The 101,326-nt window shown below is 42.6% G+C and overlaps 5 protein-coding genes across 9 annotated transcripts; 4 read left to right on the top strand and 1 right to left on the bottom strand.

Annotated features, from left to right (window-relative positions):
* The first annotated feature begins 9,602 nt into the window (after positions 1–9,602).
* Positions 9,603–24,834, top strand: LOC135520176 (large proline-rich protein BAG6-like). 5 transcript variants are annotated; one of them, XM_064945539.1, is made up of 25 exons: positions 9,603–9,701; positions 12,865–12,958; positions 13,049–13,166; positions 13,671–13,888; positions 14,014–14,085; positions 15,231–15,353; positions 15,573–15,751; positions 17,161–17,290; positions 17,497–17,697; positions 18,407–18,638; positions 18,940–18,996; positions 19,138–19,526; positions 19,767–19,839; positions 19,998–20,314; positions 20,516–20,807; positions 20,968–21,137; positions 21,330–21,383; positions 21,480–21,582; positions 21,684–21,808; positions 22,005–22,142; positions 22,358–22,405; positions 22,518–22,718; positions 23,050–23,157; positions 23,445–23,591; positions 24,184–24,834. In XM_064945539.1, exons 2-25 carry the CDS (start codon positions 12,878–12,880, stop codon positions 24,277–24,279), a joined length of 3,672 nt encoding a protein of 1,223 aa, XP_064801611.1. In that variant the 5' UTR covers positions 9,603–9,701; positions 12,865–12,877; the 3' UTR covers positions 24,280–24,834. The 5 variants fall into 5 exon arrangements, with proteins under 5 accessions (XP_064801611.1, XP_064801607.1, XP_064801608.1 ...); XM_064945535.1 differs by lacking the exon at positions 9,603–9,701 and adding an exon at positions 9,728–10,159; XM_064945536.1 differs by lacking the exon at positions 9,603–9,701 and adding an exon at positions 9,728–10,159 and having other exon boundaries at positions 18,407–18,506.
* Positions 24,835–27,231: 2,397 nt separating this feature from the next.
* On the bottom strand, positions 27,232–30,344 carry LOC135520178 (tetraspanin-13-like). The gene is made up of 6 exons (XM_064945540.1): positions 30,179–30,344; positions 29,308–29,475; positions 28,821–28,901; positions 28,440–28,553; positions 28,223–28,336; positions 27,232–27,436 (listed from the first exon to the last, which is right to left on the bottom strand). The coding sequence occupies exons 1-6, from the start codon at positions 30,296–30,298 to the stop codon at positions 27,362–27,364; spliced, it is 672 nt and encodes a 223-aa protein (XP_064801612.1). The 5' UTR covers positions 30,299–30,344; the 3' UTR covers positions 27,232–27,361.
* A 1,250-nt stretch (positions 30,345–31,594) lies between these two features.
* On the top strand, positions 31,595–36,421 carry LOC135520179 (ankyrin repeat and MYND domain-containing protein 2-like). Its single transcript, XM_064945541.1, has 10 exons — positions 31,595–31,814; positions 32,281–32,345; positions 32,696–32,834; positions 32,962–33,060; positions 33,276–33,436; positions 33,803–34,017; positions 34,338–34,473; positions 34,883–35,011; positions 35,196–35,325; positions 35,573–36,421. Exons 1-10 carry the CDS (start codon positions 31,748–31,750, stop codon positions 35,725–35,727), a joined length of 1,296 nt encoding a protein of 431 aa, XP_064801613.1. The 5' UTR covers positions 31,595–31,747; the 3' UTR covers positions 35,728–36,421.
* Positions 36,422–41,210: 4,789 nt separating this feature from the next.
* On the top strand, positions 41,211–43,566 carry LOC135521251 (sclerostin domain-containing protein 1-like). Its single transcript, XM_064947175.1, has 2 exons — positions 41,211–41,543; positions 42,548–43,566. Exons 1-2 carry the CDS (start codon positions 41,336–41,338, stop codon positions 42,994–42,996), a joined length of 657 nt encoding a protein of 218 aa, XP_064803247.1. The 5' UTR covers positions 41,211–41,335; the 3' UTR covers positions 42,997–43,566.
* Positions 43,567–46,067: 2,501 nt separating this feature from the next.
* LOC135519674 (D-ribitol-5-phosphate cytidylyltransferase-like) lies at positions 46,068–60,269 on the top strand. The gene is given in 8 exon segments (XM_064944912.1): positions 46,068–46,306; positions 46,827–46,966; positions 46,969–47,102; positions 47,837–47,986; positions 55,833–55,937; positions 56,271–56,327; positions 57,069–57,164; positions 60,216–60,269. Coding segments are annotated over 8 exon segments (966 nt in total). The 5' UTR covers positions 46,068–46,076.
* The last annotated feature ends 41,057 nt before the right edge of the window (positions 60,270–101,326 follow it).

Here is a 101,326-nt window from a genome sequence, read left to right on the forward strand (position 1 = left end):
CTCCTTTATATGTTGACATTTTGCTGCATTGTCAAACAAACACAATTCAATATTGCTTTTGTAATACAGTAAATAATGTAACATTCAACCTTAAAATGAGTAACATCCATGGCCACATTGAGGTTACTGTAACGATAAATGTCTTCTTATGTAGGTTAATCATATAAGGCGTTCATGTTCAAGATAGCATGCATAAAATAGCATTCACAATTGCTGTAATAATCAGCTTAACATCTCGAACGGAATTGATCACTTGCCCCATCTCTTTTTAATGTAATCTAAGGTCACTTGGTTCTGCTTTTAGACGGAGCACAGTGATAACACAATCTGTTGTATAAATAAACAACATTTCTGACATTGTCCTCTCATTTGAACTTTGCTGTGCTTTTAAAACCTGTTAGATGGTTAGGGGTCCTGCATGGTTCTGGTACCGACCGACATTTTCGCTTATAAATCGTTCTGTGGATACCGTAGATATAAATGGCTTGCATTGAGCGACAGCCCTGGTCCCCACCGACACAGTAGTATTTCTGAGCCTGTGTGAGGTAGGATGTGATATCTGAAACCACCTACCATTTCATTCGCTTTTCGGACTGTCCATCAACTCCTAGCTGAACACCACATCACAGCAACCGAGCCACAGACAAAGCACATGCCCTGCAATAGTTGCCTGCAATAGTTACATGCAACCAACGTCTTAGCGCTGCAGGAGACAGCGATTTTATCACGGTAGCACATTCAGAGATCGATTTATAGACATTAATGTAAAATAAGTCATATATTTTAAACAAAAAACAACACTTTTCTGTCATAAATAATGTGTTATGAAAGGCAAAGTTTATTTGCATGTGGGAATCAGACTGTAAAGGGAAATATGTATCTAACGCCCCCTGCTGGACAATCTAGGGCTAGAATGTTTGCAGATCAGGTTGAGTTTGTGTGGTGGTGATCCCTTTTATTGGCCTACAGTAATGTCATAGTCAACATAGCTAATAGAACTAACGTGTTAGTAAACTCACTACAATCATGCAGTACAGTGTACAGTCAGCAAGCAGTTACACCAGCGGGCCCCGCTGGCAATAAATTAGTAAAACCAGAATCTTACCTTGACTTGGAAGAGTTTCAGTGTTGGATAGTCATAGCCAGCTAGAGAACATAGCATCCCTCTCTGTTTGAGCTGGGTGTTGAGTAGGCTAAACTAGCTAGCTGCATTTCTCTCTCTCTTGATTCTCCTTCATTTTTGAAGAAATTATTTTGTTCAAAGCTGTTCAACTATTGTCTTTCTCTTTGAGTCAACTACTCACCACGCTTTATGCACTGCATTGCTAGCTAGCTGTAGCTAATGTTTTCAGTACTAGATTCATTCTCTAACCCTTTGATTGGACAACATGTCAGTTCATGCTGCAAGAGCTCTGATAGCTTCTGGACGTCCTCCAACCTGTCATGATTACTTTGTAAGTCTATGGAAGGGGGTGAGAACCATGAGCCTCTTATGTTTTGTATTGAAGTTAATGTACCCAGAGGAGGATGGAAGCTAGCTGTCCTCCAGCTACACCATGGTGCTACCCTACAGAGAGCTGTTGAGGCTACTGTAGACCTTCATTGCAAAACAGTATGTTTTAATCAATTATTTGGTGATGTGAATATATTTAGTATAGTTCTCTAAAAATTATAACTTTTTAAATGTTTCACTATTTTTATTTTTGTGAAATTCACTGAGGAGGATGGTTAATCAATCTGATTTATTTATAAAGCCCTTTTTACATCAGCCGATGAAATGCAGATGTAAAAGCACGGTGGCTAGGAAAAACTCCCTAGAAAGGCAGGAACCTAGGAAGAAACCTAGAGAGGAACCAGTCTCTGAGGGGTGGCCAGCCCTCTTTTGGCTGTGCCGGGTGGAGATTATAACAGTACGTGGCCAAGATGTTCAAACGTTCATAGATGACCAGCAGGGTCAAATAATAATAATCACAGTGGTTGTAGAGGGTGCAACAGGTCAGCACCTCAGGAGTAAATGTCAGTTGGGTTTTCATCGTCGATCATTCAGAGTTAGAGACGGCAGGTTTGGTAGAGAGAGAGAATCGAAAACAGCAGGTCCGGGACAAGGTAGCACGTCTGGTGAACAGGTCAGGGTTCCATAGTCGCAGGCAGAACAGTTGAAACTGGAGCAGCAGCATGACCAGGTGGACTGGGGACAGCAAGGAGTCATCAGGCCAGGTAGTACTGAGGCATGGTCCTAGGGCTCAGGTCCTCCGAGAGAAGAGAGAAAAGAGAGAAAGACAGGAAGACAGGACAGGAAGATCACGTCAGTGACTCAACCCACTCAGTGACACACCCCTCCAAGGGACGGCATGGAAGAGCACCAGTAAGCCAGTGACTCAGCCCCCTTAATAGGGTTAGAGGCAGAGAATCCCAGTGGAGAGTGGAACCAGCCAGGCAGCGACAGCAAGGGTGGTTCATCGCTCCAGTGCCTTTCTGTTCACCTTCACACCCCTGGGCCAGACTACACTCAATCATAGGACCTACTGAAGAGATGGGTCTTCAATAAAGACTTAAAGGTCGAGACCGAGTTTGCATCTCTCACATGGGTAAATAGACCATTCCATAAAAATTGAGCTCTATGGAGAAAGCCCTGCATCCAGCTGTTTGCTTAGAAATTCTAGGGACAATCAGAAGGCCTGCGTCTTGTGACCGTAGCGTACGTGTAGGTATGTAGGGCAGGACAAAATTGGAAAGATAGATAGGAGCAAGCCCACGTAATGCTTTGTAGGTTAGCAATAAAACCATGAAATCAACCCTAGCCTTTACAGGAAGCCAGTGTTGAGAGGCTGGCACTGGAGTAATATGATCAGATTTTTTGGTTCTAGTCAAGATTCTAAACTGAAGTTCATTTAGTGCTTTATCTGGGTAGCTGGAAAGTAGGGCGTTGCAGTAGTCTAATCTAGAAGTAACAAAAGCATGGATACATTCTTCTGCATCATTTTTGGACAGACAGTTTCTGGTTTTTGCAATGTTGCATAGATGGAAAAAAGCTGTCCTTGAAACAGTCTTGATATGTTCGTCAAAAGAGAGATCAGGGTCCACAGTAACGCAGAGGTCCTTCACAGTTTTATTTGAGACAACTATCAAGATTAATTGTCAGATTCAACAGCAGATCTCTTTGTTTCTTGGGATCCAGAACAAGCATCTCTGTTTTGTTCGAGTTTAAAAGTAAAACATTTGCCGCCATCCACTTCCTTATGCCTGAAACACAGGCTTCCAGGGAGTGCGATTTTGGGGCTTCACCATGTTTCACAAAATGTACAGCTGTGTATTGTACACATAGCAGTGAAAGTTAACGTTATGTTTCCGAATGACATCACCAAGAGGTAAAATATATAGTGAAAACAATAGTGATCCTAAAACGGAACCTTGAGGAACACTGAAATGTACAGTTGATTTGTCAGAGGACAAACCATCCACTGAGACAAACTGATATCTTTCCGTCAGTTAAGATCTAAACCAGGCCAGAACTTGTCCATGTAGACCAATTTGGGTTTCCAATTTCTCCAAAAGAATGTGGAGATCGATGGTATCAAAAGCAGCACTAAGGTCTAGGAGCACAAGGACAGATGCAGAGCCTTGGTCTGACACCATTAAAAGGTAATTTACCACCTTCACAAGTGCAGCCTCAATGCTATGATGGGGTCTAAAACCAGACCTAAGTGTTTTGTATACATTGTTTGTCTTCAGGAATGCAGTTCGTTGCTGCGCAACTGCTTTTTCAAATTTGTTTGGAGGGGAATGGGAGATTCGATATAGGCCGATAGTTTTTTATATTCTCTGGGTCAAGGTTTGGCTTTTTCAAGAGAGGCTTTATTACTGCCACTTTTATTGACTTTGGTACACATCCGGTGGATAGAGAGACGATTATTATGTTCAACATAGGAGGGCCAAGCACAGGAAGCAGCTCTTTCAGTAGTTTAGTTGGAATAGGGTCCAGTATGCAGCTTGAAGGTTTAGAGGCCATGATTATTTTCATCAATGTGTCAAGAAATATAGTATTTAAAAAATTGTATGTCTCCCTTGATCCTAGGTCCTGGCAGTGTTGTGCAGACTCAGGACAACTGGAGAAATACACAGATTTAAAGACGAGTCAGCCAGTACTTTGCTTTCTAATGATCATGATCTTTTTGTTAAAGAAGTTCATGAATGTATCAATGCTGAATTGAAAGCCATCAGCTCTTGGGGAATGCTGCTTTTTAGTTCGCTTTGCGACAGTATCAAAAATACATTTTGGATTGTTCTTATTCTCCTCAATTAAGTTGGAAAAATAGGATGATCGAGCAGCAGTGAGGTCTCTTTGATACTGCACAGTATGGTATTTCCATGCTAATTGGAAGACTTCCAGTTTGGTGTAGCGCCATTTCCGTTCCAATGTTCCGCTTGCTTCAGGGCTCGGGTATTTTCTGTACACCAGGGAGCTAGTTTCTTATGACAAATGTTTTTGTTTTTAGGGGTGCGACTGCATCTAGGGTATTACTCAAGGTTAAATTTATTTCCTCAGTTCGGTGGTTAATTGATTTTTGTCCTCTGATGACCTTGGGTAGGTGGAGGGAGTCTGGAAGGGCATCTAGGAATCTTCTGGATTGTGCGAGAAGTTATAGCACGGCTTTGATGATCCTTGGTTGGGGTCTGAGCAGATTATTTGTTGCGAGCGTAATAAAATGGTGGTCTGATAGTCCAGGATAACGAGGAAAAACTTTAAGATCCACAATATTTATTCCTCAGGACAAAACTAGGTCCAGAGTATGACTGTGGCAGTGAGTAGGTCCGGAGACATGTTGGACAAAACCCACTGAGTCGATGATGGCTCCGAAAGCCTTTTAGAGTGGGTCTGTGGACTTTTCCATGTGAATATTAAAGTCCAGAAATTAGAATATTATCTGCCATGACTACAAGGTCCGATAGGAATTCAGGGAACTGAGTGAGGAACGCTGTATACGATCCAGGAGGCCTGTAAACAGTAGCTATAAAAAGATTTTGGGTAGGCTGCATAGATTTCATTACTAGAAGCTCAAAAGACTAAAATGCATCCTTTTTGTTGTTGTTGAAATTTGCTATCGTAAATGTTAGCAACACCTTCTCCTTTGCGGGATGCACAGGGGATATGGTCCCTAGTGTAACCAGGAGGAGAGTCCTCATTTAACACAGTAAATTCATCAGGCTTAAGCCATGATTCAGTCAAGCCAATCACATCAAGATTATGACCCGTGATTAACTAGTTCATTAACTATAATTGCCTTGGAAGTGAGGGATCTAACATTAAGTAGCCCTATTTTGAGATGTGAGATATCACAATCTCTTTTAATAATGACAGGAATGGAGGTCTTTATTCCAGTTAGATTGCAAGAGCGAACACTGCCATGTTTAGTTTTTCCTAACCTAGATCGAGGCACAGACACGGTCTCAATGGGTATAGCTGAACTGACTACACTGACTGTGCTAATGGCAGACTCCACTAAGCTGGCAGGCTGGCTGGCTATCTCATTGTGGAGCTAGAGGAGTTAGAGCCCTGTCTATGTTCATAGATAAGATGAGAGCACCTCTCCAGCTAGGATGGAGTCAGTCACTCCTCAGCAGGCCAGGCTTGGTCCTGTTTGTGGGTTAGTCCAGGAAAGAGGGCCAATTATCTACAAATTCTATATTTTGGAAGGGGCAGAAAACAGTTTTCAACCAGTGATTGAGTTGAGAGACTGCTGTAGAGCTCATCAAATCAAATCAAAATTTATTTGTCACGTGCGCAAATTAAACAGTGAAATGCTTACTTACAGGCTCTAACCAATAGTGCGAAAAAAAGGTGTGTGTGTGTAGGTAAGTAAAGAAATAAAACAACAGTAAAAAGACATTTGAAAATAACAGTAGCAGGGCTATATACAGACACCTGTTCGTCAGGCTTATTGAGGTCGTATGTACATGTAGGTATGGTTAAAGTGACTATGCATATATGACGAACAGAGAGTAGCAGTAGCGTAAAAAGAGGAGTTGGCGGGTGGTGGGACACAATGCAGATAGCCCGGTTAGCCAATGTGCGGGAGCACTGGTTGGTCGGGCCAATTGAGGTAGTATGTACATGAATGTATAGTTAAAGTGACTATGCATATATGATGAACAGAGAGTAGCAGCAGTGTAAAAGAGGGGTTACATAATGCAAATAGTCCAGGTAACCATTTGGTTACCTGTTCAGGAGTCTTATGGCTTGGGGGTAAAAACTGTTCAGAAGCCTTTTTGTCCTAGACTTGGCACTCCTGTACCACTTGCCATGTGGTAGTAGAGAGAACAGTCTATGACTGGGGTGGCTGGGGTCTTTGACAATTTTTAGGGCCAACCTGCTCCACTACATGGATGGCAGGCAGCTTTGTCCCAGTAATGTACTGGGCCGTACGCACTACCCTCTGAAGTGCCTTGCAGTCGGAGGCCGAGCAATTGCTGTACCAGGCAGTGATGCAACCGGTCAGGATGCTCTCGATGTTGCAGCTGTAGAACCTTTAGAGCACCTCAGGACCCATGCCAAATCTTTAGTTTCCCGAGGGGGAATAGGCTTTGTCGTGCCCTCTTCACGACTGTCTTGGTGTGTTTGGACCATTCTAGTTTGTTGTTGATGTGGAAACCAAGGAACTTGAAGCTCTCAACCTGCTCCACTACAGCCCTGTTGATGAGAATGGGGGCGTGCTCGGTGCTCCTTTTCCTGTAGTCCACAATCATCTCCTTAGTCTTGGTTATGTTGAGGGGTAGGTTGTTATTCTGGCACCACCCGGCCACATCTCTGACCCCTCCCTATAGGCTGTCTCGTTGTTGTCAGTGATCAGGCCTACCACTGTTGTGTCGTCTGCAAACTTAATGGTGTTGGAGTCGTGCCTGGCCATGCAGTCGTGGGTGAACAGGGAGTACAGGAGGGGACTGAGCACGCACCCCTGGGGAGCTCCAGTGTTGAGGATCTACATGGCAGATGTGTTGCTACCTTCCCTCAACACCTGGGGTCGGCCCGTCAGGAAGTCCAGGATCCAGTTGCAGAGGGAGGTGTTTAGTCCCAGGGTCCTTAGCTTTTAGTGATGAGCTTTGAGGGAACTATGGTGTTGAACGCTGAGCAGTAGTCAATGAATAGCGTTCTCACATAAGTGTTCCTCTTGTCCAGGTGGGAAAGGGCAGTGTGGAGTGCAAAAGAGATTGCATCATCTGTGGATCTGTTTGGGTGGTATGCAAATTGGAGTGGGTCTAGGGTTTCTGGGATAATGTTGTTGATGTGAGCCATTACCAGCCTTTCAAAGCACTTCATGGCTACGGACGTGAGTGCTACGGGTCTGTAGTGATTTAGGCAGGTTGCCTTTGTGTTCTTGGGCACAGGGACTATGGTGGTCTGCTCAAAACATGTTGGTATTACAGACTCAATCAGGGACATGTTGAAAATGTCAGTGAAGACACCTGCCAGTTGGTCAGCACATGCCCGGAGCACACATCCTGGTAATCCGGCTGGCCCCGCAGCCTTGTGTATGTTGACCTGTTTAAAGGTCTTACTCACGTTGGCTACGGAGAGCATGATCACACAGTCATCCGGAACAGCTGATGCTCTCATGCATGCCTCAGTGTTGCTTGCCTCGAAGCGAGCATAGAAGTGATTTAGCTCGTCTGGTAGTCTCGTGTCACTGGGCAGCTCGCGGCTGTGCTTCCCTTTGTAGTCTGTAATAGTTTGCAAGCCCTACCACATCCGACGGGCATCAGAGCCGGTGTAGTATTATTCAATCTTAGCCCTGTATTGACGCTTTGCCTGTTTGATGGTTCCTCGCAGGGCATAGCGGGATTTATTGTAAGCTTCCGGGTTAGAGTCCCGCACCTTGAAAGCGGCAGTTCTACCCTTTAGCTCAGTGCGAATGTTGCCTGTAATCCATGGCTTCTGGTTGGGGTATGTACGTACAGTCACTGTGGGGACGACATCCTCGATGCACTTATTGATAAAGCCAGTGACTGATGTGGTGTATTCTTCAATGTCATCGGAAGTATTCCGGAACATGTTCCAGTGTTTGATAGCAAAACAATCTTGTAATTTAGCATCTGCTTCATTCGACCACTTTTTTATAGACCGAGTTCATGGTGCTTCCTGCTTTAATTTCTGCTTGTAGGCAGGAATCAGGAGGTTAGAGTTCTGATCGGATTTACCAAATGGAGGGCGAGGGAGAGCTTTGTACGCGTCTCTGTGTGTGGAGTACAGGTGATCTAGAATTTTTTTCCCTCTGGTTGCACATTTAACATGTTGATAGAAATTTGGTAGAACTTATTTAAGTTTCCCTGCATTAAAGTCTCAGGCCACTTGGAGCACCGCCTCTGGGTGAGTGGTTTCCTGTTTGCTTATTTCCTTATACAGCTGACTGAGTGCAGTCTTAGTGCCAGCATCTGTTTGTGGTGGTATATAAACAGTCACAAAAAGTATAGCTAAAAACTCTCTAGGCAAGGAGTGTGGCCTGCAATTTATCACAATATACTCTACTTCAGGCGAGCAAAATCTAGAGACTTCCTTAGATTTCGTGCACCAGCTGTTGTTTACAAATATGCACAGACCACCCCCCTCGTCTTACCGGAGTCTGCTGTTCTATCCTGCCCATGCAACGTATATCCCGGTAGCTGAATATCCATGTCACCATTCAGTCACGATTCCGTGAAACATGGGATATTACAGTTTTTGATGTCCCGTTGGTAGGATATTCGTGATCGTACCTCGTCTAATTTATTGTCCAATGAATGCACGTTGGTGAGTAATATTGACTGTAAAGGCAGCTTTCCTACTAAACCACATAATGGCACAATTGGTTGGGCGCCCGTAAAACTGCTGCCATTTCTTCCAGTGCCATTTTGTGGATTTTCATCACCCACTAACTGGGAGGGGGCCAAAGACAATTACTCGATGCTGACACATCACATGCTGACACCTTGATTTACACACTGAAGCCACGTTGTGCTTGGTGGTCCTCCCCTTTCTCCCCTGAGGAGCCTCCACTGAACCAAAGCAGTGCAAACAAACATACCAACTAGATTACACCTGGGCTGTATTCATTACATCAACTGAAACGGTTTACTGTTTAAGAACCAAATGGAACAGGGACCTACCCAAATTTGTCCAATCAAAACTGTTTCAGTATAGAGTAAACAGTTTATATTGCAAGACATGGTGCATCATCCAGAAATAGACAACATATATGTTACACAAAATACATTTTCATTAGGAATGAGATAAAGCGCTTGGGAAAACAGATACAAATAATTACTACACGTGCTTATTACGTCACTTCTGTTTTGAGCCGACTTCTCCATTAGACAAAGCAGGGCTCCTGGCTCACGCCCCCAACTCGAATGCCTCAACATTCCGCTTGTGTAAAACACGCCTATACGGGTGTAGGCGCGAGATTAATCGAACCTCCTCAAACCAGCACCTGCGCAGATTCGTGGCTCCCGTCCCGTTGTTCAATTGTTGTCTAATTTGGGTGGGTTGTTTGATTTCATTGGCTATCAGCATCTACTACAGTTCCCGCCTCCCAGACAGCGCGGAAGTGTGCCCTCCCCTGACAACGTTTTGGTGTTGTTGTCAACCAGCCACTTCAGTGCAGGTGAAAGGATACAACCCGAGGAAGACCTGAAACTTTTGAGTAGAGATGCACTGTACTCCTTTTCAGGTGTGTGTTTTCCGCCTGCCTTTCTGAATAATGTCAAATGATTTGTAAATGTAAACTAGTTTATGAGTCTGAAGAGGTGGCTATCTGCAAAATGTCTCTTTCGTTTTCTTCATAACTATGTAAAGCTAGATATCTAGCAGTTTCCACTTAAATTCAAATCATCATAAAGTTAGCTGGCTTGCTGAATTCGCACGTGGGAACATGGCAGACAATGACCGCAATTTAGTAAACTTTGATGTCTCGGCGGATGAAGATTTAACAGACACTGGCAGCTACACAGATGATGGAGATTCGTCATCCTGGGAAGAATTTGCAGATTACGTGCGTAGTGGGCCAATCCAGCCATACTTGTTCGAACCAATGGTCGGCGATACATCGCCACCGAGAAGAGATTACGACACCGACGAGACCGAGGAAGAAGAACACGAGGAACGGGCACCAGTCACAGACCCACCAAGGTAGATCACCATAGTCTATCCAGCTTGTTTTGTTTAGGCTATATCTATCTTCTGATCAGTTCACTCTCAAAGTAGACTGGATTCCATGAACCGTTACATCAGGTTGGGTTCCTGGCTAGGCTACCAAATCCAGAGGAAAAATAAAAGGTGCATTTCAGTCCAACTTCCAAAGGGACTTCATTGATCTCTTTTCCGATTGCCCTGAGCAGCAGGGGTGTATTCATTACGTATTGTAAATGAAACCGTTTACAGTTCAAGAATCCAACGGAAGCAAACGAAACGCGAACTACCAGAATTTGTCCAATAGAAACTCTATTTTTCGTTTCGAAACGTTTTCTGTTGCAAAACGTTTTGAAACAGAGTATGTTTAATGAATACACCCCAGGTCTTGACCCTCTGTATGTTGTACTGCCGCTGCCCAGACGCCCAGGCTTTTTGTGGCACGCCATGTTGCAGCTCTGATCTCTGGATGCACAAGGATGTTTTTAAATGTGTGGTTCTGCACAGAGCTGACTTGTGTGGCAGTGTCTATTAGATGCTCACCTGTGCTGTAGGAGCCACTGTTCAAGTCCCAATTTCAGCTCTCCCTCTAAACTAATTCCTGGTAGTCATCCATCATTTTACATACTAGAAAATACTCTAGTGGTTAGTCTCTTGATTAGAGTTTCTGTTTGATTAGTAAAATAAAATGTAGGAAAGGAGATAAAGAAGCCAGGATTATTGACATGCACACAGCAATAGACTTTTCTCCCACAAGTGTACCATGCCTGTTTTCGCTGCAAACCCAGACATTTATTTATCAGCAGATTATACTTTTGTTTGCATAGTATGTTTCTGCTTTTCAACCCCTACTTATCTTGCAGTTATCAAACAACAAACAAAAATGAGCACTTTGTTTCCCTTTTATTATACTGTCACCTTCCAGTAATATGAACATAGGGTTGCTGGTTCAAGCCCCACTCTGGGTCTTCTTCCTCTCTCAATCACTACATAACTGTGAATTGATAATCCCAGCAGTCTCAGGCCTTTGTTGGAACTGGAAGCCCTGTTCACTTTGGTGGGATGACTTTTAAAGAAAGGAAATAATGTCTCACTTTGTTAAAGTGGTCCTGAACATCTTGGCTCCCCTAATTTCCTACAGGCCTGGTTTTAACAAAAACATCCTCATCTTACCATCATCTGCTACTATAACTGCACTGGAGATATTATCTAGCTGTCTAGCAGATCCATTTAACATATATAAGCAAAACATGTTGGAATGACTTCATGAGCACATCCCATTTGTTACTGTATGTTTGAAACGTCACAGCTGTTCTGGTAGCTAATCATATGTCACGTTACTTGAACCGCAGTTGCTATCATCATATGAGGAAATAGCTAGCTTTACATTCAACACTGAATAATCTGTGAATAATTGGCAAATATTCGGGTGAAATTGGAAGATTTAACTTCACAGGTAGGAGCTATCGAGTAAGTTAGTAAGTAACTAGCTAGCTAACTTCATACAGCTAATGGGAACGTTAGCTCAGGGCTAGCTCGCGAACTGCTTGCTAAAAGCTAACGCAGCTGTGAGCTACCTAGCTAACTTACTTGTCGTTTTTTTGTCAATATTCGTGTGAAATTGATTGGACCATCACTTTTGTACTTCTACAATTAATATGGATTTCCATCAAGTGAACGCTGACATGAAAATGTTTTGTTTGACCATGTTTGCTTCAAGGCATGGATGTTAGCCAGTCAGCTAGTTTAGCTAGATAGCTATGGCAGCTTCCATGAGCGTTAACGTTAGACCACACAGTATCTTTGTTTAGGTAGTAGCTAGCTAACGTTAAAGTTAGCTAGGTAACGACCCAATTTAAATTATATTAGCCACATTATACCATGGCTATTGTTGAATACTCGTTTCTGATTGGCTTCAAGAGCATTTTAGACCGTACATTATCTTCCTATAACGCACGGTACATCAGCATGGTAGAATTCAATGGCCATTTTATACGTTTGAGCTGCTTTTTGATAGCAAAAGACGAATTGAAAACATTATTGAAATCGATTTTCCTAATAGCAAGCTAGGACTGATGGCTTGGTTACCTTAACTAGTAACTCTGTTTGTTTCGTTACCAAGGCAACTACTACAGCAATATAGTTAACTTGCTTGCTACTTCAGTGGATGTGGCAAAAGTGTTAAAGGTGCACTATGCAGAAATAACTGTGCCATTTCCCGTTAGCTAACATTCTAATAGTGTGCCTAATTTAAGTTTAATGACACATCAGTCTCTAGAATCATTGTATCATCTAAATTGCTGTGAAATATATTCTCCATAACCAAACATATTGTATTTTCAGCTGTTCGAAGCTGGTGTACTAAAACGAAAGTAAAAGATGAACGAAAAATACTTAAGAACGAAAGCATAGAACTAGCGAACATAGAACATATTTACTGCATATACTTGCTTTCAATGAGACTGACAGATCTATAACTCACTTTTCTATGTGAATTTGGTTAGGTCGCAGCTTTGTTATAACCATGGTATAAAAGAGGTAATCAACTCAGGGCTCTATGTGTTCTCAGGAAAATATTGCAACTCTGTGGAAGATTAGTTCCACTCCGCTAGTGCGTAGCCCCTCATTGATTATCCCTTACATAATGCTATTCATGACAGCATTGATATGATACTCTATTTTATTGCCTGTCACTTTACACACAGGGTGAACGTAACCATGGAGGAACCTGGTGCTGATATAGAGGTGACTGTCAAAACTTTGGACTCCCAGAGCCGAAGTTACACTGTAGGCGGCCAGGTACGTTCTCATTTCCAATGGAGCACTTTCACAGTAGCCTTACATGTACTGGATATAGGCCTAATCTTCACACCAGTGTCTTTTTCTCAGTTGACAGTGAAAGAGTTCAAGGAGCACATTGCCACTTCAGTTGGGATTCCTGTGGACAAACAGAGGCTGATCTACCAGGGCCGAGTCTTGCAGGATGAGAGGACACTGACAGAGTACAGTGAGTAATGCTGTCTGTGGAGCGGTCTGGAATCAATACAAAACGACCACATGCTAATAAACATGAAATTAGTCCCAACAGTTTGATCTGGAGCAGCACACAGCTGCAGTAAAGCATCTGTCAACACGGAACAGAATCGCAGCAAACACCCAGACATCTTTGTCTCAATCAAATGTATTTATAAAGCCTGTTTTTTTTTAAATCAGCCGATGTCACAAAGTGCTGTACATACACCCAGCCTAAAACCCCAAACCGCAAGCAATGCAGATGTAGAAGCACATTGTCTAAATGTGATATATAGAATAACTCTCTTATTCACTTATTCCATGTCTTTCAAGGCCAGTAATGCACAGATGTAAGCCTATTATACAACTGCACACCATCAGAACTCTTGCGTACCCATCATTTAATTGCGGTTTGGCTGCTATGCACATCACCTGATAGATTGATGGAGCACATGAATAGAGATGATATTCCTTGTTCTCTATTTCCTCTGTGTCTCAGACGTCGGTGGAAAAGTCATCCACCTGGTGGAGCGGGCCCCCCCTCAGCCCTCCCAGCCAGGCTCGGGGTCAGGGGTAGCGGAGGCCGGAGCGACGCCCTCCTCTACCACCTCCCAGGGAACGTCCCAAGTGCCCCCACAGGACCGCAACGCCAACAGCTATGTCATGCTGGGGACCTTCAACCTCCCGGTTAACGTCATGGACCCTCAGCAGATCCAGGTACAGCTTTTGTGTGTGTTTTGGATCAAATTTGTCATTGTTCCATGCTTTATAATGATATCCTGAGTGCCTGGTGTGGATCAGTACTGATACCTAGCCTATACCGTCTACTACACTCTTCTTAGATGTCAGTCCAGCAAATGATGTCAGGCTTGGGAGAGAATGCAAGGAACGCCAGAGTCAGCACCAGCACCGGGGTAAGAAATCAAATAAATGATTTATTACATAGTAGGCATCCTCATGTATGGATTTTTGTCTATCTTTTTCTATGCAGTTGAAGTCGGAATTTTACATACACCTTAGCCAAATACATTTAAACTCAGTTTTTCACAATTCCTGACACTCAATCCTAGTAAAAATTCCCCGTCTTAGGTCAGTTAGGATCACCACTTTATTTTAAGGAAGTACAATGTCAGAATAATAGTGGAGAGAATGATTTATTTCAGCTTTTATTTCTTTCATCACATTCCCAGTTGGTCAGTAGTTTACATACACTCAATTAGTATTTGGTAGCATTGCCTTTAAATTGTTTAACGTGAAACATTTCAGGTAGCCTTCCACAAGCTTCCCACAATAAGTTGGGTGAATTTTGGCCCATTCCTCCTGACAGAGGTGGTGTAACTGAGTCAGGTTTGTAGGCCTTATTGCTCGCACACGCTTTTTCAGTTCTGCCTACAAATTTTCTATAGGATTGAGGTCATGACTTTGATGGCCATTCCAATACCTTGACTTTGAACCATTTTGCCATAACTTTGGAAGTATGCTTTGGATCGTTGTCCATTTTGAAGACCCATTTGCGACCAAGCTTTAACTTCCTGACTGATGTCTTGATGTTGCTTCAATATATCCACATATTGTTCCTACCTCATGATGCCATCTATTATGTGCATGATGTCCCATGATGTCAAGCAAAGAGGCAATGAGTTTGAAGGTAGGCCTTGAAGTACACCCACAGGTACACCTCCAATTGACTCAAATGATGTCAATTAGCCTATCAGAAGCTTCTAAAGCCTTTTATTCATTTTCTGGAATTTTCCAAGCTGTTTAAAGGCACAGTCAACTTAGTGTATATAAACTTCTGACCCACTGGAATTGTGATACAGTGAATGGTAAGTGAAATAATCTGTCTGTAAACAATTGTTGGAAAAATTACTTTATTCACGCACAAACTAGATGTCCTAACTGACTATAGTTTGTTAACAAGAAATTTGTGGAGTGGTTAAAAAACTAGTTTTAATGACTCCAACCTTAGTGTATGTAAACTTCCGACTTCAACTGTATATACAAAATGCTGTGAATAAACATGTTGAGTAGCTGTCAACTAATACTCTTGCTGTCACAGAGCAATGGTTCCATGAATGTGCACATTGATATGGACCAATCGGTTCAGAGTGAGCCCAGGCTGAGACTGCTATTGGCTGAGAACTTGCTGAGGGACACCAATGCTCTCATCGAGAGGATGGAGGTGAGGTTTTAAGTTATAAAGATTATAACAACTAGGAATACCCACAGTATAGACCTAGTTTTTAATTAATAAACTGTCTCTCATGTGAAACAAGTATTTGGACAAAATGTTATTTGAAAATATTCTAGTCAGTCTCAGGAAGCAGGTCTATTTGAGTTCGAAGTCATTCAATTAAGATGACTGCGCAACATCCTCCCCTTACTTGTCACTCAATCTCAGGGTCAACCAAGCGGCACCTCAGCCCAACCAGATTCTGCTGCTGCAGCACCTCCTCCCTCTTCCTCCTCCACTCCCTCTCCCTCCACCCAGCCCATGGACACGTCTCCACCTCCATCTACTACCCCTCCATCCTTCTCTTCCTCCACTCAAACAGAGGGAGCCGCCCAAGCTGGACCCAAGTAAGACGTTATTGCTTACTATCGCTGTCCTGCATGTGTTTTGTTTTTTTGCTCTATACTGAAGAAAAAAGGATGCTGGATGAATTACAAATGTATCAAACTTGTTTAGGGCATTTAATGTGAAATGAGAAGAATAGGGCTTAACCCGGAACTTGAGACATGCACGCAAAATGTTTCACACAGTATCTGCCATTGACATCAACACAATGAAAGTTGACTTTAGACATTGTGGTTGCAGACGACACCATTCTGTATACTTCTGACCCTTCTTTGGACACTGTGTTAACAAACCTCATAGCGAGCTTCAATACCATACAACACTCCTTCCGTGGCCTCCAACTGCTCTTAAATGCTAGTAAAACTAAATGCATGCTCTTCAACCGATCACATTCCGCACCCGCCCGCCCGACTAGCATCACTACTCTGGACAGTTCTGACTTAGGATATGTGGACAAATACCTAGGTGTCTGGTTAGACTGTAAACTCTCCTTCCAGACTCACATTAAGCACCTCCCAATCCAAAATTAAATCTAGAATCAGCTTCCTATTTTGCAACTGCCTCCTTAACTCATGCTGCTAAACATACCCTTGTAAAACTGACTATCCTACCAATCCTCGACTTCGGCGATGTCATTTACAAAATAGCCTCCAACACTCTACTCAGCAAACTGGATGTAGTCTATCACCATGCCATGTTTTCTCACCCATGCCCCATACACTACCCACCACTGTGACCTGTATGCTCTCGTTGGCTGGCTCTCGCTTCATATTCGTCGCCAAACCCACTGACTCCAGGTCATCTATAAGGCTTGGCTTCACCTAGCAAAGACTTATCTCAGCTCACTGGTCACCATAGCAACACCCACCCGTAGCACACACTCCAGCAGGTATATTTCACTGGTCATCCCCAAAGCCAACTCTTCCTTTGGCCGCCTTTCCTTCCTTCCAGTTCTCTGCTGCCAATGACTGGAACGAATTGCAAAAATCACTGAAACTGGAGACTTATATCTCCCTCACTAACTTTAAGCATCAGCTGTCAGAGCAGATCACTGCACCTGTACACAGCCAATCTGTTATTTATTTTTGCACTACAGTATCTACTTGCACATCATCATCTGCACATCTATCACTCCAGTGTATAATTGCTAAATTGTAATTATTTTGCCACTATGGCCTATTTGTTGCCTTTACCTCCCTAATCCTACTACATTTGCACACACTCTATATAGATTTTTTCTGTTGTTTTATTGACTGTACGTTTGTTTATCCCATGTGTAACTCTGTTGTTTTTGTCGCATTATCTTGGCCAGGTCGCAGTTGTAAATGAGAACTTGTTCTCAACTGGCCTACCTGGTAAAGTAAATTAACCTGTGATGCATGTAAATAAGGACATCTTCTCCCCTTGACAGTCACCCCAGCCCAGCAGAGCTGGTGGAGATGCTTTCAGAGCTGAGGAGGGTGGAGGAGAGACTTCAGCCATTCGTCCAGAGAACACACACTATCCTAGAGTCTGCTACCACCGCAGAATACGCCAACGCCGTAAGCTTTTCACCGCTGCATTCCTCATAACTTAGTGCTTTGTGGTTAGGTACAATTCACACAAACGTCATGCGTTTGCTGTATTGCCTTGAATTGCAGTCGGACATCTTACAATACTTGTCACTTTCCCCACAAGACTACCTGAATAAAATATCAAAACACACGTTCTCAGGAAATGTCTTAAGCCCTCTTCTTGTCACACACAGGAAAGAGAGGAGGACCAGCGGATTCTCAACCTGGTGGGCGAGGCCCTCCGTCTCCTGGGCAATGCCCTGGTTGCCCTTAGTGACCTGCGCTGCAACCTGCTGAGCCCCACCCCACGCCACCTACACGTGATCCGGCCAATGTCTCACTACACCTCTCCAGTGTCCATGCCTGGAGCCGTGCACCATCACATCCCGCTACATGTTAGTCGGTGTTGTATCCCCTTGTCAAACTTGTTTTGTTGCCACCTAGCAGACACTTACACAAATTACATTATTTCTGTCTTACGTACACTACCAGTCAAAAGTTTGGACACACCTACTCATTCAAGGGTTTTTCTTTATTTTTACTTTATTTTGACTATTTTCTACATTGCAGAATAATAGTGAAGACATCAAAACTATGAAATAACACATATGGAATTATGTAGTAACCAAAAAAGTGTTAAACAAATCAAAAAATATTTTGCATTTGAGATTCTTCAAAGTAGCGACCCTTTGCTTTGATGACAGCTTTGCACACTTGGCATTCTCTCAATTAACAGGTGTGCATTCTTAAAAGTTCATTTGTGGGACACCTGTTAATTGAAATGCATTCCAGATGACGACCTCATGAAACTGTCATCAAGGCAAAGGGTGGCTGGCTGAAGAATCTCAAATATATATATATATATTTTTAGATTTTAACACTTTTCTGTTATTTCATGATTCCATATGTTTTTTCATCATTTTGATGTCTTCACGATTACTCTACAATGTTGAAAATAGTCAAAAGAAAAACCCTTGAATGAGTAGGTGTTCTAAAACTTTTGACCGGTAGTGTATTTAGTTACATTGGTTCGTGTAAACTTCATTTGATGTCGTTTGCCAATGGAACACAGTATGTCAATTGCATTTTGAAACTCATCTGCAGATGAACCTGGGAGCCACGGTCACGATGGCATCCAATGGCAGACCAGCTACAGAGGAACAGGCCCAGCCCAGTCAGGCCGCCGGCCAATCGGACCAGCCAGGTCAGGGACAGACTTCCCCTTCACAGCCTCCTCCGTCCAATCAGCAGGCTGGACAGGGACAGCCCGGCCCCCGGGTCATCAGGATCAGCCACCAGACAATGCCGGTGGTCATGATGCAGATGAACACGGACGGTGTGTTGTCCCGTACCCGCCACTGATTGAATGCTTTACCACAACATGTCCATCCGTTTCTCATCCACAAATGGCCCATTGGAAGTGAATAGCTCTACCGTTGCATTTATTCCCTATTTTCTGAGAGAAAGTTTTCCTTCTTTGACCGATAGTCAAAGTACCGTACAGGTCCCTGTGCTGCTCAAATCGATAGGTCTCGTTCAATTTTGGAAGGGTTTTTCTTTTATGTGCTTGTTAAACCAAGGTCCATTTGTTTCTACACCCTGTTTACGGTTCAAACATTGTGTTCGTGTATTTACAGACTCTGGTGTTCCTCAGGCAGCTGGACAGCCCAACGCTGCAGGAATGGGGCAGCCAGGTGAGAGTTGGTAACACTTCATGATAATGGTTTAGTACCTGTGGTTGTATCTCCGAAAAACTGGGGACTAGAGGAAAGCCCAATATACCTGAATCCAATATTCAAGGCACAAAGAAACCTTTTCTTATCCTTTCTCCCTAGGCTTCCAAATGCCTTCCGGTGTTCAGATGAACCCAGACTTCATGCAGTCCATCATGCAACAGATCGCCCAGTACACAGAGGCTGTGGCTGCTGCCACCGGGGGCACCATCCCTGGCCAAACCCTCCAGCCTACCCCCCCAGGCTCTACCGCTACCTTTTCCACCACCACCACTGGCCCTAACACCCCCACCACCACCACTGGCCCTAACACCCCTGCCACCACCCCCACGGCCCCCCCCCCGCCTTCTCCTGGGGCACCCCAGGCCAGGGTGGTGTTTACTCGGCCCACCTTTGCCCCCAGGGTCCCTCCACCCGCCTTTGGCACGCGGGGGGCCACCATCAACCTTAGAGCTAGCGTGCCCCCCATGATGGGTCAGCAACCAGGACAGGTGAGCATGTTTGTGATAGGGGGTTTGGTGCAGGACTGAGGTTAATGGCTTGTAGAGTTCAAGGAGTTGTCAGACTTGGAATTTCAGTCGGAGACTTTCATGTTTTGCTAGTCATTGGGGGCATTTTCCATCGACAGTACCAATTGTCTTATGCTGTAGTGCTCTGAAAGTCTTAATGGCATAGCCACGTTTGTATTATATGCTTATAGAAACTGTTGACCTATGACCTCTCCCCCACAGCCCTTCCCTCCTGCTGCCCTCAATCAGATGATCAGTGGACTGGTGGGACAACTCCTAATGCCTGGACAGATGGGTATGCTGTCACAGAAATACCATATACACCCCACCTCTCTAGACTCCTTTTTTTGGGGGGTGGTTTTGCTTAGTGAACCATCACACTAAAAGTGAATTCTCTGTGTTAAGTGTACTATAAGCCCATTGTAATTTCTTTCCTCTCTTCCCCCCCCCCAGCTGGTCAAACAGCCGCCACCTCTGCTTCTCATACCTTCTCCTCAGCTTCTCATACCTTCTCCTCATCCTCCTCCAACTCTTCTTCTTCCTCCTCTGGCCCTATCCCCACCTCTGCTCCTGCTCCTAGCACGACTGTTCCCCCAGGCCAGTCCGGAGCTATCCCCACCATGCCCCAGGGAGCTCCCCCTGACCTGGCACAGCTCCTGGGCTCTCTCCTGGGGACAGCGGGGACAGTTCCTGGGGCCATGGGACCCTCCATCACTGTGACCATGCCTGGAGTGCCTGCCTTCGTCCAGGGAGTGTCTGACTTCATGCAGGTCAGTGTCTGGATCGGAGTTTGTTCCAAGTGTATTTTGTGGATTAGGACACATAGCCGTAGTGCCTGTTAGAACCGGTTGAAAACAAGGCGACATCATCCTCCAGTTAACTGACATGTACCATAATGGTTTCTTAACTACATATCTTTCATATGATACATTTTATTTTCTCGCTGTCCATCATCTCACTCTTTATCTCAGGCCTCCGGACCAGTCTTCCCACCACCCCCCAACGGTGCCCAACAGCCCCTTGCCTCTGGCACCCCCACCCCTCCACCCGGGACCACCCCTAACCCTCCCACGGGGGACGGTGCCGGGGCCCAGGGAGAGGCCCTGAATCCGGAGTTGTTCACTGGGATTGTACAGGGGGTCCTGTCCACCATGATGGGCTCCCTGGGCTCTCCTCAGAGCAACACTGAGAGCATCGCCCAGTTCATCCAGAGGCTCTCTGAGACCAGCAACATCTTCACACCCGGCACAGGGGACGCCATGGGTAAGAGTTCCTGTCTTGTTTGCTTTATTTTTTCTTTCTTCCCTTTTTTTCTGGTTTCCCTCTTTCCCTTTTTCTTGTACCTTGCTCTGTCTTTCTCCCGTGCTCTCTCTTCCTCAATGTTTTTGTTTCATGTCCACACATTTTGTCTCTATTCCCTCAGGTTTCTTTGGAGATCTACTGACCCTAGTGTGTCAGAACTTCTCCATGGTGGACCTGGTCTTGCTGCTCCACGGACAGAACCAGCCCCTGGGCCGCATCCAGACCCAGCTGTCTCAGTTCTTCACCCAGCATTACCTCAACGGGAGCGAGCCCACCGACCACAATGTCGCTGTGAGTTGGCCACCATCTATATAACTGCCTCTATCTGGGATGTTACTGTCACCTGTCATTACTGTCATGCGTCCATTACGGTCACCTGTCATTAGTTTCACCTGTTATTAGTGTCACTGCACATGGGGCTAGATGAGCTACGTGATGAGTCTCATTATCTCTCCCGCTTTGGTTCTTTCACTGTGATCATAGGCTGCTGCTGATGGTCTCATCAATGAACTTGAGGAGTACATTACAGAGAGCTTTGTAAGTACCGTAGTTCACTTGGGCAATTCTCCCTGTGGCCAGTTGGTCAGAGGTGAATCAATCCATCATATTTCTCTCTTTGTCTTGGTCCTTCAGTCTTCAGTGGCAGTGTTGGAGGGTGTCAACGTCACTCAGACCAACCTGTCCTTCTTCAGGCGGCAGTTAACGCGTATCGCCACACACATACTCCGCTGCACAGGTAACATTGTCTTTATTGTGCCAAATTGGCGCAATTCATCAGACCTGGCCTATGAATGTCAGTGCTTTTGTCACTTATTGCTGTGTTTTCACCTCCTGCAGACAACACGTTTGGGCCGCAGCTGCTGCAGATGTGCAACCAGGGGCTGTTTGAGTGTCTGGCCCTCAACCTGTACTGTCTGAGAGGAGAGCAGAGTGCCCTCACTTCTGTCATCAACCACCGCATAGTCAGTACACACACTCAATGTTCCTTATGACATGATATACAACCTACAACTCAATGTCTCTTCTCCTTCCCTCCCGTTTGTCTCTGTCAGATGATTTATAAAACTCTTTCTATAGATTAGAAAAAAATAGCTAAATGGATTTGACCAGACTGAAATCTGGTCAGTAGGTTGTGATTGACCCCCTCTCCCGTTACAGAGGACGTTGTCGACTGACATGAACCCCAGCCTGGTGAACTGGCTGACCAGTATGATGACCATGAGGCTGCAGGTCATCCTGGAGCACATCCCCGTCACAGAGGATCAGATACTGCATTATGCTGTCCACACACAGCAGGTAATTACACACACACACCATCTCTCAAACAGGTCATAATGTTGTTGTTTTTTAAGCACACCGTTAGTGTTCTAGAAGGCTCATTTACTGGACTACTATCTAACAATGCACATGGATACCATCATTTTCTAATCAAGTGTCCGTTACAATAATTGTCATAGATTCCATTACCAGATTCCACTCAAGCAATATATGTTAAATGGTTTCTTTCCAAGGGGGAGGCTTCTAATGCACAGGAGCCTCAACGTGCCCAGATCATAGAGGTGAGTGTTTCAAAATGTATTTGTAAGATTAATTTTGTTGTCCTCAATATACCTTGGTGTGTTATCTCTTTTAGTTCCTCACCATAACTCTCTTTTCCCTATCCCACCTTAGATGGAAGACACTCACTCCCCAGCCCCGGCCACCACAGCTGAGGAAGCCATGGCGTCGTCACAGGAGACTAGGGCAGAGCCTAGGGAAACTGGAGCCACCGGAGGGGCTGCACCATTGGGTGGCGCCATGGCAGCAGCTGAAGCCAGCGGGAGGGAGGAGCCTGGTAGAGAGCCCGAGGCCTGGGCTGCTGCCGTCCCTGCTGTAAGATCACTGTTCAGCTCTCTCCCACTACTTGTTCAATTCTTCTCGTCCACTTTAGTTGCTTTGCCATTCTCTGTCTTCCACATTATGTTTTCTCCGTTTTACATACAAGCTTCTAGTTGAATTTATGCTGAATTTTTTGCAAACCTTTCGTTGACTTGTAGTTCGGATTCTTGGGAGAAAGACAATGATCCAACAATGGAAGTGTAATCGCCTAATCAGATCTGCATTCAAACCCATTCAAGTCTTAAAATCCAATGTGCAGTTATATGGTTCTCGATAGTGAGTTTAACTGTCTGTCATTCTGATCATGTCTGTCTCTGTGTGATAGGAGTGGGTACCCATCATCAGACATGACCTGATCACTCAGAGGAAGATGAAGGCCCAGCCTCCCATGTCTGACGCCTATTTACATGGGATGCCTGCCAAACGCAGGAAGGTAAATAGATTGCCTGTGCATGAAACTAACTTATGTACAAAAGACGAGCCCTGATCTCACTAGTCTTCCGTTTATAGGAGGCATCCTGCAAGCTTTGTTGGCAGACTGATTCCTGGCTGTAGCTGTAGTTGACCCTCCATGGCTAAAACATGGGAGCCTTGCTGTATCAGGGCGAACGTAAACTCTGATCACGTTGTAGTATCAGCATGCTATGTTCAACATCTGAGTGCGAGGGCTTATTCTTGTACTAAGTTGGATTGGCGTATGACCAGGGTGTGTGTTTTCAGACAGGACAGGGGGACGGCGCTCTTCTCTCCCTCTCCGACGCAGTGAGCAGGGCTGCAAGGACGGCCGAAGTCAGGCCAGTCACTTCCCCAGACCACCTGCAGGAGGAGCTTGACAGCCCTGAGCTCCAGGAGGCATATGCAGAGCAGGTACAGTCTTCCACTAACACTCACTGACAGAAAAACAAGCTGTTCCATCATTCCATGGCTTCTCCTAATATTACAGATGTCACGATTGTAAATGGTCATTAGGGAGCTGCCACTGACGGTTATATGCCGTGGTGGAAAAAGTACCCATTTTCTAGTCAAGATACCTTAATAGAAAATGACTCAAGTAAAAGTCACCCAGTAAAATACTACTCAAGTATCAAAAGTAAATTCCTTGTAAATTTGGCAAACCAGGTGGCACTGTTTGTTCTTCATTTGTGGATAGCCAGGGGCACTCCGACACCCAGACATAATTTAAGAACAAAGCATGTGTTTAGTGAGTCCACCAGATCAGAGGCAATAGAGATGACCAGGGATGTTCTCTTGATAAGTGTGCGAATTGGACAATGTCTGTCCTGCTAAGCATTCAAAAAGTACATTTTTTTTAGGAATGTAGTGAAGTAAAAGTTAACTATAAATTGTAAAGCAAACTAAAGCATTTTGCACCACTGGTTGTGATTTTCAATATTGAACGAATATGCATTTAATGTTGAACAACCCTTTTTGTAATTGCCACCTTTGTCCTCTGTATCAGGTGAAGAAAGACATAAAGAAGCGAGTGAGAGAGGACCCGGACTTCAGCTCTCAGCAGTTCCCCAACACACACAGAGCTTTTTCATCAGACTCATAACCTAACCACAACTTGTTTTGCAACCTGATGAAATTTTACACATAACCAACCTGTACACATCCTCACCATCCTTTACTTTTGGATTGCTCAGTATCACAACTGAATGCAGTTAAGCCAAAATCTAATTTATTTATAAAGCCCTTCTTACATCAGCGGATATCTCAGTGCTGTACAGAAACCCAGCCTAAAACACCAAACAGCAAGCAATGCAGGTGTAGAAGCATGGTGGCTAGGGAAAAACTCCCTAGAAAAAGGCCAGAACCTAGGAAAATCAGGTGCCTACCAATTTTTTGTTGTTGTACCAGACACATCTCCTTTTGACTAAATTACTGACTGATTTGTTTTTCCAGTGCCTATTTTCTTCCCCGCCCTCCTGGTGATGGAACACACCTGATTTGACAAGTTTGTCCTTATTTTATGGATGACTTACATTTGACCTTATATCTGCAATGCTGTTTTGTTTAGTGTTATCATGTTAATATTATCCTGCCTATATATCTTACCTGTTGTGTTTTTCATTAGCTTCCCTGAAAATAAAAATGGCTTATTTCAAGAGTATGCTTTCATGGGATGAAAATGTGTGCTGAATAAATAACTTGGTGTTTAATGGTGCTTGTGGAAAAACAAATACCAGCCTTTCAGTTGTCTAGGGCAGTGGTCACCAACCTTTGCAATCAAAAGGCAAGCAGAGCCACCAGACTTTTATTACATTACCTTCATAAAAACAGTTCTGTAAGAATGAGGTTTGTGCAGTAGGCCGAATACATCACAGCATATTGGCTATATTTAACCTTATTTTAACTAGGCAAGTCGGTTAAAAACAATGACTTGCCAAACCCAGACGACACTCCCCTGCCAATATTGTTCTCAGACCAGATATTTCATTTGAGCTTTGAATACAAAATAGATCACCAATAGATTGGTGTAGCAATTGGAAGGCACAGCTGAGCATGAATTAAAATAACTTTTATATTTTACTGGGCTAATTGTAATGGTGCTTTCAAGTCGGAGGTTTAGAATTGCGAGTTTGAAATATTTGGGGGTTTCGAGTTGGATGACCGTTCTAAACGATCTTTCCCAATAGGATCTAGTTTTCTTCCCCTGATTTCCCAATTGTCTTGGACGCACTGAAGTCGAAGATTTTCAAGTTGTTTTGAACATGGCATTCGTCTCAGCTGAGAGAGAGCACAGCAGCTGGTGCGCCTCACTGTCCCTGCTATCTCCTTCCTTTCTTCCGGTGACACTGACCCGAGAGGGGACAGTCTTACACCTGATGGCGAAACGCAGTCGTACCACATCAAACTCGTGTTCCTTTGACCGGAGAAAGTTAAATATTAAAAATAGACCTACTAATAATAAATACAGCGGGAGTGAAAGCTTGGATAAGCGCGTTTTGTTTCGCAAGTGCTGAATCAAAAATGTTACATTAATTCAGTCATAAAACAGCAGCTCTGCTGGATTCTTTGACAATCTCTGTAGTCATGCTTTAAACGTTATGAAATCTTACGTCGGATAGTATTCAACTGTTGCGGCCGAGGTCTTGGAAGCCTGTAAGCACGGTTATTTGAGCTATCCGATTGGCCAGCACAGTAGGCGCACTCGATTTAGCCCCGGATCTCCCGGTCAGGTGGAGTTGTATTTTCAGACAAATTAAATGGTTCAAAATTGGAACACGTTGCCTCCCGGTGCACATGGCTTCTGCATCAAGTGCGCATACCGCCAACAGCACAACACAAAGGGAACGCAAGCCTTTATCGTTGGCTTTTCTACAGAAATGTTTGATGATCGACTATGAATGCCTTGAAGATCGACCGGTTGGTGACCTACTGGCCTAGGGGATTGACAACGGTCATTCGCATGGTGAAATGTTACCACTGCCAGCTAGTGGCACTATACACTAACAACACTATCACAGAACAGCTCACATTTGTTCCACATGTGCTAAGTTGATCATACAAATATAAGAGCCCGTTTGTTTAGCTTTGCTTTAACATTGTGTTAAAATTGATTTACGTATGGTGATGCCTTCATGAACAGGTTGGGCAGCCTATAGAAGACTGAAAGGGACTACACAGTCAGTTCCTGCTTCCTATCCTGTTTGGAAGGCAGGAATGTAGCCTAGGCGTGACTAACATCACTAAGTTACATTTTCTTAGGTCATAAGCCTGCATTGCAACTCACTGTGCTCTGTATCTAAAGTAGATCAGAGGGGTTTGGCCAAATGAGGCAAGTCTCTATGCAAACCCCAATGTTCACTGGAGAACAGTTAAACTAGTGTGAGTTGGATGAAGCATTGAAGTCACACTACCCCATTTCCAGTGAAGAAATCACCTCAGTAAATTATTTTCTTCCCCAATCTCATTTTGAGAATTGTATTTTTTTTGGGTTGTGACATTGTCAATGCGAGTGATAAGCCTAAAGTAGATGTTTAGAAATGGTTGTAATATGAACTGATACAAAATCAGTTTGTGTAACACTTGACTCATACAGATCTCAAATGAATAGGATGATATGGCCTAACCATTTAGAAACAGACAAAAAAAACGAAGCTTAATGTTTGTACTGGTACATGCCCTGTGAAGTGATCAACTCCATATAAACTTTAGTCGAGTTGAATCTGAAAAAGAAGCTGAATCTGTTGGCATCCGTATGACATCTAATACCACCCCCCCATACAAAGCAACAAAGACGGCACTGTGTAGGTACCCAAAGAAAGACGGGTTTGAAACTGGGAATCCACAGACAGCTTACCAGGAAACATTACGCTCTGCCTGTGCTGTTTGTATAAGGTGTGCACAGTAGATTTATGACATTTGATCACTACTCCAAATCAGTGACCTCAGTCAAATTTAACCTTAAAGTAACTGCTCTCAATTTCAGTGTCCTTCACTCAAGATTCAAATTGATTGGAATTGTTTGTTTTCACTAACTTTGTCAAAAAACAGTCAAGTGTTAGATGTATCAACGCATAGTTATATTATCACAGCAATGGCAATATCTGAATAGGAAACAGTTGTAGATGAGTCACAGGATCTAAATACAAATGCATGACAGTGCAAAGTTGAGTTTATGAACAGGCTAGTTATAGAAATGCACCAGAGTTTGGATGGGAATCCTTCTGATTTCTGTATCTGTGTGTCAGCCACACTCCCAGGATCTGAAATTAGATGGAGGAAAAAAATTAATATGTGAATAAATTAATACTAAAGCACAATACACAGTGAGTGTACAAAACATTAGAACACCTTCCTAATATTGAGTTGCACCCACTTTTGCCCTCAAAAGCCTCAATTCATTGGGGAATGGACTTTACAAGGTGAGACGTGTTCCACAGGGATGCTGGCCCATGTCGGACTCCAATGTGTCCAAACGTAGTGTCAAGTTGGCTGAATGTCCTGGTGGACCATTCTTGATACTCATGGGAAAGTGTTGAGTATGAAAACCCCAGCAGCGTCGCAGTTCGACACTCAAACTGGTGAGCCTGGCACCTACCACCATACCCCATTGAAAAGCACTTAAATATTTTGTCTTGACCATTCACTTCCTAAATGGCAGTCCATGTCTCAAGGCTTAAATCCTTCTTTAACTCGTCTCCTCACTGTCATCTACACTGATTGAAGTGGATTTAATAAGTGACATCAATAAGGGATCATAGCTTTCACCTGGTCAGTCTCATGGAAAGAGCAGGTGTTCCTAATGTTTTGTACACTCAGTGTAGATATCAATAGATTTGGAATTGTTGAAATCATTTCTGAAGCCAAAAAGTCTAAATCAAAAGTCTAAAATGTAGTGTCGATGACATAATATAAAGATGCAGACAGTAAAAGTCCCCACTACAGAGTGTTTTGTTTTCAGTTCCAATTTACATAGTAAATTCCTATGTTACACAGCAAGTTCTACCCATTGTCAGTGCATTTCTATGAGGCTACAGCAGGTTGCTAACCTCTGTGAAGCTGAAGAAGCATCCAATCCCACCCACAAAGCGTAAAACCTCCTCAGCATGACTTTGGATGATTGGAGCACAAGGGTCACAGGATAATGGGTTGGAGAAACAGTCCTGTAGTGTGAGGAAGCAAGTAGAGAGGACATCATTTAAGTCATGTCCATCACTATCTGACAAACATGTTGCTGGTTTACACTGATAACAAGCCAGTCTTTACCGCGTCACAGGTGCCATTATAGTTTGGATGGAAGAAGCCACAGCAGTTCAGAGTTCTCTCCACATCCTTCTGAGTGGCCTCGGACTTGTTCCAGCCCACCTCTAGGAGTTCTTTCTACAGTGGGGGAAATGGATGAAGCGGTGCAGGGAGATTTGAATTCTGTGACCAGAGCCTCTTTCAGCATGTCATCAATCAGAATGCTTCTTTGCGATCAACTGGAAATTATTCACACTTTCCATTTATGTTGTGCCTTATCCATTTGTTAAATATCTAATACAGGACACAGAAGGAAAGTATGAATGATTTCCAGTATTTATTTAAGGTGTTCTACAGATTAAGTGGTCATGAATCACATTATACACATAATATATTGTCACGTACCTGCTGCTCTTTACTGATAGCCAGACATGCGGCAGACACTGACAGCTGCACCACAAACACCAGGAACAGAATAATCATGTACTGAGGCCAATTAAGGAAGCTCACATGTGACAACCCTCTGGAAACAAACTAGGCAACGCGAGGCTGTGTATTTGAAAGAGAATTGTTCATAAAGTGAGAAAATAGCAGTTATTAAGAGTAGTCTGGGTACACATTGCAACTAAGGTCCTCTAGTATACAACAGTCCTCAGTTTCAGTAGGTGTTGTAGTTTGTATTCACTTAACCATGTAATGATAGGGGACATGAATAAAACACATTACAACCACACAAAACCAACATGAAGGTGATGAAAAGTGAGTGGATCTAGGATCAGCTTCCCTTCCCCCAATCCTAATCTTAACCATTAGTTGGGAAAAATGCCAAGAAAAACATGACCCAAGTTCAGTGTCTAGGGGCAACGTCACCCTAGTCCTGATTGAAGGATACAAAGAACAGCAGGACCTGGTGGTGCATCAGGGCTCCACAGAGGCCCACGAAGGCCACAAATAACAGGAAGATGCCCACGCCAATGACTCCAGCCACCACCCGAATACTGGAGATCAGGCCAAACCATTTCCCCCAAGCAGCTACTCCAATCAGCAGCAAGCTCACCATCTGAAGACCAAGCACAATACAAAGTGATGACAGAAGTCCACTAGGAACGGAAAAGCACTTAAAAAGGACACTTCATGCTGATTTCTTTGATGTGGGCAAAGTCAACACCATCTCATATTTAGGCTACAACCTTCAGGTTGATTAATTAAAGTCTTTAGACAGATGTTACGATGAAATAAAAACACATTTGATACATAATACAATATTTATTAAGACATTGGGAAAGTATCACATTGAGTATTTTGATTATATTATACATTAATTGCAATAATTGTATGACGATAATTTATCACTCTATACAGATATGGTTTAGACAAGTGTTTCCCAACCTTTTTCAGTTACTGTACCGCCAACAAAAATTTGCTCTGCCTCGAGTAACCCTGAAGTAAAATGTACTTATGGGATTACAAAGTAGGCTTATGGTATCATGAAGCTTCTTAAATACCCCCAGATGTCCTAGTACGCCTGGTTGGGAACCAATAATTTAGACTTTCCATTAACTGAGAGACATTGTGTCAACTGTTTGGAATGTAGCCTACTATCACTTTGATAGGCGTCACAACGACTTAATTTGCATGATAGCCTTCTTGCCCTGGCTATATCATTCTTGACTCGAATCATGTTGGCTTTTGCACTTTCATTAATAGCCTATCATCGAAAAACAATTCGTATTCATATGGAAACATCTTTGCGTGGTACTTACAACATAAAGTATGTTCAGAGCGCATAGGGAATTCTTCGTGCAAACAAATCCTCCGCAAACCATCTCGAACAAAGCAATTATCAGACTCAAATGAGTTGGAAAAGTAAGAAGTCTTATCATTGAATGAAAACCACTGACTGTGGCGTTTTTAAGGTGTGTAGGATTCCAAAGAGGGACAAGTCCAGGGAAATAGGTTGTCAATTTACCGGATTGGTCGTCTTGAAATGATGACTTCACATATGCAAATGCAGCTAAAAAAAATGTGTGATGGCTGAGCAAGTAATTACCCAAGTGTTATTTTAATCACCAGATACTGTGTATGTTTATTTATTTATCATTTACTTAACTAGGAAAGTCCGTTAAGAACAAATTCTTATTTACAATGACAGTCTAACCTGGTCAAACCCGAACGACGCTGGGCCAATTGTGCGCTGCCCTATGGGACTCACAATCACGACCGATTGTGATACAGCCTGGAATCGAACCAGGGTATGTAGTGACACCTCCAGCACTGAGACGCAGTGCCTTTTTGACTTCTGCGCCACTCTGGAGATTTACTAGGACTAGGCTGCACTGTAAGACATTTCACATAAAATATTCCCTTACAAAAAAAGATTGCAATTAGAGTGGTGCAGTAAACTGCAAATAATATGCCCAAAAATAGTTTATTTTTTTACTACAGTAATTTTGCTGTGTAACTGCAGTTAGAGTGCAGTATAACTGCAGTACAAAATACCACAGTGGACTGCAGTTTCAAAACTGCAATATTTTTGTAGGGTAAACCCCTACAAAAAAAGGCAGTAAAAGTGCAGTAACTGCAGTCCACTGTGGTATTTTGGAGCAGTAATTACAGAATAACTGTAGTGTACTGCAGTTACACTTCAAAATGACTGCAGTAAAACAAATGCTATTTTTGATGAGGAAAAATACTTTTGAAACAATGGGAGCATATAACGACACTAATGTATCTTTAACCTTTATCCTCTAATTTGGAAATTGATAAACAACACTATTGCTTTTCAATACAACACCTTAATATTTGTTATTCAAGTTATGAAAGTGTGCTCGTGCTTAAGTACAAATGTGATGAATTATACCCCACTAAAACATATTGAAGAACACTGACGGCTAGAGGAACAATGTATAAAATACGTACCGCCTAAACGCTTCAACATATCAAGAATTAACTTTCTAAACTTCTGTGGAACTGCTAACAAATGTTGAAAAGGGGGAGGAGAATGGGCTTTGAAAGCGGTTGGTATTATGATAAATAATTACGGTGTTGAAATTTTGTATACTGCAATAATAATGATGCATATTATTTACGTTCTGTGTTAATGTCTTCAATGGAAGAGAAAAAGTTGAATGAATTCGTATGAATTTCAATGCCCACCCTTGTACCAAACACGTGGTACAGTCTGAAACCACCAGTTTAACCCCAACAGCCAGTTAGCAAGCTTCAGAATGAAAACCAAACAACGTGATAGTCTATAATTTAGTTTCACTCATAATTATCCATATTTGTCTTATGTCATTGACTGATTTTTTTAACACACAATTCTAGCCAATATGTCAGCTCCGAAGAAGGGAGATCTATCTCCCACGGAGAGGGAATTATTCGTAGTTATTGCTGCAGGTAAATCCTCTTTACTTTAATGCTAATGCTAGCTAGCTAGACAGTACGCTTGCTACTGTAGTCCAGATAAGATATCTGAGATTGCTGTGCGATTTCACATTTAACTAGTGCGTTAATTATGTTTCTAATGATGGTGACTATATGGCTAACTTGATAGCTCAATTCAGCAAGTTGCATTGGAAGGAAACTTGCTAACTACTGTAGCTAGCTAGCCAAGCTAGTACAGATAGTTATAAAAATCTCGAATCTGCTAACGTTAGTATTGTACAGTACTACTAGACGTTATGTTAGCTAGCTGGCCAGTTCATGAAATTTCTGAAACAGTTTTCTGTTTGACAAGATAACTGTTGGTTGTTTCAAGCCTTGGTTAACTTGTGGCAGTGTTCATAACTTTCAATGCAATACAATCCCTTGAAGGAATAGCATGCTTCTACAAGTAATGATTGACCGTAGATGCTTTTTTCAGGAAATGTTCAAGAAGCCTCAAGATTATTGGGCTGCAAGGATGTCAGAGTCAACTGTTTGGATGAGGTTTGATTTTTCAACGATATTATATTGTAACATTTGTTTTTGATTGATTTATGCTCTTCATCATTTGTCTGCAAACTGGACAGTAAGGAAACCACAGACAGCATGTCTCTTTTTGTTTCACAACATTGCCTATGTCTGCCCCTCAAGAGGCAGGCAGTCCATTCCAGGCACTCCACAGTTTAGCAAAAGCTAATTTCCGCAATCTCATTGTCCTGTATTGTGCATTGTACAATGCTGTAAAATGGGAAATATTTTTATGTGGATTTAATTCGGCATCATTTGTCTATAATAGGCTACTTAAATGATGCATATCTACAACATACACTACTGACAGTTCTGTTTCTCCTCAGAATGGGATGACTCCCCTCATGCACGCTGCATACAAGGGCAAGGCGGACATGTGCAAGCTGCTACTGCAACATGGGGCAGATGTGAACTGTAATGAACACGAGCATGGATACACGGCACTGATGTTCGCCGGGCTGTCAGGTAGGCATATTTTCTCACTGTTCATATTGCTGAGAAAGGATATCCCTGTGTAGATCAGGGTGCCCCGTGGTGAATTCATTAATTTGACTGTGTGCGGTAACTCTTTTCTCCCCACCTTGCCATCTAGGTAAGACTGATATCACCTGGATGATGTTAGATGCAGGAGCGGAGACAGATGTGGTCAACTCCGTCGGGCGAACAGCATCTCAGATGGCTGCGTTTGTCGGTAAGTACAGTAAGGATATCACACATAACAGGAAGTGTATGTGATGTCTGTGACGTAGAATAAACTTGAATGACTCCATATTGGCATTGCCACCCTTTATTCTGATCGTGTTCATTAGGGCACATTCTGTTTGGAGCCTTATGAATGCAACCTCTGTCACAGTGAGATATCGGAACTTGTTTCTCACCCAGGTGTATCTCCTCTCTTCTCCCCAGGGCAGCACGACTGTGTGACGGTGATCAACAACTTCTTCTCGCGGGCCAAGCTGGAGTATTACACCAAACGCCAGGGGCTGGAGAAGGAGCCCAAGCTGCCCCCCAAACTGGCAGGGCCCCTCCACAAGATCATCATGAGCACCAACCTCAACCCCGTCAAGGTAAATACCACCACCGCTGTCTCTGGGCCACAATATGGAATAGTGGGTTTTGAGTGAGATATTAAGTGATGCATATTTGATCAAAGCAATGTGTACCTCAGACCAGCGAGGATATCAGGCGGGAAAAAAGTAAGCAGACCTTTTCCGGCTAAAGACAAGTCTGTTGGAGAACTGTAAAAGGCAAAACACAAAGACAGACCACCACCAATATAACCCTATCCGTGCGTTATGTCACCTTTTTATAAAGCATAGCTTTTTGGGGAATAATGGGTTATGTGACCTTTGGCAATCCATCCTAAATAGGGAGCTGTTATGTCACCCTTTATAGTGTATGAGAACCCCCCCTTCTCTGTCTGCCTCTCTCAGATGGTGCTTCTGGTGAAGGAGAACCCGGTGCTGGCCGAGGTGGAGGCCCTGGAGAAGTGCCGGCGGGTGATGGAGCTGATCTGTGAGAAGTGTGTGAAGCAGCAGGACATGAACGAGGTGCTGGCAATGAAGATGCACTACATTAGCTGTGTGCTGCAGAAGTGTGCCTCCTTCCTCAAGGAGCGTGATGACAAGCTGGAAGGACTCATCAAGAGGTGGGCGAGGGGGTTGGACTGTATGGGCTGGTTTCCCAGACATGCATAGAGTATAGACATATGAACATGTAAATACATATGGGGCTGGTTACCCGGACACTATTACTACTATTTATAGATCTTTTTTTATTAAACTGGACTGACAGAGGATGTCAATGAAAAAAGTTGGTAAGATAAGGAAGAAATTGCTATGAAATGCATATATCTGGCTGCACTGATGATGTGTAGAAATACTCTGACACACTAAATCTGTTTTTGATTGTTATGTATACTGTATTGCAATGCATACAACCCCAGATGTCATTGCTGTCCCCATGCAGCTTGTTGAAGGGCCGGGACAGTGACGGCTTCCCGCTGTTCCAGGAGAAGTTCATCAGAGAGTGCATCCGCAAGTTCCCCCACCGTGACGCCACACTGCTGCAGCAGCTGGTACGAAGTATCGCTCCCGTGGAGATCGTGAGTCAATCAGTCATCAATCAAATTGATTTATGAAGCCTCTTTTCCCATCAATATTTGTCACAAAGTGCTTTTACAGTCATGCTCTCTCTCGTGATGTCTGTCTGTGTATTTAATATAGACTCATTTTGCAACGTCAGTTTGAGTGAAGCACCGCTTGTAATAGTTTCATGTTATGGGCTTAATAACCATTTCAACCTTTATACTGTTAAGCCCGGTTTCCCAGACAATGATTAAGCTTAGTCATGGACTAAAAAGCATGCTCAATGAGAAATTTCCTTTAAAATAGCTTTTTAGTTCATGACTAGGCTTAATCTTTGACCATTAGTGTCATTTTCAATTGTTTGTACTGTATATCTTGTGTATATTTAGAATTTTCTCTACCATTTCCCCTTTCTGTCCTGGTCAGGGTAACGATCCTACAGCCATCTCAGTTTTGATCCAGGCTATAACAGGACAGGTGGGCTTCATGGATGCAGAGTTCTGTACCACCTGTGGGGAGAAGGGAGCAGAGAAGAGATGCTCCATCTGTAAAATGGTAGGCACAATGCACTTTTCTACAGTAACTCATATCAATACAGTCAAATGCTATATTCATATATCCATTGTCATCATTCATAGAACTGCAATAGCAATGGTCATTCTGTCATTATGTATCCTTGCATCTGATGCATGGGCCTCTCTTCTTACCCAACACATGCAAAGTTTTTGTATTCCTATAGGTGATTTACTGTGCCCCAGCCTGCCAGAAAATGCACTGGTTCACCCATAAGAAGGTCTGCAAGCAGCTTCAGGGGCAGAGAGAAAAGCACGAGGCAGAGTCAGCCAAGCTGATGGAGCGACAGAGGAAAGGTATTGGGGAAATATTCTTCAGCCGTACATTTTCATGTCACCTCTTGTTTAATTTGTATATGTCTCATTGTAATTAGAAGTGACCAAGGATGACATGAAACACCTACTGTACATTGGTTACAAAACGATGCTTGGTTTTGAATAGGATGCTTCAGCTTCAAAAGTGGTTAGTTAGGTTATATCGTCTTTCCATTGCGCCGTGTTACAAGGCATCATGTTAACAGTGGGCCACTTATGTGTTTCTCAGAGCAGAGCCAGGCGGTAGAGTCGGCGACAGGCTCCATGCAGGACCTCTCAGTAGGACCCAATGAAGACTCTCCAACTTCCCCGTCAACCTCTGACAACCAAGCAGACCCCTCTCCCCCCAGCCCTGTCTCCTACACTCCAGCCACAGAGAACTGAAGGAGGTCTGTAAGTGACATCCCACACAGGTGCACAATGCCTATACACCCTGCTGTCTCCCCTACTCCAGGTCTACACTGTTGTCCTAGAAGGTCTAAGGGAGGCCTGCCATGTAAGGCCCAACAGTTAACCTGGGGATGAAGTATGCAGGAGCTTCACACAAGCTTAAGGCCTGAACCCATGGGAAAGGATCCCTTATTTATTGATGATCTGACATTGTTTTCCACCAAAGCAACGCGACACTATTGCACACGATGGAAGAAGGGTTAGGGTCACGAGTGTCTATGCTTTAAAAAATGAAAAAAATTATTCCATTTTTTTATTTTTATCATTCATGTCCAATGTTAAATTGTACACTAATATAATTATGTCGGTGTTTTTTTTTTTCAAGAATAATGCAAAGTGCTTCAGGGAGTGTTATGTAAAGAAGTAGTCGTAGGTTTAATTGCTTTTCTGTTTGTTCATGTCCTTAATTTCCCTAGTTAATAGATAAAGGACATTGTTTCCAAACATACAGTAAAGTGGCTTGAATTGGCCAAGAACAAAATAATTTTTAAGTTACTGTAACCTCCTGAAAAAGCAATTTGGCAAATCCCTCTAACAATGTGGCTTTTTTGTTGTTGTTGAATACTGATGTTTCGAAGATGTCAAATGACTGTGATTGCAATACAACAGAATAAACACCACTACTGTCTCTGTGCTTTTGATTGTATGATAGATTACTCATCTGAGTGTCAGCCTGTTTATATCAGTCATGCCAAACATTGCCACTCCTTGTCATGCCAAACAATGTTTCGTATGACACCGTTTTGACATGATAGCACAAACAGATCTGGGATCAGGCTAAGACTAGACTCCACTCACATGGCAAATGTGCTTAATGTAGACCAGTGAGGATTCAGACTCCCAAAGTTCTTCCTCCAGTTCATCCTGTACTGTGTAACATTGAAATGGGGTGTCTGTTTGTTGTGTAGTGGTAATGAGAACTGATTCTATTGACTTGTATAATTCAGCTAGAGCTCCCTCTACAGGCTCATACAGCATGACACCACAGTGGTATGACCTCCAGGTGAGAATTTCAATTGTATTTCTTCACATCCTCCTCCTCTTCTCAAAGCATATTAGAGAAGATCGGATGTTCCTCCCCTATGATCTTCTCCTCTAATGCATTTTGAGAAGAAGCTAAGGAGAGAGGACATGAAGAATTGGTTAAATACAATTGAGATTCACCCCTCTTGTTTCTGGTGCAGTTATCTGAACATGACAGTGAGGATGTTGGCCCCTGGCTGGTTCCATTCCCCCAGCAGTGGAAATTGCCTTCCAGTCCACAATGGAGAACTGCATGATGGATCTCTGCATGGCTCTGTGCACACTGGGATATGCTATCTCACCGAATGGGGCTCCTGGGCAGAGATAAGCATCATAGAGAAGCGCATATAAATAGACATTGAGACATTCACTACTTTAGGATTAATACGTCCAATTGTAACATTGCAGAATTTGTAAGAAGAGATAATCACCCATATCCCTTAATTGTGACTTACTTTAAATGTTGTCTTGATCCATAGTGAACTGCAAGTCGGATGAAAAGTATCAAATTGATTGCATATTTTCTAAATTTTTGAATTCAATAGATTAAAAAAGCTGGTGAATTGCAATATAGGGCAAATGCTCTTCTCCTTTGGTACAGTACAGTATTTTACCTTGAGCAAGGTGTCATCCCTCCCCATAGATGCCAGTCTCTCTACTGGCAGGAGTCTCTGCCCGGCTGCCAACTGGGGGACACAATAGTGTTCTATACTAAACGGCTGTAATGAACTGTTCCTCTCCTGCTTCATCTCTGTCAACCGGGAATCACTTTAGGTTCAACAAGGATCCCAGACTTGACACAGCAATGTATTATAACAGTTTCACGAGTTAGTTGCCTATTTTCCCATTTTTGGAATATCATTTCAATATTTGTTGACATACCTCTTCTATCCAATAGCTTCACTGAAGGCAAGTTATGGACCACATATTGACGATATCCGGTCTGTTGTGATTAGCGATTCAGGGAAAAAAGCTGCAAAAGCAATTGTCAAACAAGTTTTAATCTGCAATACTGTGTCAAATCTAAAGTAGGCTGGTGGGGGGGAGCTATTGGAGGATGGGCTCGTTGTAATGGCTGGAATGGAATGGTATCAAACATGGAAACCACGTTTGACTCCGTTCCATTTGTTCCATTCCAACCATTAAAATGAGCCTGTCTTCTTTTCCTCCACCCACCAGCCTCCACTGGTCATATCTGTTGTTCCTCACATAACCATGTCAAATGTGAGGGCCTTAGACTGTACAGTATCAGTGGAATCCCTATTCACTCACTGACATTGTGGAGATGCTGCAAGTTCCTCAGCTCAGCCACGCAGTCCTCCAGCCTCTTCATTTGGTGTTTGTGCAGAAGAAGAACCCAATGAAAGGTCAGGTGTCCCAGGGCGTCTAGGAATGGAAAACATACAGTAAGGACTGTAGCCTGGGTGCCAGCCTGTTTCTGCTCTCTTAACAGCTCCATGTGACATTGTCATGCCAAACTTGGCTTGACAATGACAGCAATGGACTTGGCAAGAGCACAAACAGATCTGGGGACAGTCTATAAACAGGACAGGCATGTGTGCACTTGAGGATGGAAAACACAGATCCACATCAAGACAAACACACAGAGAACATGCAATGCAATGTTATAGCATATGCTTAGGAAAATAAAGATGGTAATATTTACCTGAAATATATGTTATTTTATTATTTTGGAGGTAATTGTCTGTCATGCAACAGTTGAGGGAATGGTAGGAGAGTTCGGTAATTTGAAACATTTACAGAACATTATGAATTGGAAATGGAAAAATTATATTTTTCCTTCCTTGGCTATTCTGATATGACATGCCTAGTGTTTGATTGTCACACATTCCCACATTTAATATAACTGTATGCAGTATCATTATCTGTTTGTGATGTTGGCTACAGTACCCTGTTAAGTATCTCAGCATGGAGAATCTTGAAAAGTCTTGAATATTGACGAGTCCTCTATAATCAAATTTTGTTCATTTGCATTCTGTGCATTTTATATAACATAATACTGGCATATACTGACATGATTGGTATTTTCCAACAAATTATAATTTACAGGTCACATCACGTCCACAGCCTTGCAATGAATATGGCCTCCTTTGAAATACTTAAGTTATAGATTCCATAGTTATGACAAGACTACTTTTTGGCAAGGTAAAGTTGACAGACATCAATGTCCCTCATGATTCCATACTTCTGGAGAGCATCATTAAGCCCCTGTAGGAATATGCAGTGAAATTCTAAATATCATTACATCTTCAAAATACTTGATCAATCTTTTAGGTAAGATAAATGAAGTATAGTAATTCAGACATGTCTATCACCTATGAAGGACAAACCAAACCAACCACCCTACTAGATCTACCTGGAGGCAGGAAACCCCTGTTTTATATTCTTTGTCATAACAAAGAATTCTGTTCTCTTGCCTCATCTTCAGATTGCATAGGTTTCTGAAATGTTTTTTTTTTTTTTTTTTTTTTTTTTTTTTTTTTGGGGGGGGGGCAGGAGGCAATAATTGATAGATTTTGGTGTAATGTGAGGCTAAATGATAACAATCATGATATTGTTTTATTTGTTATTATTATTATTTTAACGTTCATGATATGACATTATTACTGGTGCTGTAATTGAGTTCCTTCAACAATGGCAACGACTGGTCAGTAGATGGCATACTATCTCTACCTAGTGTATTGACTGCAGGGTGACGAAGGTTTCCCTGAATTGCATGCACTTATTTCATTACATTATCGTGGGCCTATTACTAAATTGTAGCCCAAGTTCACAATTCTATTCTTCACAGTAAACTGGGATATTTCACAATTTTTACATAATAATTCATATCAATTATAATATACAATTGGGAAAATGAAATCAGTACCTTGAATCTGGTGTCCAAAGGCAAACTGGGAACAGCTCTCTAGCAGAAGACACAAATCCATTGTCTGCATTTATACAGTGGGCTTCCTTGGGGATTCATAGTGAATTCTACACACCCATGAACTTTTTCTCTTGGCTTTGTTCCCATGTTGTCCCTCTCTAGCCCCCCCCCCCCCCCCTTACCACATGAGGGTCCCTTCCTGCCAATACACACACTCCTGTCATGTTGCTTGTCGATATGTTAACAACTCACTGTGTGTGTGTGTGTGTGTGTGTGTGTGTGTGTGTGTGTGTGTGTGTGTGTGTGTGTGTGTGTGTGTGTGTGTGTGTGTGTGTGTGTGTGCGTGCAGGAATGTGTGTGGGATTGTGTACCTGTCCCTTTACTTCCCACAGGATTCTGTCACCTGATCTACTCCTATATGTCACCGTCTCCATGGTCTGGACACCTACAGACGGTGCTGTCTCAGATTTCTGCTCCTTTAGATAGGAGAAACATGACAGTGGTATATCGTATGAACTTCTGCACCATTCACCCCATCACCTAAAGGACTGTAGACGGGAAAGCCATCCATGTATTACTAGTCTCCTGGGATAAAATGGTTTGATTGTCTTTATTTTGTGGCGGAAGTGAGGTAGGTGAAAGAAGTTTTTAGTGAAATATGCCTTGCATTAAAGTAAAAAAGAGACAAGGTCGTTAGTTACAAAATCAACAAGAGTACAAACAATATATTATGGCTTCACCTTTACATGTATTCAGGCAGATATTATATCACAAGATACAGTCATCTGTTTTGTTTTCAATGCTTTGTGGTATTCTACACAGGAGGAAGGAGGGCCCTATATTTAAGGTTCATATGATAATGACACTGAACAAAAGTGTATCAGATTTCATTCACATAAGCAACAATTAGTGTCTATGTGTGACACTTCTTTTCAAATCTGGAAGACACGGCTAAAGTGAATGCTCCCACAGAAGTAATTATATCTCTCCTTGCCACGAGTTGCGCACACACAAAGACTCCAGTTCGTCTAGGCACTCCAATCATTAGGTATAAAAATGACAAGGGATTGAGAGGTCGAGAGGAAGAGAATGACAGAGACCGAAAGCAAATTACACAGACCGTATCAGCTTTCATTTTTGAATTAAGAAGAATAGGTGAGATTGCATGTCAGAACATGGAAGATGATTAAATGAGGGAATATATATAAAAATATATATAAAAAAACATTTAACAGAAGCAGAACACATTACTGCAAAGACCAAAAGTGGAGGGTTCTTCTATTATTTTGAATAGATTAAATGTGATGAATAGGTTGCGATTTTAAGAAGCACAAATTACGCAATAGCACCAAATCCCATCAATTGGAGAGACAGGAACAGGATCAGTCCAGATGTTTTAGACGCACTGGCTCTCTAGCGCACAGACACATGGGCGTGGTTATCCAGTTTACGCCCAGCCTTCAGTCAAGAGATCCCATGATGTGCACCTGAGCGGTTGCCAAAACTAGACTCGGGCAGGCCTATATAAAACAAGCTCAGAACGTAGTATCTCTGCCGCAGACATCAGAGGCACAGAATCAATTTACCTGACACGGGATCTGCTTATTCCCTAAATCCCCAGAAGCAAATATGCACTTGAGCGCACGCAAGTCGTGCCACCTCGTATTCTTGTTTTCTATTCTTGTGAGGAGTTGCCAGGCGTTCAATAATGATGCTACGGAGATCCTATACTCGCACGTGGATACTCCTGTGCAGGATGCCCGGAGCAATGTCTCTTTAAATCGGGCAAGAAACGGCGGGAGAGGCGCGGGAAATACTGCTGGGAACGATAGAGTTGGTGAGTATTGTTCAGTATTCTTTCTCAAAACATTGAGAAATTGTGCTTTGTTTTTAACTGATTTACTTTTTTAAAACCTTTTTTATTTCTCAAGACAAGTGCATATATTTTTTTTTCTCCAGCGCAAGCAGGTTTATAGAGGCTTCTACAATTAGGTTGTTGAGATGGTGTTCTCTAAATTATATTTGAAATTAATATGCTACATTCTTAATGTAGCTGCTAAAATTACATATGATCAGCTCTGGTCAGTAGCTAAGTAGTGACACTCTCCAGAGACAGTATCAGATGCCCCCACTGAGTGAGACCAGGCAAAGCTTGGCACAATGATCTTCAATACACACACACACTCCTGGCAGGCGTCCAAGCAGGGCAGCAGAGATGAGTCACCCAGGGCAGCCAGGCTAGCGCTTGGGGAGTGATTGTGTGTCAGCGCCACTGAATGGAGGTGTGTTCCTATACACAGGAAGTCTGTGATTGTGGCGCTGTTTGACTTGAGCTCTCTCAGGACCCCGAGCATGAAGGAGAGAAAGGGAGCCTCTCCTCTCTTCATTCATCAAACTCTGTCACAGAGAAGGGGGCACATTGTCACAGAGGTGTATGGCAGTCTGTGAATGGGGCCCTGGCTTGGATTACAGGGAGAGTGAGGAACTGTAGCCTGGAGCAGAACAGTGCTGATAATCCTACCAGTTGCCCGCTGATAATCCTACAAGAAAGCCAGCTCCATTGACATAGCTCAGAACACTAAAGCCGTTCCCCTCATGCAAGTGCAATGCACCATTTCCTCCCTACAAGCCAGTAACCAGTATAGGCTTAGAGTCTGTGCCAAAAACCTCCAAATGAACCAAATAGATGGCTGTGTTTGTAAGGTTTTCTGATTTAAAAACACTTTATGTTACCTGCAGTAGAATTCAAAGTGAAACCAAATTGTTTGTGGCCACAAAAGGACATTTTTAATCTTCAAAGTGGGTTGATTCTCGTCGTTTTTCTGTTTCTCTCTTTCACAGACCAGAGAAGCCAAGTTGGCTGTAGAGAGCTGAGGTCCACCAAGTACATCTCTGATGGCCAATGCACAAGCATCAACCCCATAAAGGAGCTAGTATGTGCTGGCGAGTGCCTCCCCGCTCAGATGCTTCCCAACTGGATCGGCGGCGGCTACGGCAGAAAGTTTTGGAGCCGGAGGAACAGTCAGGACTGGCGCTGCGTCAACGACAAGACGCGCACCCAACGCATCCAGCTGCAGTGCCAGGACGGCAGCACAAGAACGTACAAAATCACCGTGGTCACCTCGTGCAAGTGTAAGAGGTACTCCCGGCAACACAACGAGTCAAGCCATATGAAGTTTGAGGAGCCTGCCTTGTCTCGGCCCCAGATTCTCCACAAACACAAAGCCAAAGCCAAAAGGAGGCTAGGGAAGATTAAGCTAAATGAGAATTGGCATGAAGCAGAGCCCTAAAGCAGGACTGCAGAACGCCTCTGTGACTGTGGTCTTGGATTATCTCTTTATTGGGACTGGCTTGTTGTGAGGAGGACCACTGAAAGTGACTTTGTAAAAGCGAATGGCATTGGTTGCTTGCTACATCTGAGGACCAATGGGCACCATTGAGTCATTAGCTAATAAAATGAAATTAACCTAAATGGGGTCATCATGACCAATAGAACTGTCTGGAACTGTAACATAACTCGCACCATTTAAGTTCTTGTATGACAATGTAAACCTGCTCATAACTCCATTATACAAACAGTTTTACAGCCAATATAATGTAATAAAATAAGCTCTGCATGAAAAGGGATTCCCAACACAAAAGCACCACAAATACACAACACAATGTAAATATGTGTACATATATAATATGATATCACATGTCCTCTGAAGTATGATAACATATGTATAAACATTTTTGATAAGATGTATATGATGTAATATATATGTTGTATTGCTATTCATTTGATAAACCTTTTAATATGCATCACACATTTTGCAAAAATCTGTCATTGCTCATGCTTTCATTTTAATAAAACATGTTAACCCAAATTTCCCCTTTATTGTATGTTGATTCTTACTTTAGAGACCTAATTTACCACTTTTAAAATGGACTATTACCCAGTATTATTTTTTGCATACTTTATTGATGTTCCCCCTGCAATTATTTTATGTCCTGGGGCCATTTTCAAGTTCTTGTTTCATTGATGTAAATCCATGTCCTGTGGCAGGCTACTTACACATAGTAATTTAGTTTTAAACATATCTTGGGTGGCAGCGCATGTCGACCACCTACAAATATGTAGGCCTACCCCAAATTGTTCTATGGAACACTAGATGGCATTTCAATGTTGAAGCATGTACAATTGAAGTCGGAAATTTACATACCCCTTAGCCAAATACATTTATTTTTTTCACAATCCCTGACATTTAATCCCAGTAAAAATTCCCTGTCTTAGATCAGTTATTATCACCACTTATTTTAAGAATGAAATGTCAGAATAATAGTTGAGAGAATTATTTATTTCAGCTTTTATTTCTTTCATCACATTCCCAGTGGGTCAGAAGTTTACATACACTCAATTAGTATTTGGTAGCATTGCCTTTAAATTGTTTCACTTGGGTCAAACGTTTTCGGGTAGCCTTCCACAAGCTTCCCACAATAAGTTGGGTGAATTTCGGCCCATTCCTCCTGACAGAGCTGGTTTAACTGAGTCAGGTTTGTAGGCCTCCTTGCTTGCAGACGCTTTTTCAGTTCGTCCCACAAATGTTCTATAGGATTGAGGTCAGGGCTTTGTGATGGCCATTCCAATACGTTTACTTTGTTGTCTTGAAGCCATTTTGCCACAACTTTGGAAGTATGCTTGAGGTCATTGTCCATTTGGAAGACCCATTTGTGACCAAGCTTTAACTTCCTGACTGATGTCTTGAGATGTTGCTTCAATATATCCACATCACTTTTCTTCTTCATGGCGCCATCTATTTTGTGAAGTGCACTAGTCCCTCCTGCAGCAAAGCACCCTCACAGCATGATGCTGCCACTCCCGTGCTTCACAGTTGGGATGGTATTCTTCGGCTTGCAAGCCTCCCTCTTTTTCCTCCAAACATAACGATGGTCATTATGGCCAAACAGTTCTATTTTTGTTTCATCAGACCAGAGGACATTTCTCCAAAAAGTACAATCTTTGTCCCCATGTGCAGTTGCAATCCGTAGTCTGGCTTTTTTATGGCAGGTTTGGAGCAGTGGCTTCTTCCTTGCTGAGCTGCTTTTTAGGTTATGTCGATATAGGACTCGTTTTACTGTGGATATAGATACTTTTGTACCTGTTTCCTTCAGCATCTTCTCAAGGTCCTTTGCTTTGTTCTGGGATTGATTTGCACTTTTTGTACCAAAGTGCATTCATCTCTAGGAGACAGAACGCGTCTCCTTCCTGAGCGGTAAGATGACTGTGTGTTCCCCATGATGTTTATACTTGCGTACTATTGTTTGTAGAGATGAATGTGGTACCTTCGGGCATTTGGAAATTGCTCCCAAGGATGAACCAGACTTGTGGACGTCTACAAATTTTTTTTCGGAGGTCTTGGCTGATTTCTTTTGATTTTCCCATGATGTCAAGCAAAGAGGCACTGAGTTTGAAGGTAGGCCTTGAAATACATCCACAGGTACACCTCCAATTGACTCAAATGATGTCAATTAGCCTATCAGAAGCTTCTAAATCCATGACATCATTTTCTGGAATTTTCCAAGCTGTTTAAATGCACAGTCAACTTAGTGTATGTAAACTTCTGACCCACTGGAAATGTGATACAGTGAATTAGAAGTTGGAAAAATGACTTGTTTCATGCACAAAGTAGATGTCCTAACCGACTTTCCAAAACTATAGTTTGTTAACAAGAAACTGGTGGAGTAGTTGAAATCGAGTTTTAATGACTCCAACCTAAGTGTATGTAAACTTCTGACTTCAACTGTAGGTGAAGTAATCCCATATCGTATAGGCCTACACATACAATAATCATATCACACTAGTTATACAGTTGCACCAGATCAAGCAATCTTGAATAAATTAATATACGGCAGGTAGCCTGGCAGTTAAGAGTGTTGGGCCAGTAACTGAAAGGTTGTTGGTTCAAAACCCTGAGCTGACTCGGTGTAAAATCTCTCAATGTGCCCTTGAGCAAGACACTTAACCCTAATTGCTCCTGTAAATCGCTCTGGATAAGAGCATCTACAAAATGACTAAAATGTAAATGTATGCTCAATTGCATCAAGCAGTCAACATTTTAAAATCATGAAAGTCATAAATAACCACAAATACATAGTAGATATGATGTATTCGAAATCTTGAGAACATCAGCAAAGACCCCACAGATAACATCAGTGACGTGTAGCTTGTATTGGGCTTCCTCGACGGCGCAAATCGAATCAATCACTCGTCTACGCGACTCCGCCCATAAAAGAATGAATGAAACGGTACACGGGGATACCGGTAGGATATATTCGTGACATCAATGTTAGTCCGTTTTAACATCAAATTAATAAATTGTCCTGCAGCATGCAAGAGGAAACGGGCGACATGGCCAGGCCTGTTGATCCAGGGCATTTCTCAACATGCGAAGCCCGGTTGGACAAGCACATTGCGGGACTTTGCAGTGTCGATTTCTCGGTAGCTGTGGTTCTTCCAGCCGGTGGCAGTGGAGAAAGAACGGGGATATTGACACCCAAACAGTTCTTCACGTTTCTCAACAGACTTCTGATAAGCTACACAATTCAAACTTTCGAGAGGTAACATTTGAAGTGTCGAATGTTTGCATGCAAATACATATCTGTCCCGTTTGGAATACTGTAGTTTTATGGTCCTGCCCCTTAACCTTGTCACAGCACAAGACAGTGGCCACATGTAAACAAACCATTTCACTGGGGTGCCAAGCTCTTTTATGTTATCGTTGAATAAATGTGAGGTTTTGTAATGTCTCAAATTATCCCATTCAAAAGATCTTTACTGAATCCATCAGGTCACACTTTACAATTTTGAGTCTTTCTACAACTTCCAACAACTTTCTACAACGTCCAAAATAGCCTACTTGTTCTTTATACTACCATGTATTTTTGTTTCAATGTGACCATTTCATTTGAATTCGGTTGAAATAATGTATGCCAATAATTGCACCCGAATGTGTTATGTATGGTAATATAACAAGTCATGACACAAGTAATGAAACAAATATACTCAACAAGAATGATATGTTCTAACCGCAGTGCGAAAGCTGTTGACTTATGACTAGACATACTGTTTCTTTGACAGAGTGTCATGGATCCAAAGCATCGTTGTGGTGGTTGCCAAGGAGAGCTTAGATTTGATGATGGACATTATCCACCACTTCCACCACAGAAATGTCCTAGTGGTACATGGCGGATCAACTCGCCACAGATCTATATTCAATGGGGTCGGGCCCTCAGTGAGTGAGAGGGTGGTATGGCCCGCGTCAAACCAAAGGTGGTCATCAATCATGATGCAGTGCGTCCCTTTGTGGAAGAGAACTTCCTCTTGAAGATAACAATGGCTGCCAAAGAGCAAGGGGTTTGTACATATTCAAAGTCCTCTATCTCTTCCACCGCGACACAGTCAGTGGGGCTCAGACGGACCGATTCATTGCTCTCAACTGTAGCCATGTGTACCTACTGTAAGCCATGACAAATGTAAACCACATTGGCTGATATTAGTGGCTAAGGAAGACACTGATATGTTTAGATGGTGATTCATATTTACATTTTACTAGCTGTGACATGATATTGTTGAAGGCTGGTCACAAAAGTGAGAAGTGAGAGCAGGAGCTCTTTGACATTGGGGCTGACAGTGTGTGTGTGTGTCTGACTCTCAAAGCCGGCAGTCTGGTCTTCATTAACTTGCCAGTATCCCCGATCATGATTAAATGTCAGTCTCCTCCGAAGAGCATAAGATTAATTTTGATTTTAACAACATGTGTAACACACATAACACATGTTTGCTTTCATTCCATTTGCAAGTCATTTTGCCCCCATTACCTCATTGACCATACTTGTTCTTGGCACAATGGGGATTTTCATCCTCAATCACGTCATGGTCACAAGAAAATAGGATCTCAGGAATGTTGTTTAAAAAGCATTGTATGCACAAACTGTTGTTTAGCTAGTATTTATAATTGTTATCCAGCCATGGCTAGAACAATTGTGGTAAGACACAATAGCATTGGAACCATTTGATACATTATGGATTGATGTGTGTATTTGCCATAAGGAAGAATGACATATTCTGTTCCGTTTATTGTTTTGCAGGCTGCTGGGGTTATCCGACCGCTGGTTTCCACAGTGATTGCTCCCACATTGGAGGGCTACCTGGACCATTCTCTGGAGAGAACCAAGTACAGAGCCAGTGAGATGCCCCAGGGATTCATCTATGATGTCATCTACCAGGCTTATCAGAGGGTAGGTACTTCTAGGCAGCTCTTGTACACAAAACATTACTTGTAGTCTACCCAAGGTCCAGTTAATAAAAACTGGTAGCCCGATTTTGGGGCTATGTAAAAAAATAGATAGCCTTGTGAACCCAGCCTGATCTCACGAAAACTCACATTCTGTTTCAATTAAACAGAAAGTGAATGCATCAGTCAGTCTGTTTGACCTGGCTAAAAATGACTATGTTTTACCGTGCACATTTGAATTAGGGATATGACTGATATAACAACCAACTATTGAATGATTTTCTTAAATGGAAATATGCCAACAAGGATGCACCTTGAAACAAAGTCCAAACCAAGCCTTGTACAGTAGTTAGTTCTCACGTTTAGATAATGATTTTGCGAAGTTGTCTCCACTTCCGGTCAGGGAAATAGAGAACCATAGATGTCTGCAAGCCTTTTTCCAAATCAAGCACTAGTCATGTCCTGCAGGTTTTGAATGTTCCCTCTCAATGTCAAATAATTGCTTTAAAAGGTCCCTTGAATCACATAAAATGACAGTCTGAGAGAGATTTATGCTTAAGAAAGAATTAATCCCAGCAATGCGACTAGATGACAAAAGACTTTATGATTCTCATACATCACACCATGTCTTTACAGTCGTCCATTGTTCACCAGATGTGCTGGAACCTGCAGGGTTTCGAGCTGAAGAGATTGTGGTGTGGGTGCCATCATTTTCACTATGGCATGGTTATGTCTGGGAAAGAAATGACACATTAATATACTCTGGCACTGTGCAGCCTATCACTCCATCGAACAACTGAAAAAGACCTCTTGGCTTGGCAAAGGTAACTTAAAAATAACATTGAAGTAAAGTGGTTACTACGGGTCTAACTATCTGTGATTTTTTTTTTTTTTTTTTTTTTTTTAACATGTGAGACGATTTGAACATCCAAGAATACTTGCAAAATAATAATGGAAATAATTTCACCTTGGGGTGATATCTCACAAAACTAGAACAAAAAAACAACATGATTTTGGGGATTTTCACATCATTTAATAATAGAAGGGTCCTTTGGAGGACTGTTTGTTGACATATATTTGACATTTATTAAGTATAATTCATATGAAGCTTTACGTCTTGCTCTGTACTATGAGTAGTATTTTGATTTCAATAACGATTGTCTTACAATCATTTAGGTAAATTAAAAAATATAAACATGAACGGTGTTTGGATTTGTTACTTGGAAAACCACTCTATTACATATAATCTATCTATGCTTTTTTTTACGCCATCCATTCAGCACGAAGCTCCACTATATGCCTATCAGATGAGCGAAGGTGTAGATTTTCCTTTGGTACTTTTTGCCGTAGTTTGCTCGATTTCGTTTGACTTAAATACTGTAGGTCCTTGATGATAAGTAATCCCTTTGATTATATGCATTATTATGTGTAGGATTGACCTGACATAGTTTGCATTTGCGCCGCGGTCAATTAATGCGCCAGTTATTTGAATCTTGCGATCGGCATTTGAGGTCGGACTTGTTTTGATTTGATAGCCTACATATTAAAGCCATTAAATACCGGCTATGTATCTTTTCGTAAAGCTGCCAGAATGTTTTTGGACAATATCCGTTTGATGTGTTAGATTTACCAAGACATCATTTCGTTGTGATAAAAGGCACATTTTTGAATTGCATTCATCAGATTTTGATTGTTTATATGGAAATTGTGTTAGAACATACTCAATATTTATGTTTTATCGTAATGAGTACAAATGTCTCTTTCACACGTATTTGTGGAACAATTCCATATAGGGTGAGTATTGGTTAAATGGGACACAGACAAAAGTAGGACTCTTAAGCGTTGTAATAAATATCTTTAAATATGTACAATAACATAATCAACAATCAATACCCATCAAATACCTAGTATATTTGATGATAAACAATGGGTTCAATGGGTATGACATCATCTTTGTGGGTGTGGCATCCCATGGACGAACAGATGCATAATGGTAAGTAAAATGACAGTGTTCTGACGTAAATAATGTTAAGGTTATAAAACATGAAGGAAGGATATTCACTGTCTCATTACAACATATTTTGTAATGGGATGTAATTGAGAATCAAAATGACTGTATGTGGTTTTTGCACTACAGTACTCTCACCTTTTTAAAATATTACAATTTTGGCAGTTTCCCATTATTTTTCAACAATTATTTTACCAGGTAAGTTGACTGAGAACACATTGTCATTTACAGCAACAACCTGGGGAATAGTTACAGGGTATGAATGAGCCAATTGGAAGCAGGAGATAATTAGGTGGCCATGATGAGGTCCAGATTGGGAATTTAGCCAGAATGCCGAGGGTTAACACCCCTGCTCTTACGATGAGTGCCATGGGATCTTTAGTGACCACAGAGAGTCAGGACACCTGTTTAACGTCCCATCCAAAAGAAGGCACCCTACACAGGGCAATGTCCCCAATCACTGCCCTGGGGCAAGGGATATTTTTTGTTGTTGACCCGTGTAAAGAGTGCCTTGTACTGGCCCTCCAACAGCGCTTCCAGCATAATCTGGTCTCCCACCCAGGGACCAACCAGGATCAACTCTGTGTATCAGAGGCAAGCCAGCAGTGGGATTCAGGGTGGTATGCTGCTGCCAATTGCCTACTGTCAAACTGGGAGACCCTGTTACTTTAAAACTGACACTCCCCTAGGTCATTTTAATTGAGAAATACCATTTTGAAATAGATGTTTCCTTAACAGATATCCATTTTCTTAATAGGATCAAATGTTCCATTTAATTTTCCCTAATTCTGCTATCGGCTAGCTTGCTAGTGAAAGCTAGCATAGCTTCATTTTACTTGGAAAGATATGACCTCACCAACATTAAAAACCCTAGTTATCTATGTACATAACCATACAAGAATAGTGCCTTCAGAAAGTGTTCACACCCCTTGACCCTTTTCAAATGTTGTTGTGTCACTGGCCAAGACAATACCTCATATTGTCAAAGTGGAATATTTTTTGGGGAATTGTTTACAAATAAATAGAAAATAAAAAGCTGAAATGTCTTTTCAATAAGTATTAAACCCCTTTGTCATGGCAAGCCTAAATAAGTTCATAAGTAAAAATGTGATTAAAACACGGACTCACTCTGTGTGTGCAATAATAGTGTTTAACAATTTTCTGTAAGGTCCCTCAGTCGAGCAGTGAATTTCAAACACAGATTCAACCACCAAGACCACAGAGGTTTTCCAATGCCTTGCAAAGAAGGGAACCTATTGGAAGATGGGAAATTTTGTTATCAAAAGCAGACATTGAATATCCCAACAGCATCAATGTAACAGTATAATTTTAAACCGTCCCCTCGCTCATACCCGGGCGCGAACCAGGGACCCTCTGCACACATCAACAACAGTCACCCTCGAAGCGTCGTTACCCATCGCTCCACAAAAGCGGCGGCTCTTGCAGAGCAAGGGGAACCACTACTTCAAGGTCTCAGAGCAAGTGACGTCACCGATTGAAACGCTATTTAGCGCACACCGCTAACTAAGCTAGCCGTTTCACATCCGTTACATATATACACTGCTCAAAAAAATAAAGGAAACACTAAAATAACACATCCTAGATCTGAATGAATGAAATATTCTTATTAAATACTTTTTTCTTTACATAGTTGAATGTGCTGACAACAAAATCACACACAAATTATCAATGGAAATCAAATTTGTCAACCCATGGAGGTCTGGATTTGGAGTCACACTCAAAATTAAAGTGGAAAACCACACTACAGGCTGATCCAACTTTGATGTAATGCCCTTAAAACAAGTCAAAATGAGGCTCAGTAGTGTGTGTGGCCTCCACGTGCCTGTATGACCTCCCTACAACGCCTGGGCATGCTCCTGATGAGGTGGCAGATGGTCTCCTGAGGGATCTCCTCAGGAGACCTGGACTAAAGCATCCGCCAACTCCTGGACAGTCTGTGTTGCAACGTGGCGTTGGTGGATGGAGCGAGACATGATGTCCCAGATGTGCTCAATTGGATTCAGGTCTGGGGAACGGGCGGGCCAGTCCATAGCATCAATGCTTTCCTCTTGCAGGAACTGCTGACACACTCCAGCCACATGAGGTCTAGCATTGTCTTGCATTAGGAGGAACCCAGGGACAACCGCACCAGCATATGGTCTCACAAGGTGTCTGAGGATCTCATCTTGGTACCTAATGGCAGTCAGGCTACCTCTGGCGAGCACATGGAGGGCTGTGCGGCTCCCCAAAGAAATGCCACCCCACACCATGACTGCCCCACCACCAAACCGGTCATGCTGGAGGATGTTGCAGGCAGCAGAACGTTCTCCACGGCGTCTCCAGACTCTGTCACGTCTGTCACGTGCTCAGTGTGAACCTGCTTTCATCTGTGAAGAGCACAGGGCGCCAGTGGCGAATTTGCCAATCTTGGTGTTCTCTGGCAAATGCCAAACGTCCTGCACGGTGTTGGGCTGTAAGCACAACCCCCACCTGTGGACGTCGGGCCCTCATACCACCCTCATGGAGTCTGTTTCTGACCGTTTGAGCAGACATATGCACATTTGTGGCCTGCTGGAGGTCATTTTGCAGGGCTCTGGCAGTGCTCCTCCTGCTCTTCCTTGCACAAAGACGGAGGTAGCGATCCTGCTGCTGGGTTGTTGCCCTCCTACAGCCTCCTCCACGTCTCCTGATGTACTGGTCTGTCTACGGGTAGCGCCTCCATGCACTGGACACTACGCTGACAGACACAGCAAACCTTCTTGCCACAGCTCGCATTGATGTGCCATTCTGGATGAGCTGCACTACCTGAGCCACTTGTGTGGGTTGTAGACTCCGTCTCATGCTACCACTAGAGTGAAAGAACTCCTCTCCATTATATATATATATATTTTTTTATCCCAGCCCCCATCCCCACAGGAGGCCTTTCGCCTTTTGGTAGGTAGTCATTGTAAATAAGAATTTGTTTTTAACTGACTTTCCTAGTTAAATAAAGGTTTAGAAAAAATCATTTAAATAATAATTGTTATTACTCCACAATACTAATCTAATTGACAGAGTGAAAATGAGAAAGCCTGTACAGAATAAAACATTTTCCAAAACATGCATCCTGTTTGAAACAAGGCACTAAATTAATGCTGAAAAAATGTGGCAAAGCAAATCACTTTTTGTCCTGAATACAAGTGTTATGTTTGGGGAAAATCCAATACAACATATTACTGAGTACCACTTTCTATATTTCCAAGCATAGTGGTGGCTGCATCATGTTATGGGTATGCTTCTAATCTTTAAGGACTGGGGAGTTTTTCAGGTTAAAAAAGAAACGTAATGGAGCTTAGCACAGGCAAAATCCTGGAGGAAAATATTGTTCAGTATACTTTCCACCAGACACTGGGAGATAAATTCACCTTTCAGCAGGACAGTAACCTAAAACACAAGGCCAAATCTACACTGGAGTTGCTTACCGAGAAGACAGTAAATGTTCTTGAGTGGCCCAGTTACAGTTTTGATTTAAATCTGCTTGAAAATAAATGGCAAGACTTAAATGGTTGTCTAGCAATGATCATCAACCAATTTGACAGAGCTTGAAGAATTTTGATAAGAATAATGGACAAATGTTGCACAACTCAGGTGTCGAAAGCTCTTTAGAGACTTAGGCAGAAAGACTCACAGCTGTAAGCTATTCCAAAGGGGATTCTAACATGTTGACTCATGGGGTTGAGTATTTATCTAATCAAGATATATTAGTGCTTTATTTTTCATATTTTCTTTTACAAATGTTAGAATTTTTCCCCCACTTTGACATTGCAGAGTATTTCGTGTAGATCATTAATTATTAATGTTCCACAAAAATACCTAGTGTTTTTAATACATTTAATTTATCACAAATATATATTATTCATGTACCCTCTCAATTATCCTTCTTTACAATAAATAATTAAGTGTCCCACTTTGCCAATCAAGGTGGCCCAATTTGCCAGTATTGGATGCGTTACTTGAAAAAGTACTATTATAGTATTACAATATTTGAACACAGTAACTTGTTATATTCTTCCATTACTGATACAAGTAATACATTACTGTTATGCGGTACTTTTGTAACGCATTACCCCCAACACTGAAAATGTTTTGATTTGCTATATTTTTTTATATATTGTTGAACATAATATACTCTGTGGGCATTTCAAAGATCCAGAGTGGGATCTCTTCTACTGTTAAAGTTATGATCCAATTTGTAAGCATTACAAACAGTGATTGTGAAAATCGATTCAAAACAGTTGCAGTATGTTTTCAATATTCATGTTTCTATTTTTAAATATTCATACATTAATGTAAGAAAATCATTATTGAAATCAAAATGTTACTTATATTACAGAGCAAGTGGCAAAGCTTCATATGAAAAACATTTTTCTTTGTAGCACCTACAGATGAAACATTCTAACGTCTTAAAGGAGGCCTGGGTAAGACCATAATGTCACAAATGTTCCAACTTCAATTCATTATTTCTCAATTGTGCTTTATGATACAAATGTCAAATATGTCAATAATCCTTCCTCCAATGGACCCTTCGATGGATTAAATGTTGGGAAAATCTCCCAAATCATATATTTTCTTAACCTAGATTCGTCAGGAATCACCCCTTTGACCAAAATCAGAAATGTGTGGATTCTTATCTTAAAATGTAGGCTTAATCTTACATTGTAAGATTTTCTGTCTATCACAAATCCGTCACTGCAAAAGTTCACCATATTCATATTTCAACCAGCCCAGATACTTCAGAGCTCTGCTATTTGAACCTTGGGTCGATTTAGATGATGATGCAGATACCAGTGTTTTGAAGGACGTAGGAAGCCTTGACGAAGAGCCAAAGTACGGTTCCAATTGGAGCCCCATTTGTCTGCAGTTATTTTGGTTCCTGGCACCTACAGATTTTAGATTACCAGGGAGCCCTGTTGGTTTTGGCTTTGACTCTGAAAATGAGAGCACATTCACTATGCAAGTGAAGTGGAGTGTCAAGGGCAGTCAAGTAGCATTTCACTGATAATTAAGACACATTTGTTGTGATATAAGTGTATTTGTGAGAACCAGAGACTCTGGCGCGATGGGGAGTGCCCCACCCCCTCTCCACTTGTGTCCATCGAAGTTGGGGAAGTGTAAGGTGTCTGTCAAGTTAGCACTGTAGGACATATTCTGCATGAGCCTCACATTTGTAGTTTGACATGCATTGAGCCTGGCAGAACTCTGGTCTGAAAGGACAAAGGGGAGACACGCTATCCTTATCCCCAGTGCACGCCTTTGTACTGGGAGAGAATTCTACAGGTTCGATTACCACAGGACGCAGTCATATTTCTCCTTCAGTTCCAGGGTCCTGAGAAAAAGGCCCTCTCTTTTATAACCCTGATAAAATATTGCCCGCATATTATCTCAGGTAGCATGAGTTAGCCTTTGATTTAGCCTTTGTAGTCCACACACAGTATCTTAAAAGCCATGAGCTCATCGCTTATATCACTTTTTCAATGCAATGCGATCTACAGCGCCGGCAATCTGATTCCAATGTGTTCTCACTGCACTGGGCCAAAGTGTTATGAAGTCAACTTTCCTCTGATTTGGGGTGGCAGGTAGCCTAGTGGTTAAGAGCGTTGGGCCAATAACCGAAAGGTCACTGGTTAGAATCCCCGAGCCGACTAGGTGAAAAATATGTTTAGATGTAACTATGGTTGATGTGAGCTATCCTCTTTTGTTGGTCCCCAGAAGACTTTCTCAACTCTGTTTATGAAATAGGAACTAACTCAATTTGTTATGCATCGTCAACAATCCCACGTCTCTTTGTGTCCTGTCCTAATAGTGCAGCGAGTCGGACTTTAAGTTTGGCACAGAGTGCCTTCATCTGGCGCTGCAGTACTGTGGCACCAATGCCAAGCCCATCGAGGGTCTGCCAACCCTGTGGAAGGTGAGCAAGCCTGGGACACTGGAACTCAGTTTGGGACAATACCTTTAAGCCTAAATTAGGCCATTGTCATAGCTCTAGTTGTATTCTTATTATTAGTTTGTTATACAGGGACAAGTACAGATCTGAATTTATACATTGTCTATTGTATCTAATACTACTTGATATGATGACTGAAAGTAAAGTTTTTTAAATGGTTTTTATAGCATTGAAATAAGCCAGTAATCAATCGGGTAAGGCCTATGAATCTAAATATATTTGCACTAAAATTAACAATGCTTTTTAGAACAGGTTTGATGCTAACATGTTGTTAAACTAAGTCTATTTCTACTCTAGGTGACCTACAAAGGAGATTTGGCTGCAGCAGAGTCCATTGTCAAAAAAATAAGGTATGTAACTGTATACATTTTTATACACAACTTTGTCATTGTACTGTTTTGTTTGTACTTTATCATCACTTTATCATTGTACTGTTTTTAAGTGCAATATTTCCATGATCGTTGTTTACCTCGACAGTAAAACCACGTACTTTATAGACCTAATGTACGTTAGCACTATTTTCTATACCACATAAGTGACGTAAAGGTGTTTTGTCCTGTGTGAGACAATGCCAGTTCAGAATGGAATAGAGTGTAGATGAGAAATAGAATAGTCTTTTATTGTTCTCACAGGAAGATATTCTAGCAAGTCTTGTTTTTAAGTTTGTCAGAAAGTAAGGGAGGGTGTTTGCAGTCTGTGATGTGAATGCCATCTATACAAGTCAGGGCAGGGTAGAGCCATCATGTTCTCTGCACAGTCAGGGAAACATCCATAAAGTCATCAGTCCTACTCTTTACCTCTGTATGCACCTGGGCCGTCCAACTGGATTATGACATATTGAGCATAGTAATTATACCAAGAGAGCTTTGTGTGTGAATGAATTCATTGTTAGTGTGTGTTGGGAGCATATGCAAGAATACATCTTCATTCATGTGTGTGCGTGTGTCTTTGGCACATCACTTCCCCACGTAAATCAAGTTGAATTGCGAGTGCTGCTGATTTCAATGAATTCTCGCTATGTTTAAAGATGATTATCATTGCTTAGTAATGGAGATTTGCAGCAAAAGTGGTCAAAGTACACTTTCTTTTTCAGAGACTCTTTCCCAGTCGGCCTGTGTTGTCACAGGTGAGTCTGCACAGGCTACAGAGCTGGCCAATGCTCTGCAGAGGCGCATGAGCGCTTTGGACATGGTATGGTGATAATTATGAGGATGATTACAATTACAATGTTTGTGAGATTTTACATGCGATCATCACATTGATGTTTCTTCCACCCCTCCAACAACACCCCTCTCCCAGACCATGTGAGCTCCGCTTGGGTGGGCCCCGGTTAGACTTGCCATCTGCTGTTCGACCTATAATGGAGCTTGTCTGAAGGCTTCCAAACCCTCCTCCCCCCATCCCCCCTCTGCCTCTCCACCACTCCACCTCCCCGGCATGACGGAAAGCAGATGGCAGTCATATAGTTCATGCCATGGGAATTATCTGATTAATTGAGTGTTCAGCGATGACTCTTCACTTACCGCCCTTCGCCCATCATGTTGAAGGGCAACCAGTGTCCCCATACCGTCCCCGTATGACATATCTCCCGTTCATTCTCAGTCATGGTGAAGGGGTCACAGGTTGCCATATCGTCCGCACATATCACATTGCACTTCTCTATTCTCATGAATTATATAACAGACATTCCGGCCTCCTACCATACCGGCCCCACATCGCCGTCGAGTCTCTTCCTTCCTGCGTATATCGAAAAGTATATACATCCTCCCTCGGTAGTTGACAACAGAGGGGGGAAATGCATGGCGGATGAAGTGTGTTGGTGATACAGGGAGAGCACAGACACACCGGCAGCTCATCCTCCTGTGAAGCAGTGCCAAGCCCTTCATCAGGCAGTACGCGTCAAACAGGCAGCGGATCTAGCTGTCGTGGTGCTAGGCAGACCCCTGAGACGTATGGGGATCCTAGGAACCTAAGGCTTTGGCTCTGATTGGAACCATCGTTCCTTGCACACGGGTGCCCGGTGGGGTCGTGTTGCGGTGCACGCGTCTGGGACCAGATACATCCTTCCCAGGGGTTCGAGGTAGATGAAAGGAAAGGAAACGGAGGAGTTAGCTTTGTGATCAGTGCAATTAATGAATCTAATACAGGGGATAAGGGAGGTAGAGCCTGAGCTGTTGCTTGGAGGCGAGCACACAGTGTGGTGTGTGTGCAGGTGGAGGATTTGGCTGCGTGTGTGTTATTGTGGGGAGAATATGATTAGGGGATTCTCATAGCAGGATGAATATGGACGTGATCCCATAATCATAGTGGAAGATACAAAATAAACATGAAATTGTATTAATATGCAATATATTATAAACAATGTTCTTGTTAGCACTTTTATTTCTTGTTCTGTACATAATGTTGGTCAAATATTATTATTTTCTTTTTTTTAGGTTTTTAGTTTTTAGTTGTTGCCACAGTAACCCCAGATCACTTGTCCTCTATCAGACATTCCCAGACCGTTCAAACAAACCGCTTTCTTCGCCATTCATCATTTTTTATTTAATAAGTGAATCTATTAGTGACACATTTATTTCAGTGTCTTGAGACAAAGGAATTGGAATTTTATCACAAAAACATAATTCTGACATTACAGTAGAGCTGCCACTGAAACATCTGCTTGTTTTTTTTATTTTTACATTTAGGCTCTGAGTCCATTTGTGTCGGAGCCCAATCTAATAGACATTAGTGTCATGATAGGAAGGGAGGATCTGATGAAGGGAGAACACCTCCATCCCCTTCTTATCTTTAACATTTTGAGCTTGGTATAAGATAGTATTTCCTATTCACTCAAGATTAAGTACAATCTTGGAACACATGAATTATATCCCTCCTTTTTCAAAAATATGAACCTTGACCTACTAGATATTTAGTCATGGACACAGCCAGATAGATGAACAGCTAGGTCGGGACAAAGCTCACTGAACTACACTTTGAGCACTATATTCAAATCATGTCTATCCTTTCTCTTTGTCTGAGTTTCTCGGCATTTCGAACAAGCAACTCATAGTTTGAAAAAGTAATAGGTAACGCTTTATTTTATAGCCTGTTTTAAGCTGGGACATGGTATTTCTTAGGTCTTTACTAGGAAACAATGTTGGTAACATCTTTCTGAATTGAAACTGAATTGAAACTCATAGTTTGGGGCAGTTCTCTTTTTTTCCTCTGGCAGCCTGGAACTTGATTTCTGCCTCGGTCACGGAATCTCTGGTGTGTCTTGTACTTGGTCCTTGACCTCCTGTCTCCTTCTTGAACAAACATCCCATTCCAGAATTTCATGCCCAACTAACCTTGTTTAAATCATGTCAGAAAATATATAATCTTGCAAATCTACATTTCTGACTGATGCTTTTCCCTCAGAACCCACAAGCAACTTATCTTTCTGGATCAAATAACCCTCCACATGTTTCCCGTAACCATTTCATATTTCTAATTGTCATTGTTATTCTAAACGGTTCAAAGTCAGTGACAAACACAGAGTGTGGATGTTTGTTTCTGTGTTTATTTCCTCTTGTGTATGAAATGTTGGACAGGACCAGGGAAGAATTACTGGGAAAACAGAAGAGATGAACATGAAATGGACACACTGACTGTAGCATGTTGGACAGCTTAATTTCATTTGTATTCAAGGGCTAAATTCATTGAAAGATACTGAGCTAAAATGTGGTTACAATTACAGTGAACAAAAATGCTTTTACTATTTTGGACTGTGCTGAATTTTGATTCGATTTACAGTGTAATGTCATTTAACTTGGCTCATCTGCAATTCTGTCCCCAGGCTTCTTTGTACGCTTTGTCATTCTGCCAGCTCGGAGAGACAAAGAGAACCCAGCAGTGGTTCCTTGTCTCTTTCATTTGTTCTAATGAGCAATCCAGCCATGGAGAGAATTTAGCTTAAGATCAATGGTGTTCAACTCTAGTCCTGGAGCTACGTAATGTATGCTGGTTTGGTCCTTGCTTTCTAACCAGGGACTCATTTATTATTGGGTAACCAGGTGTGTGGACTGAGACTCTCCAGTTGAAATGAATTGATGAAGTGCCAGGGAGAAATTAATTACTGCATGGAAAACCCTCTTGGACTGTAGTTGAGCTCCCCTGCATTCCAATATAATTTAACAGCACTAATTAACATCACAATTTGGTTTATTTCACATTTTAATAAAGTATTTCTGCAAAATGTTTCTTTGTGTCTTTCCTCAGGAGGTGGATGTGATCTCAGACTTGATAAGGAGACGATCTCTGTCAAAAGCGTGAAACTTTATTTGAGTTTCTGTAAGTTCACACTTCAGGAGTTTAGGAAAACAGAATATAAGTAAGCCTGTTTAAACACTATGTTATTGCCAATATGTAATTTTTTTGCTGTTCAGATAGCCAACTCAACTATTCCACTCTTTTCTGACAATTGCTTTTAATTTGTATCCATACGTGAACAGTTCTTCCTTGCCTAAAGATGGAAAAACGCTGAGTGCGTTGGAGGAGGCAGACTGAGCACTCCTGGATCCAGTGGTCATTAGTTGGGTGAGTTGAGTTCACATGAGGATAAATGTGTGAATAGAGCCTCATACTGGTGATTGGGGACACTGCCCTGTGTAGGGTGCCGTCCTTCGGGTGGGACGTTAAACGGGTGTCCTGACTCTCTGAGGCCATTAAAGATCCCATGGCACTTGTCGTAAGAGTAGGGGTGTTAACCAAGGTGTCTTGGCTAAATTCCCAATCTGGCCCTCAAACCATCACGGTCACCTAATAATCCCCAGTTTACAATTGGTTCATTCATCCCCCTCCTCTCCCCTGTAACTATTCCCCAGGTCGTTACTGTAAATGAGAACGTGTTCTCAGTCAACTTACCTGGTAAAATAACAGAAAAAAATATGAATTCACAGTTGCCTTACCAACACTCTTGTTCTGGTACTGGAAATTAGACTCTCTTCAGTTCTCTATGCTTGGGGCTCTTTGCCCCTTACTGTTCACTTTGCTTGTTGTGAATTGGCCCTGTTGCTTTAAGGATGGACTGTAAGCTTGCGAAGGCTATGTAACCCTCTGATGTTTGGGTATCCCAGTAGCAATCGCACACATTCAGTACAAGGTGAGTTAGCAGTGTTAACAGAGAACATTGTGTATATGGGTGTTGTCTGTGCTTAGTGGACTTAGTGGACGTTTATCATGGCTCAATCAGGTTTCCCACACTGTGAATGAACTTGTGTTGGGTGTTTTCTAAAGCACACGTCTGGCCCGGGCTCTAGTTTCCTCAAGGTACATGTACTACATGGCCAGCCAACCTTTTTCCACTTGTAAAATGTTCACTTTGCAGTCTACCTCTGGTCCCTCCGACGAAACGATGTTGCTGTTTAGAAACCCTATACCCCCCCCTGAGAGCACTTCACTCCTTTCACTTACCGTTTGGCTCGGTTCAGATGTCAATATCAACCACAGAGCAACATTAACTCATGACAGCTCAAGTAGAACCCCCCGCGATATAATCTAATTGGAACCCAAAATAAATATTTACGGTATGAAGGTCCTTTTGGCTTTTTGTGATTTTACCTTTTCACCCCGGCAACAGCACAACTGCCAAAACAAAGTGAGGGGAAAGAGGTACAGTGGGCTTGGGGAAGTTGCATTCTGTTTTTTCTCTAAGCAAGTCTTTACGTCTTCAAAACAACTCAGTTTTAATCATTGCAAATGCCATACAGGATAACTTGATTAAACCGCCTGCCTTGATTTGTGTTGTAAGGCCTGGTTAGGTCTTCAGTGAATCTCTGTGCATGCAAGTACACACACACACACACACACACACACAGCTCCTCTCCGGTGGTGTGGAGCTAGGTTCCAGGCTGCATTAGGGTGGGAGCATCGCTCTCCACCACACCAGAGTAAATGCATCTGTGTCTGAGTTTTCCCCACAGCTCTTACTGTGGACCAGATGCCCTTTTTCCCAGGTAGAGAACCCTAGGACTCCCTAGATCCAGCACCTTATTAAAAATACATTTATTCCCGGCCTAAGTCGATTTCATGGCAGCTTAAGGATGTCCTACATTGAACATCAGCATCATGGGTAGGCTTAAATCCAAACAGAGTTAGCGAGGTGGGAGCTGAATTCAAAACAAGAGTTGCCTCACAGAGCGATCTCAGAATTTCCCCGTCTTAAGTGAGGACGCAAAATCAACAGTGAAGGATATCTGGGTGGCGTTAGATGGCACACGTTGTTCTTTCTTGAGGACATAGTCCAGCGTTTCCCAAACTCGGTTCTCGAGAACCCAAGGGTTGCACATTTTGGTTTTTACCCTAACACTAAACAGCTGATTCAAATGATCAAAAGTGGATGATTAGTTGATTATTTGAATCAGCTGTGTAGTGCTAGGGCAATAAAACAAAATGTGCAGCTCTTGGGGTCCAGAGGACCGAGTCTGGGAAACCCTGGCTTAGTCTGTATTATTAAACAATGACCTAGCAATCAGGGTGGGAGATAATTGAGTTTCACAGACAGTGTGCGTGGCAATCAATTCAGTATGTGCCTGGTAATGATCCCGTCTAGACTTAAGCCAAACTGGCACCTTCTACTGCAGCAAAACAAATCAATAATACCACTTATTTGAATTAAAACAGATGTTGATAGATGACAAGTGACTTACTTTACTTATTCAAGAAATACTTGACTTATAGTCATATAATGATGTATAATTGGTTTATAACAGATTAATTAACACATTTGACATTGAGCTTACAACACAAAAATCCAGTATAAGAAGACATAATTGGAGTGAATTCACCCTGTCGAGCGTCAGTCAACAGCCCAATTAGAAATAGACTTTTAGCAGCAGCAGCAGTGTAAACTCACATGCTTTCCCATCCCATGCATGACACACTAAGTGACTCATCAGTGCTGGTTTATGCTGTCTTAAGGTGGGCCCATCTATCTAAATAAACACTGTGAGGCCTTTCCACCTGAACCAGAGGGATTACTACCCCCAGAGTCCTATCCGATGTGTGTTTACCCCGAACACGACAACACACTCCTCCAACATCCCTCCACAAACGAGGACCTTCAAATAAACGTGCTTGTTCAGTCGTAAGCTCGTCTTTCTTAGGAGTGTTTTGAACAATGTGCTTTAATTGATCCAATGGTTTAATCATCCTCTAAGACTCTGTAAGAGATTGTCATTATTGGCAGGAGATGCAGGTCTGACTGGGTGTGGCGGGGCTTCTTTTGATAGGTTTATTTGAGCGTGTCGAAGGACGATTCGTCCGCCAGCGAGCCGATGGGAGGAGAGCCGGCGGCCATGATGGAGCCAAGCTCGGAAATATTTTAGTCTATGGTACCCAGCTTTATCACTCAAAGGTATGCCCCCTTGTTTAGTTTTTTATGTGTGTCTGGCCTTACGTTCCCCTGGATTTAGAGTCCCCCTGGAATGCACTTTTCAAAAAACCAAACAAAAGAGAACAAATGAGAACTGTGCAAGTCCTTGTTCCAGAGTCTTGTCTCCTCATGCATTTGGTCTTGAGGCTAATTGTGCTATCTGTGTTAGATGTTGGATGTGTGCGTGTGCTTCCATGTGTGGGTGGGTGTGTGGATGATTGGTGGGTGGAATATGACCTTTTAACCTTTCCACCCAGACACGGATGTTGTGTTTTGTTTTTAATAAAAGAAACATGCAGAGGATAAAGATGTCCTCCAAGTGTGAAAAAGCCATGTTCCACTTACACACACATTGGTTCAAGTGTTTGCCCTACCGCATACATACCTCAGCTGTGTCTCATGGGAAGACTCTGCTCTGGATGGTGTTTGAGGTTCCCCATTGGCCTGTCAAAAGTTCACTGCAGTTGTCAGGGTTGATGCGGTTGATGTGAAATGTGTTCTTGTCGGCATTTACATGATTATATGAATGTGAAACCCTCCTAACACCGGATTAGAGATGGCGGGATATGTGTTACTGAAGCGATTGGATTACTGCAGGCTAGTGGCTACGTTGCGCTCACCCACAACAGTAGGTCGCAACAGCTGGAAAGGATACAGAAAAGCCAGATGTTCTCACAATAGAAAAGCCCCCCCCAAAAAAAAAAAACAACAACAACAACAACATATAATGGTTGTAATCTTGTTTGTGCAACAATTGATATACATGCCAGTGAGCTTTGTGTTTGGACAAATGACAGCTTCCATTTCTTGGCAGCAATAACACATCACAAACCAATGGCAGTACCGCACTGTTCGGGGCAGATCGAGAGAGGTTTCAACCATCTCTTTTGATTTGAGCCTTGTCAGCATTAGCTAGGAGGAATTCAACCTGAGTAATGAAGTGAAGAGGGCTTTCCATTTTTTGGAGTGTCGACGACATGAGGCCGTCAGTCTTTGATGTCAACGTGTCATCTAATTAAAACAAGGTGCTCTGTATTCTTTACGGGGAAGCGTGTGATGCATCTACTTCACATGTGAGTTTGATTGTGCTATCGGATGTTGGGTCTTTGGTCCTCAATTCCCAGCATGCCAGAGTCTTCCACTGACCTATGGAGAGTGATGCTCTTAATTAGTCATTCCTGTTCCAGTTTTATGAGAAAATGCTTATCCTTGTCAGATAGTGGAATAGCCGACTAAGACCTTGCATAAATCACTGTGATAGGTTTTCTGTTATAATGAGGATAATTCTTCCCAGATGGGCTTATTCATTCTTGTCAAAACTCCCTATTTCAGTCCTCCTGGCCTCCAGATATGTACAAATATATCTATGTTAATGGACATCCACAACTTAAACTTATTGCATCTGTGTTATTTCATTTTCATATCACCCAAATGGCTGGACAGTATTTAATGAATTGTAATTTAATACAATATCCCAAAGGTACTTAAAAGCCCTGTTCAATCAGACATTGTAACTCTGTGACTGGGAAACCTAACCAAGATTACTATACTGTTCCTATACTGTACATGACATAGTGCAAAGAGCAAACCTTAGGTTACCATTGTGTGAAAAGAGATTGAAATGTATCGACCTATGACTATGTTAGCCAAGCACTCACTGACACACATTGACACTGTAATTATAACAAAAATTGAAAGTCAGTGATTGTTTTTTGTGTGTTTTTCTCTCCAAACGAAATGTTAAATAGCAATATTGTTTTTGGTATGCTAGAATTTCCATGTTGTTTAGAGATGGAATTCTTTAGTTAGTCATGTAGAGGGATTCTTGTTGTTAGAACTTGATAAGGATCAGTAAACCCACTCTGGTAAATACAGTTTCAAATATCGTATTGAAAACAGTTGTTCTTATTGTTGGAGACTCGCCTGATTTCCCCTTTGACATCTGTAAGTATAGATTTTGTCATGTTTCATTACCTCGTATGCCAAGACATTTGGCCATTCTATGGGATTGCTGCAATAATTCCACTGTGGAGAACCTGGGGCGAAATCTCACCCAAGAATCTAATCGAATGTGAGGAGATTTGTTATTTTAAACATTCATTGACTGGAATGAAACACATTATTTTACTAATGATATACAGTACCGGTCAAACGTTATAGAACTACTCATTCAAGGTTTTTTCTTTATTTTTACTATTTTCTACATTGTAGAATAATAGTGAAGACATCACAACTATGAAATAACACATATGGAATCATGTAGTAACCAAAGAAGTGTTAATAATTTTTTTTTTTTTTATATATTTTATATTCTTCAGATAGCCACCCTTAGCTTTGCACACTCTTGGCATTCTCTCAACCAGTTTCATCTGGAATGCTTTTCCAACAGTCTTGAAGGAGTTCCCACATGCTCAGCACTTGTTGGCTGCTTTTCCTTCACTCTGCGGACCGACTCATCACAAACCATCTCAATTTGGTTGAGGTCAGGTCATCTGATGCAGCACTCCGTCACTCTCCTTCTTGGTAAAATAGCCCTTACACAGCCTGGAGGTGTGTTGGGTCATGTCCTGTTGAAAAACAAATGATAGTCCCACTAAGCCCAAACAAGATGGGACAGCGTATCACTGCAGAATGCTGTGGTAGCCATGCTGGTTAAGTGTGCCTTGAATTCTAAATAAATCACAGACAGTATCCCCAGCAAAGCACCCCCACACCATAACACCACCTTCTCCAGGCTTTACGGTGGAAAATACACCTGTGAAGATCATCCATTCACCCATATCGAACCAACAATCTAAAATTTGGACTCCAGACCAAAGGACAAATTTCCACCAGTCTAATGTCCATTGCTCATGTTTCTTGGCCCAAGCAAGTCTCTTCTTCTTATTGGTGTCCTTTAGTAGTGGTTTCTTTGCAGCAATTCAACCACGAAGGCCAGATTCACACAGTCTGCTCTGAACAGTTGATGTTGAAATGTGTATGTTACTTAAACTCTGTGAAGCATTTATTTGGGCTGCAATTTCTGAGGTGCAGTTAACTCTAATGAACTTATTCTCTGCAGCAGAAGTAACTCTGGGTCTTCCATTCCTGTGGCGGTCCTCACGAGAGCCAGTTTCATCATAGTGCTTTTGCGACTGCACTTGAAGAAACTTTCTAAGTTCTTGAAATTTTCGATATTGACTGACCTTCATTTCTTAAAGTACTGATGGACTATCATTTCTCTTTACTTATTTGAGCTGCTCTTGCCAATATGGACTTGGTCTCAACTGCATTATGAAGGTAAGAAATTCCACAAATTAACTTTTAAGAAGGCACACCTGTTAATTTACTCGGATGGTATCGCGCCGTCCCAACCTTCGCTCTCTCTCCCCCGCTACTCTCTCCTCTTCCATCCTATCATCTCTTCCCTCTGCTCATACCTTCTCCAACCTATCTCCTGATTCTGCCTCCTCAACCCTCTTCTCTTCCCTTTCTGCATCCTTTGACTCTCTATGTCCCCTATCCTCCAGGCCGGCTCGGTCCTCCCCTCCCGCTCCGTGGCTCGACGACTCATTGCGAGCTCACAGAACAGTGCTCCGGGCAGCCGAGCGGAAATGGAGGAAAACTCGCCTCCCTGCGGACCTGGCATCCTTTCACTCCCTCCTCTCTACATTTTCCTCCTCTGTCTCTGCTGCTAAAGCCACTTTCTACCACTCTAAATTCCAAGCATCTGCCTCTAACCCTAGGAAGCTCTTTGCCACCTTCTCCTCCCTCCTGAATCCTCCTCCCCCTCTGCAGATGACTTCGTCAACCATTTTGAAAAGAAGGTCGACGACATCCGATCCTCGTTTGCTAAGTCAAACGACACCGCTGGTTCTGCTCACACTGCCCTACCCTGTGCTCTGACCTCTTTCTCCCCTCTCTCTCCAGATGAAATCTCGCTTCTTGTGACGGCCGGCCGCCCAACAACCTGCCCGCTTGACCCTATCCCCTCCTCTCTTCTCCAGACCATTTCCGGAGACCTTCTCCCTTACCTCACCTCGCTCATCAACTCATCCCTGACCGCTGGCTACGTCCCTTCCGTCTTCAAGAGAGCGAGAGTTGCACCCCTTCTGAAAAAACCTACACTCGACCCCTCCGATGTCAACAACTACAGACCAGTATCCCTTCTTTCTTTTCTCTCCAAAACTCTTGAACGTGCCGTCCTTGGCCAGCTCTCCCGCTATCTCTCTCAGAATGACCTTCTTGATCCAAATCAGTCAGGTTTCAAGACTAGTTATTCAACTGAGACTGCTCTTCTCTGTATCACGGAGGCGCTCCGCACTGCTAAAGCTAACTCTCTCTCCTCTGCTCTCATCCTTCTAGACCTATCGGCTGCCTTCGATACTGTGAACCATCAGATCCTCCTCTCCACCCTCTCCGAGTTGGGCATCTCCGGCGCGGCCCACGCTTGGATTGCGTCCTACCTGACAGGTCGCTCCTACCAGGTGGCGTGGCGAGAATCTGTCTCCTCGCCACGCGCTCTCACCACTGGTGTCCCCCAGGGCTCTGTTCTAGGCCCTCTCCTATTCTCGCTATACACCAAGTCACTTGGCTCTGTCATAACCTCACATGGTCTCTCCTATCATTGCTATGCAGACGACACACAATTAATCTTCTCCTTTCCCCCTTCTGATGACCAGGTGGCGAATCGCATCTCTGCATGTCTGGCAGACATATCAGTGTGGATGACGGATCACCACCTCAAGCTGAACCTCGGCAAGACGGAGCTGCTCTTCCTCCCGGGGAAGGACTGCCCGTTCCATGATCTCGCCATCACGGTTGACAACTCCATTGTGTCCTCCTCCCAGAGCGCTAAGAACCTTGGCGTGATCCTGGACAACACCCTGTCGTTCTCAACTAACATCAAGGCGGTGGCCCGTTCCTGTAGGTTCATGCTCTACAACATCCGCAGAGTACGACCCTGCCTCACACAGGAAGCGGCGCAAGTCCTAATCCAGGCACTTGTCATCTCCCGTCTGGATTACTGCAACTCGCTGTTGGCTGGGCTCCCTGCCTGTGCCATTAAACCCCTACAACTCATCCAGAACGCCGCAGCCCGTCTGGTGTTCAACCTTCCCAAGTTCTCTCACGTCACCCCGCTCCTCCGCTCTCTCCACTGGCTTCCAGTTGAAGCTCGCATCCGCTACAAGACCATGGTGCTTGCCTACGGAGCTGTGAGGGGAACGGCACCGCAGTACCTCCAGGCTCTGATCAGGCCCTACACCCAAACAAGGGCACTGCGTTCATCCACCTCTGGCCTGCTCGCCTCCCTACCACTGAGGAAGTACAGTTCCCGCTCAGCCCAGTCAAAACTGTTCGCTGCTCTGGCCCCCCAATGGTGGAACAAACTCCCTCACGACGCCAGGACAGCGGAGTCAATCACCACCTTCCGGAGACACCTGAAACCCCACCTCTTCAAGGAATACCTAGGATAGGATAAAGTAATCCTTCTCACCCCCCCCCTTAAATGATTTAGATGCACTATTGTAAAGTGGCTGTTCCACTGGATGCCAGAAGGTGAATTCACCAATTTGTAAGTCGCTCTGGATAAGAGCGTCTGCGAAATGACTTAAATGAAAATGTAATTGAATTACATTCCAGGTGACTACCGCGTAAAACTTGTTGAGAGAATGCCAAGAGTGTGCAAAGCTGTCATCAAGGCAAATCTGGTAGTGTAGATCCCCTAATGCAGCAAGAGGAAGTTGCAAGCAAAATTACCTGTTGGTGTCTGGTGATAGTGGAGTACATTTTCAGTATTGCACCATTGTATACTCTGCAACCTGAATGCAATGTAGTATAATTATCAGGACCAGTAATGGACTGGTTTAACTGATATCTTATTGGGAGACAATGTTTTGTTGTATTAGGAGACTATGTCTTTGATATTACATGTGGGCCCCACAGGGATCTATTCTTGGCCCCTTGCATTTCTCCATAGTCCCCCCCCCCCAAAAAAAAAAACAACTACATGTTCTTGTTGTTTCAGGATTATTACTGGTTGGTTGTATTCTCTGTTTTTGCTCAGTTTTGACTTGGTCCTTAGAGGGGAAGGAGAAATATAATGTAGTCTATGTTAGGGCTGGGTGGTATACCGTATTGTTTGGCACGGACTGGTTTGGGTTTTTACTTTACCTTCTATAAAGGTATTTGAATGTTTGGTTTGTTAAATGTGATACTCAGTGTGTAACGTGCATTTGTATAGTTTACTTCAGTCATCCCACCGCTCTCACTCCATGCCGCTTTCCACACAGACCTAGTCCCACCCCGTCACTCAAGGAGCACATTTGTTGTTCCTTGACCACGAGACACTTTCGTTCTGTCTGCATAGTCAATGTAGCACATGCAACAATGATGTTGTTTCCACTTTGATCTTAATAAAATCCACAAGTGGTCTATAATTACAATATTAGTTTGTGTTTCTTACATCTGCCAACAGCTAGTTTGTATTTTCTTAGCAAGTTAAGCTAAATCGTGTTAGCCACTAATGCTAATCGCTAGTTAGGTGGCTAGCTAATAAAAGTACTGAGTCAGAGCAAATGTAGCTAGCTAATACAGTCTGATACCAGTGCTGGTGGAGGCCTAAATCAGCATGTTGTTTGTGCAGCAGTATCTTCTAAATCAAAGAGGAATAGGCTAAGAATGAATATGTTGGGTACATGAATAAAGATTTAATGTAGCCAAAGATTATTGGGTCCCTTAGGAAACACTGAACATCACTTTGGTTCCTACCCTGTCACAATAACACTTCCGTGGTATTTTCATTTGTTGTCATGTCAAACAACACTGTATTCAAAGTGCACATTTATTATTTATATTCTAACTATAGAATTAGAATAAACATTCTATTTCCATGATTCCAAAAGTTCACCCAAGTATTTTGATCTAATTCACAATTGCAACATTTGGTTAAAAATAAGGCCTAGTATTTTTGCCCATATTGTGGCAGTGTGGAAATGATCTCAAATGAGTGCAGGAAAGGCAGAAATTGATTGAAATGCAGGAAATTATTTTAGGTTGAAGTTGAATTGAACAGTATAAAACAATCAGACTGGAGAAAGACCCTTTGAAATAATGTAGAATATGTGTGTTGCCACCCTAGGATCACGCACTACTCTTAAAGCAAATTTAGGACTTTTATTAATCAAAAACGTCAAACACCGTCAAAAATGTGAAAAATACTATGATATGATATTTTGGCCATATCGCCCAGCCCTAGTCTGTGCATGAGTTAATGTGACCCCAAAATGACCTGCTTAACAGCATACAGCTCTTGTACCTCCTTAAATGTTTTCACTTGGTCACTTGGTGTTAAATGAATGGTTGTTGTCAACCACAGTAAATAGGGCTGAACTTAATAGAGATAATTGTAATGCTTCTGTTATGTATCATACGGGGGAATACAAGACACACCCTGAAGTCTGTACAGGATAATTGTGAACTGAATGTCTGCGGTTTGAGATATATTTATCTACAGTAGAATGGATTGCCACATAAGTACACTTTTGCACATATTAATAGCAACTTTCGTAGTATTTTAGCTTTACAGATGAATAAATGCATGCCATTTTAAGTTTTTAAAAATTATTCATTTCTTCATCCCCAACTCATTGGCCTTCAGAAAATGTATTTTTGGACCCAAAGTTGATCTACTGAAAGGAGCCATGACTGTGGTTTCATGTTATTCAAGGCAACACCCACAGCTGGAACGCAGCGTTGCAGAACCATTCCTGTTTACCTAAGGTAAAGATTTCTCCCAAGCTGAACAAATGGAGTCATGGACAATGAACTGCCGCCTTTGTGGAAAGATCTGTGATCAAAGCCCCTCCACAGACCTGTTGCGATGGTGTTATTCTACCTGACCAAAGATGCACACCTGACATGTGTGCCATGATGTGTGAACACTGAACACTCAGAGCATTTAAGCCGTTGGCTGAAGTTGTCGGTGGTGAGAGTTGGGAGACGCTCTAGTGCAGTAAACCAATCTTACGGTGTGAAAACTATGATCGTATCCCCTATCAATGGCTGCCGCGGCGATAGGAAGTGTCACCGGATCCCCCCCAGTCCAGGGTCCTGGCAACCTGTCACAGCATGAAAAGAGGGTTGTCACAGTGATATATGGGCGCTCTAATCCCTGCAGTGAGAGCCCTGATGTTTACCCTCCCCGCGTTTCCTTCTCCTCAAAGATCCCAGACCAGGAATACCTTAAACCTGAGAAGAGATTAGCCTCTGGAAAAGAAGAAAAAAAGAAAGAAAAACGAGAGTAATAAAAAGGGAACGCTTTATAGTTCTATTCTCTTCCCTGTTTAGGTCCACCGGCCGCATGGCAGGCAGGCGAAACTGTACACCCTTCTCATAGTCTTACCTGGACGTGCACCCTCGCCGAGGTCACAGGGGATCATGGGAGAGCAGGGACGACCACCGCCACTGCGGTCTCGGGCACGCTCCCAATCACTCTGGGCTAAGATGCCACGTGTATTTGTGTTAACTAAGATGGGTTATAGACCTTGAGTAGCGCACCCTTCAAGAGTACTTCCATATGGGGTGGCAGGTAGCCAATCTGATAAGGTGAAAAATCTGTCAATATGCCCTTGAGCAAGGCACTTAATTGCTTCATACCCAAATTGCTCCAGGGTCGCCGTGAATAATGGCTGAACCCTGTCCTTGACCCCACTATATGAATGTGTCTCAGGAGGAGTTGGGATATGCAAAAAACACATTTCCATTTCAAACCTCACACTGGTACAGGTTACCTACTTGTACATGCAGTGCAACAGGACAGATGTAAGCGCTATTTTACCTTTGTTAGAAAAGGACCCACACTGACACGGTGAGAATACAAGGAATGATGTAAACTGGAATTAAAACAGTAATTCAAATACATGTGAATAGTTCGCTCTGTTGATTTGAAATCTGTCATGTACCAGGGTTTGGAAAAAGTGTACTGTATAATTTGAGGCACTGCATAGGAAGAGTGCACGGCTGAACGAACCATAGATAAAGTGAATCAAGTGCTTGCAAAAACTCAACCCCAATGTGAAAGCTGTTTTGTGTTACTTCAATAACATATCCGACAACGCTGACAGATTTGGCCAGTCTTCTGTAGATCTTCTAATGGTTAGCATCAGATTTATGTTCCAATATGCAGCCGTTCATTCACACAGTATTTTCCCTTGTCATAAGCCTAATTAGTTCTCTTTGTTTCCTCATAATGATGCCTGTTACTGTTATGGTGGAGCCCTGTGGAAACCGAGATAAGAAACCCCCTGATTGAGTCTCAAATAGCACCCTTTCCTCTACTTGCACAAGTACTGCACTACTTTTGAACCAGGACCCATAGGGCCTTGGGAAGATGTGGACCCAGGCGACTTGCAGGATATCAAGCTTGATCTTTTGTGCCCAGAGTGCACCAGATGTGTGTCGGTATGTGTGAAACTCAACCGCAGGAGTTTGGCTGCGGAGGACTTAGACATACCAAAAGCACTGTTTACTCAGCTTTGATTTGGTCGATTAAAAAGACCAGCAATGGGTTCTCTCACTCTGTGATAAGACTTGACTTAGACTCTACTTGTCCCAATCGGGGAAACGGCATTCCAACTACGGGAACTATTATGAACAAAAGGATATTTTCTTATAGTGGATTAATACATTCCAGGTCTCTCTTAATTAGTTTGTAAACATATACTCAGGCAAAGAACTCCAAAGTGTATTCATATGTGAATTTATTTTACCGCTTTGTGTACTGTGACCACCCACAGTATTGACCACCCACAGTATTGACCACCCACAGTATTGACCACCCACATTATTTGCGGGTAGAGTTAACACGTCTTTATTTTTATTTCACATTTATTTAACCAGGTAGGCCAGTTGAGAACAAGTTCTCATTTACAGCTACGACCTGACCAAGATAAAGCAAAACAGTGCGACAAAAACAACAACACCGAGTTACACACAAACGTACAGTCAATAACATCATAGAAACATCTGTATACAGTGTGTGCAAATAAAGTAAGGAGTTAAGGCAATAAATAGGCCAATAGCGGCGAAGTAATTACAATTTAGCAATTTACACTTGAGTGATATATGGGCAGATGATGATGTGCCAGTAGAAATACTGGTGTGCAAAAGAGCAGAAAAACAAAAACAAATTTGGGGATGAGTTAGGTAGTTGTTTGGATGGGTGGGCTATTTACAGATGTGCTGTGTGTAACGGCTGTCGTGGGAAGAAGGTGATGACCAAAGCGCAGCATGGTATGTGTTCATGATGATATTTATTTAAACTCAGAACACTAAACAAAATAACAAAGAGAAAGAAACGAAACCGAAACAGTTCTGTAAGGTGCAAAAGACACTAGACAGAAAATAAACACCCACGAAACACAAGTGGGAAAAGGCTACTACCTAAGTGTGATTCTCAATCAGAGACAACTAACGACACCTGCCTCTGATTGAGAACCATACCAGGCCAAACGCAAAAACACAACATAGAAAACAGAACATAGACAACCCACCCAACTCACACCCTGACCATAGCAAAAACAAAGACATAACAAAGGAACTAAGGTCAGAATGTGACACTGTGTACAGCTTCAGCGATTGGTAAGCTGCTCTGACAGCTGACGCTTAAAGTTAGTGAGGGAGATATAAGTCTCCAACTTTAGTGATTTTTGCAATTTGTTCCAGTCATTGGCAGCAGAGAACTGGAAGGAACGGCGGCCAAAGGAGGTGTTGGCTTTGGGGATGACCAGTGAGCTGAGATAAGGCGGAGCTATACCTAGCAAAGACTTATAGATGATCTGGAGCCAGTGGGTATGGCGACGGGTATGTAGCGAGGACCAGCCAACGAGAGCATACAGGTCGCAGTGGTGGGTAGTATATGGGGCTTTGGTGACAAAACGGATGGCACTGTGATAGACTGCATCCAATTTGCTGAGTAGAGTGTTGGAGACTAATTTGTAAATTACATTGCAGAAATCAAGGATCGGTAGGATGGTCCGTTTTACGGGGGTAAATTTGGCAGCGTGAGTGAAGGAGGCTTTGTTGCGAAATAGGAAGCCGATTCTAGATTTAACTTTGGATTGGAGATGCTTAATGTGAGTCTGGAAGGAGAGTTTACAGTCTAGTCAGACACCTAGGTACTATAGTTTATAATGTTATAAGAGACATGGCACTGGAAGGATTACACTTTTGCTTTACAGGCTCTTTTTAAGGCTACTTTGAGTAGTGTTAACCCTTCAGATGTGTGCCTGTGTCTACATAGGGGGGAAAGGCCTCACTGTGATATGGTATTGTGTGTTTTGAGATGTGGAAAATCCTCACAGTAAACCTTGAGTGTGATTACAATGTTAGAACATCATTACCTACAGATATCTTTGAAGGTGATGATAATAGAATCTAATTCCATATGTTTAGATTTGATTTAGATCAGTAATGCGTCTGTCTCAAACACCTATTGGTATTTTTAGTGAAGTGTTTTGATATCAATTGCACGGCCCATTGCTTGCCCACTCAGTCTCACGCTCATCGTCTGGTAGGCCGCACGGCCTGCATATCCCCTTGTTGTTTAGTCTGTGAGATGCGGTTGTTTTGACAGAAGTGTAGAAACACATTGTTGCACCGGTGTTTGTATGCCTGGATTATGGGAGATATGTCTGCGATTACATTCTACCTCCGTGTTTGGAGTGGAAGTGAGGACACTAAGCCGTGACCAGGATGTACTGTGTTTAAGTCCAGGGTGTGTCATGTCTGGGATGTCTGGGTGTGTCAGTGAGCAAAATACCAGTACCTGTCTTTGACCTGAGATGTCCTATGATACAGACCGTGTCATGTTTATCTGTAATGTGGGGACTTTCTACTATGATGAGGTGTGTGAGTGAGTGGAGTTTGGTATGTCCCAGTGCGTACATCCTCCCCATGTCTTCATGCCTCTATGACTAAAGAGTCAATGTCCTGGTTACTGTTAGACGTATGTCTGCCGGTGGGCCAAATTCAAGTCATCACTCACTAGAGCTTGTTGAAATAACACAGCATTCATTCTGAAAAGACCCTATGGAAACACAAACTTCCTTTATTTTCTTTGCTGAAATGCTCTGTGTCCCATTTTGACTGGGTTTGTTGTTTGATTAGTCAAAGGGAAGTCTATACATGCTGTAGTTGCCAGGATATTTTGGAAACTCACTTTGAAAGGGGTTTCTCACTGTACTGTGAGCGGTTTGTGCAACAACAATTGTCATGTCAATGGGGTCTAAGAAGCAGCTATGTATCAATACAAGTGCGGTTTTCCTTGGCTGGAAAGTCTGAGGAGACTCACAAAAGTTCCACACAAATGGAGGAGGATAAATACCGGCACACATAAGCATGCTCATGCAATACGTGTCATTTTCAAATGAAGTGCGGCAGAATGGGAAGGACAAGGTCATCCCAAATACAGACATTCGGACACTTTGCCGAGTTCAGCGCCTCACCCTAAAATCATTGACCAGCGGCCTGTCACATTATCTCACTTCCAGACCCTTTGGCCCGAATCACTAATCCCAAGTCAATGCTTTAACTGTTTAGTTGGGTCCTCCTAATTTAGCATGGCCCAAGCAGTAGCCTTGTAGGCCGTACTTTGGATGAAGTTACCCCAAATGTTGGGTGTTACGTTTGGGCTCATATCAAGTCTCTGAACCGGACATTAACCAGACCTGCTATCCCCCTCTGTGTGTTTAGCCCCTAGCGACCGCCTCCCCCTAGAATGAGAGTGGAGGGGGCCGTAGGTCCTCAATACCCACAAAAGTACATGCTGGCAGAAGGCTGAAACACAATCCTTTTAACCAGTGGGACTCCCCTCATAGGTCATTTGGGGAGATCTTCTTATACTGCTTTTTCTTATTTCAGCTTACTATTTTAGACGATAATAAACAAGTCGCTAATTTTCAGCGTTTTTTTTTTTTTTTAGCAAGGAGGGAGCCGCTCATGGAAGAGTTTGAAACTGCCCACAGAAACTGATACTGCCCTCGTGGCTAACGGTACAAGTATAGGAAAACAATTACAGTACGTCCAAAACATTTGTCGTACGGTATGTCTCAATAGGCCGCTTGGCCGGTTTCTCCGCTGAGTAGTGTGATTCTAACAGCTCTTTGCAGTGCACTTGGCCCGGCGCTACTGAAAGCTTTTCCATGAGCTGTTTTTACTGAGGACTCCAGCTCCACTGGCAATCCATGAAGGGAACAGAAGTGGGAGCCCTCGGTAGCTAGTCCTCAGGGCTTGAGATCTCAAAATGACAGAGGCGTGCAAATTGTCACTGTTAAAACTCCTAATTGCTAAAAAAAAACCAAAGCTTCAAAGAGCCCCTTCATGTGTGGCGGTGGACTGCTATACACAGCTCTGCTTCCATGATGGAAAGGTTGATCCCATCTGTGGCATTTAAAAGTAAAGTTAGCTAGTACGCAAAGGATTGCTTATTGTGTGGTCTGCTGATGTTTTCTCCTCTTTCAAAGACATATAGTTTTACTCCTGTCAAAATCCTCCTCTTAAACAGTATGCAAAAATAGACTCTGTAATGATTTGGAGTTCCATTCTGGAAACGTGTGGTTTCAGTTTGGAATAACAAGGCTAGTGTGTGCGTGCGACAGAGCATTTGTGTTTATCCCATATGTCACTAACTTTTGATACCTATTCTAAGTTAATTTGTCGATGCACTTTGAAGTGAACACGTCCACGTAGAAAGGGCATGTATTAGGTACTAAAATAGGAGATGTGGATGACTGATGTAGAGGAGTAACTTTTATATGCGTATAACTGTGTGTTCTGCTCTTGGATTACATATGGCATATGCTGTATGACTTGTGACACTTTTCCCATTAATATGTGCAAGTGATGGACTTTTGTCTGGGAGATTTTCTAGATGAAAGGCCATGATTAAATTATCAAATGGAATGATAAATGGAAAGTGAGGTTACCCCATGTCTAATATTGGTGAAATATATTCCATTATCAAAGTGTTCTGTGGTTTTAGTCTAGTGCTGCATTTGTCAAGCTCATTTGGGTTCATTTCATATTTCCTAGTTAATATGAAATGTCCCAATAATGGACATACCCTTGTTGTGAAAGCACCAGGTCTCAGATACATGTGTAGGGACATTTTTCATTGTATCCCACAACACAGGTGGGCACTATACCTAGTGTGTATACGTATTTATTGTCACACATATTTAGAGCAGGCATTTGACAAGCATCGATTACAATGCAATCATTACATTTATGCCGTTTCAGCCAATCAGCATCCAGAATCCAAACTACCTGTTTTATAATACTTACTTTTACTCCAAGTCAGGTGTTTTTCTATTTCCACATGTCTCAGCTCTCCTCTATGCCTCAGAGATACTGTAGGCCTCTTTGTGTGTGGTGTTGCACCCCAACCAACTGTTTTCCCCATCCATATTAAACCTCTGGAAGACATGGTGAGACTGAGAGCCAATGGAAAACCACCTCGGCGCTAGAGGACATGTTATTGGGTCTGACTAGACAACTTGCTGCTAGAGACATGGAGAAATGAAAATCCCCCCTCGTTTCATATTCCCTCTCTCACAGCAAGTGAATCAAATCACATGTTATTCGTCACATGCTTCGTTAACAACAGGTGTCGACTAACAGTAAAATGCAGAGTTACGGACCCTTCCGAATAGAAATAGTGACACGAGGAATAAATACACAGTGAATAGCAATTACGAGTAAAAATAACATGGCTATATACAGGGAGTGGAAAATAACATGGCTATATACAGGGAGTGGAAAATAACATGGCTATATACAGGGAGTGGAAAATAACATGGCTATATACAGGGACTACCTGTTGACTGTGCGTGTGTGACTTGAGTGAATGTGTTCGTAACAATGGGCCAGATAGGGCCTCATTAGGGAGAGGGGTTTATGGATCCTCGAGCGCCAGCAGTGGAAAGACGAGAAGAGGGGAGCACAGAACAGACAGAGACTCTGCCAATGACAGAAAAGTTTAGTGGGTGAGCTAGGGTCAGGAGAGGTACCCGCCATGTCTGTCAAGCCCATCCAGAGTAATTTGAGTGAGCTGCGGTTCCTTGAGTGAACTGACTTTATTTATGCCTCGGTTTCCTCTTTCTGTCATCGGATAGGTCTACATTTAAATTTGAAACCAATTATACAGTGCATTCAGAAAGTATTCAGACCCCTTCACTTTTTCCACATGTTGTTACGTTACAGCCTTATTCTAAAATGGATTAAATCTGGGGTTTTTTCTCATCAATCTACAGACAATACCCCATAATGACAAAGCAAAAACTGGGTTTAGAATTTTTTGCAAATTTATTACAAATAAAAGCTGAAATATCACATTTACTTAAGTATTCAGACCCTTTACTCAGTACTTTGTTGAAGCACCTTTAGCAGCGATTACAGTCTCGAGTCTTCTTGGGTATGACACTACAAGCTTGGCACACCTGTATTTGGGGAGTTTCTCCCATTTTTCTCTGCAGATCCTCTCAAGCTCTGCCAGGTTGGATGGGGAGCATCACTGCACAGCTATTTTCAGGATTTTAGATCGGGTTCAAGTCCGGGCTCTTGCTCTGCCACTCAAGGACATTCAGAGACTTGTCCCGAAGCCCCTGCTGCATTGTCTTGGCTGTGTGTTTAGGGTTGTTGTGCTGTTGGAAGGTGAACCTTTGCCCCGTTCTGAGGTCCTGAGCCCTCTGGAGCAGGTTTTCATCAAGGATCTCTCTGTACTTTGCTCCATTCATCTTTCACTCGGGCTAGTCTAGTCTCCCAGTCCCTGCCGCTGAAAAACATCCCCACAGCATGATGCTTCCCCCATCATGCTTCACCGTAGGAATGGTGCCAGGTTTCCTCCAGACGTGACGCTTTGCATTCAGGCCAAAGGGTTAAATATTGGTTTCATCAGACCAGAGAATCTTGTTTCTCATGGTCTTATAGTCCTTTAGGTGCAAACTCCAAGCGGTCTGTCGTGCCTTTTACTGAGGAGTAGCTTTCGTCTAGCCATTCTAACATAAAGGCCTGATTGGTGGAGTGCTGCAGATATGGTTCTCCTCCTGGAAGGTTTTCCCATCTCCACAGATGAACTCTGGAACTCCGAGTGACCATCGGGCCAGGTTGACCATTGGGTTCCTGGTCACCTCCCTGACCAGGCCCTTCTCCCCCGATTGCTCAAGTTGGCAACAGCCAGCGACAGTTGTGTCCACTCAAAGCTGCAGTGATTTCAAAGGGACTCAATTCTTGCTCATGTACCAAAGAGCGACTAGTTGATTTAATAATGCGTTGTTATGAAGTATAATTCATATTTTAAAGGCATGTATTTTCCAAGTGGAAATAATTCAACGCAAAGGCTTAGACGGGGCTTAAAACGTTGATCCTCCTTGGTGATCTCCAGTCGCTTTCTCTCGATTCCTCTCTTTTGTTATTCCTTTCTTTTTTATTTTCCAGCAGTTAGGCTTGTCATGCTGCGCTCATAACCAAACAGACCTCGTTAAGGGGAGTGATCATTAGCTTGGTGGTTAGAAGGGCTGAGATTGTAGCTGTCTCAAATGAGCCCACGACACGGCCCTATACTCTTAAAGCTTTCCCAGACTTTCTCTTTGACAATGCACTTGGGTGGTAAATAATGGACTAATGAACATGTTCATCACATTTATCATCCTCATAGTTCACTAAATGCCTCAAACACATGGAACATTCTGGAATCGATTCCGTGTGATGAACTGATTGCCATGGCCTTTGTCAATAGGTTATTTTTCTGAATTAGATTGAAGGCAGTTTGAGAGAGAAAAAAAGAAAGAATGTATTGGTCATTACTTACGGTGAAAATAAAGGGGAAGAGTTGCAATCAGATTTCCTGGAATGCTTTGGTTTCTCGCAAAGCTTTGCCTCCCAGCCTCTGACAAACCAACGTGTATTTTTGTAATGGAGGAATATCCAGTCAACGTTAGGGTTAAAGAGTGTGTTTGCTGCCATATTCTGTTGACTGTTCACAGATGTATTGGCCCCCATCCTCATTGCCCAACCTGGTCTCAGAGCATTTCATATTATTCTGTATGTAATTCTGAGACACTCCATTTAGTATGTTGTGTTTCGTATGGTATGTATTAATTGGTCCATCATCCATCATCCATTTTGGTCCATCATCCATTTCGTATCGTATGTTACGAATTACAATTCCTATTATATATTACACATTTTTCTAAATGTACAATAGGTGCGGCAGGGTAGCCTAGTGGTTATAGCGTTGGACTAGTAACCAAAAGGTTGCAAGTTCATATTCCCGAGCTGACAAGGTACAAATCTGTCGTTCTGCTCCTGAACAGGCAGTTAACCCACTGTTCCTAGGCCGTCATTGAAAATAAGAATTTGTTCTTAACTGACTTGCCTAGTTAAATAAAGGGAAAAAAATAGGTTACGAATTTGCAAAATGTATGATATTTTACGAGTTCTAACTAGGTGGCTACTGTAGCTAGCTGGCTAACTTTGGATAGATTGGCTAGGGGTTAGGGTTAAGTTTAGGAGTTAGGTTAAAAGCTTAAGGTTAGGGGAAGGGTTAAAAGGGTTAAGGTTAGGGAAAGAATTAGCTAAAATGGTTAGGGGAAGGGTTAACTAACATGCTTATTGGTTGCTAGGCATTCGCGTTGTATCTCCCCATGCTCCCTGACCAACCACCCTACTTTAGCTTTTGCCTTAAGTAACCATCTGTCTTATGTAACCATACCAAACGTAACATATCTTACGAATTTTAGTCCCACGGAATTACGTTTACTATGTCACATCTAGCCTATGATACCAGGCTGCATTGCCAAGTACTAGTAATTAAAGGGGTCCTTCAGGATTTGGGCAATGAAGCCCTTTATCTACTTTCCCAGAGTCAGATCAACTCATGGATACCATTTTTATGTCTGCATACATTTTGATGGAAGTTGCCAACTAGCGTTAGCGCAATGACTGGTCGTCTATGGTAACTGCTAGCATGCTAGTAGATACCATAGACCTCCAGTCATTGCGCTAACGCTAGTTAGAATTGGCGCGTGAAATTGCCTCCAACTTCCTTCATACTGGAAGCAGAGACATAAAAATGGTGTCCATGAGTTCAACTGAGTTCAAGTAGATAACGTGCTTAATTGCCAAAATCCCGAAGAATTCCTTTAAGTAAAAGAATAATGACGTTGGTACATCTTAAAGAAAAACAGGAGAGACCATTTTTTTCCATTCCCTGAGCTTTTCTGATTTCTTAAAACCAGGGCCAAATGTAAATAGAAAAACCTAATAGGCTAACACAGGAAAAGCTGAAATGAAATACTCCTGGAGCCTGCTCAAAGCTACCATATTTTGACTCCATTATGACTTTGTGTTGCTTTAATCAATAGATTATTGCTGATCCGTCTAGCAGCAGTTGTAGCCTCGGATCCCCTCTTGGTGTGGAAAATGCTTGTCATCTGACTCCCCAACACTGGTTCTGATTAGGGAGTTACTACAGGAGTTCTGGATCCCAGTGCTCAGTCACATTAACCACGGTCAGGCCTGATTCCACGCTCACTGCCCTGAACGCTCTCACACCTCAACACGTACATTCCCCTGCACCCCTACACGTCCTTTAGGTCTGGTCACTGATAACGTTTCATCTGAATAATACCCAGGAGGGGCTGAATTAGAAATGTTTCTATTATAATTTTACACAATGAAATCAAGCAGGAAACCAATTACACGTCATTCCACTGGGAGATGAGTGCAGACACTAACTCCTTGTGACTCTGAGGCTGTCCTTATATGGACACCGTAGCAATAGAATAAGCACTATAGGTTCACGAACGAGTAGTCACTCTAACAATCATTCAAATAAATTCAAACGTGGAGAACGTAAGCATTTAATGAAATCTCATTTCATCACAGTTTCCAATGCTTTGTGACTAGGCTGATATTCAAACCCATGAGGTGAAATTGACCAGGCTGAGTATAGAGTAGAGTACATGTCGAGAGATCCCCTCAGATCTCAGATCAGTGGTGGAACAGGACGGCAGCGCCATAGTTTTCTAAACACTGCTGTGTCTGAAAGACAGAAACCAGCCCTGTCCCAATGCTGAGGCCTCATCAAGCAAGTACTAACCCAAACCGGGAGTCACTCACTGATGTCAGGAATGGAGAAGGGAGTGAAAGACGATTACAAAAGGCATTCGCAGCCTGGAAAAAACACACAAGGCACAGAGGAATCACGAAAGCAAACGACCACAACAGTAGAGTCTGCCTTTAAAAGCAGTGGGACCCTAGCCTGTTAGATCAGAAACACACACACACACACATTCCGTCTGTAGTTGAACGTGTGGTTTGCTGTAGATCTGTCCAATATCATGCACTGTAAACTGTAAAGAATGTCCTCACTCGGGCTTACGAGTGCAACGGGACCTGTGATTCAGAAACGCACATTTGAAAAAAATCATATAGAGGTTTAATTTCGAGGTCTCCCATTTCAAATTGCTTCCGTCTGTTGATTGAACTCGCTATCGAATCACATGTGGTCAATGATAATTTCCCCACCCACCCTGCAAATGGTAATTCTTAACTAAATTCGATTTAGGAGAATTCAGATGTTTGTTTGGCTGATTTTATGGACATGCACTAGGCATTACAACACCGGAGAACGTGAGAAGGGCTGCTTTTCCAGGGAGGAATCCCCCTAAGAGACAATGGACTCGACATGGGAGGTTCTGTGTAAGACACTGTATCTGTCAATCACAAGGCTTCTGGTGTGATCCCAGCAGGTTGTGTGTGTCTGAACACCGATGGGTATACTTGGTGGATTGTAATGTTTTTGTCTGTTCTAAAGGAGCTCAAAGAGCTGTGTATTGTATTTGAACAGTCAAACGTGTGCGAAGGAGATCCTCCACACTGTGATTGGTTTGATAGATCAGGATATGCAGCAGTACAGTATGTCTGTCTGTGGATCAGATTATGCAGACGATCCAAACATCATCTCTCTGTGTGTCTGTATGCACTAAGGATGCTAACAGTGTCTCTCTGTATGTATGTGCATGCTGCAGGAAGCTACACTTTGGGGCGGTCAGTGGAGAGGGTGGCCCAGATGTCATGTGCTCTGATCCGGGACAGAAGCCCCGCCCATACTGCTCCAGGCGTGAGCCAACCCGGAAGAGCAGACCACTTCGTCCAGTCTCGCCTTGGACCACCCTTATCACTACTACCCACCTACGGCTTTGCCACAAGGTGTGTGTTTGAGAAACACTGTGAGCCTTCAAACTCTGTGTATGACATGAACTGCATGAGAAAAAGGAACCGTGTGATAGGGAAGAGTTTAACATGAGACAGGGGTGTATATGGAGACAGCTCGCTTTGCAAGTGTGTGAGACTGTCTATAGTCCTATGGTCTGAGACTTCAAACAGTACTGCGTTTCATTCACATGGAGAAATACTACAGTTTACTATAGAATACTACAGTACTTACTAAATAATTCTGTAGTAAACTGCAGTATAATATACTACACACTGTAGTATCCCTCAATCATGTGATGTACTTACTATAGAATGCTGTAGAATACTATAGTAAATACTATAATAATGTCCACAAAAACACTATACTTTTTTTAACTAGAGTAAATACTACAGCATTACCCTCCCTCATATCCCAATTTGTGCCACCCATCAATGTGTTCCCCACAAGTTATAGACAGAGCAGAAGCTCTGAACTATCCGTCCAGACCCCAGTCCTACCTACCTACAGGTTATAGACAGAGCAGAAGCTCTAAACTATCCATTCAGACCCCAGTCCTACCTACCTAGAGGTTATAGAAGATTAGCTCTCAGTATTTCTCCACTGGTTTCCTGAAGGAGAAAGCCTCCACTTCTATGTCAAAGATAATAAAGCAAAAACACCATAGTAAATACTACAGTATACTACAGTTTGCAATAACACAACAGTAAATACTACTGTAAAACGCTACATTAATTACTATAGTATATACTACAGTATTTATACTATAGTTAACTGTAAATACTACAGATTACAATGGTATACTACAGTAAACACTACAGTAAAGTCTGCAAAAACACTACACTTAATACTATAGTATATATACCATAGTATACTATAGTTTTTTATGTGGAATGGTCTCTAGATCAATGGATAAAGGTGCTGCTGAATGGAGGTGAGGAGTTGACATTACTGGATACATGTGTGATTTTGTACTGCCATGTTTGAGTGGAGGTATAAAATGAGTGGCACATTGAAATGTTATTAAAATATTGCTTTCAATAAAAATGACTCTTCTTTTCATTTTAGCCATCACATAAATTGTCTTTGTTTTGATTATGCTATGACCGCAACATTGTGGGGTTCGCAGACCACCTCGGACATCTCCCGTTGGTTTCAGTACTGTATTGACCATTTTGTAGAGAATGTCCCTATGGCATTACAATGACACAATCCCGACGGGTGCCTATTCCATTCAAACGGATACAGTGGCACAGACCTTACTTCAGTGTTCCTGGTAAATATACAGATCGTGATAGGGACAAGTGTAATTGCTTTGTCTGAGACCCCACACATCAGTTGAGCCCATAATGAAGCAGCTTAGTCCTATTGAAGCTCCAGCTTCTTCACAGCAAGTCCCTGGAGCTGCATGGACTAATCATACACAGTAAGAGGGAGCCCAAGGCAATAGTCTATCATCCTACTGTAAGTCTTTAAGTGAGGCATTGTACAAAGGTATACAGAACCCAGGTTAGTAGTGTAACTTTGTTTACCCCTCCTCTGTGTGTGTGTGTGTGTGTGTGTGTGTGTGTGTGTGTGTGTGTGTGTGTGTGTGTGTGTGTGTGTGTGTGTGTGTGTGTGTGTGTGTGTGTGTGAGCGAACGAGTAGGCTACACATTGGCTACAGTAGTATGTGTGTGTGTGCTTGTGAGAATGTGTGTGTGTGTTGTAAGTGTGCTTGTGATAACATGTGTGTTTGTGAAAGAGAGAGAATCCCAGAGAGAGAACAAGGATTCCCTCAGGTTAGTGTTTTTCTCACAGGAGTGGAAGAAAGTCTCAACATCAAAGGGCTTTTTATTCTTGATCTCGGCACATTCCACAGCAACCGTACCGAGGTGGAGAGCGATTGGTTTTGTTGTTGCTTTGTATATGCCATTTACACTTCCAGGGCGGATCCAATTTCCAACATTTTACATCCTCCAAAATGTAGTGGAATACCGACTGTTGATGGAAGCTGCCTCAGGGATAGTCAGGATCACGCCACTCTGCATGCTTCTAGACATGAGAGGGAATGTCTTGTTAAAAAAATATGTATTTACCTTGTTTCAGAGGGAAGGTTTTATCATAATATGATGACTCGTCTTTGTGTTCAAACATTTTCTATATGTGATTTGCTTGTCTTTCAGTTCATTAGTTGATTGTCTGCGGACTAGACACTAATCAGAAAAATTGGTGTACTCAGATTTACATTATCGTTCATCTCTGACAATATAGGGACACCTGGTGGATGATCATGGTACAGCATGAGCTTTTTAGAGTTGTAGTTTGTTCATTCTCCACAAGGGACTCTCATTGAGCTCACTTCCATGGTGGTATTTGCTGTAGCACAGTGCTTCCCAACCCTTCATTGTAGCCTAAGACAAATGCACCACACTCAACTCATTGAGGCTTGATGATTAGTTGACAAGTTGAATCAGGTGTGCTTGTCCAGGGTTACAATAAAAATGTGTTCTGTTCTCATTGCGCTCTACTGACTCCTTGTGGCGGGCTGGGTGGCTGCAGGCTGACCTCTGTCATCAGTTAAATGTTGTTTCCTCCGACACATTGGTGCAGCTGGGTTCCGGGCAGGTGTTAAGAAGCACGTCTTGGTGGGTCATGTTTCGGAGGATGCATGACTCGACATTCACCTCCTCTGAGCCTGTTGGGGAGTTGCAGCGATAAGACAAGCTCGTAATCACAAAAGTGGGGAGAAAAAGTAATACAAAGTGTACTGTTGGGGGTACTGGAGGACCAGGGTTGGAAAACACTGCTGTACTACACCGTGATCTGAAGAGTCACGATACATTTAGCGTAAAATGGTTGTACAGGCAATAAACATATTTTTCTTTTGTAAAAGAGGTGTGATCGCTGATCTTTATCTATTTGTTAACAAAATATATTAAGTCTATCAAAAGTGTGCAAGTTTGAACATGTGTTATTTGGTAATCAGTGTTTCTGATCTAGACACCTTGGCTTACCCTCTCCCTCCTTTAGCCTCATGGTTCCAGTCTCAGGGTTGGGGAGTAACAGATTAGGTCTAATGAAATCCATAGGCCTAATGGATTCATGTTCAAACTTGCACACTTTTGATAGACTTAAAGGGGCAATCTGTAGTTTCTACATCTATTTTTGGACTTATAAATTATATATAAAGTACCAGTCAAAAGTTTGGACACACGTACTAAGTTTGGACACACCCACCTATTCAAGGATTTTTCTTTAGTTTGACTATTTTCTACATTGCAGAATAATAGTGGAGTCATCAAAACTATGAAATAACGCAAGGAATCATGTAGTAACCAAAAAAGTGTTAAACAGTGTTATATTTTAGATTCTTCAAAGTAGCCATTTTTTGCCTTGATGACAGTTTTGCACACTTTTGGCAAAACATGTCATTCTATGAGGGCAGCATTTATATTTCAACTCAACTCAATGAGCCAAATCAGTCCTCCGTGACAACAAAATCATAAACAACAGAATAGGGCTGGCTAATAAGTCCTTAGTTTTGGGGACATGCTCAGGGAAAACAATTTGGCTAATCTCTACTTCCATATTTCCAAGTCCTATTCTTGAAGATTAAGGGGTTTGACATTTATTGCATTGACTGGAATTCTGATAGACTTTGGTTTTTAATGTAAAGATATAATTTAATGGTATTATTATATGGAGTAGAAAGCGATGGGTTAGAAGAAGCCTACATAACCAATCCATAAAGTAAAATGTAGCATGTATGGCCATCTATGGCCATCTATGTAAACTTAAACACTGATTTATCCTGCAATAGATGTTATTCAGTTGGTAACATACATGTTTGTCTTCTTCTAATGCCTCTTAAGGGGAAGTAATCTAAACGTAATGGAATGTAATTAGATTACGTTACTGAGTTTGGGTAATCCAAAAGTAATGTTACTGATTACAATTTTGGACTTGTAACTTGTAACGGATTACATTTAGAAAGTAACCTACGCAACCCTGCTCATGGTCTACCAGAGTGCGTTTGACTGAAATCACTGTCATAGACATTTGTTTTGTCTGAGCAGAGTTTTACTCTAGCCAGATATGGAGACCATGGCCACCACATCGTAGATCTAGGCCAATTTTTCACCGTTATTCACTGTTGTACAAGGTGAATAAGAGAACTAACACAGTTCCAACTACATGGGGGTAAACAGTCATCATCACCCTCACCAGACAGGTTTGATTATGGCCTTGGCGCTTCCCTGGAGGCCCTGAGGGGTGCTCGTGCGTGCGCGTGTGCGTGCGTGCGCGTGCTTGCGTGTGAGAAAGAGTGTGTGTGTGAGTTTGTGTGTGAGTGTTAGAGTTTCCTCTAAACTAGGATCACTATGTGGATCACTTAGTTTAGGAACTCTGGGCCAAAGGGTCCCTTAGAACACAAAGCAGCAGAGAATACACCCATAGACCACAAGAAAACCGTTCTTCCTGGATACCGAAAAACAAATGTATCAAGGGGAAAAAGAGCAGTCAAAGCGAAGAGGATACCGTATACAGACGGGATGCACAGGTCAGGGTGTGGAGGAGATGTGGTGCCAAGTACAACAGTGTTATTTACAGTCAGGAGGGGAGGTATTTAGTGAGCTGAACCCAGGTCAGTTCTTTTGAGTGCCTCTTATGATGTCATTCCAAATCTAGATCGTCACTAACGCTATTATGAGAGCTACAAAGCATAGCTACGGGAAGTAGGGGTGCTGAGGGTGCTGAAAAATCTGAATTAAAACAATATATTAATAAAATATACTAGTTCTGTATTAGCGAACCAATATAACCATCAAGATACACCACAAATTCAGCAGGGTCAGCAGTTTCGCATGCATCAATACTGCCTTCTCGTGGAGTGAAGTGTGTGAATTATAATCGAGGAGATTGAGGTAGTTCTTTCGATTGGTTATAATTACAGCAATCACCAGCCCTTGGGCCAACCAATGCATAACAGTATCTGCCATCCTTCAGTACCAGTGCATGGTTGTTGTCTCAGGGTCGGTTTTATACACACAAGGACCACAGTTATGGGATCAACTATATTGGTGTATAAAAGACTGACATGGAGGGTTACGTTTCCCAGCATACAACACATACATCAAAATCAACCAGATAAAGGAGAAAATGATTGAGGTGAGATGAACTGAGTACTGAGGTTGTAAATGGTTAACACAAACAGCAGACAGAGTAACACAGTTTACAGAGGGTAAAACGCTCCAGTTTTGTCTTATGCTCATTTGCAACTAGAGAGAATATTTTGAACATAGATGTAAGAAGAGATACAGAGAATTGCGACGTGTGTGAGGGAAGGAGACGCTCACACACACGACATCTGGAATGTAGACATTCACACCTTATTGACCATTACCTTTCACTCATACAACCATGTGTTTTACAGCTACACACACATCCGGTGTGCTCACCATGCTCTCAGCCCTCTACAAATATTGCACTTAAGCCACACTTCCTCCAACACCTCCTCAAAATGCTCCTTTCCACTTCTCACTTCTCCAAATTCTGTGGATAACACTCCTTTGTCTCACCCCTCTCTGTGTTGCTCTCTAAATAAATGTTGAATAATATTTTTTCTTCAATGAATTTTTCTGTTCCTTTTAAAGCATTGTCCTTTCCTTCCTTCCTTCCCTCACTCACTCACTCCCTCCTTCCCTCACTCACTCCCCCCTTCCCTCACTCCCTCCATCCCTCACGCTATCCCTTAAGTCCTATATGGTCTCTGCTTTTCACCACATAAATTCATTCCACATTCTCTCTCGGAGAGCTGTCACTGGTCCACACATGCAGTGAGCTTTATAGATGAGAATCAGCAGGGTATCATCTCTCTGATGGGTTCCTATGAAACTAGAGGAAACAGAGACTCAGGCAGACGGTGTTGAAGTTCTGTCTGACATCAGCCCCAGTTCTGGCCTGTCCCTTTCCCCACTGTGCTCAACACACATGGCCTTGGGTAGGTCCAGGAGTTTTACCTGACCACATGACATGACCAGGAAAGATTCTTGGCCCTAGTTATAGCCTGGCCTCGGTGGAGTCTGCTGAGGGGAGGACGGCTCATAATAATGGCTGGAATGCAGTGAATGGAATGGTATCAACCTCATGGAAACCATTTGTTTGGTGTATTTGATACCATTACACCTACTCCGCTCCAGCCATTACTACGAGCACATCCTCCCCAATTAAGGTGCCACCAACCTCCTGTGCCCTGCCTGCATGTCCCATCCCCCACTGTGTTCAATTCACATGGCCATGTGTGTAAAGCCAGGTGTGAACTGACAAGGAAAGTTTCTGGACCCCAGTTACAGCCCAGACTTCTCCTTGAGTACCCCACGGCAGTTTCACTTATTTGATTTACTCCAGTAATAGCACACCTGATTTAAATAGTAAAGCTCATCATTAGTTGAAGTAGGTGTGCTATTGCTGGATTACGTCAGACATGTGGAACTAGCTTGGGGTACTCGAGGAGAGGTTTGGGAAACAAACCTGACCCAAACACATCCAAAAGACTCCATCAGCAGGAACAATATCCAAATCCAGCCAACATAGCAGCCCCATGCCGAGATCCTAGGGTGGGCTTGGTTAAGTAGAACAAAGTGGTCTAAATTGGGCTCTGTGATTATCCGCCACTACAATTACCTCCGCAGGCCGGCCCTATCGCTCATCATGGCTGATTATTTGTATTTGGAAGGGTAGAAGTGCTCTGTCGTAGTTGGAGAGTGTGAGTTGTGTGTGGATGGGGATGTGGTGATGAACTTTACAAATGGGGATGTCCCTCTTATGTAAACTAAACAGCTGAGAAACCAAACAGAGGGAAGAGGTGTTAGACTGGGATTAGGATGGAGCTCTACAGTTATTTCACTCTAGTGCGCTGTGTGTCATGGTCTCCAGACTAAACCACTCAGTTACAAATGGTCTTGCAGTAACTGCTATTCATACATATGGGGTAGTAGGAGGGTCTAATTGGACTGAATGTCTGGTAAAGTACATCACTTTGAAACTATTACATTTTTTACTGAATCCCATTTTGATGTGCGGTGTGATCTGTGCAATGATGTGAGTGTGTGTGGGTGTGGGGGGAGACAGAAAGAGAGAGCAGGGACGGAGAGAGAAAGAGAGAGCGGTTAGTTGGAAGCAGCTGTGGACCTGGCACTGGTTTTACCTGTGAGCTTTCTTTCACCGCAGAAACTCGCTCTGACGGCCATGTTGCAATTCTGAATGCAATACAGAGGATGGAATATCAACATATTTCAAGGTATTTTCCCTCCTCCGCCAGAGGAAGCAGTCATATTTGTTTCTTTCCTGCTCAACTCCTTGGATGCCTCTCAATCGAGGACACCTTCAGTGAGTGTCGAGTTGACACACACACCTACGCAAACTCCCAGTCACACTTTTAATTCCCATTTGTACAGAACTGAAAACACGAGAGCAGAACATGCCTCAGGGCCTGAGCATATTCCAATTGCAGTGTTGTGAAAGATTGCAACCATTCCCCAGATGAAACCCTCAAGCCTACTAAAGCAACGCACTTTGTTATCATAGCATAGCATCATGATTTGAATTGTTTTGGGAAGAAATGACTAGTAACACACAGTTTCAGCCATCCACACCCAGCCACCACGCTGTGCAGCGGAACGTCTTCGAAGAGCTCCTCTCTCAGTAGTCTACATGGAAAACACTCTCCCTTTGGCAGCTTCCAGCGTCTCCCCGAAATGATTTACGACTCCGAATCAGTCGTACTGTTCACTTCCCCCAAGGGGAGTCTCCAGACGTCGTTCTGACTTTCCTTCTGCTGTCATGTCCCGTTTAGATAGACAGCTCTGGGGTGGATGTGTCTCACTGTGTGAATGTTTTGTATCATTTAAACCCACAAGAGTTACCAATGAATCAACTTCAAGCAGTTGAAGATCCATTGATATTTATTATCTTTTCTATCTAGCTTTTGGATAATGTATTTGAGCAATTTCGAGATATATATTAGAGCCATGACTTCTCAGGCTTGTTCTAGGAGTTTGGCCCCTGCTATATGCAATGTATCATTCCATAATGACTCCATGTTGTTTTTCTTGCTGGGTAGACAACTTCAGATAATTCCAAAACTTGCGCAAGACGAGAGTTCCAGTGGCTGTACTTCAGAGATTCGCATCCGGACCGACTGCCTCTTTTATCCTCTTTCCCTTATTCCTTACGAATGAAGTCTGGGCCTCTGAGTAGCAGCGCCATGCTTGAGTGAAATTTATTGATCTGCAACAGTCCCTGCGCATCTAATTGGCTGTTTTGGAGTTAACCCGGGTCGTGATGGTTCTCTCAGCTGCGGCCCAAATGTCTTCCCGGCCACAGCAGCGCAGCCTGTGGTGCTTTTGGTCCGGGTGTACACTTTTCATAGAACCCGGCCGTAAATCTCAATTGCTCTCGCACTTTTAACATCTCCATTACCCTGGCTGTTTTGTCAGCACACCATTGGGTGTAACAGAATCCTGTCTAACCGACATTTAAGTCATTTCCTACCCTTAAGGCCAGATATTACGGTGCGGCGGCCAGCGAAGGTACTGTAGCGGGTTGGCAGATTGGAGGATGTAGCCCAGGCAGCAGAATGGCAAAATGGGGACCCGGTTATAATCTAATTAAAGAGAGAGAGAGGGAAAGAGGCCCCAGAGGCACACAGGGCTGGCCAGCGCCAGGAGTGTTCCCCCAAACTGCACCGCAAAATACAATGTGGTAATGTCTCCAGGCCTAATTCTTCCTGAGGAGAGAAAAAAGGACCCTTTCCTGCTGCAGACGCCACATCCCACGTTCTGACATCAGAGAGGGAGAGAGACAGAGAGAGAGAGAGACAGAGCGAGAGAGAGAAAGAGAGAGAGAGAGAGATGGAGCGAGAGAGAGAGAGAGAGAGGGGGAAAGAGAGAGAGAGAAGGAAGAGAGAGAAACAGAGAGGGAAAGAGAGAGAGAGAGAGAGAGAGAGAGAGAGGGAGGGAAAGAGAGAGAGAGAAGGAAGAGAAACAGAGGGAGAGTGAAATAGGGAGAGAGAAAGAGGACAGAAATAGAGGGAGAGGGACCAGAGATGATTTATGCCCTGCTGTGCAGACACCAAAATAAATCTGGGGACTTACACAGACAGGCTGGCCATAAAGAATAGGATCATTTCAGACGTTTTCAATTTTTAAACCCCAAATGAGCTAACTTCTCCTCCATCGACGTCAAAGCTAAAGGTCTTGTTTTATGTCACTAGAGACATTGTATGATATTGTTTCCATTCTGGGGGGGGGGGGGACGACGACTTACTCTATAGTTGGATGATATATGGGGCTCCTTACTCTCCTGGAGCTCATCTGGGGAGCTCCACAGTTAATTATTAGGTCTGCCGTCGTGAGAACTTTGTTAACAGTGTGTGGGCAGGCTTGTTAAAAATGCTACTAATTTGAGGGGTGGAAGTTATCGCATCACGCCTCTCTTTGCCATCAGATTACATTAGCCCGCGGGTTATATGTCAGTCGCCACACACACACACACACACACACACACACACACACACACACACACACACACACACACACACACACACACACACACACACACACACACACACACACACACACACACACATGCGCTAACACATGCACGTGTGCACACATGCTAAGACTCACACACATTTGCATGCAGGTCTGCATACACACACATGGACTTCCAGGTGGCAAGGGGCTATGATACACTTCACTCATTCAGTTCACGCCGAGATCAATTTCACTGTGGCGATTCCACTTGCATGTGTTTGGTGTACACCTTTTAGAAGGGAGAGGGATCAGTTTCAGTCACTGCTAGAAACGCCAGCTTCCTCCCCTCTCCTTTAAGTGAACCTGATGTTGACTGTTAAAAGGACCGTGAACTGTGACCTTTGATAGCTGCAGGGAACACGTGTGCAGACGAGGAACCACTTTACATGGGCACAAAGGATTGGGGTCAATTCCATTTCATGAATTGTGTATTCTGTGTGTATATTGAATTTCAATTCAAGAGCTGAATTGATTGAATTAGAAATGGAATTGACCCCAACCCTGCATAAATAAGCATAAATGTCCATTGAAAATGAGTCATATTTGTGAAGTAAAGTATCAACACAGCCTTTCAGTACACACAAAGGGTGGCCTATGAGACTCCCTCTCCACCAGTTGATCCAAACCTTGCCCCCTCCTCACCTTTCCTACATTTCTGATTAATTTCCCCCCATGTGATTAAAGCCACCAGATGCTCTGGCAAAACTCGTAAATGGCCAAACCAATAAACTCACAGCTCACAACATTTCTCCAAAAGCTCTTTCTTGTGGAGAGCGCCAGGAGTGTCAGCCGGCATGTCCCTTCAGCACGGGATGCCACAAATACGAATTTTGAACAAAGTGTTTACAGTAGAATGCTACACTGATGTGATCTAGATGTACTTCCTGTTTACTCTACCAGCGCTGCTGGAACATTTGTTAGTCAGAATTCTGATCATATTGATTATCGCATGCCACCGCAAAATGGAGCCCACGTGTAAACTGCTGGAGCAGTGTGTGTGTGTGTGTGTGTACCAGCCTCGGTGTGAAAACCAAGGTTTGTGTGTGTTCAAGACTGTGTGTTTGCATGTCGAGTCTGTGTGTGTATTCCAGCCTGTGTGCGTACTGTGTTTGCCTGCTGTGTGTTCTGACTCCAACCCTCTGTGTAGTGCAATTAGCATGTAGTAATCAGCTCTATAAAATGGCAATCTGGTTTAAGGTAAACAGATGGGGTTGTATGATACAGTCGATTAAGAAAGAAAATGGTGCTTGGTGCAGTGTTTGATCAGCAGGCTCTCAGCAGAACAGTTATTTACACAACTTACCACAACTATGGCAGTGTCGCTCAGTGTTCGGCATTTTAATACCAGGAGGCAATCTTTTAATAGGGTTTATTTATCGAGGAGAAAGGGAAATGACGTGTTGATTGCTGAACAACAAGACTGGCGTGTGTGAAGATGAGTGATATGTGAGAATGTTCCTGTAAATGCTTGGTGTTCTTTCATCTTGAATTGAGAGATGTGTGTTACCTCAATAACTACACTGGGGGACATTGTACATGTGGGAAAAGTAGTTCCATGTCTGTCAAATGTGTTTAGAGGATGTCAAATCTCATGCTTTGTAAAATACCATAAATATACAATGTATACGTTGTATAAATACATATATTCAAATTATACTGAAGTTGAAGTTAAAGCAGTTACTAGTGATGTTGAGACATTATGTATAAAAGCCTTATAGGCCTAAAGGAGCTAACAAGTGTAGGGGGACAGATATAAACATTACAACCCACAGTCCGTCTTCATACTTGCCAACAGTGATGACTGAATTAGGGGGATTTTTTCCCACTTGATCTGGGACTTCTCTGGCAATGCATGGTGCTTTGGTGCGTCAGTGTGGGTCATTCAATATCAACAACTATAATTAGTAAACGTAAACAGCTGGGGGAAGACACTGAGGAAGCACTGAATCAAAACTAGTTGAAGGAGAGGAGTTTATTTCTTCAAAGAGGTGTGAGGAAGTTGTTAAGACAATGTGTGATTCAGGAACAGTCAGCGACAGGGCCGGCTCTAGGCATAAGCAACATATGCGATCGCTTAGGGACCCCGGCCACTAGAGGGCCCTTGACTCAACTTACTGTTGACAGTTAGAATTGTAGAACACACAAGGTGCAAGTACGAAATTTGGTTGTGCTTCAGCAGTTTTTCTCCTATTTTTTCAGTCATTAGTCTCAGCGGGACATCAATAACCGGATGTTCCAGTTTTCAGGGGAAATGGAAGAGAGAGCTTGAGTGAGAGTGACTAACAAAATCAATGGGGGCCCCCTGGAGGTCAGGGCCCCTTGGCACGTGCCCGGTCAAATTCGGCCATGATTACTACAACGTTTTTGTACATCAAAAAGGAGTGACTCCATCTTAACTCCTCCGCATTTACTGGATTGGTTGAACAGTGCAGAAGAGAACGTCCCCCTACAGTTTTTGACCATGCATAATGTGTGTGGGGGGGGTCTAGTTTCAGGCAATTATTTTACGCCTGCTACGTCAGGTTAGTCTGTCACTTACAGTCACTCAATTAGCCATGTCAGCTAACAATTTTTAGAATGGTAGGTTAGTCTAGCCAGTTAGTCTAGCATGCAGGGCACGTTTCCAGGGGCACTGACCTCCAGGGGGCCCCACTCTCACTCAGATATCATTAACATGGCATACATAAGTCATGGCAAAATGTGTAGAACTGCAGAAAACTTGCTTTAAAATTGCAAAAATGTCTTACTGCCTCCCTGGCAAAATGAGTAGAATTACATGAAATTTGTCAAAACATTATATTATAATTTCTATCCGCACCATGGCAAAATGTGTCGAATTGCATTAAATGTACTTTAAAACGAAAAGTTATCTTGCCACGTACATAGATAATCACTTAGGGCCTCTAAAAGGCTAGAGCCAACCCTGGTCAGGGATATACTAACCAAAAAAGTTTTGAAAACATTTTCACATTTTGAACTAAATGTTTTTTATTCATTGCTTACAGTATGGATGATTGATTTACCATTGTTTTCTTATAGCCCCATACAAACAATTAATGGAGAACTAATGTGGGTATTAATTCATAGGTAACAAACTATGTAGGCTACAATGTTTTTACATTTTGCAGAGGAGAAACACACTTTTGAAAGAATAGTCTCAAATACAATACTGTCCCATCCCACGCTTCTTCCTGAGTGAAGTTGTTCTGTCCTCTCTCCCAGATTGACAACATCCCTATTGTTTCCTATTGGATGACTAATAGCTGCAGCTTTCACGCTACAGGGAGTTTTCAATTCCTTCTTGAGTCTGTCCAACTCCCCCACTCATTTTCTTTAAATCGGCACACCCTGTCTTTCTGTTCCAGCTTCTTACTTCCTGCACTCTCCATCTCTCTTTACTTATACTTTTGTTTTCTCTCTCTCTCTCCTTCCTCAGTGTCAATTTTCCATCACAGACTTGCTGTGACATTGGTTCCTTCGCAGGTCTCCCTCAGTGCTTCTGTTTGTGCAGATGGATTATGTGTCACAGGAAGTCCCTCCCCCTCCTTCTTCTCTGTCTTATAATCAAGCCCCAGGGAGGTCTGGAAATCCCTGGAACCGATGCTGTTCTCCTTCCCGTACAAACCTCCTCCTCCCCTTCACTCTTCAGTCCCAACGAGCTGGCCTGATTCAACCCCCAACCTCCCTCCCAGCTCCTGCACCCTGCACTGACACCTGATGACTACAAACAAAAGACAGGATATAGGTCCATGTCTTACTGTACATTTCTCTTCAACAGATGTCATGGGGATGCATTTGATTTTTACATGGTGAATGACATGCCCATGTATTCAATCCCATGTATTTCATGTTCAACTAATACATAAAGAGTAAAACATGTTTGATTTCCAGGGTTAATTAAGCTACTGTATGATCTAAAGGATTCGGATAGACGCAGGACAAGGATGTGTTTTCTCAAACACCAAATCACAAAACAATAAAACATCAGAGTCTTTTACAATCTGAGACTGTGCTGGACAATTTCCAAACGAGCCTCCATAACATCACCTATGCTCTTTATTAAGCCAGTAGTTCTCAAACCGCTGCTCGGGGACCCCCTGGCGTATCACAATTCTGTCGCAGCTCTGAACTAGCTCACCTGAATCCCCTATTCAAGGGATTCATGTTTGTTGACAAGTTGAGTCAGGTGTGCTAGCTCCAGAATAGATTAAACACATGGAACGACTGGGGGTCCCAGAGGAGAGGTTTGAGTACTACTGCTCTAAGCCCTCACTATCAGCGTTGGTGTCTGAAATGAAATCGCCCCTCTTACAGTATGTCTCAATATCCTCCTATTGTCCTAGACGGCTGGTCATGCGTCATCTCCACACCGCGTGGAATCAGTAAACGAGTGAAGCCAGCTACTAGATACTCCTGATTGGGAAGACATGGGATTGTTCTGGAGGAAAGAAGGGAAATGCTTGGGAACTCCACTTCCCAGCTTGAGAGGAGACAGAGAGGATAATGGCTCCCCGGGGACCAGCCAATGACCTCACTGAGTGCAAAATATGCGAAGGTCACAGAGTTCCTATTGGGCCGCTGCTAAATCTGACTGACACCGGGCAGCAATAACCCTTGACTTCAGATCTGCTCTGCACACGCTAATAATAGATGAATAAATGTCAAGAAAATATGTCTGAACATTTAAAAAAAAATAACTTGGCAACATGGTCTCATCAGATTATGTGAGAATATGGATATTTAACCATTGAAATTATGTCACGTTCAGCTTCATGGGTGACATACAGTATGGTTAATACAGTTAATACAGTATGTCAACATTCTTAAATAAGTCTAATGACAATCTGTAGTTGTAGCCATTCTTTTCAAATGTTTTGGAGTCATCAATCTAATGATTGCCGGTAAGGGATGGGTACAAAAAAACTTTGATACTTTCCCATCTGGTACGTTGTACAGTATATGATAATTACCATAAATAAAACTATAATGATGATTGTGATTACCATCTCTGATTGCTATTAGTATCGTGTTCCCCTTAATATGCTTGTGTAATGTAAGTGAGATCAGCATAACCCCATCGGCACCAGAGGTCAAGTATGCGTTAGCATTACTCATAGCTATAGGTCAGTTGGGATCACTTGAAGCATGACTGTAGCTATTCCACCCCCTCCCCAACACTTACCAGTAGAGGTCAGCGTTCACATAGCATAGCATACCTCCCCACCATGAGAGAGTTGAGAGTCCCAGGCCATGGTATTGTTTAAACCACTTGGAAACACCTTCACCGATCACTAACAATTCAATGGATTTTGATAGCTGCATTGGACCTGCCACTGACAGGGTGGTATGGTATGGCAACGCCCTGAGAGCAGATCAATGGTGGAGACTGGAGAGCTAGAATAATGTTCTAGGTCGAGCTAATGAGGTTCGACAAACACTTTGACACGTTGAGTGTTAGCCAGAGCTTTGAGTCCGTGACTAGCGGGAGAATCTAACGCTCTGGGAATATGCCAGAGACCTCAGGAACCCAAAGAGAGAAGGAAGCCGTTAAATCACAAAACGTTGACCTCACTCTTCTGAATTATTTGTTTTGTTGAAACAGCATGTTGTACTAGACGATCAGAGGGATGCTGAAGTAATGGAAGTGGCCCAATGCTGTTTCCAAGCTGCTGGAGTGAATGAGATTTGTGGGGGTCAGTAACAAATTGTGAAAAAAGCCAAGGGTGAGGCAATCGCAAAAACACGGCCTAATGGCACTGAAAGCATCATTCACATATTGGAGTCTGGACCAACTCAATGCCTTCTGGCACCCATTCACATCTGAAGTATGACGCCTTCCAGGGCTCACTAAGTGTGGGGGGCAACATGGTGGAGGGCATTTACAAATGTAGCTAGGAGGAAAGTGCCTTTGCGCTGTAGTAATGCGTATGGAACCCGCCAACCTGGAACTTTGGGTGTTGGTGTTTCTTTTTCATTTTTTTTCCCATTTCACCTTTATTTAACCAGGTAGGCCAGTTGAGAACAAGTTCTAATTTACAACTGCAACCTTGCCAAGATAAAGCAAAGCAGTTCGACACATACAACAACACAGATTTATACATGGAATAATCAAACATACAGCCAATAATACAGTACAAAAAGTACATTTCTCAGTGTGTGCAAATGAGGTAGGATACTAGGTTGTACTAGGTCTAGATCTAAATGGAGTTTTAGTGGGTGACCCTGAGCTGTTTGAGGTGTGGTCTGCCTGGTGCTAGGCTCTGCTCAGTACCACACGAGTCTGCAGCCGTGCAGCCAGCCGGGCTCTGTCGCCCTGTTCTGAGAACCTAGCAGGAGCATCACGCTATCCACAGCTCCAAGCAGCACCATAGAGGGTGATGTCACCCCTGCTGTCTATAATTGTTCAATCGATAGACAATGGCCACCTCACTATTACCGCTTTCATTTCTCTGTAGTACAGGGATATAGGCGTGAATCAGAATTTGTTAGCTGTATTTTGATTTCCATGCATTTTAGATGTTAATTATAGCTTCTGAAAGACTATATGAATTAAACTAAAACCAGAATCTCTAGCAGATAGAGAGGTAAGCAACAATGAATTTGTATAAAAACAAAAAAACATTAGAAGATTTCTTGGATTTATTAAGCGATCATTATCTTGGTGGCAGGTTTAAAAAAAAATCTATAGTTATCATAGTCATCATAGTTATCATAGTCATCATGGTTATCATAGTCATCATAGTCATTATAGTTATCATAGTCATCATGGTTATCATAGTCATCATAGTTATCATAGTTATCATAGTCATCATGGTTATCATGGTCTTCATAGTCATCATAGTTATCATGGTCATCATAGTCATCATAGTCATCATAGTTATCATAGTTATCATATTCATCATAGTCATCATAGTTATCATAGTCATCATAGTTATCATAGTCATTATAGTCATCACAGCTATCATAGTTATCATAATAGTCATAGTTATCCTAGTTAACAAAGTTATCATAGTCATCATAGTTATCAAAGTCATCATAGTTATCATAGTTATCATAGTAATCATAGTCATCATAGTTATCATAGTTATCATAGTCATCATAGTCATCATAGTCATCATAGTTATCATGGTCATCATAGTCATCATAGTCATCATAGTTATCATAGTCATCATAGTTATCATAGTCATCATAGTTATCATAGTCATCATAGTTATCATAGTTATCATATTCATCATAGTCATCATAGTCATCATAGTTATCATAGTCATCATAGTTATCATAGTCATCATAGTTATCATAGTCATCATAGTTATCATAGTTATCATATTCATCATAGTCATCATAGTTATCATAGTCATCATAGTTATCATAGTCATTATAGTCATCACAGCTATCATAGTTATCATAATAGTCATAGTTATCCTAGTTAACAAAGTTATCATAGTCATCATAGTTATCAAAGTCATCATAGTTATCATAGTTATCATAGTAATCATAGTCATCATAGTTATCATAGTTATCATAGTCATCATAGTTATCATAGTTATCATAGTCATCATAGTTAATCATGGTCATCATAGTTATCATAGTCATCATAGTTATCATGGTCATCATAGTCATTCTAGTCATCACAGCTATCATAGTTATCATAATCGTCATAGTTATCATAGTTATCATAGTTATCATAGTCATCATAGTCATCATTCAGTTTCTAACAGGATACATGTCTATTGAATTCCTAACAAGATATGAGATCAAATTTATTTACACAATGCAATCAAAAGTAATAAAACAAAGCTATGTTACATTTCATTACATTTTATCCAGAGCGACCTTCATTCAGTATATTTGGCAGTTCATATTTACAGCATGATAGATATTATCTTTACTATGCAAGGTCATTCAGTAATAAACATTAGCTTTATTGTACAGTACTTACTCAAAAGAGAAAATATACAGCATATTCAAATGCAACCAACATCCCACAAAATTCAACAAGACCATTGCAATCCTACTCAACATATCAGTGTACACTGAGTGTACAAAACATTAGGAACACTTGCTCTTTCCATGACATATCAGGTGAATCCAGGTGAAAGCTAGGATTCCTTATTGAATCACTTGTTAAA

This window comes from Oncorhynchus masou, chromosome 29 (assembly GCF_036934945.1).
Source record: "Oncorhynchus masou masou isolate Uvic2021 chromosome 29, UVic_Omas_1.1, whole genome shotgun sequence".
In the NCBI taxonomy this organism is placed as follows: Eukaryota; Metazoa; Chordata; class Actinopteri; order Salmoniformes; family Salmonidae; genus Oncorhynchus; species Oncorhynchus masou.

Excerpts from the sequence above, each read along its gene's own strand:
- LOC135521251 (XM_064947175.1), top strand. The coding sequence starts at position 41,336 with ATGCACTTGAGCGCACGCAAGTCGTGCCACCTCGTATTCTTGTTTTCT. Across the intron at positions 41,544-42,547 it reads TGCTGGGAACGATAGAGTTG|ACCAGAGAAGCCAAGTTGGC; the intron begins GTGAGTATTGTT and ends TCTCTTTCACAG.
- LOC135520176 (XM_064945535.1), top strand. The coding sequence starts at position 9,903 with ATGGCAGACAATGACCGCAATTTAGTAAACTTTGATGTCTCGGCGGAT. Across the intron at positions 21,583-21,683 it reads ACACATACTCCGCTGCACAG|ACAACACGTTTGGGCCGCAG; the intron begins GTAACATTGTCT and ends CACCTCCTGCAG. Across the intron at positions 23,592-24,183 it reads AGGAGGCATATGCAGAGCAG|GTGAAGAAAGACATAAAGAA; the intron begins GTACAGTCTTCC and ends CCTCTGTATCAG.
- LOC135520179 (XM_064945541.1), top strand. The coding sequence starts at position 31,748 with ATGTCAGCTCCGAAGAAGGGAGATCTATCTCCCACGGAGAGGGAATTA. Across the intron at positions 32,346-32,695 it reads GAGTCAACTGTTTGGATGAG|AATGGGATGACTCCCCTCAT; the intron begins GTTTGATTTTTC and ends GTTTCTCCTCAG. Across the intron at positions 34,474-34,882 it reads GTATCGCTCCCGTGGAGATC|GGTAACGATCCTACAGCCAT; the intron begins GTGAGTCAATCA and ends TGTCCTGGTCAG.
- LOC135520178 (XM_064945540.1), bottom strand. The coding sequence starts at position 30,298 with ATGATAAGACTTCTTACTTTTCCAACTCATTTGAGTCTGATAATTGCT. Across the intron at positions 29,476-30,178 it reads CTCTGAACATACTTTATGTT|ATGGTGAGCTTGCTGCTGAT; the intron begins GTAAGTACCACG and ends CTTGGTCTTCAG. Across the intron at positions 28,902-29,307 it reads ACCAGGTCCTGCTGTTCTTT|TACATGATTATTCTGTTCCT; the intron begins GTATCCTTCAAT and ends AATTGGCCTCAG.